We start from the raw sequence: 144,179 nt of genomic DNA, 5'->3' as shown, positions 1-144,179 counted from the left end.
AGGTGTATACGCGTCAAGATGTATGAAAGGTTTAGGATATCTTATGCCCCACTTCTTTGCCAGCCAAGACACTGACCCCCTTGCGATGAAGGTGATTTCACAAAAGTATTGGTTACTGAATCGGTGGTGTTTATTGACTAACGCAGCAGTGTCCAACCCACAAAGCACTGTGATCCATTCTGGTATATCTCAACATGTTCCGTGATCTACCAGCAATATATGACCAACAGTTACCCGGATGTATTTAACCGACTAATAGAACACTGTAGACATGCCAAGTGCTAGTGCGATCTATTGGTTTAAAATATATATTATTAATCCATTAATTCTTAGTCGGGGATTTTGTTTTGCCATCTGCTATAACAAGAATTGCTTTATATTAGAGGTGTTTTTTCCTATTTGTCCCGAGATCCACAATCAAAATCTTTTGCGATCATCCACCCATGGATCGCGATTCACATATCGGCTACCACTGATCTAACAGTTGAAAACCAGTTTAACATGTAGGCTTTCGCGACCAATATCCATAACACGGGTTTTTTGGGTTAGATCGCGTAATAAATATTTAAATGTGTCGGTAAACCCGCCACCACCCGACACAGCCAATTCGAAAGGTTTGTCACATTAACAGAACGTGCCAATTCGTTACTAGTAACATCACACCGGTGTCTTGGAGAGCAAAGCCACAACATTTACAATCGGAGTACAATGTTTCACCAGTAATTACAACCAGCTTCATCAGGCGACAGCCAGATTCGTGGAGAATCCTCGTTCCTTAATGCGCATGCATAATGTGTGTTGATTAACATATAAATAACCCAATCGGCAATGGATACCCATAGTCATATGCATTCATTGATTCCCCTCCCAATTCGCGAAAGAAGTGCTCACAAGTGATGGCTGTCGCCTGATGAAGCTAGTTAGTGCTGGCGAAATGTTGTACTTAGATTGTAAATGGTGTGGCTTTGCTCTCCAACACACTGGTGGACTGTACTAGTAACGAATTGACATGTTCTGTTTACGTGACAAACCTTACTAATTGGCTGTCGGGTGGTGGTGGGTTTAACAACACATTTATATATTTAAACGATCTAACCCAAAAAACGTGTATTATAGTTGAAAACCTACAATTGTGCCAGGTTTGGCCTGTCGGAGTGGGCCATTAGGGTGGCCACTCGGAGGGCAAAGCTCTGGGGAATCCGAGCAAGAGCTTCGAAGTATGATTGTGCACGGTGACACCCGCAGGGGTCTCGTGATGGATGGCAAATGGAAGATTTTTTATCGCGAGAGGATTCCCTGCAAGGGATGTTAGGTTACTTATTCTTGTGAGGATGCCATTTACTGTATGAAGGGGCAGCGGTCAGCTGCATAGAACAGAGTATAAAATTCCCCGAGCTGTTGCTGTTTAAATCGTCGGTTTAACGGAGAATTTCACCTCAGGTTTTTTTTACACAGCTGCCCCACCCATCATCGGACTCTGTGCAATCACACAAGGAATGTTTTTGGAAAAAATGTCGGTGTCAGAAAATTTTAAGGTTTAATCGTTTACAAATGCGCATTTCGTTACAGCTTCTCTTGTCCTTTAGACGTGCAAAGATAATTTCTGACAAAATATTGACACGTTTTCAAATTGTTTCGTAAATGGTTATAACTTTGCTCACGTATATACAGTACTTGGGCAATAATTCTAAGCTCCTGGAGTAGTGGTAAAGATTTAAGCGAGTTGATGTCTTTGCGACTTTGTGTAAATGTGTTTAACATTTTTTAGCTGAATCGTATATTTACAAGCATGTACACGAGTTATATGCGTTCATATACAAAATTAGACCGATTTATTTTCCATGCATCTTCTGTTATTTTGGTTACTTTAAGTTACGTTTTCCACTGCTGGATGAACATCTCGCCACGTGATGTTGGATGTCAGGTTTAGTTTGACCATACTTCACCATGCTGGTCACTTGGATGATAATAATGTCCACTTGCAATGCACCACCGCGCAGTATTCACTCGCCTTCGAATCGAGTCCTGCACCGCCGTTTCACATGCAAATGTGATTCTCAATCCCTGGGCCAACTTGCTCCTGATTAGCATGCGATTTGCCACATTTCGATCTCGGAGGTGATTAAATGCGCCGGCTTCCAGGCTTGTTGAGCCGCTCGGAGCCCAATTAACGAAAGTTGTTGCCAAAGCAAAAGCGTGAGCTCGAATGTTTGTCCGTGTTCTTTTCAAACCACCAGTCGAACGCCGGCCTCTGCCCACTCCGACCGTGCGGAGGCCCTGGCCGTCGGGGAGGCCCTCATGGTGCCTCACGGCAAACGTGGGGCCCGGGTGGGCGCGTCGACGGTTGATCGCGTACAGGCGGTGCAACTCCCACAAATGAAACATCACACCTTGCTGATCTCGTGTCCAGGAGCATAAACGATCATCACGCAAACTCCGGTCATCCTCGCAGCAGCAGCTCTTGGCCATCGAACAAAGACGATCACCGCTTCCTTCCGATATTAGAAGCCACGAGCTATGAACGACTCGGAGGTTCGAGCAACCACAGCCGAGTGGGAAGGCAGCAGCAGCCCAGGCGGTGAGCCAGCTCCAAAATCCCCCAAGCACTGAAGTTCTCGATTTAGTACATTGAAAAACACGACGGTAAGTGAAACAACGTAAATCGAAACCAATTTTGCCATTCACTTGAGGGGCCGTCCATAAATGACGTCACGCAATTTTTGACCTCTCGTCACTCGGCGTCACAAAAAGTCAGACCCCCCCTCAAATATGACGTCACAAAGCTCTGCCCCCCCCCCCAAACCATATTTCCATTTTGAAAATAAAACATGCTTCAACTGTTGTCATTGTAGTGCGTGGCGCTGCACTGATGTTGTAGGAGTGTTATAACAATTAGTGTTATAACAATTCTATACTTAAAGTTGCGCATTTTGATGTGACGTCACATTTCTCAAACCCCCCCCTCCCCCTCGTCACACATCGTCACAAATGTCTGACCCCCCCCCGAGGTGCATGACCGTGTTACCGTGTTCATTCTGTGGTAAAGGGATGAGGAAAAGGAAGAGGGAAAAGCATCCAGTGTCGCCGCACGCAGGCAACGTGTTTATTACACAGTGGTCAAAATATAAAAATACATATATATGTAGTGGGTTCCACGGACACTGGAGACGTCTTTAGAGGCAACACGGTTTATTTGTAACTTTGAACAGAACTCCCCTTAACTCCCACTATCTAGGGAGGTACAGCCTCCGGGCTAGCGTGCCCTCGCACTGATCAAACCTGGATCTCAGCCCTCTGGCTATCTGTGCCCTAGGGGAGGCTAACTGACCCGACCCAGCCAAGGTTCGGGTCCTGACCACTGGTCCGAGCTCGGCCCGGCCCTTACAAGGACGTCGGACTCGAGGTCCCAGGGTCCTAGCTAGGGAGGCTACTCTGACCCGACCCAGCCAAGGTGCGGGTCCTGACCACTGGTCCCCGCTCGGCCCCGACCCTTATAAGGATGTCGGGTCCCAGGGTCCTAGCTAGGCTGGTCTTCTGTTCTTCGTCTTCGGAGCACTGCCCCGAGCTGTCCCAGAGGTGCCCCTTTAATACACCTCTCGGGGGCTCTCCGCCCCCGATACCGCCCCCTCTCTAGAACCTTCCAGGGGGCTCTGGAAGAACCCCCCAACCCCTCACCTGGGGCCTGGCTCAGGGTGGCACCCCCTATGGGCTTGTGCCCGCAAATGCAGGTAAGTATACCGACGGTATAGGATGTGCATTTATGACGCTACATCTATGCGAGAGAGTTTGTGGACAAGAGTCTGCTCTGCGGGAAGCAAGCATTGCCATACGAATGAGATGAGCTCGCGTTTGATGCGGGCAGTCTTGAGGACGACCGTCGACAGGCACGCGTGGAGGCACGCCGTGGTCACAGCGCAGCGCCGACTCGTGTAGGTGGTGATGGCCCAGTTGTAGAGAGGAATGCCGGAGCTTGGAGCAGATGTAGCCGAATGTAGGATAGAGCATCTTGAGGAGCGTTGCCCTCGACCCCCTCCGGGAGGCCGTATGGTTTACTTGGCACTCCCGTCCCTTAGAGTCCAGTCTGATGTAGGCCTCCTCAGGTTCCAGCAGCCTGGCTTCGTAGGTCTTCATTGCACCGCTCTGCTCGTCTAGCATAGTCTGAAGGGTCATATGTGGCTGCCTCCTGAATCTTCACCGTCCTGCAAACCTTACTCGACATCTCGTTGAGGACCCGAAGAAGGGCAGTATTCTCTTTGTTTTGTTTTTTACAAAAGGGCTTGTAAGAGCTCTCGTTCCTCCCACCGCGATCTCTGGTGTCAACTTGAACGGGGGGGGGGGGGGGGGGGGAGGGGAGACAAAGCTATGGCTTTTTTTCCAGGGGATCTGTCTTCCATGGAGCACAAAGATACAGGCGGAAGGTCCCGTTGGCCTAGCCATGAGGTCAGGCTCGAGTTGCTTACTGAGGACCCTACACCTAAGGAGGCTGTGGATCGTCCTAGGAAGCTCCAAAGTAGAAAACCAGCTTTCCAAGGCCCCCTATAAAGTGCCTGAGTCCAGGTAGAAAAATAGTAAAACTATCAAACAGGAAAGCGAGTGGTTATGTTGGGTCGAAAAAGGTAATGTTCTAATAATGTAGGGGTTGGAGCGGTCATTGCTGCTTACTCGGCCATGACGTCACTGCAACTCGTTTGATTAACACTTTTTAAATAAAAAATCACGACGCGTACTGAACATATCCGAATCGGTTTTACCACCACTACCACCATGACACAGTGGCAAGGCTGGCACATCGCAGTGCAGCTGCTACGCTGAATCATATGAATAAATATGATAAAATCTAGAAATATCCTTTCTGTACCCAGGAGATCCACATTGAGTCTCGAGACTCATTATTAGCTCCGTGCTGCATTGAGATGTTTGGACAATTTCAAGCATAAGGGTTCGGCACGTAGGAGGAAACCGGAGAAACGCGCAAATGTTGTGAAGCTGGCTTGGTGGTAGAAGTCAGTCCAGAACATTTGGCCCCACACCTATCACTGTAACGAATCAGTGTTCTACGGGGGCATTCTAAGCGAGGACTGATTGTATTAAAATCTACTTTGATCTACGAATCGTAATGTATCAATAATCTTCTTTGGTTCTTTCGGTAAAGTCACGTAGAATGATAATAAAATAATAAATTGATAAAATAAAATAACACAATAATATTCTCACGACGTTTCGGCCACAACACAAGCGGCCTTCATCAGGTGACTTTACCGAAAGAACCAAAGAAGATGAATCATTGCAGTCACGAAAGCTTTAAATCGAAATGTATCAATAATGTTAACGTGTAACATGCCCCACGGTTTTTCTTAATCTGGAAGGAGAGAACAACGGATGATCTGTATGCTGATGATGTTGGTGATGATCTCGTAATGGCTGTTCACTTCGAGGAGTGGGAGAGTCTGATGGTGAACCTGGATCATGCCAATAAGAGGTAGGGCCTTACCATTTGCCCTACCAAATAAATCAAAGCAGTACCTGCCTTGATATTTTGTATGTCTTCAAGGACTCCACCCCCTCAACTCCGCATGATAGGTAGTTGTGGAAAGAGTGGAGGTATTCCCATATCTGGGCAGTTGTTTATGACCAGCTCCGATTTCAGAGCGGAGGTCTTACTCTGAATTAGTTCAGTGGCATATCCTTTTTTTCAGCTGTTTAGCGCTGTATAAAAGTTACATGGCCTATCACTTCATACAAAGCTCTGGTTCTTTTCTGCCAAACTTGTCCTCTCCCTCCCAGCTATAACCTCCCGAAAGCAACATGTGACCTTTGTTTTGGCGTGACAAACACCAGTGAAAGCAAAACACCGAAAGTGTAATGACTACACGTAATGCAAGAATCTCAGTTGTATTTCTCTACGGGTATTGAATATGAAGTCCCAGGAGTGGTGAAGGTGCATCAGCCTGCAGACCCACAGGTGGCAGCGGTGGATTGGCTTGCAGACGTTGGGGTGGTGGTGGATTGGCCTGCAGACGTTGGGGTGGTGGTGGATTGGCATGCAGATGCTGGGGTGGCAGCGGTAGATCGGCCTGCAGACGCAGGGGTGTCGGTGGTGGATCGGATACCTGCAACAGCCGGGGTGGCAGCGCTGAATCTACCAACATCAAGCGCCATGGCGGTGGGGGTGAATAATATGCCAGAAGCAGTCGGGGTGGGGGTGTCGATGCATCTCCCAACAGCATTCCTGGTGGTGGCGGCGGAACTGCATGTGGCTGCCAGGATGGCGTTGGAGGCAGTGGTGGTGTTGGTGGAGACCGTGGCCGTGGCTTTCTCCAGCTCCTTGAGCTATCGACGCATCATTTCCAACTGCAGATGGCGCTCCACATTCTCCCGTTTGTATACTTGAGTGCAGGGAAATCATCGACAGTTTGGTCAACATTAGCCCCTACACGAGCCTTCTAATCATCGCAACTCTTCAAACTATATCGCTTATATAATGTACATAATTTCAGTCACAACAAAAATTACATATAACACATCGGGGCTGTGAAAATTACGGCTTCGTATTGTCATGCGAACGGTGAGGAATCAGCCCAGAACTACACGGGAGGATCTTGTCAATGATCTCAAGGCAGCTGGGACCATAGTCTCCAAGAAAACAATTGGCAACACACTACGCCGTGAAGGACTGAAATCCTGCAGCGCCTGCAAGGTCCCCCTGCTCAAGAAAGCTCATATACATGCCCGCCTGAAGTTTGCCAATGAACATCTGAATGATTCAGAGGACAACTGGGTGAAAGTGTTGTGGTCAGATGAGAGCAAAATGGAGCTCTTTGACATCAACTCAACTCACCGTGTTTGGAGGAGGAGGAATGCTGCCTATGACCCCAAGAACAGCATCCCCACCGTCAAACATGGAGGTGGAAACATTATGCTTTGGGGGTGTTTTTCTGCCAAGGGGACAGGACAACTTCACCGCATCAAAAGGACGATGGACGGGGCCATGTACCATCAAATCTTGGGTGAGAACCTCCTTCCCTCAGCCAGGGCATTGAAAATGGGTCGTGGATGGGTATTCCAGCATGACAATGACCCAAAACACACGGCCAAGGCAACAAGGGAGTGGCTCAAGAAGAAGCACATTAAGGTCCTGGAGTGGCCTAGCCAGTCTCCAGACCTTAATCCCATAGAAAATCTGTGGAGGGAGCTGAAGGTTCGAGTTGCCAAACGTCAGCCTCGAAACCTTAATGACTTGGAGAAGATCTGCAAAGAGGAGTGGGACAAAATCCCTCCTGAGATGTGTGCAAACCTGGTGGTCCAACTACAAAAAACGTCTGACCTCTGTGATTGCCAACAAGGCTTTTGCCACCAAGTACTAAGTCATGTTTTGCAGAGGGATCAAATACTTATTTCCCTGATTAAAATGCAACTCAATTTATAACATTTTTAACATGCGTTTTTCTGGATTTTGTTGTTATTCTGTCTCTCACTGTTCAAATAAACCTACCATTAAAATTATAGACTGATCATTTCTTCGTCAGTGGGCAAACGTACAAAATCAGCAGGGGATCAAATACTTTTTTCCCTCACTGTATGTGAGGAGTCTGTGGATCGCAACATCACGTACGGCTGGAAGTAGGACATTCCAGACTAAGAGGGTTCATGATGGCAATGTCAACGACACTGAACCAGCCAGCACAACTCACTGCCAATAACACATATCACATAATTCACTCTTAAGCAATTGTTCAATCAATTAATTTAATCACTACAATTAAAACCAAAGAATCTCCCAGAACAAACACTTCGCACTCTCCTCCGTCAGCCACCTGCATCGACAATAAAAACGCATCAGTCCAGCAGTGGATAAAACCTGGCGTGGGAGGTATGGGGGGGCGGCTTACACTTGCGGTGGACAGCAGGGGGGTGTCTGGATGCAGTAGCCATCGCAGATCAAGCGGTAGTACTTGTCATCGACTGCCATGCGCCAGGGTAATGGGCCTCTCCTACACCCACACACATCACACATCCAGCGGCACGCACGTCACACCGAGGAGCACGCACGTCACACACCGAGCAGGTTGCACAGGTCTCCTTTATCAAGACGAACGTGGAGCAGATTACAACTACAACTCTTCTACGCCTGTCACAATGCCCCCCTTTCCCCCCCCTCCCCAGTTTATGGGGTGGCGCGGGCCTCACTCCCCCCTTCGCGTCAGCCCCTACTAATAAATGGTCCGGTTGCATTGTGAATGCACCACTCGAATGACGTGCAGTCCCGTGGCGCACTGTAACGGGCTCGTGATTTACTCACTAAAATTCAATGTAAAAAAATAAAAACGATCCCAAGACATTATTTAAAATAAAGTATGGCCATCGTGTGTCAGCATCACAGGCGAAAATTGGCATGTAAAAAAACTTCAATGGGAATCACTCAATTGGGATTGCTCGCAGCAAACAGCACTTGACCTGCTTGCAGGTTAGGTGCTGAATAACCGTGTGTCACACAGAGAACAGTTGCCACTGAGGGTGCCCTTTTCAAATGCTTGAGATGATATGTGATTATCGGGTGTAACTGTGCACACTTAAAAATTATAAGCGAACTATTATCGTTTCAGGTGGCAGGGTGGTGCAGCGGTGATCTTTGACCCTCGCAACAAGAAGGGCCTTGGTTAATTATCCGACTGGCACTTTGCGGAGTTTTCTACGTTCTCCCCTTTGTTCTGTATGGGTTATCCAGTTTGCTCACGTAGCTAGAAAACACACTATCACAATGTAACTGGGTATTGGCCAAGCATCCCAATGCTAAAGTTACCTGCAAATTACTTCACTGGGATGACACTCGGCAGCAGAGCCGGATGATGGCTTGCTGGGGCCCTATGCCATTGTCAAGCTTAAGAGGCCCCTTCTATGAATGCCTGTATATTTTTGTCGGCAGAATGAAAATCACTGCTTTGGAGAGTCTTTTTTTCTCACCGATCTTAATTTTTTTAAACAATTATGTTAAAACTCGAAACCTTGTGTCCATTTCTTGTTTCGTATTTAGAGCCCCCCCCCTCTCTTAATGCGAGGCCCTAAGCTGTAAGTGTAGCCGGTGTGAGCTCGCCTGTGATGAATCACACGTATAATTGTGCACTCTTATTTTCTATGGGTGGCCAGGAGAATTTATTATTATTCAAGTGAATGCAATGGTGATCAGGGGATTGGACCCAGAGCCCCACGTACACAGTAGAGTACAAGGGAACGCCCACAGTACAGATTTGAGCTGACCTCCAGATTGAGAAATTGAACTGTGTTATGACTTGGAGGGTGTTTCTGAACGCGATTGTTACCGACCCGTCCCGAAGGGAGGAGAGGGGACAGGGTGGACCGGCTGCATGAGCTTACTCTTTGGCACTGCACAGCACAACATCGCCTGCCTACTGCAAAAAACTCGGCAGGACCCTCCTGAAAATAAAAGTCTTTGGAATCAGTGAGGCCTGTCCTTCGGAGGACAGGCATAGTCTTGGTCGTCACAAGCGAACATTTGTTTCTCCACATTAATTTGTATCCTCGGGTTACCATCAGGGCTGGGCGCTGCAAGCTTAGCTTCTGAGATCTGATGAGACTGGTAGCCGTTTTTTAAAAGGTAATTTCGGCATCTGGAGCCTAAGCATGCAACAACTTTGCGCAACTTCTTGATTCTTTCGGTAAAGTCACGTAGAATGGAAATAAAATAATAAAAATAAAACAATAAAAAATAAAATTCTCACGACGTTTCGGCCACAACACAAGTAGCCTTCTTCAGGTGAAGGAACAGAACTGTCGGGACGACAGCGCTTCAATAACTGCTGCTAAAATTCGCAGGGTCTTTTAAGCTAGGTGGGAGAGGTAAAGCGCCTTGACAAAGGAGTTTACATATCAAACAGGATAATTTAGCATTGAAATAGCTGTGTTAAAGTGTTGGATCAGCAGGGTGTTAAAGTCAGAAATTAGCATGTAACTGGGAGATTAGCATGATGTTAATGTGAGGGATTAGCATGCGACTGGTCACGGAAATAGCTATGTTAAAGTCAAAGTTTACATATCAACAGAGGCATTTAGTATATGGACGCTAAAGGACTGCAACAACCCAACTATTATACAATGAAACCGATGTGAAAAAAAAAAACTAAGTATAAACTACATCAATATAATAAATGTACTCAATATATTCTTCAATAAGTTGAGCTATAAACCTAAAGTAACTGGGTATACACTACACTATATAATGAATACCATATAGTAAACGAATTAATAAAACTAAAATATAAACTACATCAAGGTTATCAATAAACTCCATATACTCTCCAATCAGCTGAGCTACTAACAATAAGTCATTATACATTACAATGCCCTATGGCGAAAAAATGGGTGGCGGTTTTTTCCTTCTTTCCAACGTTAGCACCACGGAGAGCGACGAGCCTCGTTCAGACGGACGAGTCCATCCATGCTCGGAACGGAGGAGGGGGGAGAAACAGCCACGATGCGCTGCTCTGTCCTGTGTTGCGTTACAACCATGCCATAAACTAGACTACTATACATTGTAATGTTATACCTTCCAATCTAAACTACATTGTATTATATCGTATACACAGCCCAATGTAAGCTCTAACATTATGCATGATATTGATATGTCTCCAACTAAAATTTTCCAACATTACACGACTATTCACCATAATATACACTACCATAGACAAACCCACCCTTGAATTATAAAATGCGTTACTTTACACTACCCTATACTTTAGACTGTAAAATGTTAGACTTGTAATATTACACTATGTATTATTCTACCAACCCTACTGTATACCACACTGCTGTATATTCACTATACAATTACGATACTATATATTGCCTTATGAATTATGTTAAACATTCCAATGTTATACTATTTATTATTATTATTATTATATAACAGTGAATGGACTGCGGTCTGAAAGTCACCATAAAATACAATCAATTAAGAACCGAAATGGTTTATAACATCTTTCCAATGGTTACTAAGCCAGAATCCATCTTCTCGGTTGAAATTGTCTCTGTGTTTGTATATGTGGATGGCCTCATGAACGAATCTCTCATGGTAGCCGGATGGCTTGCAGAGAACGTCCGTCTTGGAGAAGTCAATGTCATGTGAGCCCACTGAATTATAACAGTGATCTGCCATGGCTGAGGTGTTCGTCCTACCATGTTTCAAGTCTGCTTTATGTTCACGGATGCGGTCCGAGATATGTCGTTTGTTTTCTCCAATGTAACTGCTACCACAGAGGCAACTTAGTTTGTAGACGCCCGGGTACTGTATGTCTGGAACCACATCTTTTACAGACAGAACCAGATCACGGATTTTATGAACTGTGTTGAATCGGACCTGGATCTAGTGTTTATTCAGGATTTTGGAGATCTTTTTTGTGACCCCCGCAATGTAGGGTAAGGTGATGGTTTTGAATGGCTCCTCAAGAGGATTCTTCTTCATGGCTGGAGTGATGGCTTTGCGGATTTTGTAGTCGGAGTAACCATTAGCCTTGAGAGCTTGGTGTACGGGCTTGAGTTCACTGGCAATGTGTTCCTGGTCGGAAATGCATTGGGCACAATGGTATAGAGTCTTGATGAGGGAGTTCTTCTGGGATGGATGGTGGTGGGAATCCGGTTTTAAGTAAGCATCCGTATGGGTAGCTTTCCTGTAGACAGAGTGGCTCATTGAACCATCACGTCTCCTTTTAATAAGGACATACACAAAGGGTAGCTTGCCATCTTTTTCGACTTCCATGGTAAATCTGATGGCTGGGTGTATGGAATTGATGTGGTCGAGGAATTGGCCTAGAGCAGGCCGGCCATGTGGCCAGATGATAAAAGTGTCATCCACGTACCTCTTCCATAACGTCGGGCGTAGAGTGGCAGTCTGGATGGCATCAGTTTCAAATTTCTCCATGAAAACGTTGGCCCCCGTTGTGCCTCACCACAAACGTGGGGCCCGGTCAGCCGCGTCGACTGTCGTGATCGCGTACAGGTGGTGAAACTGCCACACATGAACCATGATACCTTGCTGATCTCGTGTCAAGGAGAATAAACCAGCAGCCCGTCGTTAGCAATGGGAATGATCGGTAAGGGAACACATTGGGCTCTACAGAGGCACTCCACTATTATACACCACTACTATACAGTAAACATTGGGCTCTATGGAGGCCTATCGTTAAGGGATTACCCGTTAACATGGGGTGGTCGTTAAGAGGGGTTCTATTGTATATAACAAGTTTAAATATTTAATAAGTTAATAGAGAGTACTCAACTGAGATGGCGGAGGAGTTTGCTAAACTCACAATACAAAGGCCACTGTCCCAGCCTCTGTGGTTGGACCATCTCTAGCTAAACCCACCTACCTTGATGCACCTATCTCAGGCCTATATAAGACCTTGTCTCAGCAACTTTCTCTCTCACCTGACCTGAAGACGATTGCTTGTGTTGCGATCGAAACATCGTGATATTTTTATTATTTTTTTATCTACGTGGCTTTACCAAAGGACCCATAGAATATAATCATAAACAGGTTACGTCCTCTACATGGACCCCCCCCCCTCATTATTAAACATGAGCAGGTGACGTCCTCCAAATGGACACCCCCCTCCATTGATAATAATTAGCGGGCGACATCACTCCACATGGGGGGGGGGGCGAGGTGCCTCCTCTCCTCTCCTAAGCGTCAACTTATAAACTCACTACAAAGGCAGAACCCTCACGTAACGCGATCTCCATAACGCTATTGAGACATCTAAGTAAAAAGAACGTCATGATGAACAAGGGATTATAACCTTTAAATTAAATAGATCTGTCACCGCGGCCTTACAAATTGCACACAAATGGATGCAATGAATATCACTTTGCGGTCTGCTTTGCGCTTGCAAGTTTCAGATTTACTGCAATACACCCATGCTTGGACGGGCAAAAGGCTAGTAAACAAATAATCCCCTCGCCCGCTCCCCACCACGATATCACACAATGATATAGTACTTCCTTGTACAGTATACCCAATAAAGACCAAATCTAATCCCCATGATAGGTAAATTGATATACATAGAGCTTGCCGGCGATAGGTCTAAACCACGAACTATGAACTCGTGATATTCAAGGGTCTCCCGTATTTGGAGTTTGCATGTTCTCCCCATGGTCACGTTGAGATAATGACTATGAATTTTCACATAAGCCACCTCGTTGAGCAATCATATGTGGCCAGGCTGCTTCTGGAAAAGAGCTATATATCTCAGTGGGCCTTACCTGGTCAAATAAAAATAGGTTGCTTACAGGAGTTGAATGGATTGCCACATCACAGGGATGTGAGGAATCGCAGCATGGAGAGGGCTTCATCCAGCAGTGGATTGAGTGTTCTTGTTGAAACGTGTGTATTTAATGTTTCTCTGATGTTCTTTTAGTCTCGTGCTGATCATTCGTCCTGTTTGCCCAACATAACATTTGCCACAAGTGCAGTTAATCCTGTACAAACCTTCTGTTGATAGCTTAGGTAATACATATTTTATACCAGAAGTCGAGTTCAAGAAACATAAGTACGTTTTTATTTCAACTGAAATGTATATATACATATATAAATATACATGTCCATACAATCACGTCTCAATGTCTATGTCTGGGAGAACACGCTAGTTTCTCCCTCTGCGGAGTCTCCACCACTTTTCTTTCTTCTTGTTTCCCAGCTCCTCGTCTTGGTGCTCCTTCCCTCTGTCTCCTCCTCGTTCATTCTCCTCTTCATCTTTCTCCAGCTGCCGTGTGCAGCACATGAAGCTCCAAATTGCCCAACGCCAGAAACTGTTCTTTCTCTCTCCCTTAGAAGATGGGATGTGCTTAATCTCTTTCTTCTCTTCCTGAACACTCTCTGCCCTCCAAGGTTGCTCACATCTTCCTTCCTCATTCACCACTTCCTGCTTTGTATGGTCTTCAATCGTGTCGACCTCCTTCAGCTCTACCTCATTTGCCTCTAACTCAATAGCTCCTACTTCTTTTGCGTCTACCTCTATTGCCTCTACATCATTCGCCTCTACCAAAATCGCCTCACTCTCCTCCACCTCAAAATCCCCTACCTCCACTTCTACCTCAATCACCTCTACGTCATTCGCCTCTAACTCATTCGGCTCTACCTCCATAACCACCTCCTGCTTGGCCTCTCCCTCAATCTCCTCTACCTCTTTTGCCACTTCCTGGATGGCATCTACTTCATATGCCTCGACCTCATTTGCCCCTTCCTGCTTTATTTCCTCCACCACGTTCTCAACTTTTTTTGCCATTTCCTGTTTGGCCTTTAGCTCATTCGTGTCTACCTCATTGATCAAGACCTGCATGGCCTTTTCTTCGATCGTGTCGACCTCAATTGCCTCGACCTGTTTCACCAATTCCTGCTTTGTATCTCTCTCAATCCCTTCTACGACATTGGCCACAACCTCTTTCACCACTTCCTGCTTGGCCACTGCATCTACCTCAATCACCGCTACCTCTACCTCACTCGCCACTTCCTTCTTGGGCTCTACATCATTCCCCTCTCCCTCAATCTCGTTTTCCTTCATCTCTTCTACTTCCCGAAATTTCATCTCAGTCCTTCGTAGCTTCCTATTCCTACGTTTCCTCTGAACACCATCCTCTCCTTCTTTCTTTGTCTCCACAACATTATCAACTTTCTTAGCCACTTCCTGTTTGGCTATTCCCTCATTCCCATCTACCTCACTTGCCTCTACCTCTTTCCCTAAGTCCTCCTTGGCATCTCTCTCAATCCCTTCTACGACATTGGCCACTACCTCTTTCACAAATTCCTGTGTGGCCACTGCATCTATCTCAATCACCGCTACCTCTACCTCACTTGCCTCTACCTCACTCGCCACTTCCTTCTTGGGTTCTCCATCATTCCCCTCTCTCTCAATCTCGTTTTCCTTCATCTCTTCTACTTCCCGAACTTTCATCTCAATCCTTCGTAGCTTCCTATTCCTACGTTTCCTCTGAACACAATCCTCTCCCTCTTTCTTTGTCTCCACAACATAATCAACTTTCTTAGCCACTTCCTGTTTGGCTATTCCCTCATTCCCATTTACCTCACTTGCCTCTACCTCTTTCCCTAAGTTCTCCTTGGCATCTCTCTCAATCACTTCTATGACATTGGCCACTATCTCTTTCACAAATTCCTGTGTGGCCACTGTATCGACCTCAATCACCGCTACCTCTACCTCACTCGCCACTTCCTTCTTGGGCTCTCCATCATTCCCCTCTCCATCAATCTCGTTTTCCTTCATCTCTTCTACTTCCCGCACTTTCATCTCAGTCCTTCGTAGCTTCCTATTCCTACGTTTCCTCTGAACACCATCCTCTCCCTCTTTCTTTGTCTCCACAACATTATCAACTTTCTTAGCCACTTCCTGTTTGGCTATTCCCTCATTCCCATCTACCTCACTTGCCTCTACCTCTTTCCCTAAGTCCTCCTTGGCATCTCTCTCAATCCCTTCTACGACATTGGCCACTACCTCTTTCACAAATTCCTGTGTGGCCACTGCATCTACCTCAATCACCGCTACCTCTACCTCATTTGCCTCTACCTCACTCGCCACTTCCTTCTTGGGTTCTCCATCATTCCCCTCTCTCTCAATCTCGTTTTCCTTCATCTCTTCTACTTCCCGAACTTTCATCTCAATCCTTCGTAGCTTCCTATTCCTACATTTCCTGTGATCACAATCCTCTCCCTCTTTCTTTGTCTCCACAATATTCTCAACTTTCTCCGCTACTTCCTGTTTGGCCATTCCCTCATTCCGATCGACCTCATTTGGCTCTACCTCTTCTGCTAATACCTGTTTTGCATCTCTCTCAATCCCCTCTATGAAATTGGCTGCTATATATTTTACCACTTCCTGCTTGGCCACTGCTTCTACCTCAATCACCGCTACCTCTGCCTCATTCGCTAATTCCCGCTTGTCATCTCCTTCTAATACCTCTACCTTATTCAACTCTACCTCATTCATCACATCCTCCAAAGCCACTGCCTCAATCATCTCTACCTCAATCGTCCCAACCTCCACCACTTCCTGCATGGGCTCTCCCTCACTCCCCTCTCTCTCAGCCACCTCTTCTTTCACTGTCTCCAGAACTTTCTTCTTGTTCTTGTGTTTATTCCTATTCCTACGTTTCCTCTGAACACCATCCTCTCCCTCTTTCTTTGTCTCCACAACATTATCAACTTTCTTAGCCACTTCCTGTTTGGCTATTCCCTTATTCCCATTTACCTCACTTGCCTCTACCTCTTTCCCTAAGTCCTCCTTGGCATCTCTCTCAATCACTTCTACGACATTGGCCACTACCTCTTTCACAAATTCCTGTGTGGCCACTGCATCTACCTCAATCACCGCTACCTCTACCTCATTTGCCTCTACCTCACTCGCCACTTCCTTCTTGGGTTCTCCATCATTCCCCTCTCTCTCAATCTCGTTTTCCTTCATCTCTTCTACTTCCCGAACTTTCATCTCAATCCTTCGTAGCTTCCTATTCCTACGTTTCCTCTGAACACAATCCTCTCCCTTTTTCTTTGTCTCCACAATATTCTCAACTTTCTCCGCCACTTCCTGTTTGGCCATTCCCTCATTCCGATCGACCTCATTTGGCTCTACCTCTTCTGCTAATACCTGTTTTGCATCTCTCTCAATCCCCTCTATGACATTGGCTGCTATATATTTCACCACTTCCTGCTTGGCCACTGCTTCTACCTCAATCACCGTTACCTCTGCCTCATTCGCTAATTCCCGCTTGTCATCTTCTAATACCTCTACCTTATTCAACTCTACCTCATTCATCACATCCTCCAAAGCCACTGCCTCAATCATCTCTACCTCAATCGTCCCAACCTCCACCACTTCCTGCATGGGCTCTCCCTCACTCCCCTCTCTCTCAGCCACCTCTTCTTTCACTGTCTCCAGGACTTTCTTCTTGTTCTTGTGTTTCTTCCTATTCCTACGTTTCCTCTGAACACCATCCTCTCCCTCTTTCTTTGTCTCCACAACATTATCAACTTTCTTAGCCACTTCCTGTTTGGCTATTCCCTCATTCCCATTTACCTCACTTGCCTCTACCGCTTTCCCTAAGTTCTCCTTGGCATCTCTCTCAATCCCTTCTACGACATTGGCCACTATCTCTTTCACAAATTCCTGTGTGGCCACTGCATCTACCTCAATCACCGCTACCTCTACCTCACTCGCCACTTCCTTCTTGGGCTCTCCATCATTCCCCTCTCCATCAATCTCGTTTTCCTTCATCTCTTCTACTTCCCGCACTTTCATCTCAGTCCTTCGTAGCTTCCTATTCCTACGTTTCCTCTGAACACCATCCTCTCCCTCTTTCTTTGTCTCCACAACATTATCAACTTTCTTAGCCACTTCCTGTTTGGCTATTCCCTCATTCACATCTACCTCACTTGCCTCTACCTCTTTCTCTAAGTCCTCCTTGGCATCTCTCTCAATCCCTTCTACGACATTGGCCACTACCTCTTTCACAAATTCCTGTGTGGCCACTGCATCTACCTCAATCACCGCTACCTCTACCTCATTTGCCTCTACCTCACTCGCCACTTCCTTCTTGGGTTCTCCATCATTCCCCTCTCTCTCAATCTCGTTTTCCTTCATCTCTTCTACTTCCCGAACTTTCATCTCAATCCTTCGTAGCTTCCTATTCCTACGTTTCCTCTGAACACAATCCTCTCCCTCTTTCTTTGTCTCCACAATATTGTCAACTTTCTCCGCCACTTCCTGTTTGGCCATTCCCTCATTCCGATCGACCTCATTTGGCTCTACCTCTTCTGCTAATACCTGTTTTGCATCTCTCTCAATCCCCTCTATGAAATTGGCTGCTATATATTTCACCACTTCCTGCTTGGCCACTGCTTCTACCTCAATCACCGCTACCTCTGCCTCATTCGCTAATTCCCGCTTGTCATCTCCTTCTAATACCTCTACCTTATTCAACTCTACCTCATTCATCACATCCTCCAAAGCCACTGCCTCAATCATCTCTACCTCAATCGTCCCAACCTCCACCACTTCCTGCATGGGCTCTCCCTCACTCCCCTCTCTCTCATCCACCTCTTCTTTCACTGTCTCCAGAACTTTCTTCTTGTTCTTGTGTTTATTCCTATTCCTACGTTTCCTCTGAACACCATCCTCTCCCTCTTTCTTTGTCTCCACAACATTATCAACTTTCTTAGCCACTTCCTGTTTGGCTATTCCCTTATTCCCATTTACCTCACTTGCCTCTACCTCTTTCCCTAAGTCCTCCTTGGCATCTCTCTCAATCACTTCTACGACATTGGCCACTACCTCTTTCACAAATTCCTGTGTGGCCACTGCATCTACCTCAATCACCGCTACCTCTACCTCATTTGCCTCTACCTCACTCGCCACTTCCTTCTTGGGTTCTCCATCATTCCCCTCTCTCTCAATCTCGTTTTCCTTCATCTCTTCTACTTCCCGAACTTTCATCTCAATCCTTCGTAGCTTCCTATTCCTACGTTTCCTCTGAACACAATCCTCTCCCTTTTTCTTTGTCTCCACAATATTCTCAACTTTCTCCGCCACTTCCTGTTTGGCCATTCCCTCATTCCGATCGACCTCATTTGGCTCTACCTCTTCTGCTAATACCTGTTTTGCATCTCTCTCAATCCCCTCTATGACATTGGCTGCTATATATTTCACCACTTCCTGCTTGGCCACTGCTTCTACCTCAATCACCGCTACCTCTGCCTCATTCGCTAATTCCCGCTTGTCATCTTCTAATACCTCTACCTTATTCAACTCTACCTCATTCATCACATCCTCCAAAGCCACTGCCTCAATCATCTCTACCTCAATCGTCCCAACCTCCACCACTTCCTGCTTGGGCTCTCCCTCACTCCCCTCTCTCTCAGCCACCTCTTCTTTCACTGTCTCCAGGACTTTCTTCTTGTTCTTGTGTTTCTTCCTATTCCTACGTTTCCTCTGAACACCATCCTCTCCCTCTTTCTTTGTCTCCACAACATTATCAACTTTCTTAGCCACTTCCTGTTTGGCTATTCCCTTATTCCCATTTACCTCACTTGCCTCTACCTCTTTCCCTAAGTCCTCCTTGGCATCTCTCTCAATCACTTCTACGACATTGGCCACTACCTCTTTCACAAATTCCTGTGTGGCCACTGCATCTACCTCAATCACCGCTACCTCTACCTCACTCGCCACTTCCTTCTTGGGCTCTCCATCATTCCCCTCTCCATCAATCTCGTTTTCCTTCATCTCTTCTACTTCCCGCACTTTCATCTCAGTCCTTCGTAGCTTCCTATTCCTACGTTTCCTCTGAACACCATCCTCTCCCTCTTTCTTTGTCTCCACAACATTATCAACTTTCTTAGCCACTTCCTGTTTGGCTATTCCCTCATTCACATCTACCTCACTTGCCTCTACCTCTTTCCCTAAGTCCTCCTTGGCATCTCTCTCAATCCCTTCTACGACATTGGCCACTACCTCTTTCACAAATTCCTGTGTGGCCACTGCATCTACCTCAATCACCGCTACCTCTACCTCATTTGCCTCTACCTCACTCGCCACTTCCTTCTTGGGTTCTCCATCATTCCCCTCTCTCTCAATCTCGTTTTCCTTCATCTCTTCTACTTCCCGAACTTTCATCTCAATCCTTCGTAGCTTCCTATTCCTACGTTTCCTCTGAACACAATCCTCTCCCTCTTTCTTTGTCTCCACAATATGGTCAACTTTCTCCGCCACTTCCTGTTTGGCCATTCCCTCATTCCGATCGACCTCATTTGGCTCTACCTCTTCTGCTAATACCTGTTTTGCATCTCTCTCAATCCCCTTTATGAAATTGGCTGCTATATATTTCACCACTTCCTGCTTGGCCACTGCTTCTACCTCAATCACCGCTACCTCTGCCTCATTCGCTAATTCCCGCTTGTCATCTCCTTCTAATACCTCTACCTTATTCAACTCTACCTCATTCATCACATCCTCCAAAGCCACTGCCTCAATCATCTCTACCTCAATCGTCCCAACCTCCACCACTTCCTGCATGGGCTCTCCCTCACTCCCCTCTCTCTCATCCACCTCTTCTTTCACTGTCTCCAGAACTTTCTTCTTGTTCTTGTGTTTATTCCTATTCCTACGTTTCCTCTGAACACCATCCTCTCCCTCTTTCTTTGTCTCCACAACATTATCAACTTTCTTAGCCACTTCCTGTTTGGCTATTCCCTTATTCCCATTTACCTCACTTGCCTCTACCTCTTTCCCTAAGTTCTCCTTGGCATCTCTCTCAATCACTTCTATGACATTGGCTGCTATATATTTCACCACTTCCTGCTTGGCCACTGCTTCTACCTCAATCACCGCTACCTCTGCCTCATTCGCTAATTCCCGCTTGTCATCTCCTTCTAATACCTCTACCTTATTCAACTCTACCTCATTCATCACATCCTCCAAAGCCACTGCCTCAATCATCTCTACCTCAATCGTCCCAACCTCCACCACTTCCTGCATGGGCTTTCTCTCACTCCCCTCTCTCTCAGCCACCTCTTCTTTCACTGTCTCCTCCAGAACTTTCTTCTTGTTCTTATGTTTCTTCCTATTCCCATGTTTTCTCTTCATACCATTTCTCTCCCCCACTTTCTCCATCTCTTCAATCTCGTTCTCAACCTTGTTGCTATTCTGACATGTCTGCTTCACATCCTCATTATTGGTGCTGACTCCTGCCTGCTGCTGCTCTTCTGCCTTTTGCTGCTGCTGCTGCTGCTGGTGGTGGATGATGAAGCTCTTCAGCTCGGTGCTGTTCTGGAATTGCAGCAGCTCCCGCTGATATTTGGCCTGCTGCTGTGCACAATGATCCAGCAGGATCATCTCAAGCTCCAGAATCTGGCGCTTAGCTTCTAGTCTTGTGTCAACGAGGAACCTCTTTCGCTGCCCCTTCGAGCGACGGTCTGGGGAGTCACATGGGGAGGAGAGAGCAGCACCACAATTGATTCGTTAATGGGTATTTGAGTATTTCCTGTATGATAATAGGTTTTTCCCGTTTTTACTGGCAACAAAACAGGTGTTAAGATGTTAAAACACCAAACTGAAACCTTTTACAAGGAATCATGTCTGCATTAACCATGATGCTTGTGGTCAGAATGCAAACAAAAAACATACTCTGATAATATATGCATTGTCCTTGAAACTGATTGGTCCACACCAGGGACAGCTTTCTTTTGAGCCTCGTCTCAAACGGTGTTAGACCAGAGGACGCCAAAAGGCGTATTTCCTGTATGTTATTTTGGTAAAGAAACTTGGCACCATTGACAGGAATCTAACTTAACTTGAGACCGATGTAACAATGATAACACTGTAGGGAGGTCTGGAGGTGGACTCATGTGCCGGAGACACCTCCTCCTCCAAATAACTTCATTAGGATTATGGGCTGGTTGGGGAGGCCATATTAAGTTTGCGAGGTCTGGAAACTCCAGGCCAAACATAGATAAACTTCCGTTATCTCAGAAAAAGTAAGATGGATTGATGGGCAAGCTGTGGAGGTCTGGCTAAATTTATAAGATGTCCATTGTTTCACAAGAGAGAACATGAATTGGATAAGAAATACACTATTAATTCTTATACACTGGTCCATTCATACAATTAGTATATTAGTGGGCTACGTTAGAGAAGATAAAGGGAGGAGAGGAGAAGAGGAGGGTTCCCAAAGGGGCCAGAGAGCCAGGGGCAACCCTAATGTTTATGTTGGCTGGATAGCATGTGCTCCCGTGCATGTGAGGTTGCTCTCAACAGAAGTCATTCCTTGCACGAGAATGGCTGAAACTCTGAGTAACCACTCAGAGGTATAGTGGTTAAGCAGTGGAGACGGTATAGTGGTAAAACAGTGGAGATTTTAAAAGCAAAGTTTAAGATTTGCATTTGTCAATTTATATTGAGCCGATACATATGGCAAGTGAAATTAAGAAGACTGAAAGTGAGTTTTGCAGAAAGAGAGGATACATGTGTGTCTCTTGGAGAAGGAAAGGCATTGCTCAAAACTGTGCTGCAAGGTCACGTGCCATGAATCACATGAGTTTAGAAAAAACGTGACTGTAAACCAACAAGCCTGTGAATAATTATCATGGTGAAGACACCTCTATACGTTGGATACTGAAGGAAATCCATCGTGCTACACATCGTCAAAGCCCGACAACACCTGACATTCGAGAAAGAAGTACAATTGCATCGTTCTACACATCGTCAATACCCCACCACATCTGGAAAGTCACCAGCTGCATCAAGCACCTGACTGTTGTATTGTTCGAAAGACACTGTGTGTAACGACTTTACATCCGCCGGCACTGCGGGTTTCTAAACGCCTGCCATGTCACCTTCTCAACACTAGCGTCTGAGACCGTCTGATACAGACTGAAAGCTTATTTCCTTTGTTGCACTGTTTGTCTTTTCATGAATGTCATATTGTGCACTGGGTTATGCCTTATTAACCTAAATTCTGAATTTAGCTATTCATGTATTTCTATTACAGTATCACATATTCTTTGGACCAAGTGTCAATTGCCTATTTGATGACTGGTACTCTGATTCTTTTTTTTAAAAATCAGGGACTTGTTTTAATTAAAATGTGTCTGTGTGTGTGGTTGAACGGTGTAACAAATCCATGCGTTACATGTGTAGTGTTGCAGCGCCGACCTGGTCAAGGCCTATGATACAATCAGTAGGCCAGGGCTCTGGATTGTTACTCGTATTTCCGGAGTCCCTAACCCTCTGCTCACAATCATTAAGGACCTTCACGATGGTGGGCAGGCCCGGATAAAGTTGCGTGCCCGGGAGTCAGAGCAATTTCCTGTTTACAGTAGGGTGCGACAGGGATCTACTCTGGCTGACACATTATTTAGCATCATCTTCGACCACATAGTTCGAGAAGTTTTTTTTATGGCTGTACCGGTGGATTTTTTTATATTTGCTACAGATACAATGGGAGGCTGATTGATGCCTGGGTGAGGTCAAGGGATGGCTCCCTACTGGTCAACCATGTTATGTACACTGATCATTTGGAAGTTGATGCTCACACTGAAAAATAGTTGGAGGTTCTGCTGCTAAGCCTGGAGCGTGTGACAAAGAGGTGGTGCCTTACCATCAGCCCCACCAAAACTAAGCACCCGCCTGAGTATTTTGGGTAATTTAATACTCCGCCCCCTCAACTACTCTTGAGTGATGGGGTAATTGTAGAGAGAAGTTTACGTACCTGGATAGTGTGCTTATGCAAAAATTCTGGTTTGGCAGCAGAGGTCTCACTCCGAATCGGTCAAGTGGCATATTTTCATCAGCTTCGTAACACTTTGGGGTATCTACCTGGTCTGTCACTCGACACAAAACGCTGGGTCTTCTTGGCCAATGGTAGAATAAATAAAAAATCTGAACCAGCTTTACACTTTCAGACTGGCCTGCCTACGATCCACCCTGGGTTTAACTAGGCTGGAATGTGTGAAGAGCTCACAGTGAGCTCCACTGGTGGGCAGGGCTGCATTGCCTGGGTCATGTAGCCTGCTTGCTCAGCCACCGCATGCCCAAGCAGCCTCTGTTTTTCCAGATAGAGGGGGCTAAATGGGCGTGGATCGGCCTGGAGAAGAGATGGACTGATGCAGTACAGGAGGATACGGAACTAAGTGGACTTGCCAAAGACTGGTACCACTGGTGTCAAGATCTGCCTCTATGGAGGAAGCTCGTGAAGGATGCTTATGGGAAGTTGGTGGCAGTTGCCCTCAAGCAAAAAAGGAGGGTGAGAGGAGCGACGCTCACAACAACAGACGGTGCACTGGATGACTAAAACGCAGCAAGTTGGCACAGTAGGATGCAAAGGTGGTGCGTCTGCCAGTCATCTCAGTCAGTCAACCCATCGCACTGGGGTCTGTCCCCTGATCTCCTGTCGGTAAGCCTTCGACACTTCAAGTGGCCTCGCAGTGCACCAGGCCTGGCACAAGCGCCATGGTGACGTCTCCGTCACTTAGTGGCGAATGAGGGCTGTTGTTGTTATCTGAGTCGGTTAGGGGCCTCCCCTAGGTCCACTCAGCCTCAAATAAGTATCTGATACGGTGTGTAAACATCGCCACTTGGGAGACAAAGACGGACAAGTGTGGTGCTGGCAACCCACCCCTCGTGTGCGGTGCCGGCCGTCATAGGTGCTCACTAACAGCACTTGCTCCTACAGTGTGTCAAGGCTATACACAAGATTTCTGTCTTTGTTTGTGTCTATGTGCAGTGTCTGTATGAGTGGTTGGGAGCAGTTGTGTCTGTGGGGATCGACCTGAGTTCGATTCCCATTCACAACCATCAGTGACTAATAAATAAAACCGGTCGTGTGCCTCCCCTACATCTACTCAAACTTAAAATAGTACCTCGTGCAACGTATAAACGTCAACACTGGGGAGACAAAGGCATCCGGATGCGGTGCTGACCACCCACCCCATCATAGGTGCTAACTCGCTAACAGCACTTGACTCAATAGTCTGTTAAGGCTATACGGGGATCTGTCTTTGTATACAGGTGCATGTGTCTGTGTGTATGTCTGTGTGTGGAATTACAGTACTCACTTCCCGTCGGCTTGCTCATCTCTCCACCCTGCAACAAAATCACAGCAGCGCCCGTGAGACTCTAATAATATCACAGCTTACAACCACCACCACCATCATCATTACCGTCCTCATCATTAAACATTTCGAACAGACACACATTCACATATAGATGTTCTCTCAGATTAATGTCATCCTGATACAGCGCGCGTGTGGATGTACTCACGGAAGATATCGCCTTGAAGGCAGAACGAGAAGTCACGGATGGTCACGTTTTGTCAATAGATTTCGTTAACTGTGTTAATGAAGTGTTCAACCTCACGGATGTTTGTCAATGAGGTTTACCAAGTAATTTAACCGCGTTATCGATGTTCACTGACGACGTTGTCGAAGTGTGCTCCCGAATGCGATCTTTAAGCACACAGAGCGCGCGTCCACCTCCGTCTGTAATGATCGACCGTTGCTAAGGAAGTGACGTCACTTGTTAAGTTAACAAACCCCGGAAACCACGTGGTCCACTGTATCCTCCAGGCCTGATTAGTTACACGACTGTCAAATTTTTACTTTAAACTTTCGTAACTTGCAGGAATTCATATTTTTGGTTCTTTCGGTAAAGTCACGTAGATAGAAAATAACATTTTAAGTGAAGGCAAAAAACCCACGAGGTTTCGGTGGCAACACAAGCGGTCTTCATCACGTGTTGCGATCGAAACGTCGTGGGTTTTTTGCTTTTGTTTTAATTTATTTTTATTTTATTGTTATTATTTTCTATCTACGTGACTTTACCTGAAAGAACCAAGAATATAGTAACGATTGTACCCTGGTCGCCACGGATGAAGAGGCCGAGCGGGCTCGGTTCAACTGTTGCCAGGTACCTCCACCACTCAGCTCGCAGCACACACACACAGTGTCCACTATGTAAAAATCAGGCTAAACTAAACCTTTCTAGAAGTTACTAAAATAATGCTATAAAAACAATGCAACAGTGATCATAAGAAATGTGATTGAAAGTTAACAATAGCGACATATATAACATGTATTACTAAACCTAGCATCCTTCGCTAGCTGCTTGAGTCAATCCATAATAGCAGGAGTAACAATTATGTATGTTGATTAACTGCGAATAACCCAATCAATAACAGATATCCATTGCAATTTACATCAATACATTACCCCCCCCCCCCGTCTTCGTATCGGATCTGCTTACAAGCGACGACGTCACATTTATCCCCCGTCTACGTCTATTAAAGACCGAAACAGGGGAAGGATTTCACCACAACTCTGGCTGTCACCTGACGAGGCGGGTTGTTGTTGTAGTTACAGGCGAAACGTCACGGTACTTGAATTGTAAATGTTGTGGGTTTACTCTCCAACACACCGATGTGCTGAATTAGTCACTAATTGGCATGTTTTGTTTACGTGACAAACTTGACTAAGATTTACGCGATCTAACCCAAACAAACAAAAACACCCTCTAATAAGTAAATATTTGTATTAATTCCATGAATGGACCTTGGCCTGGGACTGTGCGGATTGAGAAGTTATGGATGCAGCTTCTGTTTGTGCTGCCATCAGAATGACCAACAAATAAATAATACACACGGATTGGTGACTACAGTACTAGACCCCCAGTGCTTTTATATTTAAAAGTGTATGTGCTTTGTGGTTGCTTTATTGCGCATGTTGTTCATACTGTGTAACACTTGTTTGAACGCAGGTGATGGGGTTGTCCATGTTGGGTGTCATTACAGCCAAAAACAAGCAGCAGTACGAAGACCAGGACGCCGTGGCCGACCATGAGGACGGAAATTGACCTCGCCCGGTCACAACGTACGACAGCAGTACAGGTTTCCCTCCACACATGCACACACCTACGAGTTTCCCACTACAGAGACGAAGGTCCCCCATATAGCCTTAACAGACTGTTGTGGCAAGTGCTGTTCGCAAGCACCAATGAAGGTCGGCATGGTATACCAGGGGGTAGGTGGCCAACACCACACCCGGCCGCCTTTGTCTCCCAAGTGGTGACGTATACACACACCGCTCCAGGTATTCATTTGAGGTTGAGTCGACCCAGGACCGGTTCAGATAAATAATCGTTATTGGTGTTGGCCATGAGCGGGACTCCAACTCGGATGTTTGCGGGGTTCGGAGCGTAGCGTACTATCCACTGCGTCACTGCTACCCTCACATAACGCACACAGAAACAACACACAGGGACCCACACGCACGGACACACAGGGACCTGCTCAACATTGAAATGTGCAGCCCTTGTGTGGCGGCCTGCGTTGAATTTGGGCGTTCATCTCGTCACCCATACAAAAGGTCTCGACACAATCAATGGCAGTCCCCCTTGCCCTGCCTGGCACGCACATCGGGCCAGTCACCCCACGCACAGCGCACACAACGTGCGCGTCGCGTATGCCAAATCAAGAGTCGTCCCCGAGTGTCCGGCAAATTGGACCGACTATCCCGGGCCCCGCGCTTCGGGGGAGGCCCCACGTGTAGACATCAGTGTCACATGTAATGCTTCCGCTTTAGTTTGAAGGCATCGGGGGGGGGGCCCACGCACCCCCTATGGACGGCCCTGGTCAAAGCACACGGCAGCGCGGAGCACGCGCGTCACGCGCACGGGCCACGTGCGTCACGGGTACGTGACATCTACAAGGCAAGCACCTGCATCGCGTGGTCATCACTTGTAAGGCATGCCCTTTGTGCATGGGACGTGCGTAGTGTGTGCAACACGTGGCACATGTATGTCACACATGCGCATCGCAATGTGATGTCATGTGTACGTGGACATTTGAATCGCATGTAGCTGTCTGGTGGGCAGGACGGATCTACACGTGGTCAAGTAAGGGGGTGGCTGAGTAAGACTGATACGGAGACACGTCAAGCCACACACTCACCACACACTCACCGGCACACTCACACACACCACATTCACCGCACACTCACTTACCGGCACACTCGCACACTGGCACTCACTGCACACTCACACACCGCACACTCACCACACACTCACTTACCGGCACACTGACTGCACATTCACACACACTCACCGCTCTCACCACGCACTCACTTACCGGCACACTGACTGCACATTCACACACTCACTGGACCCTCACTGCACACTCACCACGCACTCACCGGCACACTGACTGCACATGCACACACACTCACCGCACACTCACTTACCAACACTCTGACTGCACACTCACACACACCGCACTCACCGCATTCACACACACTCACACACACTCACACCGCACTCATTCACTCACACACACTCACTCACACACACTCACACAAATTTACACACACTCACCGCACACTCACACACACTCACACTCACCGGCACACTCGTGTGCAAGCACACTAGTGAGCTTCCACAAAATGTGCTGCACATTAGTGAGGCCACACACCAGCAGGTTTACACATCAGTGAGCTTACACACTAGTGTGCACACACACAGTCGTAAGCTTACAGATTAGATAGCGTACACACCAGCTCACCGGTGAGGTGAGCTACACACTGGTGAGTTAACACACCCACCTGTTTACGTGCGCAAAGCTCTTAACCCTAAACCTAACATATCCCAATGTCATGGCTAAAGTAATTTTACACACGCACGTGCATACACACGCACGTGCATACACGCATGCACATATCAAGGCACGCATGCACACATACGTGCACACAAACACACATGCACGCACATGTTTAAACACATACAATTCCATGGCGTTGGACTTGAGACTCCCAGAGGTGGAATCAGGACTCCTGAGTGTGCGATATAGCTCAGTGGGCCTTACTTGGTAAAATTTAAATAATTAATTTAGTTTCAGGATGTAGGGCTCTGAAGATATTTCATCTTTCATTCCTTTCTGACCGTTTGAGTGTGGGTGAGTGAGTGACAACTACTTATGCATTTTTTTTTATTACAAATACAAGCATTTCCAGATATTGACATGAAATGTATTAACTCTGGAAGATGATGGTGATACAGGTGGTGGGTAGCGGTAGTGTAGCGTTTGGCACGCTGCGCTACGAACCCGGCGACCCGAGTTAAATTCTCGCTCATGCCCAACGCAGGTAACGACTCTCTGAACCGGTCATGGGCCTCCCCTAGATCGACTCAGCCTCAAATGAGTACCTGGTGTGGTGTAAACATCACTACTGGGGAGACAAAGGTGGCCGGGCGTGGTGTTGGCCACCCACCCCTCGTGTGCCATGCTGGCCTTCACAGGTACTCGCTAACAGCACTTGCCCCAACAGTCTATTCGGGCTATACGGGGAGTCTTTACTTTGGTGGTGATGATACAGATGGTGATTGATTATACAGATGGTTAGGATGATGATAATGATACATTTGGTGATGATGGTGGTGATGATGGGACTGTAAGAGTGGTCCTTGAGGATATTTACTGTGTAATATTAAGACACTAATATAAAATGTAATCATTAAAGCACAATATATAACATTTATAATTTCTGTTGAAAGCATGTGCTTATAATTGTTACGTGTATTTGTACGTGGTTGTGCATGAATGCACGTGTTTTTTTTATTTTCTGTATTAGGTGCTTGACGACAGCACTTGGCCCAACAGTCTATATTGGTTGTACAGGAAATCTTTGTGTTTTGATTTATGAATGTTCCATTCACGAAATTTAGTGAAAACGAAATTGACAAATTAAGGATACTTTTCGACTTACGAAATAGGATTTCACGGGAAACAATATATCACATGGCACGCACCATGAGATCATCAAGCAAAAAGCTGTCATCCATCCACGACAGTGTCACGGTATCCCCATAGTGTAAAAGTAACGCCTCGTCACCTCTCCAGTCACTCCAACATGCAGATCTTTTGGTGAGTTCCTTGAAGATGTTAATTATTTTTGTCTTAAATTGATTATTATTCAACCGTTGTAATATTTGTTCTTTATTATTTTTTGCATTGTGAAATTTTGTTTATTTTGGGTTTAGGAGTATAGCAGAAATGACTGAAACACATCGCAAGTTTTTCGTATTCAATTAATGGGAAAGGCCATTCCGATTTACGACATTTTGTTTTACGTGCGTTTTTCGAAGAACGCATCCCTTTCGTAAGTAGAGGCATACATGTACAGGAATCCATGGCCAACCGCTAATTTACCAACCACGAGATTTTAGTAAACACGGATTGACTACTGGACACCTGTTTACTAACCACGAGCATCTCGCTTTGAGTATTCGCGAGTCGCGCCGAGTCGGGAAATCAAAACAACACGATGTACATTATGGGGGGGGGGGGGGGTTCTTGTATTTGTTCTTGTATTTGTACGAGCTGTTGTTTGTTTATGTTACCGATGTTTACGGGGAGCGTTAGTGCAGCGGGTTAGCGAGCTGTACTATGAAGCCATAAATCCTGGTATAATTCCTGCTCATGGCCAACACCAGTGGCAATTATCTGAACCATTCCTGGACCTACCCTCGGCCTCAAATGAGTACTTGGTGCATTGTGAAAACATCAGCACTGGCAGAGACAAACCCCATATGCTGTGCTGGCGTGCATAAGTGCTCATAACGGCACTTACCCAACAGTCTGTTACATGGGAGGATCTTAGTCTTGGCGTGTAAGTGAGAGTTTGTGGACTTTGCATGTTCTTCCCCTGTTGTGCACGCGTTTTCTCAGGGTTCTCAGCTTTCAAAAAAGAACAACCAATTCTAACAGTGAGATTTTACTTGCAAATTACTTAAACAGGGATTACACACCGTGGCAACATCGCCCCCTTCTGTGAAAGCTGGATAGGTCCCTCCTGCAAAAGAGTGAGACTTCCCTGAATAAACAAATGTAGCACGGTAATCTTTGAAATAATAAAATAAACTATTCACCCCTAGAGTGGACAGGGTAATGAGGGCGATCCTAGCAAGTGAGGGAGCTGTGCTCGGACGGAACGGACGACGGCTCCCAGCCGACCTCTTCGCCTTTGTCGATCTTGTCATCGTTGGAGGCCGGTCTCAGCTCTGCGAGGATCGCCTCAAACGTGGGGCGCTCTAACGGCGCGTGGCTCCAGCAGTGGTGCATCAGCTTGCGGCTCTGGGGCGAGGGGAGGGTGCGGTGAGGGTGCGAGGAAGGCGAATCGCGCACAAGCTCGGACTGCGCTTTCACCTCTTCCAGTGCGCGTTCGTTCTCAGAATGGTTGAATGAGTGCCGATGATGTTAATAACGTCACGGAGTGGGGTGAGGGGGGGGTGAGTAGGGAGAGGGTCATGAAGGCATAAAATACCTACAGTATGGATTCACACAGCGGCGCCTAAATGCCACCGCATCTCCATACGTAGCGCAGAAACACTGGTCATGTTTATCTCGTAGAGAGAGAAGCAGTCTGTGGGTCTTTATGTGAGGAGTCTGTGGGTCGCAACAGCGCGTACAGCTGGAAGTAGGACATTCCAGACTAAGAGGGTTCATAATGGCCGTGTCAACGACACTGAACCAGCCAGCACAACTCACTGCCAATAAAACATATCACATAATTCACCCTTAAGCAATTGTTCAATCAATTAATTGAATCACTACAATTAAAACCAAAGAATCTCCCAGAACAAACACTTCGCACTCTCCTCCGTCAGCCACCTGCATCGACAATAGAAACGCATCAGTCCAGCAGTGGATAAAACCTGGTGTGGACGGTATGGGGGGGCGGCTTACACTTGCGGTGGACAGCCGGGTGGTGGCTGCATGCAGTAGTCATCGCAGATCAAGCAGTAGAACTTGTCATCGACTGCCATGCGCCAGGGTAAGGGGCCTTTCCTACACCCACACACATCACACACCGAGCGACACACACGTCACACCGAGGAGCACGCACATCACACACCGAGCAGGTTGCACAGGTCTCCTTTATCAAGACAAACGTGGAGCAGATTACAACTACAACTCTACGCCTGTCACAATGCCCCCCTCTCCCCCCCCCCAGTTTATGCACGGACCTCACTCCCCCCTTCGCGTCAGCCCCTACTAATAAATGGTCCGGTTGCATTGTGAATGCACCACTCGAATGACGTGCAGTCCCGTGGCGCACTGTAACAGGCTCGTGATTTACTCAATACAATTCAACGTAAAAAAGTAAAAACGATCCCAAGAGATTATTTAAAATAAAGTATGGCCATCGTGTGTCAGCATCACAGGCGAAAATTGGCATGTAAAAAAAAACTTCACTGCGAAACACTCAATTGGGATTGCTCGCAGCAAACAGCACTTGACCTGCTTGCAGGTTAGGTGCTGAATAACCGTGTGTCACACAGAGAACAGTTGCGACTGAGGGTGCCCTTTTCAAATGCTTGAGATGAGATGTGATTATCGCGTGTAAATGTGCACACTAAAATAAAAATTATAAGCGAACTATTATCGTTTCAGGTGGCAGGATGGTGCAGCGGTGATTATTGACTTTCGCAACAAGAAGGGCCTTGGTTAATTATCCGACTGGCACTTTGCGGAGTTTTCTACGTTCTCCCCTTTGTTCTGTATGGGTTATCCAGTTTGCTGACATAGCTTGAAAACACACAATCACAATGTAACTGGGTATTGGCCAAGCATCCCAATGCTAAAGTTACCTGCAAATTACTTCATTGGGATGACACTCGGCAGCAGAGCCGGATGATGGCATTGCTGGGGCCCTATGCCATTGTTAAGCTTAAGAGGCCCCTTCTATGAATGCCTGTATATTTTTGTCAGCAGAATGAAAATAACTGCTTTGGAGAATCTTTTTTCTTACCGATCTTTATTTTTTAAACAATTATTTTAAAACTCGAAACCTCGTGTCCATTTCTTCTTTCGTATTTAGAGCCCCCCCCCCTCTTAATGCGAGGCGCTAAGCTGTAAGTGTAGCCGGTGTGAGCTCGCCTGTGATGAATCACACGTATAATTGTGCACTCTTATTTTCTATGGGTAGCCAGGATAATTGTTTATTTAAGTGAATGCAATGGTGATCAGGGGATTGGACCCAGAGCCCCACGTACACAGTAGAGTACAAGGGAACGCCCACAGTACAGATTTGAGCTGACCTCCGGATTGAGAAATTAAATTGTGTTGTGATGTGGAGGGTGTTTCTGATCGCTATTGTGACCGTCCTGTCCCGACGGGAGGAGAGAGGACAGGGTGGACCGGCTACATGAGCTTACTCTCCGGCACTGCACAGCACAACATCGCCTCCCTACTGCAAAAAACTCGGCAGGACCCTCCTGAAAAAAAAAGTCTTCGGAATCAGTGAGGCCTGTCCTTGCGAGGACAGGCGTAGTCTTGGTCGTCACAAGCGAACATTTGTTTCTCCACATTAATTTGTATCCCCGGGTTGCCATCAGGGCTGGGCGCTGCAAGCTTAGCTTCTGAGATCTGATGAGACTGGTAGCGGTTTTTTAAAAGGTAATTTCGGCATCTGGAGCCCAAGCACGCAACAACTTTATGCAATTAAAAATAATAGTGTAATCTAAGACTATAATTGTTGTCTGCTGTGAGTATGTTCTGTACTCAGGGCCCCGAATGTTTGTGGCAAGTGAAAGTTTGTCTCAGCAAAATGTAAGATTTCTCACAGCACGCCGCATGACCACACGTCGCTCTGCACCTTGTAGAGCCCATGGAACATGCTTTCTGGAGACATCCACTTTACATGCAGAGGCACCTAACGGACATGACCGCATGGCCACAAGCAGAACAACAATACGTTCAGTAAATTCAGTTCAGGGCGATGCTTCGCGATTCGTCATACGTTTTTTGCGTGAGGCCACATTCATCTGGCGAAATTAGCCCTCCACTACCCTGAAGGGTTAAATGTGTAATGACATCACGGGATGTCACTGTGTAGTGCCGGGCCTAGAGAGGCACGGTGTGCGGTGTATTGACATCGCGGATACCACTATGGTGTGGGTGTAGTACTGGCCCTAGAGGAGCTCGGTCAGCGCTGATTGATCCCGCTGGATGGCATCACGCTTGGCGTGCAGTGCCAGCCCAACAGGATAAGGTGTGGGAATGCCGGCCGTAAGAAAGGGGTTACTAAAGGCCATGGCACTCTGGTTGACCCGAGAGGACACGTGACCGGTTAAGTCTACAAATGGGCCCCAAGTGGGGGCTAGGGGTGGTCACGTGGTCAGGGTCCAGATCCTGCTGCTCGAGGATTCTAGAATGTGGTCGTGGCCAAGGGCGGAGCCAGCCACGCCACAGAGAATATAAGCCGGGCCCCCAGAGGGACTGGCGTTGTTGTTCATCTTGAAGAAACCTTTGTCTACGTCTACGTTCTACCGAGTCTCCAACACGTGGACCTGGACCTGAGCTGTGGTCCCGGTCTGTCGTAGCTAGTCATGTTGTAATTAGTGTAGTTAGCCTGGTGGTCACCACCACAGGTTATTCTGGGCCAGAGTTACCCCGTGTACCACATGGTGGGGGGGAGGGGGGGGTGGAGGAAGGCGATTTGTGAAATTGCCCCATATTTTGAACTGTCGGCAGAGCAGAGAGATTGAATCCAATTACCGACCTCTGGATTGCAAGTCTAGGGTGGGAGAGCCATTGCACCACCGTGTGTGGCAGCACCCCTCACTCTTTTTTTTCTTAGGGGCTGTGCAAAATAAAATAAAAACATTGAGTACAATTAAAGTGATGGGCCATCTATCCCGATGATGGTGATGACATTGGCGATACTGATAATGATGCTGATGATGCTAAGTAAGGTTACGGACTCACATTGCCCTTCACCACGTAGTTGGGGTCAGTCTGGACGTCCCGTGCCAGCCCAAAGGTGCAAATCTTGGCGATGTGTCCATGCGTTACCAGCAATTTCCTCGCAGCCAGGTCGCGGTGGATGCACTAAAAAAAAGAAAAAAAATCCCTGTGTGGCCTTCAACAAACTTGGGGCAACTTCTGTTAAGGTCGGCCACGTTACACGATGGGGTGGGTGCCCAGCACCACGCTCGGCCGCCTTTGTCTCCCCAGTGTAGATGTTTACACACCGCACCAGGTACTCATTTGAGACTGAGTCCACCTGGGGAGGCCCAAGACCGGTTCAGATAATTGTCACTGGTGTTGGCCGTGAGCGGGAATAGAACTCTGGCCGTTGGGTTCGTAGCGCAGTGAACTAACCACTGAGCGATCACTCGCCACCCAGACAGACATATTAAGGACAACAAAGACGTGCACCACAGACACAGTCACATACAAAGACACAGTTAAACACGCACAGTCACAGAGACACAGTTAAACATACTCTTTGGTTCTTTCGGTAAAGTAACATAGGTATAAAATAAAACAAATCACGACGTTTCGGGCGCTAAACCCTGTTTGTTTGGTATGCTTCTCTCTCTGTGTCCCCTGTTGTATCTGTGTTAGTTCCCACCTACTTGTGTGTCTGTATATACATCTGGGGTTATGTGTTTCCTCTCTCTCGTAAATTTAGCTCTTCTGTACCTGATGATGGCTGCTTGTGTTGCAACCGAAACGTCGTACGCTATTATGTTATTTTATTATTTCTTAGTTTTAACGTGACTTTACCGAAAAAAACAAAGAGTAATTCCTGCAGTCACGAAAGCTTTGAATCAAGTCTAAACCACCTCTACGGGGAGGTATGAGGTTTGTGTCTTTGTGTTGTCTCTGCTTGTGTATCTTCCTTTGTGTCTTGGCTTGGATTTGTGTCTCTGTGCTGTCTCTGCCTGTGTGTGGGCCTTGGTGTTTCCGAGTGTGTGCTGCTGCGCCCCCTTTGCTCCATGCATACCTCATGCTAAATTGTCCCATTGTCTCTCAGCCTTACCTTCTCTGCCTATTTAAGGCGACTTCACTGTGTGCGTGTCTGTGCTGGTTCGCTCTACTTGGATGTCTATGTGTGTGTGCGCGGTCTGTATTTTAAATTTCATAATTAACTTGCAATTTATCAATCTTTGAAATAGCGTAATCAACCAGACTATGCGTTAATTGTGTTTTGACCGACCGTCTGTGTTGCTTTATATGGTTTCCAAATTTTTCTAAACCCTGTTTGTTTGGTATGCTTCTCTCTCTGTGTCCCCTGTTGTATCTGTGTTAGTTCCCCCCTACTTGTGTGTCTGTATATACATCTGGGGTTATGTGTTTCCTCTCTCTCGTAAATTTAGCTCTTCTGTACCTGATGATGGCTGCTTGTGTTGCAACTGAAACGTTGTACGCTATTATGTTATTTTATTATTTATTATTTATACGTGACTTTACCGAAAAAAAACAAAGAGTAATTCCTGCAGTCACGAAAGCTTTGAATCAAGTCTGTAGTGCCTCTTGTTAAACAGTGCTTCAGTTAAACAGGAAAATTAATAAATCCAGCAGGCATGACTTGAAAAGTAACAAATTTACATTTTGGGTGGCACTCTAAATCGCCCGGTAAATCGTGTCGCCAATTATAATTTCTGCGTTTATCTGCGCGTGTCTGTGTACCCCCAGTGGAGGAATACGTGCGCAGCTTGCTGGACAACCCTGAGTTGATTGACCGTCTGGCACTGGCCTCGGAGCAGGTGAGACTCCGTATGCGTGCATCAGCTCTGCCCCCCCCCTCATATTTATGGTGCGGGCCTGTACCCTTGTCCGACCCCTCACTTCCGCGTTGCATCCAGCTGCCTCACTGAAGAAAGGGACACTTGCCTTGCGCTGAGTACGACGTTTCGCTGGTTGTAATCGCCAGGGAAACGATATACTCGATTTGTAAGTGTTGTGGGTCTACTCTCCAATACACTGGCGTGCTGCAGTAGTAACTAATTGACACGTTTTGTTTTACGTAACAAACCTTACTAATTGTCTGTGCCGGGTTAACTACACACATTTACGCGCTCTTACCCAATAAACCTTTATTATGGATAATATTGGTCGCAAAAGAATACGTGTTAAACAGCTCCCTTTTAGAACGTTTCATCCTCACGAGCAATGGTCAATCAAATAAATCCTTGATTTATAACGTGGCATATTTAGCAAAAAGCAGAGACGGAAGGGTGAAACTCTAGAGGTAGCTCTATGATATCTGCTTTTGTGGAACGTTCTCTAACACGGATGGCCGTACTGCTCTGAGATAAATCAGACTGGATCCTTCGTCTCGTTACATGTGGGCGGTTGCAACATTGTTGTTGACGTGTGCATGTGCCGTGCGTGTGCTGTGTACGTGTGCAGGATGTGGTGGAGTCCCGGGTAATCTTCCCCGAACATCTCCCGCTGTCCCAGCTGCAGCAAGGTGTGCGCTCCGGCCGGTTTGTCCAGGGAACCTTCCTTGCGAGTCGTGAGAATTACCTGGAGGGGACTCTGAGGGTGCGAGGGGACGGTGACAGTGATAAAGAGGTACACGTTTCACAAGCCTGCGTCCGGAAGGAACAATGCTGTTCGATCGTATCTGTGTGAGTTTTAAAAACAAATTTATAATGAAGCAGTGGCATAGCGTTCTTGGCATGAGCAGTAGCTCTTAACCTTTACTGCAAGGCTGCAGTAAAGGTTAAGAGCTACTGGGCTAAAATATTTGTATTTTGAACGTCTTTTGCACCCTACGTAGGTGTCGTAGCCTGGCTCCTGCCCCCCCGGCCTGTGGGTCCTGGTGCAGTTGCACTGCCTGCACACTCGATAGCTACGCCACCACAACCACAGTATATACGTTAATTGTGACTACTTTAATAATAGGTTTTTTCCCTTTTTTTCTGGCAACAAAACTGAAACCTTTTACAAGGAATCATGTGTGCATTAACCACAATACTTGTGGTCAAAATGCAAACAAAAAACACACTATGATAATATATGCATTGTCCTTGAGACTGATTGGTCCACACCAGGGACGGCTTTCTTTTGAGCCTCGACCCAATTGGTGCGAGACCAGAGGACGCCAAAAGGCGTACACATATATTGCAAATATTATCAGTGTGTTTTGTTTGCATTTTCACCACAAGTATTGTGGTTAATGCACACATGATTCCTTGTAAAAGGTTTCAGTTTTGTTGCCAGAAAAAAGGTGAAAAACCCTATTATATTTTGGTACTGGCAAAGGAGGTCTAATGATGGTTGTGACTACTTTGTTAACAAAATGAATGGTCTATTTCCACCTCCAAAATGTAACGTTAAATAACCATTAGGTACATTAGCCCTTTGTTGGAAAAAAAACCCAGTCCAGAAATTGCCCTGCTTGAACATATGTTACTGAAAAACATTGGTTTCAGAAGATTCATGGGCTCATAGTCCTACATTTTAAATTGTTTATTCGTGGTATTAAAACTCTTGTACAGTAAAACCTTGGATTGCGAGCATAATTCGTTCCGGAAACGTGTTTATAATCCAAAGCACTCGTATATCAAAGCACTCGTATATCAGTTGTGATCACATGACGCTCGGCAGTACAAAGCTGCTCGTATTGCAAGACCCTCGCTCGTTTATCAAATTAATATTTATTAAAAATTTTGCTCGTCTTGTAAAACACTCGCAGACCAAGCTACTCGCAATCCAAGGTTTTACTGTATATGCTGCTCTCTAACAGCACTTGGCCCAGCGGTCTGTTAAGACTATACGGGAGATCTTTTTTGTCTCCGTGCAGGTGTTGATCCAGGGGCTGCAGCATTTAAACCGCGCGATGCACGACGACATCGTGTGCGTGGAGATGTTCCCCGAGGAGCGCTGGGTTGCCCCCTCCTCGCTGGTCCTGCACGCTGAGGGCGTCGCAGGGGACGTTGCAGAAGAGAATGAGGAGGATGTGGTGAGTGGAGCGTCAACACTGCCGAACCAAAATCAAACCCAGACACCTGCAGTGTGCGTGTCTCTCTCCCCGTGGTCGCATGGATTTTTCTCCAGGTCCTCCGGCTTTTCCCTCCACAGTTACAATCTGACATGCACTTAGAGTATTTGGCTGCTATCAATTTCAAATGTGATAAGATACTTCATTGAACGATCATTTGTGGCCAGGTCACTTAAAAAGAGCTATATAGCTCTCAGGGTCCTTACCTGGTAAAGTTATTTAGTTTATAGTTTTTAAATAGTTTTAATATAGTTTAAACAAAGAATAACAACAAAGACTCAACCACTTCAAGAGAGACCTTAAACATAATGAACACCGTGTGACCAGACAACAATCCACATTAGAGATGCTGTTAGCTTGATTTTGCGTTTATTAAATGACTTTACATTACATTACTTCAAAATCAAGTCAGGAGTGCTAATCATTTCGTACTATTTTTGTATGTACGTAGGGGTTATTTGACCATACTTCGGTGCGGGTTGGTGAAGGGGGGGGCATAGATCAGGAGCATAGAAGGACAGGACAACAGTTCATTTTGCTGTACTGCGCTCTGCTGCCAGCCATTTTGGCGCAGAGCCTTTACCACCTGTTATGCATATCCAGGCTCAACACGGCATCGCTTCCACGGTCTGAGCTGGGTCACAGGGTGGCCTCTATATTGAAAACTAATTTCTTTAGAACTGCTTTTTGTATTTAGATTGTTGTCCTTTCCACGCACCTCCGATTAGCATGGTTGGCTGTGTACGGTGCGAAATAAGTTCTACATGCATACATACCACAGTGACAAAATGCAAAACATAATAAAGTACAGCAATGAAGTTAATCGAAATTGGCACGAAAACAACCGTGGTTTATGAAGAGTCGACAATATTGCTCAAACATAAACAAGTGTTAGATATGAAATCGCATGTAGTGCAAGTTGGCTTGGGCAGATTATTTATAGACTGATCATTGCACAGTTATACTTATAAAAACGTTACGTAAACATTAAACATATATAGGGTGACTGATGTGCTAAGCAGGTAAGAGAAAATGTCAATCAGTGAAATCATAAAGAATCGAGAGATTAAGCATCAAATTGTGAATTAGATGGGAGGGTAACCTTTGTTGTAGATAATATTGGTCGCAAAAGCCTACGCGTTTTTTAAAAAATGTTTGGTATCTGATGGGCGTGTTCCGGTTGATTCTATCAATCGCCAGAACTGTTTTAACTTATCAATATTTACAGAGGACTCCTCACTGTGATCTTTTGTCATTTTAACAAAGCGTCAGTCTCATTATTGACATTGATGAGACACAGCATGAAACCACATCCGCAGGTTAAGCGAGTGAGTTGGTGAAAAAATAGTTATTTCATTATTTCCGTGTGTGAGAGAGACGCTACTGTGGTGAGTGCTCATTTGAGTTTGCGTTGTCATCTCCCGGTGCTATCCCAGCTGCTGCTGCTGCTGTCGTCGCTCTTGCTTAGATTACGCAACACGATGTTTGTCCTTTGTTTTGGTCTCCAGCTGAAAGCCGAAAGTGGGAAGATGCGTCGGCCCACTGGCAAAGTGGTCGGCATCATCAAGCGGAACTCGAGGCCGCTGTGCGGCATGCTCATGCCCAGCCCAATCAAGGAGGTGGGCTGATCTGCATGTGTGTGTGTACGTGTGGGGAGTGGTGATGTAGCGGTTAGCGCGCTGCGCTACGAATCCTGGGACCCGAGTTGGATTATATTTATCGCTCATAACCAATAAACAGCGCCAAATGTCTGAACCTGTCTTGGGCCCTTCCCTAGGTCGACTCGGCCATAAATGAGTATCTGATGTGGCATGTAAACATCAGCGCTGTGGAGACAAAGGCGGTCGGGCATGGTGCTGGCCGTACCCACCCCGTCGTTTGCCGTACCAGCTTGAATAGGTGTGTGCTGACGGCACTCGCCCAAACAATTTGTTGAATGCCTTACTGGGGGCTCTTTGTGCGTGTTGCAGGCCACCCGCCACCTGTTCACGCCCGCGGACCGCCGCATGCCACGAGTGCGGGTGGAGACAAGACAAGCAGCGTCCCTGCAGGCCCACCGCATCGTGGTGGCCATCGATGGCTGGCTGTGACACTCCCGCTACCCGAACGTACGACTGCACCGTGACGCCCCGCACGCCGTGACACCTCACCCGTCCTTCCCGTGGTCGGCATCGTCGGGCTCATCCTTCTGTCACTTGACGCGCGGCCACGCGGCTCTGTATGCAATACAGCCGTCGAACCCAAAACACGAACGGTGACACGGTGAATTGGAAGTCAGGGTGGATGAGCTGGCACCACTGTGATTTTTTTGTTTGAAAGCATGGCAAACTCACCTGTGATTCAACCTAGGTTATTAAGGTGTTGTAAGTTGATAGTCTCAGCCCAGTCACCAATAACTGCACCAAAAACGATATTAAATTTGGTCGTGCACTTCGATTGTTTAATTTCCATCTCTGAGAAAACTACTGCTTTTGACTGCCATGTGATGAACATTACTTTGATTGGCAGAGTGGTTGGAAAAGCACTGCCCCCCTACAATTTGGACTGCATTTCACTTCAATGGATCTTAGAAGTAGCTCTGTTATGTCTGCTCCTGTGGGTCGTCCTTGACCACGAAGGGTTTGCAAAGATTGCTTGTCTTGTGTGATACCATTAACACAATTAGAAACAAAATTGGTGAAAAGTTAAATATATTGTTAAGATGTATTCTTTGGGTTGTATCTTTGTTTAAACAGATGCCGGTTAATATTCTACATAATGTACGTTAGGTACAAGGTTGGCATTGTGGTTGTGCTTTTCATACCTATTTGCCACTGCACAACCGAGCGGCACCATGGCTGGCACGGTTTAGTAGGCTGCAGGTTGTTTATCCACTGCAAAAGCAGATGCATGCCATGGACGGTCAATGCTTTGAACAAGTCTAGGCACGTGCAGATGACGCTGTGGTGCCACGTCCCCGTGGTGTACCGACTGCCGTCACACAATTAACATGTCGCTAGCCCCGCCCCTGGCCCTGCTCGGCCCCCAGATAGATTTGGATGCCTTGTGGGGCCAGCATATCAGGGTTTGATTCTGGTTCGACATGGCAAAAAGCCAGTGGGTGACCACAGACACCTCGAGAGCTCTGCGCTGTCTGGGTTCCAATGTACCAGTGGAAAAGGGATACCGGTGACGATTGGCCACGTATGTGCATATGCATGTTGAACTTCTTCCGTACCATACGTAGACAACCTTGCTAATCGTCGGTGTGCTTGTGCAGGGCCATTTTGTGCGCTCTCTGGGCGAATGTGGGGATAAGGAGACGGAGACAGAGGTGCTGCTGCTGGAGCACGACATGCCACACCAGCCCTTCAGCCAGGCCGTACTTGCATGCCTGCCCCCTCCCACGTTCAGCATCACAGCAGAGGTACGCATGAGACGTGTGACGATATGTCAATTCATCGATTGAGTTCAATTCTTACGCCTGCGGTGTGTTGGTGTGTTTGGTCGTGCATGTGAGAATCCTTTACTTCAATGTTCTTTATTACAAGGCCCACGGGCCACTGGTGGCCCCTGGTGGCCTTTGATGTGGCCCATAACGTGTGGCCCCCGACGTATAGGCCTTCGACAATAGACAAATGTGAAAACACCCCCCATCATCATCATCATCGTGTTGTCAAACCTCAACAGTTTCAAGATGTTTGGCCTGCGTAGAATACCTTCTAGAGGGCCTCTCTGGAGCTCTCCCTCCAGTCGAGGTCCTTCCGCTGCACTGGCATGAACGAGAAGCCACGGGGCTCTACACCTTTACCGCAGACCGTATATAGAAAAGCCGTCGACCTGAAAGAAAGTCGATGGCTCGGACACATCATCGTAAGAAGAGAGGAAATTCACATCGGAGGAAGGAAGGCGACGGACTTATGGAAGCACCAGGGCAGAGACCCGAGAGGCAGGCCTTGAGAGATGCGGATCAAAGTGGTGAGCCAGGATGTGGAGGACTCTGCAGTGGCCGTGGAGATGGTCCAGTACAGAAATGAATGGAGCAAGGGGACTACAGACTTTTCTCCTATAACGCTGTACTTGCGTTCCTGAAGAACACCGAATTGTGGAAAAATCGCATAATTAATAATATAGGGTAAAGCACAGTCCGCGATAACACGTGAGATGCGTACGCAGGCTTAACAAATACTTCGGGTACGTGAGTAGCATCTAGATGCATCCAGCAGCATCCCGCCTTGTGTGATGCTACACCGAGGCAACCGTACAAACGCTTATTCTGCCTCGCACAACGCAGTTCTGTTCACTCGATCGCCTTTTATCCAATTCACATCCATGTTATGAAAAAAATGTGTTCCCTAATGCATTCATCGCATTATATCTAATTCACGATATGAAAACACGCGGAGTTATAGGAGAACGGACTGTACTTTCAAAATATTCAGTCGCCTATTGAGAAGATAGAACGCCATTAGAATGAAGTTGGTTTACCCATGTATGGCTCACCCTGTGTTTTGTTTGTTGTAAGGCAGCGTTTTGTTGAACCTGGTGCTGTGTGTGTCCCGTACAAGGCCCAGGCTGGCAGGGAGGACCTCCGTGCGTTGTCCATCTGCATTGTGGATCCTCTAGGCTGCACAGACATCGACGATGCCCTACACTGCAAACCGCTCGACAATGGGAACACCGAGGTATTCATTTGGTGGTGGTAATCGTGGTCACGGTCGCGGTAATTCGTGCCTATTCCTTTCATGGTTTTGTCAATGCTAGCGGAGGTGACAAGGGGAGTTTAGTGGCACAATGATAAGTGCACTGCACATTCATCCTGTCAAGCTGGTTTAGTTCCAGTCATGGCTAACACCGGTACAGAGTGATATCTAAAAAAACTGCCCAAGTTCTCTCCTTCACCACCTGCATTGACCATCGTAATAAAGCAAGGTCAAATGACAATCGCGACCCATTACGGCATGGAGAAGCCGTTATCCTGCAGTGGATTGACAAAGGGGTGGACAATATTCCTGTTATTAAGTTTCCAAACATGGTTGCCTTAGTGCCCGTATTCTTGGTCTCTGCTCGGCTCAGGACTGACTTCAACATGGCTCGGTTCTGGCTTGAGCTGCTCCGTTGCCTCCAAAGAAGCATGAGTGGCTCAGCTGTGCCTTGGCTCACGCTCAGCTCACGGAAATTCTGAGCGTGGCTGGGAGCATGCAGGGATATACGAGGAGGCACAAGGGACACAGAGGCTCAGGGCTGGAACCATGCTTAGAGGCAGCTCGGGTTTTAAGCGTTGCTTTGATGTGGCTTATTGAGAATTAGAATCAGAATATTTATACTGGAGGAATCCGATGAGCTATAAAGCTATTTTTTACATGTCCAGTAGAGGCGGGTAAGAACGTTACAACAACAAACAGTACAAAAACATAATAGTAGTGCAAAGTACAAGAAAGATAAACAAATAACCCAAACACAAACAAATACAACGAAACCATCCCCATCCTACCAGGCAAAGCCCACTGAGGTATTGATTTATTTTTTATTACTGACCTGGCCACAAATGAATAGCTCAACAAAGTGGCCCATCATTTGGACATTTATAGCAGCCAAAATAATAGAAATAATCTCAATGCATGTTGCGCGAGAGCCAAGTCTGAGCCAAGCCATGGCTAAGACCCCACTGGCCTAAGTGTCCACGTCACTGGCCGAATGCCTGGTTCACAATGAATGCACCAGGTAGTAATGGGTGTGCATTTCATTTCACATTATTGTGCTTTGGTTGGAGTGGCTATGGTGGAGGTTATGCATGCATGTGGAGTGAGCCACTTCCGACAGACGTCTAGTAGAAGGCGTCTTATTTATTAAAAGCACACAGGGCGATACACTTCGTAACGCGGCTACACCTAGGCTGTACAAACACGCAGCCCATCTCCGTCCTGCGTAGCTACGCTGGCTGGTTGACGAGCGTAGCGGCGGAGACAGAGCTGCTCTTGCAGAAGAACCAGCCACGTGGTCGAAGACGAAGAGATGACGACGGTAGCGACGCAACCAGGACCCAGACCCCACGCTAACAGCCCCGAAGTTCTGATTCGGTGCTCTTTATATTTGCCTGGAGTGGCCAAGCTCCACCTCTGGCCACGCCCCCTTTCTAGAACCTTCTAGGCCCTTCGGGATGGTTCCCGGATCTTCTCGACTGACTCCGCCGTTGACCTTTACCCCAGATACGCCCCTTCATAATAAGGCATTATGTAATGCAGCTATAACCTTAATTACCCTTACAGGCCGGCAGGTATCACCCTGTCATTACACATCCATGCATGTGAGGGTGGTGACGGTGTATTAATGTGTGTTCTAGGTTGGGGTACACATCGCCGATGTGAGCTACTTTATCCGGCCGGGGAATGCCTTGGATGAGGAGGCATCTCTGCGTGGTACCACAGTTTACCTGTGTGAGAAGGTGAGATGTGGATGTCTTCTTGCCACAATATCAAGTGTTTTACGACCCGCCGATTTCATCCTTTCATTCTTAACTTTACGACATGATGTAAAATATTACGATGTAACGATCATCGCGGTACCAGTTTCCCCACAACTGTAATTGTATTTGACATTTTCACCACATTTTTTGTGTGCTTTTCTGTACTTCCCGTATGAATAACGATAACTTAAAAATGAATTAGAATAAAAAAATGTGCAACAACAATGCTAAATATCTCTCATGATGTTTTAAACAAGGTGATTTTTGTGGATTTCTTATCATATGATGTACCATGACATCATGAGCGGCAGGCTATCGGCGCAGTGGTAACACTCGTGCCTTGCAGCAAGGAGACGCTGGGTTTGATTACTCAACTCTTGTGCCTTTTTGCTTGCAGTTTTGTTTGTTCTCTCCCCTGTTAGTGAATGGGTTTCCTCTGGATTCATCAGATTTCCTCTAAATAAAACCCATACAATCTTAACTGGCATTCACGAAAACATCCCCTTGCTGAACAGTTACCTGCAGGTGACTTAATCATGTGTGGGTTTGCTTGCAAACACTCGTTGAGTTGGTGCATATGTATTTGCCAGATTGTGTTTATTGACAGAGAAGTGGTTGCGTTTATGTGTTTGTGCGCCTGCAGAGGATTGATATGGTGCCAGAGTTATTGAGCTCAAACCTGTGTTCCTTGAGATCCAACGTCGACTGGTGAGATGCACCAACAACTGTTAACTCGCGAGTGCGCACATTGCAACCCATACTCAGCAGCTAACGTGCATTGTTGCCAGGTGCACATGTAATCCTATGATGCGTGGCACTGTTAAAGTGTCATTGTACAGATCCACACAAGCATGTGTACATACATAAGCAGCCAAACCAGGATGGCACAATGGTAACACGTGTCTCAGAGCAAGAATGGCCTAGGATTGATGCCCGACTTGGTTGCCTTTCCATGTAGATTTTGTATGTTCTCCCCCTATTTAGCATGGGTTGACTCCAGGTTATCAGGTTTCCCCTCATCGCTAACATAAACGTGTTATTACTACTATGATCCTTAACCAAGGAAAGCCTCACTGAATCTCATAACTTCGGTAGGGTACTGCAAAGCTTTTGCAGTCGAACAATGGTTGCTACGTATATATTCCAGTTGAGTAATTTGTAACAACCCAAACCGGTATTTGGCCAAACATCCCACTGCTGAAAGAATGACTCGACTACCAAAAACTTGGCAAGACCCTCCTGAAAAAGAGTCTCGAGACTTTGCGAGGCTTTCCTGAGTGAACACCCTGCACCACTCCAATGTCGACGACTCCGCCACTCGACGGTGAATGGCGACGATGCATGTGCTGTGCGCGTGCAGGCTGGCGTTCTCGTGCATATGGGAGATGACTCCAAAGGCTGAGATCGTGAGCACACGTTTTACCAAGAGCATCATCAATTCCAAGGTGATTTCACCCCCCCTCCCCCACAGACGTTCAGTTTTTGTAAAACTCTCGTTTGCTTTCACGTGTATTGTATCGGTGCCTTGCTATGTTAGTGCAGTTGAGGTTTCCGGATGGCTGAGAGGTCAGAGCGTTGAGCTTGCACCTCTGGGTTCACAAGTGTAGCGAGATGAACCGGGTTCACAAGTGGTAGTATGTATGTTGAACTTCTTTTGCACCGTACGTAGCCAACTGTGCTAATCGGAGGTGCGAGGTAGGACATGAAAGTAGTGAGTTGATGGTCTCTGTCCAGTCAACAATCACTGCACAAAACACAGGTTTTTTTCGGTCGATCGTGTAAATATGTAAATGTGTCATTAAACCCACCCCCACCCGACACAGCCAACTAATAATGGTTGTCACGTAAACAGAACATGCCAATTCGTCACGAGTACAGCACGCCGGTGTGTTGTACCAGTGACGAATTGGCCACGTTCTGTTTATGTGACAACCCTTACTAGTCGGCTGTGTCGGGTGGTGGCGGGTTTAACGACACATTCATGTATTTACACAATCTAACCCAAAAAACCTGTATTATGGATGATATTGGTCACGAAAGCCTACGTGTTAAACTCACTGCACAAAATACCACCAAATTACATTGCACAAAATTTGGTTAAATTCCAGCTTTGAGAATTCAAAAAATATCAATTTTGCTGTCTTTGGGTGAGCGTAACCCTCAGTAGTCATCGGGAGCCACGTAGACATCTGTTGAGTTCTGGCTTGGGCTTAGATCAGGCGTGGGGATTGTGTAATTGCGAGGACCCCATGGTTCACCCGTGGTGTGTTCATCGTATCCCCGCAGGCGTCTCTGACGTACGCAGAGGCTCAGCTAATGATTGACGACGCCGGGCAGAAGGACCCGGTCACCAGCAGCTTGCGTGGCCTCAACTCCCTGGCCAAGATCCTCAAGCAGAGGCGCATTCAAAACGGGTAACTCATTGTCAAGATCCTCATCCCCTCCACTGCCTCTGGAGCGCTGAGCAGTATTAACGGGTGCACCACATTTAGTCGATCGGCAGGTCGCCTGTGGCGCGGTAAAGTGTGGTTACTCCCGTGTCTTCTAAGACATCCGGCCAGCGTGGAAGAGTAGGCTAAAATACATTGAGAGGGACTGTTAAAGGGTGTATCTCTAGAGGGGCCCCCTCTTATGGGAGCACCCTTCTTCCAGCAGTGGCTTGAGCAAGCAATTGCAAGGCTGCACCTGTAGCTTTTTTTGACCCCATGATGCATGAGGCTTGGGTGAATACCATGCACAAACAAGTGTTACAGGATTCATACTCTTTGTTTTTTTTCAGTAAAGTCACGTAGGTAAAACTATAAAATTAAATAACTAAATTAAATCACGACGTTTCGGGCGCAACACAAGCGTCCTTCTTCAGGTGGGACAACCACAGCCAGAAACAATTACTGAAGTGGGCAAAAAAGGGCTGTTGTAACAAGAGGCTATATAGGTAAGAGAGTGGGGGGGAGCAAGGGGGGAGAGATAGAGAGGGGGGGGTGTGGGGTAGGGGAAGTGGGGTGTTGCTAGAGGGATTAAAGGGGCGAGCACGGCAAAATGCCGGGGGGGGGGGGGGGAAGTGAGCGGGGCTGGGAGTGGGAGGCTGAAGAAGCTGGAGATGCAGAAATGAAGGCAACAATAAAGAAGTTAAGGTTTTACCTGGTTAATAACATCCTTCTAGATTGGAGTGTTACAGGCTGCTGCGGGGCTACATTGTGGGCAATAGAGGACAATGCAGTGACATAAATTGTTTTACTCTACTTAATGCTCCCATGTCTGTGCTCCCCCACCTTTGCCAACGCGTACTGACCACCACGGTTAAGTACGGTAAAACCACCCCACGACCCGCATGACATGGGGCGGCCCTCATCCAGCAGTGGATTGACTTAACGAGCTGTGCATGTTCAACTCAAATATCTGAGTTTGTGAAGTGTCTTATATTAAGATTCTGTGTTGTTTTGGCTGGACATGATAATCGCTCATGTCCCTTCTCCACCCGTAGGGCATTGACTCTGGCATCCCCTGAGGTCCGATTCCACATGGACAGCGAAACCCATGACCCGATCGACCTGCAGACCAAGGAACTCAAGTGAGTCTCGTCAACAAGACACCTCCCATGACTGCAATCCGACTATTGTGCAGATCTCTCTATCAGAATCAAAATATATATTTCTACTGGAAGAATCCGATGAGCTGTAAAGCTCTTTTTTCACAGATGTCCAGTTGGGGCAGGTCACAACGTTACAACAACAAACAATACAAGCACACGTTAGGATTGCAAAGTATTGGAAAGGTAAACAAATAACTTAAACAAATATACAAATACAACTAAACTATTTTTATCTTTTGATTTAAAGCTTTCGTGACTGCAGTAATTCATATTCTTAGTTTTTTCGGTAAAGTCACGTTGAAGAGAAACAACAAAATAACAAAATATATATAAAACAATAAAAAATTCTCACGACGTTTCGACCATAACTCAAACGGTCATCATCAGGTGTGTCGGTTTGCATAAATTTATTTTAAAAACGGCACATTTATTTATTTATAAAAAACGTTGGCGTCACGCGCAGCGATTGGCAGTTTGCCCAGGACTAGTCCATCTATTTTTTTTTTAAAAGAGGAGGGGGGAGACGAAATTTTTTATAATGTATGCTGTCTGAAAGCCACTGTAAGCGTGAACAATCAATCAAGAACTGAAATGATTTATCAAATCTTTCCAATGATTGCTAAGATAGAATCCATCTTCTCGGTTGAAATTGTCTCTGTGCTTGTATATGTGGATAGCCTCATGAACGAATCTCTCATGGAAGCCAGATGGCTTACAAAGAACCTCCGTCTTGGAAAAGTCAATGGCATGTGAGCCTACTGAATTAGAACAATGATCTGCTACGGCCGAGGTGTTGGTCCTACCGTGTTTAAGGTCTGCTTTATGTTCACGAATGCGGTCCGATCCGATATATATTTTGTTATTTTGTTGTTTCTCTTCAACGTGACTTTACCGAAAAAACTAATAATATATATTTTTATCTTACCAAGTAAAACCCTGACCACAAATGATAGCTGAACAAAGTGGCTTATCACGTAGGAAATTTATTATCAGCAAAATAATCTAAGATAAAGATTCTTGACCCTTGTGGTTGATGTGTTGTGGTGGCGGAAACTGGTGCGTGTACACAGGGAGACCAACTCGATGGTGGAGGAGTTCATGTTGCTCGCCAACATCTCCGTGGCGGAGCGCATCGTAGACGAATTCCCCGAGTGTGCGCTGCTCCGACGCCACCCGGCGCCTCCGCCTTCCAACTACGACATCTTGGTGAAGGCGGCGAAATCAAAGGTAGAGTTAGAACCCCTTTTAACGACCACTCTTGTTAACTAATCGCTTAACAACGGGCCTCGATAGAGCTCAATGTGTAGGCTTAACCGACCATTTCTCTGTTAACGACGGGCTCTTGTCGGTACAGTAAATATGAATTAATGTCACGTAGAAGGGAAACAATAAAATAATAAAAATATAAAACGATAAAATTATCACGACGTTTCGACTGCAACACAAGCAATCATCATCAGGTGTGAAAACCACAACAAGAAAATTTGAAAAAAAGTGCCAGTTATTTTTAACGTTAGCACCACGGAGAGAGATTTGACAGTTTGTTCAGATGGACGAGTCCATCTATGTTCGGAAAAGAGGAGGGGGGAGACGAAAAATAATGGATGCGTTCTGAAAGCCACCTTAAGCGTGATCAATCAATTAAGACCCGAAATGGTTTATCAAATCTCTCTCCGTGGTGCTAACGTTAAAATAACCGCCACTTTTTTCACATTTTCTTGTTGTGGTTTTCACACCTGATGATGATTGCTTGTGTTGCAGTCGAAACGTCGTGAGAATTTTATTGTTTTATATTTTTATTATTTTGTTGTTTCCCTTCTACGTGAATTTACCGAAAGAACCAAGAATATGAATCCCTGCAGTCACGAAAGCTTTAAATCAAAATGAATTAATGCATTTATTAGCAGTGTTTATTTTAATATGATGTGTTTATAATGTTAGTATCTTTATGTATTAATATCCATTGTTTAAATATTATAAAGTACGTTTTTTGGGTGAACAAGGGAAACTTTCGATGCTATCGGAACGAATTAAGCTTTTAACACGTATTTCCTATACTCGCTTAATGACCAAATCCTTTAATGCTCGTGTTCGTGGAACCAATTACCGTCTTTAAGAGGGGTTCTACTGTCTCTAGATTGCTGTTAACCTTCCTTCAACATCATCCTCCTCGCAAGGAATTCAGAGGTCGCCGGGTGGCTCAAATTTTAGTTTGAGGTCTTTTGGTTTAACCGGGTGAGAACTCAAGAGACCATAATAGTCTCATTTGCAAGGGTCACCTGGGTCACTTTATGACCCAGAGATTACAGCTGGACCCTGGCTTCAAAATCCAGCAGCCGCATTGAACATACTGTGTTATCAAGTGTAGGGAGTTGAAGGACTCGGCTCGTTTCCCAGCTACTCCACAGAAATAAGCAACAAAAAACCATCACGATAAATGTAGTACTGTATTTAATTTTAGATAAATTCCAGCACTGAAATGTTGAAATATCAGGTCGACTTATTGTGATGAACATTGTGCTCAAAATGGGTGGGAATGTGCTACCCCCTACTGTGAAGCAGAGGTGTCTTGAAACGATGTCAGTATTGGCCTGAGCGAGCAATTGCAGGGCTGCACCTTTTACCTTTATCTTGAGATGTAGCAGTATAGTTTCCACTCGCCCTTAGAGGCAGAACAACTCAAAAGCTGTGACGAACCACAGACAACGCTGGAAGGCAGCCAGGCACTGTGCCAGATGTAGATTAATCCACTTGCTGTACTGCCTTCTCCTGGCAAGCCAGGTTATGGAAACCTGAATGCCCACAGGAAGTGCGCTGAATAACGTTTTCTTTCCAATACACCACAACCCTTGCTGCTTCCCCAGCACTGAACTACAAGCCACGTGCGGGATAGTCACCTCACAAACGCCGGTGTGCCTGATTTTTTTGTGCAGAACATCGAGATCCAGGTGGACTCGGCTAAGGCGTTGGCCGAGTCCCTGGACCGGGCGGCAGTGCCGGGAGCGCCACCATACCTCAACACTCTGCTGCGCATCCTGGCCACGCGCTGCATGATGCAGGCCATCTACTTCTGCTCCGGCATGGAGCCCGACACCCACCACTACGGGCTCGCCACCGCCATCTACACCCACTTCACGTCGCCCATTCGACGGTGACGTGCTCTGGCGTCAGGCACACGCGTGAAATCGACCTTCGCGATTATTGAGGGGACTATGTTGTTGTCTTGGTGTGGTCTGGGACTGTGCTGCCTTTCCCAAGTTTAGGAATTTATTCATTAATTGATGTACTTATGCAATGTTAATTTGTCATTATGGCACACCTCCGATTCGCACGATTGGCTACGTACTTCTATATCTTTTTTCTATTATTTACTTTTAGTGATTTGTTTACCTTTCCTATTCTTAGCACTCCTATCATCTACCTACTGGACATCTGTCAAAAAGAGCTTTTATCGCGAATCGGATTTCTCCAGGATAAAGATTGAGATTTTGACTTATTTTTCTAAAAGGTCCTATAAACGGAAAGTTTGGCCAATTCCTTAAATGGTTGTTTGGCTTGTGTTGGAGAAAAACTAGAGGATCCGGTGAACACCAACGCTTACAAGGAGGGTGACAGTGTTCCACGTGCAGAATCAAGAATCCATTGCCGTGTTGCAGCGGCGGCCAAAAGTGAATTGCAATTCTGCCATGGATCGCTAACGATTTTGTTGTGGATCTTAAATAAGAACACAGATATGAGCAGGCAGCAATTTGCGTTACATCTGATGACAAATAAAAAATCCTCAACAAAGAATTAAATTCATACATTAACAAAGATAATTTCACCAGCAGATGGTGCTAGAACGTGGTATGTCCAGAGTACAGTATTCTATCACAGCGTTAAATCCATCTGAGTCATTGTTTGCGTAGCTTTCTGGTGGATCGTGAAACCCGCTGAGATCCACCAGAATGAATCGCGGTGCTTGGTGGATTAATACCGCTGCTCCGTTGGCATCTCGTGGCCATACCGCAGCCTGTATCTACTGTAAATTTAATCTTCATATTAAATAGAGGCTACAACAAATGTGAATATTGTTGCTGTTGTCTCCCTGTACCGTTACAGATGCTCGGATGTGATTGTGCACCGGCTGCTGGCCGCGGGCGCCGACCCCACGTACCCGGCGCTCACCGACAAGCAGAAGCAGCAGCAGCTCTGCAACAACCTCAACTACCGCCACAAGATGGCGCAGTACGCCCAACGCTCGTCTGTAGCTTTCCACACGCAGGTGGGAGGCGGAAGTATGGGCCACGTGGAGCTTGCACGGCGTGTGCTTAGGCACCTGATAATGCGTCCATTCGTCTCTTGAAACCCAATTTTAAGGTCACGAAAGCAGGCATCGTATTGTGCGTGTAGTAAGAATCAATTGTTTTTTATTCGCACGCTTACGTGTGGTGGTGCCGTGGCTGTACTGGTTGGCTACACTTGACATTGCTTTTCAGCATTCTTCTGTGTTTGCTGAAAAACCTAGTCACTTGGCACATTTGCCCATGATGTGACAACTTTATTTGATTGGCTCTGTCAGGTGATGGAGGATTATAGTCAATACAATTGACATTGTACCTTCACGATTGAACTCAAAATAATCCCCATGACATGATGCCAATAGCACAACTGGAATAAATTAGCGGGGGGATGCGGAAAAATACCTTAAATTTTGTTAAATAATTGTGGGCTTGGTAAGTGATGCGCGTGTATCTGCTCTTGGCCACGTAGCGGTGATTAACGGCTGTTGTTGTTGTGCTCTCAGTTGTTCTTCAAGAGCAAGGGAGTGGTGAGCGAAGAGGGCTTTGTGCTGTTTGTGCGCAAGAACGCCGTGGTGGTGCTCATTCCCAAGTACGGCTTGGAGGGGACGGTTTTCTTTGACTCCAAAGATCTCAAGCTCAACGTTACCTTCGACGAGGAGGTAGGGCATGTGTTCACTTAACCGAGAGGCATTGGCATTTCCCGTACGGCTGAATTCTGCATTTAAACCCAGGACTGGCTTAATGCACTGGGACCCAAGACCCCTGACCATCTCTCTACGATTAGGTTTCTATCAGACACACAGACACTTGGTTTAAGGTGGAAGAACGCAGTGAGATACGAAGCTCCGTTTTTTGCCATTTGGCAGTGTGGACTATTACAGAGGAAGTTACACCGGTGGATACATTAGAGCCGGATGGCTCACAGGGCTATACCAAAATAAACTGAAACTGAATTAAATTATGTAAATGCGTTTCAAATATAAAACGGTCACAATTAAATATGCTTTGGAAATAACTGCCATGACGGAGCCCGTATTGCACGGAGAGGACATCACATTAAGAATACAGTAAAATCCCTCAGATCCGGAAGAATTAGAGAGAAAATCTAATGCTTTCTGTAAACAATGAGAAACTCGAAGGGCAGAAAAGTACTTGTAGAATAAAAACAAATGAGGGAAATAGTAGTTGATGCAAAAAGTGATCTCTAGATGGCAAAAGGCACATTTGTGACCAGTGGATCCGGTCCTTTCCAGCATGCCTTGCATGCCGCATGACATTGTCACTCTGCGTGGATAATGCACACAGCTTAATTTGGACCAGAAGCTCAAAATGGTCAACATTTGCAGCCATATTTTAGGTATGTTCTTAACTGCAATGTACACTCCATATAACCTAAGGGGGGTTGCATCTACTCCTTAATTATGGCCAAATAAGGCTTTAAAATTCCTTGGCTGGCCCGCACATCACGATCCCTCGGTTGGTTTGGTCATTGCAGCCAGCGGCTTCTCATGCCTGGTTTTCAGCTCGCGGTGAGGTGGCCTAAGCGGTATTGCATTCGCAGTGTGTTGTGGAGGTTTGCGTTTCAAACTCCGGTTAATACTGTGGTGTGTATTAAGCGTAAAATATTTACAGGCCATCCGCTTTAACAGTGGACGTTAAAAGATCCTGTAACGTTATTCGTGTGCCAGCTACATGGTCCAAGGTTGGCAAATTACATGCAAATTACTTATTTGGGGAGCACATATCAATCGTTCGCCTCCTTTTACAAAGACATAGCAGTGACCTTGAATGCAAACGTTTTGAAAATCAGTGAGGGTTTTCTGAGTGACCCATGTAATAGTATGAATAATAACGTTGGGTTTACGTCAATCCGTGCTTGTGTGCAGGGCACTTGGCAGAGAGCAGTCAGCGGTAGTGTTGCGGTTAGCGCTCTGCGCTACGATCCCGGCGACTTGGGTTCGATTCCTTCGCACGGTCAACACCAGTGATCATTATCTGAACCGGTCCTGGGCCTCCCCTAGGTTGACTCGGAACTCAATTGAATGCCTGGTGCGGTGTGTAAACATCGCCACTGGGAAGACAAAGGCGGCCGGGCATGGCGCTGGCGACCCACCCCCTTGTGTGCCGTGCCGGCCTTCATTTGTGCTCCTCGCCAACAGCACTTGCCCCAACAGTCTGTTAAGGCTACATTGGAGATATGTCTTTGTGTTTTGTGTAGGGCCCCACGCTGTGCGTGGAGGGCATCGCGCTGAACATGTTCGACCGCGTGTGCGTGCGCGTGTCGCTGGATTCGTCCAACCTGCAGCACCAGCGGATCCGCATGCACCTCGTCCGCCCGGAGGTACTCACCGTGCGGCGCGACGCGCAACCTCGGAATGCCACCGATTTGTATTGTGACCATGCTGCTGTTGCTGCTTGCTGCGCCAGCAGTAGTGCACAAAAAACAAACGCTCGCCGCATCGGAACGTTAGCGGGCCGAAAATTAATGACACAAGCCACAGCATAGCGCTTGTTGCCATGCAACCCAAACTGTGGGACCGTATATTAAACCCATAGAGACACAGAGATACATAGGAGATACAGAGAGACCCATTATGATTCCTAGAGATTCATAGAGACTCATACAGATACATAGCAGTGCATTAAAAACAAGCTACTGTACGATTGTGGCCATGCAACCCAAACTATGGACCACATTTTACACCACTGTAGTCTGCGCTCCTTCAATGGAGGGGGTGGCAAGATGACACAAACTCTCTCCTGAGGCTCTCCCGTGGCTATCAGACCCATCCATTGGCATTTAGCCCCTGAACGTAATACCCTTATAACACAGGAATACAATATAAACTCTGGTCTTGGATGGAAAAAATATATGTATAGCTAGCATTTTGAGCTGCAGTCTGTTGTCCTATACCTCCTGTAACTGGCAAATTGGATATAACGCGATGATCAATGTATGAAGGAACGCATTTTTTGTATAACGCGGATCCAAACTGAATATAACTCGGTTGAATGAATGGAACTACGTCGCGCGAGTAGGAATAAGCGGTTCTAACGGCTGCCTCGGCGTAGCATCACACAAGGCGGGATGCTGCTGGATGCTTCTAGATGCTACCCACGTTCCTTAGTCTTTGTTCAGCCTGTGTTACGCATCTCACGCGTTATTGCGGAATGCGCTTTACCCCATATAATATATTATTTATTATAACAAGATTTTTCCAAAACGCGGTGTTCTTGAGGTACGCAACTACCGTATTATAGAACAGACTGTATATCCAAAGACTATGGGATACTATCCCTACCTATATCAGTTGTGACTGTCCGTGTGTTTAAATCCAGCTTGAAAACGTCGTTATTAATTGGCTTTTCCTGGATTCTGATTGGTTATTACTGTGAGGGGAATCATTATGATTAGCTTTTATTGCATTTTGCATGCTGTGTAAAGTGTCAGTATCACTGTCATTATTGTTATTATCGGCTTTTACTTTATTTCTATTGGCTTGTATCTATACTTGAGTAGTTTTTTAATGTCCAGTGCTTTTTTGAGATATTTCGATATGCAAGGTGCTGTATAAAATAGATTTTTATTATGGCCCTAGTTCATTGCACAAGAAGGGCCATTATCTGAGACGTGACCTATTTAAATGATCGTTTGGGGCTGTTGTTGATGAATGCGAGTTCTCAAGATACCAAGCTAAGTCAGGGTGTGGGAGCCTTGGTAGATATCAGATGTCTTAACAAAACTCCATGAGTCTGTTCTGCATGGGTTTCCTCCGGGTTCTCTGGTTTCCTCCCATATCTAAAAATAATCATGCGTTGAAACTGGTATTAAGGTAGTTTACGTATCGCCATGGGCGGCAGGGTGGCACATTGGTAAACCCTTGCGTCTTGCAGCAAGAAAACTGGGTTTGATTCTCAACTAGAGTGTTACTGTGTGAAGTTGTCATCTTCTCTCCCCCTGTTCCTCAAAAGTCTTCAGACTTGGCGAAGTTTTTCAGTGTTATTAAGTGTAATAATAACGTATCACTTGTGTTGGAAATACTCACATGTGTGTGTGTGAGAGCATTGGTGTAGTGGTTAGCACGCTGCGCTATGAACCCGGCAACCCAATTCCCACTCACCGCCAACACCAGTGAGGATTATCTGAACTGCTGTTTTGCCTACCCAAGGTCAACTCTTTCTTAAATGAGTACCTGGTGCAGTGTGTAAACATCAGCACTGGGGAGAGGTGTTGGCCACTTACCCCCTCGTGGGCCATGCCGCCTAACAGCAGCACAGTCTGTTAAAGGCTTATTTGGGTGACTATCTTCGTTGTACGTTTGTGCCATTTGTGTGTCCGCTGTCACAGATTCCAGGCTACAACCCTGTGGAGTCCACCCCATGGGGCTCGCCTTCTCCCCGGCCTAAGAAACCCAGACAGCACTAGTGTATCGTGGATGCGGTGTCAACAAGATGCCGGAGGAGGTGCATGAGTGGGCACACACTCTGGGTTTTACATCTGCAGAGTTAATTAAGTGTACATTGTGCTCGCAAGCAGAGATGAACAATTGAAAAAAAGCAGTGGCGGTTATGAGAAATGCTACCCTGAAGTAACAGACGGTTTGCACTCTGAACTGGAAGGAGAGAACAACGGATGATCTGTGTGCTGATGATGTTGGTGATGATCTCGTAATGGCTGTTCCCTTCGAGGAGTGGGAGAGTCTGATGGTAAACCTGGATCGTGCCAATAAGAGGTAGGGCCTTACCATTCGCCCTACCAAACAAATCAAAGCAGTACCTGCCTTGATATTTTGTATGTCTTCAAGGACTCCACCCCCTCAACTCCGCATGATAGGTAGTTGTGGAAAGAGTGGAGGTATTCCCATATCTGGGCAGTTGTTTATGACCAGCTCCGATTTCAGAGCGGAGGTCTTACTCTGAATTAGTTCAGTGGCATATCCTTTTTTTCAGCTGCATAGCACTGTATAAAAGTTACATGGCCTATCACTTCATACAAAGCTCTGGTTCTTTTCTGCCAAACTTGTCCTCTCCCTCCCAGCTATAACCTCCCGAAAGCAACATGTGACCTTTGTTTTGGCGTGACAAACACCATTGAAAGCAAAACACCGAAAGTGTAATGACTACACGTAATGCAAGAATCTCAGTTGTATTTCTCAACGGGTATTGAATATGAAGTCCCAGGAGTGGTGAAGGTGCATCAGCCTGCAGACCCACAGGTGGCAGCGGTGGATTGGCCTGCAGACGCAGGGGTCGTCGGTGGTGGATCGGCCTGCAGACCGAGGAGTGTCGGTGGTGGATCGGCCTGCAGATGTAGGGGTAGCGGCGGTGGATCTTCCAGCAGTAGCCGACCAGTGAAGTTCTCGAATAAATTTACGCAATTTGCCAAACCTGGTGGCTTTGGCACAGGCGGTGGTGGTGGTGGATCTCCCAGCAATAAGCTGGGGAGGCAGTGGTGCATCTGCCAGCATGAGCTGGGTTGGGATGACAGCGTTGGATCTCCCGGCAGCAGCCGGGGTGGTGGTGGCGGTGTTGGAGATGCCAGCAGCAGCCGGGGTGGCAGCGCTGAATCTGCCAACATCAAGCGCCATGGCGGTGGGGGTGAATAATATGCCAGAAGCAGTCGGGGTGGGGGTGTCGATGCATCTCCCAACAGCATCCCTGGTGGTGGCGGCGGAACTGCATGTGGCTGCCAGGATGGCGTTGGAGGCAGTGGTGGTGTTGGTGGAGACCGTGGCCGTGGCTTTCTCCAGCTCCTTGAGCTATCGACGCATCATTTCCAACTGCAGATGGCGCTCCACATTCTCCCGTTTGTATACTTGAGTGCAGGGAAATCATCGACAGTTTGGTCAACATTAGCCCCTACACGAGCCTTCTAATCATCGCAACTCTTCAAACTATATCGCTTATATAATGTACATAATTTCAGTCACAACAAAAATTACATACAACACATCGGGGCTGTGAAAATTACGGCTTCGTATTACCAATATCTTGCCTGTCCAGAGAAGCCCATGAACTAACGTTGTACATACAAACTCATAGATTCAGAGGCCCATAGACTGAGTCACAAATAGCAGTGGATAGGGCCCGGAACGGTGTGGTGGTAGTGAAAATATGAACCCAACTGCGTCCTTTTCAACGGAACCAGGGACACAAGTGTCATCATAGGCTTTCCCTCACAATCGAGGATTGCCTTCCAGAGAAAATTTGGATTTTCTGTGGGTCCAAAGATGGCTGAAGAGACCAATCTGGGATCGACAGATTCTGCCGCAACTCTGGCACATGTGTCCAGAAATAGTGGTGGGTGGAACTGCATTAGTAAGTCGGGCTGCAGGCTGTTGTTTCCGCCATTCCCACTTTTTCTGTTTCTGCTGTTAAGTTTTAAAATGTTTGTCTTCTTGAAATAGACTCTGCCTCCATCTGAGGTGATCCTGGGAAAGATACTCCCTTGAGTTAGTGTCGATGGAGCACTTCTTCATGTTGGACTTGAGGACATCCTTGAAGCACTTTCTCTGACGAACTACATTCTCCCACTTTTGGTTAATCAAGTTTGACAGTTTTTCATTTTCGGCATTGGCGGAAGAGGTATTGCTTAATGGAGTCCTATAAAGCTTCAATGTTAATCTTCTGTAGACATCTCTTCCGATGAAGCCGTCACTTGGGAGCCAGTTTTATGAGCATGGTTGAGCAGATGAGTCGATGATCAGTCCAGCCACCAGCAGCTACTAGAACAGCCTGGATGATGCAGACATCTTTGGGATCCTGGGCATGGACAATGACGTAATCGATCAAGTGGCGGTGCTTAGATCATGGATAATGCTATGATGTTTTGTATTTGTTTTTCTGGCGTAACAGGGTGTTGATGATGATGACTCCATTTTCCGTGCATTTAGTCAAGGGAAGGATGCCGTTGGAATTGACTTTACTCACTCCTTCTTTCCCGATGGTTCCATTACAGAGGTTTATGTTTCTTCCAACTCTGGCATGCATATCACCGTGCAGAATAAGTTTGTCTCCCACAGGAACAGTAGAAAGGACCTGATCAAGGTTGATGTAACATTCATAATCGGAGTGAAGAATCAGGGCATATACGCTGATGACAGTAGAATATTGGCTCCCCACCAGTTTGAGACATAGAGTCATGAGGCGCTCACTCATCAAGTTCATTCTTGATGGAGAAACCAACTCTGTGCAGCCGCCGCTGTTCTTCCTGTCTGCCTTTCCAGAAGAGGGTACAGCCACCTCCTTGTTCCTTGAGCTGCCCCTCCTCTTCTCGTCGAGCATCATTGAGGGCAGCTACGTCAGTGTTGTGTCGTCTGAGTTTCTGGACCACGATTAAGGTGCAGCATTCTGGGCGTTCACTTTTAGTGTTGTCCATAAGGGTCCTGACATTCCAGTTCCCAAAGGTAATTATCTGACTTTTAGTTTTGTTTCCACCACAGTAATGGGGATCCTTCTGAACGTGGTTATCCAGTCGGGAAGGAGTGAGACAGACTATGTTTAGGGCCACTTTCCTAGCTCCTTCCCCACGTGGGATGAGCAGAGTGGATCATTTGAAAGGACTTCTTAGTCGCAGGTACAGCTGCAGAAACACACTCTTGTTTCTGCTGAGTGTTAGACGACCTTCTTGTAGCTGCCACTAGAAGCTTCCAGACTTCACAATCATGCTCCCGTCGTCACTAGCTGGTCACCAAAAACATTGTATTGAATGGGCCAGAAGATGTTCCTTTAATGAAACACGCATGTGCATGATTTATTTTATTGTGGAGAAGCTAATAATTGTTTTTTTTTACCCTGTTATCTGGCAACAAAACTGACACCTTTTTTTACAAGGAGTCATGTTTGCATTGACCACAATACCTGCGGTCGGAATGCAAACAAAAATCATAACTCTGATAATGTATGCACTGTCCTTGAAATTGATTGGTCCACACCCGAGACAGCTTTCCTTAGAGCCTAGTCTCCCATGGTGTTGGACCAGATGGCGCCAAAAAGCTGTTGTATAGTAGCTTCCACACAGTTCTTGAGAGAATGGGACCATGAATCCAATGGCAAGGAGACCAATACGATTGGAGATATCGTTCTGCTGCAGTCTTGGTCCGCCTTCACAGCTGTTGAGATGTTAATATCTTCTTCTGCTCTGCCGTTGAGGACTTGTTAACCCATGGCTGGTCGCAGACATGCTTATTATAATGGCGGCCTATACTCGCCATATGGCAACATCGTTAAAGGGTATATGTCGCTTTTCAAGAGGAAAACCATTGGCATTTTCAGTCCTAACCACACCCTGGTGGTGCTGTCACTGCTTGGTCCACAACTGCTTATCCGCCAGGGTTGCCGCTGCTTATTTTGCAGCTAACGTTCACAGAAGGTCGTTCCACTATCCACCACCTGCGGACGCGCTGGGTCCCTGATATACAATACCCTGGCGTCTACAAACTAAGCCGTGTCTGTGGCAGTAGTTACATTGGGGAAACTAACCGACATGTCTCGGACTGTGTTCATGAGCATAAGGAAGATTTGAAACTCGGTAGGACCAACACGGTAGCCTTGGCTGATGATTGTTTTAATGCGGTTGGCTCACACGCCAATTTATTTCTCTAAGACGAAGGTACTTTGTAAGCCCACTGGCTATCAAAAAAATTCGTTCATGAAGCCATCCACATATACAGACACAGTCACAATTTCAACCGAGAGGATGGGTAGAAATTCAGCAATCATTGGAAGAACGTCATCAACCAGTTTAAGTCATAACTGGTGTTGTTCTCATCCTGCCACCTTCCGATGTTAGTTTTTATTTTCCCCGTAGGTTCGGCTCTCCGATCTTACATTAACAGGTGAAACAAATTTCACACCAACATAGCCCCTTCCGCGTGCTGACCTCGACGTGGCGGCAGCTCTGCGATCTTACATTAACATGCCAATCTCTCAAATTAACATAGCCACCTCCGCGCCCTCGTCATGGAGGCCGCTCTCCGATCTTACATTAATGTGCTAATTTCTCACATTAACATCACTAGCCACGTCGTTTATGACCCTTGGGCTACACCCATTTTCAACCTTTAAAACAGTCTGCCTCAGCAGCTTTCCCCCTCTTTCTTCTTCCTGATGACGATCACTTGTGTTGTGATTAAAACGTCAGAGTTTTTTGTTTATTTTATTTTTATTAATTTGAACCTATCTACGTGGCTTTACCGAAAGACCCAAATAATATGAATTCCTGCAGTCACGAAAGCTTTAAGTCAAGATTTATAGAAATGACTCTTCCTCAGATCTAATTAGATGAAATTATTACCAGATGTATTTGCACCATTCCTACAATGCAAGGCTGTCACGAAGGTGATATGTTTAACAGACGGGTAGAGTGTGCCATGGTTTCACATTAAGGGCAATCCTGCTCTGTGGTTTTAACCAATTGGATAATTGGAAAGTATTATTTAAAGTCTGGTAAATTTGGACTGTGGCACTGACGCAAATGGCCGGCTCTTTTTTGATTAACAACCACCATTAGTTTTACAAGCCTAACTGATGAAACCCAAATGGAAGCCGGTATAATTATATTGCTTAAAACAAATGCTGCTGGGGAATGTTGGTGGGAAAAGCCATTAGGCTGATGTATTTAAACATCGTATTCTGATTTATGTGGAGACACAAAAAGCGAGTTATGCTTCTACAGTATTTGCTTGTGCAAAGCATGGACAATCATTGCCACAGAGACAGAATCAGCTCGGTGGCTAGGAGATGTTAACTACCTCACCTGGTATGGAGGAGGCCGAGGGTTTGATCTCGACCCTGATGCCTTTATAAGGAGTACCTTGGATATCGAGGTGGTTACATATTTGGAAAGTGCAGCAAAAGCCAAAAGCGTGATATTCAATACTTAAGCTTGACCTAAATAATGAGCTTACATACACGTCAACCAAAAATAGACACATCACAATAGAAATGTGCTGTACTGAATGCCAAATTTACTACTATAATGAGCCAAGAATGTCTGTGTCCCGCGCGTGACGTCACTCCACGTCGAGCAGGCCCCCTCATTAATAATCATGAATAGACTAATCTCTCACAATACAAAGACCACTGCCACAGCCATTGATATGCTAATCTTACAATACAAAGGCCATTGCCCCAGCCTCTGTGGTTGGACCATCTCTAGCTCCACCCACCTACCTTGATGCACTCATTTCAGGCCTATATAAGACCTTGTCTCAGCAACTTTCGGGGGACGTCACTCCACATGAGGGGGGCGGGGGGGGGGGGGTTGGGCGAGGTGCCTCCTCCCCCCTCCTCAGGGTCAACTTAGAAACTCACTACAAAGGCAGAACCCTCACGTCACGCGATCTCCCTAACGCTATTGAGACATCGAAGTAAAAAGGACGTCATGATGAACAAGGGATTATAACCTTTAAATGAAATAGGTCTGTCACCGCGACATTACAAATTGCACACAAATGGATGCAATGAATATCATTTCGCAGTCTGATTTACTGCAATAAATTTACTGCAATACACCCATCCTTGGATGGGCAAAAGGCTAGTAAACAAATAATCCCCTCGCCCGCTCCCCACCACAATATCACACAATGATATAGTACTTCCTTGTACAGTATACCCGCTAAAGACCAAAACTAATCCCCATGATAGGTAAATTGATATACATAGAGCTTGCCGGCGATAGGTCTAAACCACGAACTATGAACTCGTGATATTCAAGGGTCTCCCGTATTTGGAGTGTGCATGTTCTCCCCATGGTCACGTGTCCTTTTCTCCAGGTCCTCCGGTTTTTTTCTCCACATCTAAAAACATACGTTGAGATAATTACTGCTATAAATATTCACATAAGCCACTTCGTTGAGCAACCATATGTGGCCAGGCTGCTTCTGGAAAAGAGCTATATATCTCGGTGGGCCTTACCTGGTCAAATAAAAATAGGTCGCTTACAGGAGCTGAATGGATTGCCACATCACAGGGACGCAAGGAATCGCAGCATGGAGAGGGCTTCATCCAGCAGTGGATTGATCCTGGTTTATGTTTTGCAAATAGTAAACTTCAGAGTGCACTTCCAAGTGAAGGTGTTTAAAGTGTCTGTTTATCTTATTTGGTCTTTCGGTAAAGTCACGTAGAATGAGAATAAAATAATAAAATAAAAATAAGACAATAAAATTCTCACGACGTTTCGGCCACAACACAAGCGGCCTTCTTCAGGTGAAAGAACAGAACTGTCGGGACGACAGTGCTTCAATGAGTGCTGCTGAGATTCGTGGCGTATTTTAAGCTCGGTGATAGGTGTGAATGACCTAGAAAGCAGGAGAATTTAGCATTGAAATAGCTAGGGATTAGCTTGTGACAAAAATAGCTGTGTTAAAGTCAAAGTTTACATATCAACAAAGGCATTTAGTATATGGACGCTAAAGGGCTTCCAACTACCCAACTATCATACAGTAAACCAATGTGAGAAAAAACTAAGTCTATATTACATCAGTATAATAATTGTACTTGATATATTCTTCAATAAGCTGAGCTATTAATCACAAAGCAACTGGGTATACACTACACTATATAATGAATACTATATAGTAAAAGCAATGAAAACCAAAATATAAACTACCTCAATGTTATCAATAAACTCTATATACTCTCCAATCAGCTGAGCCACCAACAATAAGTCGTTATATATCACAATGCCATATTGCGAAAAATGGCGGTTTTTCTTCCCATCAACGACCAGCACCACGGACAACGAACGAGCTTCGTTCAGACGGACGACTCAATCCATGCTCGGGAACGGAAGAGGGAGAGAGACAGCCATAATGCGTTGTTATACTCCATGTTATAACCCATACCATTAACCGTGGTGTGAGAGGTATTAAGAGGCAATATCAGCGAAAGAGCTACGGTCTGACGGTAACCGTAAAATACAATTAATTAAGAACCATTGGAAATATGTTTTAAACCATTTCGGAACTTCATTAAATTTATTGGCTGGTTGGGGAGGCCATATTAAGTTTGCGAGGTCTGAAACTCCAGGCCAAACATAAATAAACTTCCGTTATCTCCGAAAAAGTAAGATGGATTGATGACCAAGCTGTGGAGGTCTGCCTAAATTTATAAGATGTCCATTGTTTCACAAGAGATAGCATGAATCGGATAAGAAATACACTATTAATTCTTATACACTGGTCCATTCATACAATTAGTATATTAATGGGCTACATTAGAGAAGATAAAGGGAGGAGAGGAGAAGAGGAGGGCCGGGGTGCCCGGAGCCCAGAGAGTGCCCAGAGGGACCAGAGAGCCAGGGGCAACCCTGATGTTTATGTTGGCTGGATAGCATGTGCTCCCGTGCATGTGAGGTTGCTCTCAACAGAAGTCGTTCCTTGCACGAGATTGGCTTAAACGCTGAGTAACCACTCAGAGGTATAGTGGTTAAGCAGTGGAGACGGTATAGTGGAAAAACAGTGGAGATTTCTGAAGCAAAGTTTAAGATTTGCAGTTGTCAAATTATATTGAGCCGATCCATATGGCAAGTGAAAGAAAGAAGACTTGAAGTGTGTTGCTAAAAAAATCTTGGAGGAAAGAGAGGATACATGTGTGCCTCTTGGAGAAGGAAAGGCATTGCTCAAAACTGTGCTGCAAGGTCACGTGACATGAATCACATGAGTTTAAAAAACGTGACTTTAAACCAACAAGCTTGTGAATAATATTCATGGTGAAGACACCTCTATACGTTGGATGCTGCACTTTGTCTTTTCATAAATGTCATATTGTGCACTGAGTTATGCCTTATTAACCTAAATTCTGAATTTAGCTATTCATGTATTTCTATTACAGTATCACATATTCTTTGGACCAAGTGTCAATTGCCTATTTGATGACTGGTACTCTGATTATTTTTTGCAAATAAGGGACTTGTTTTATTTAAAATGTATCTGTGTGTGTAGTTGAACAGTGTAACAAATCCATGCGTTACATGTGTAGTGTTGCAGCGCCGACCTGGGCAAGGCCTATGATACAATCAGTAGGCCAGGGCTCTGGATTGTTATTCGTGTTTTCAGAGTTCCTTACCCTCTGCTCACTGATTAAGGACCTTCACGATGGTCGGCAGGCCCGGATAAAGTTGCGTGCCCGGGAGTCAGAGCAATTTCCTGTTTACAGTGGGGTGTGACAGGGATCTACAGTGAGGGAAAAAAGTATTTGACCCCCTGCTGATTTGTACGTTTGCCCACTGACAAATAAATCATCAGTCTATAATTTGAATGGTACGTTTATTTGAACAGTGAGAGACAGAATAACAACAACAAAATCCAGAAAAACGCATGTCAAAAATGTTATAAATTGATTTGCATTTTAATGAGGGAAGTAAGTATTCGACCCCCTCTCAATAAGAAAGATGTCTGGCTCCCAGATGTATTTTATACAGGTAATGAGCTGAGATTTTGAGCACACTCTTAAAGGGAGTGCTCTTAATCTCAGCTTGTTACCTGTATAAAAAAACACCTGTCCACAGAAGCAATCAATCAATCAGATTCCAAACTCTCCACCATGCCCAAGACCAAAGAGCTCTCCAAGGATGTCAGGGACAAGATTGTAGACCTACACAAGGCTGGAATGGGCTACAAGACCATTGCCAAGCAGCTTGGTGCGAAGGTGACAACAGTTAGTGTGATTATTCGCAAATGGAAGAAACACAAAAGAACTGTCAATCTCCCTCGGCCTGGGGCTCCATGCAAGATCTCACCTCGTGGAGTTGCAATGATCATGAGAACGGTGAGGAATCAGCCCAGAACTACACGGAAGGACCTTGTCAATGATCTCAAGGCAGCTGGGACCATAGTCACCAAGAAAACAATTGGTAACACACTACGCCGTGAAGGACTGAAATCCTGCAGCGCCCGCAAGGTCTCCCTGCTCAAGAAAGCTCATATACATGCCCACCTGAAGTTTGCGAATGAACATCTGAATGATTCAGAGGACAACTGGGTGAAAGTGTTGTGGTCAGATGAGACCAAAATGGAGCTCTTTGGCATCAACTCAACTCACCGTGTTTGGAGGAGGAGGAATGCTGCCTATGACCCCAAGAACACCATCCCCACCGTCAAACATGGAGGTGGAAACATTATGCTTTGGGGGTGTTTTTCTGCAAAGGGGACAGGACAACTTCACCGCATCAAAAGGACGATGGACGGGGCCATGTACCATCAAATCTTAGGTGAGAACCTCCTTCCCTCAGCCAGGGCATTGAAAATGGGTCGTGGATGGGTATTCCAGCATGACAATGACCCAAAACACACGGCCAAGGCAACAAGGGAGTGGCTCAAGAAGAAGCACATTAAGGTCCTGGAGTGGCCTAGCCAGTCTCCAGACCTTAATCCCATAGAAAATCTGTAGAGGGAGCTGAAGGTTCGAGTTGCCAAACGTCAGCCTCGAAACCTTAATGACTTGGAGAAGATCTGCAAAGAGGAGTGGGACAAAATTCCTCCTGAGATATGTGCAAACCTGGTGGTCCAACTACAAGAAACGTCTGACCTCTGTGATTGCCAACAAGGCTTTTGCCACCAAGTACTAAGTCATGTTTTGCAGAGGGATCAAATACTTATTTCCCTGATTAAAATGCAACTCAATTTATAACATTTTTGACATGCGTTTTTTTGGATTTTGTTCTTATTCTGTCTCTCACTGTTCAAATAAACCTACCATTAAAATTATAGACTGATAATTTCTTCGTCAGTGGGCAAAAGTACAAAATGAGCAGGGGATCAAATACTTTTTTCCCTCACTGTATGTGAGGAGTCTGTGGGTCGCAACATCCCGTACGGCTGGAAGTAGGACATTCCAGACTTAGAGGGTTCATGATGGCAATGTCAACGACACTGAACCAGCCAGCACAACTCACTGCGAATAACACATATCCACATAATTCACTCTTAAGCAATTGTTCAATCAATTAATTGAATCACTACAATTAAAACCAAAGAATCTCCCAGAACAAACACTTCGCACTCTCCTCCGTCAGCCACCTGCATCCACAATAGAAACGCATCAGTCCAGCAGTGGATACAACCTGGCGTGGGAGGTATGGGGGGGGCGGCTTACACTTGCGGTGGACAGCAGGGGGGTGGCTGGATGCAGTAGCCATCGCAGATCAAGCGGTAGAACTTGTCATCGACTGCCATGCGCCAGGGTAATGGGCCTCTCCTACACCCACACACATCACACACCGAGCGGCACACACGTCACACCGAGGAGCACGCACGTCACACACCGAGCAGGTTGCACAGGTCTCCTTTATCAAGACAAACGTGGAGCAGATTACAACTACAACTCTACGCCTGTCACAATGCCCCCCTCTCCCCCCCCCCAGTTTATGGGGGGCCGCGGGCCTCACTCCCCCCTTCGCGTCAGCCCCCCCTAATAAATGGTCCGGTTGCTTTGTGAATGCACCACTCGAATGACGTGCAGTCCCGTGGCGCACTGTAACGGGCTCGTGATTTACTCACTAAAATTCAATGTAAAAAAATAAAAACGATCCCAAGACATTATTTAAAATAAAGTATGGCCATCGTGTGTCAGCATCACAGGCGAAAATTGGCATGTAAAAAAAAACTTCACTGGGAATCACTCAATTGGGATTGCTCGCAGCAAACAGCACTTGACCTGCTTACAGGTGAGGTGCTGAATAACCGTATGTCACACAGAGAACAGTTTCCACTGAGGGTGCCCTTTTCAAATGCTTGAGATGAGATGTGATTATCGCGTGTAACTGTGCACACTTAAAAAAAATTCTAAGCGAACTATTATCGTTTCAGGTGGCAGGGTGGTGCAGCGGTGATCTTTGACCCTCGCAACAAGAAGGGCCTTCTTCTTTGGTTCTTTCGGTAAAGTCACGTAGAATGAGAATAAAATAATAAATTGATAAAATAAAATAACACAATAATATTCTCACGACGTTTCGGCCACAACACAAGCTGCCTTCATCAGGTGAAGGGGACGAGACTGTCTGGAGGACAGCGCTGGAGTGAGAAAGCCACGCTGAGATCACGACCTTTAAGCTGTGTGAGAAGAAACAAAGTGCCTTGACAAAGGAATTAGCATATAATTTAGCATTGAAATGGCTGAGTGATTAGCTTGTGACTGGTCACAGAAAAGGCTATGTTAAAGTTAAAGCATACACATCCGCAAAGGCACCCCTTGACAAAGGAATTAGCATAGAATTTAGCATTGAAATAGCTAAGTTAAAGTATACACATCCGCTGAGGCACTCCTTGACAAAGGAATTAGCATAGAATTTAGCATTGAAATAGCTGAGTGATTAGCTTGTAACTGGTCACAGAAATAGCTATGTTAAAGTCAGAGCATATACATTCACCGAGGCAACTAGTACAAATCAAACAGGAGAATTTAGCATTGAAATAACTAGCCGAATTTAGCATTGAAATAACCGAGTGATTAGCTTGTGACTGGTCACAGAAACGACTATTTTGAAGTTAAGGCCTACACATCTGAGCTATTCACAGTAACTGGGTATACAATATATAATGAATACTATATAGTGAACCAATAAAAAATACTAAAATATAAATTACCTCAATGTTATCAATAAACTCTATTCTCCAATCAGCTAAGCTACCAACAATAAGTCGTTATATATCACAATGCTATATGGCGAAAAATGGGTGGATTCTTACCCTCAACTTTAGCAACACGGATAGCTACGGGTCCCGTTCAGATGGACGAGTTCATCCATGGTCGGAACAGAGAAGGGGGAGAGAGACAGCTGCCAGCCGCTGTTATACTCCATGTTGTAAACCATACCATTAACCGTGGTGTGAGAGGTATTAAGAGTCAATGCCAGCGAAAGAGCTGCGGTCTGAAGGTCATCGTAAAATACAATTAATTAAGAACGGAAATGGTTTAAACCATCTTTCCAATGGTTACTAAGCCAGAATCCATCTTCTCGATTGAAATTGTCTTTGTGCTTGTATATGTGAATGGCCTCATGAACGAATCTCTCATGGTAGCCGGTTGGTTTGCAAAGAACCTCCGTCTTGGAGAAGTCAATGTCATGTGAGCCCACTGAATTATAACAGTGATCTGCCACGGCAGAGGAGTTCGTTCTACCGTGTTTCAAGTCTGCTTTATGTTCGCGGATGCGGTCCGAGATATGTCGTTTGGTTTCTCCAATGTAGCTACTACCACAGAGGCACTTTAGTTTGTAAATGCCCGGGTACTGTATGTCTGGAACAGCATCTTTTACAGATGGAACTAGATCACGGATTTTATGTACTGTGTTGAATCGGACCTGGATCTTGTGTTTATTCAGGATTTTGGAGATCTTTTTAGTGACCCCTGCAATGTAGGTTAAGGTGATGGTTTTGAGTGGCTCCACAAGAGGATCCTTCTTCATGACTGGAGTGATGGCTTTGCGGATTGTGTAGTCGGAGTAACCATTAGCCCTGGGAGCCTGGTGTGCGTGCTTGAGTTCACTGGTAATGTGTTCCTGGTCGGAAATGCATTGGGCTCTATGGTATAGAGTCTTGATGAGGGAGTTCTTCTGGGATGGATGGTGGTGGGAATCCGGTTTCAAGTAAGCATCTGTATGGGTAGCTTTCCTGTAGACAGAGTGGCTCATTGAACCATCATGTCTCCTTTTAATTAAGACATCCAAAAAGGGTAGTTTGTCATCTTTTTCGACCTCCATGGTAAATCTGATGGCTGGGTGTATGGAATTGATGTGGTCGCGGAATTGGTCTAGAGCAGGCTGGCCATGTGGCCAGATGACAAAGGTGTCATCCACGTACTTCTTCCATAAGGTCGGGCATAGAGTGGCAGTCTGGATGGCGTCAGTTTTAAATTTTGCCATGAATACGTTGGCTACAACCGGAGATAGGGGGGAGCCCATTGGGGTGCCCTCAGTTTGTAGAAAGTTCCATTCCAGGTGAAGTATGTGTTGGTTAAGCAATATCTCACCAGGGGGGGTACATCAGTGTGCAGTCCTTGATGAACCAGGTCTTCAATGATAGCGATGGTGTCAGGTACCGGGACTTTGGTGAACAAGGACACCACATCAAAACTGAAAAGCAGGTCGTCTGGGGACAGGGAAATGCCTTTGATTGTCGATACCAGGTGAGTAGAATTTAGTACCGCAGAGGTGGTTTTTCCAGTGAAAGGTCACAGTATATCAGCAAGAAAACGTGCCAGTTTATAGGTGGGGGAGTTAATAGTGGAGACGATGGGACGAAGGGGTGTATCTTCTTTGTGTTTGATTTGTACTAGTTGCCTCGGTGAATGTATATGCTCTGACTTTAACATAGCTATTTCTGTGACCAGTTACAAGCTAATCACTCAGCTATTTCAATGCTAAATTCTATGCTATTTCCTTTGTCAAGGAGTGCCTCAGCGGATGTGTATACTGTAACTTAGCTATTTCAATGCTAAATTCTATGCTAATTCCTTTGTCAAGGGGTGCCTTTGCGGATGTGTATGCTTTAACTTTAACATAGCCTTTTCTGTGACCAGTCACAAGCTAATCACTCAGCCATTTCAATACTAAATTACATGCTAATTCCTTTGTCAAGGCGCTTTGTTTCTTCTCACACAGCTTAAAGGTCGTGATCTCAGCGTGGCTTTCTCACTCCAGCGCTGTCCTCCAGACAGTCTCGTCCCCTTCACCTGATGAAGGCCGCTTGTGTTGTGGCCGAAACGTCATGACAATATTATTGTGTTATTTTATTTTATCAATTTATTATTTTATTCTCATTCTACGTGACTTTACCGAAAGAACCAAAGAAGATTAATCCTTGCAGTCACGAAAGCTTTAAATCGAAATTTAAGAAGGGCCTTGGTTAATTATCCGACTGGCACTTTGCGGAGTTTTCTACGTTCTCCCCTTTGTTCTGTATGGGTTATCCAGTTTGCTCACGTAGCTAGAAAACACACTATCACAATGCAACTGGGTATTGGCCAAGCATCCCAATGCTAAAGTTACCTGCAAATTACTTCACTGGGATGACACTCGGTAGCAGAGCCGGATGATGGCATTGCTGGGGCCCTATGCCATTGTCAAGCTTAAGAGGCCCCTTCTATGAATGCCTGTATATTTTTGTCAGCAGAATGAAAATAACTGCTTTGGAGAGTCTTTTTTTCTCACCGATCTTAATTTTTTAAACAATTATGTTAAAACTCGAAGCCTCGTGTCCATTTCTTGTTTCGTATTTAGAGCCCCCCCTCTCTTAATGCGAGGCCCTAAGCTGTAAGTGTAGCCGGTGTGAGCTCGCCTGTGATGAATCACACGTATAATTGTGCACTCTTATTTTCTATGGGTGGCCAGGATAATTTATTATTACTTAAGTGAATGCAATGGTGATCAGGGGATTGGATCCAGAGCCCCACGTAGACAGTAGAGTACAAGGGAACGCCCACAGTACAGATTTGAGCTGACCTCCGGATTGAGAAATTGAATTGTGTTGTGACGTGGAGGGTGTTTCTGAACGCTATTGTGACCGACCCGTCCCGACGGGAGGAGAGAGGACAGGGTGGACCGGCTGCATGAGCATACTCTCCGGCACTGCACAGCACAACATCGCCTCCCTACTGCAAAAAACTCGGCAGGACCCTCCTGAAAATAAAAGTCTTCGGAATCAGTGAGGCCTGTCCTTCGGAGGACAGGCGTAGTCTTGGTCGTCAGAAGCGAAGATTTGTTTCTCCATATTAAGTTGTATCCCCGGGTTACCATCAGGGCTGGGCGCTGCAAGCTTAGCTTCTGAGATCTGATGAGACTGGTAGCCGTTTTTTAAAATGTAATTTCGGCATCTGGAGCCCAAGCATGCAACAACTTTATGCAACTTCTTGGTTCTTTCGGTAAAGTCACGTATAATGGAAATAAAATAATAAAAAATAAAACGTAATAAAAAATAATTCTCACGACGTTTCGGCCACAACACAAGTAGCCTTCTTCAGGTGAAGGAACAGAACTGTACGACGACAGCGCTTCAATAACTGCTGCTAAAATTAGCAGCGTCTTTTAAGCTCGGTGGGAGAGGTAACGCGCCTTGACAAAGGAGTTTACATATCAAACAGGAGAATTTAGCATTGAAATAGCTGTGTTAAAGTGTTGGATCAGCAGGGTGTTAAAGTCAGAAATTATCATGTAACTGGGAGATTAGCATGATGTTAATGTGAGGGATTAGCATGCGACTGGTCACGGAAATAGCTATGTTAAAGTCAAAGTTTCCATATCAGCAGAGGCATTTAGTATATGGACGCTAAAGGACTGCAACTACCCAACTATTATACAATAAAACCGATGTGAATAAAAACTAAGTATAAACTACATCAATATAATAAATGTACTCAATATATTCTTCAATATGTTGAGCTATAAACATAAAGTAACTGTGTATACACTACACTATATAATGAATACCATATAGTAAACGAATTAAAACTAAAATATAAACTACATCAATGTTATTACTAAACTCTATATACTCTCCAATCAGCTGAGCTACTAACAATAAGTCATTATACATTACAATGCCATATGGCGAAAAAATGGGTGGCGGTTTTTTCCTTCTTTCCAACGTTAGCACCACGGAGAGCGACGAGCCTCGTTCAGACGGACGAGTCCATCCATGCTCGGAACGGAGGAGGGGGGAGAAACAGCCACGATGTGCTGCTCTGTCCTGTGTTGCGTTACAACCATGCCATAAACTAGACTACTATACATTGTAACGTTATACCTTCCAATCTAAACTACATTGTATAATATTGTATACACAGCCCAATGTAAGCTCGAACATTAAGCAGTATATTTATATGTCTTCAACTAAACTTTTTCCTACATTACACGACTATACACCGTAATATACACTACCATAGACAAACCCACCCTTGAATTACACAATGCGTTACTTTACACTACCCTATACTTTAGGCTGTAAAATGTTAGACTTGTAATATTACACTATGTATTATTCTACCAACCCTACTGTATACCACACTGCTGTATATTCACAATACAATTACGATACTATATATTGCCTTATGAATTATGTTAAACATTACAATGTTATACTATTTATTATTATATAACATGCTATAAACCATACCATTGACCGTCGTGTGAAGAGGCAGTGCCAGCGAATGGACTGCAGTCTGAATGTCACCATAAAATACAATCAATTAAGAACTGAAATTGTTTATAACGTCTTTCCAATGAAATTTTGATTTAAAGCTTTCGTGACTGCAGTAATTCATATGCTTAGTTCTTTCGGTAAAGTCACGTTGAAGGGAAACAACAAAATTATAAAATATATATAAAACAATAAAAATTCTCACGACGTTTCGACCATAACACAAACCAATTCCTCGACCACATCAATTCCATACACCCAGCCATCAGATTCACCATGGAGGTCGAAAAAGATGGCAAGCTACCCTTTTTGGATGTCCTAATTAAAAGGTGACCTGATGGTTCAATGAGCCACTCTGTCGACAGGAAAGCTACGCATACGAATGCTTACTTAAAACCGGATTCCCACCGCCATCCATGCCAGAAGAACTCCCTCATCAAGACTCTATACCATAGAGCCCAATGCATTTCCGACTAGGAACACATTGCCAGTGAACTTAAGCACGTACACCAAGCTCTCAAGGCTAATGGTTACTCCGACTACACAATCCGCAAAGCCATCACTCCAGCCATGAAGAAGGATCCTCTTGAGGAGCCTTTCAAAACCATCACCTTACCCTACATTGCGGGGGTCACAAAAAAGATCTCCAAAATCCTGAATAAACACAAGATCCAGGTCCGATTCAACACAATACATAAAATCCGTGATCTGGTTCCGTCTGTAAAAGATGTGGTTCCAGACATACAGTACCCGGGCGTCTACAAACTAAGTTGCCTCTGTGGTAGCAGTTACATTGGAGAAACCAAACGACATATCTGAGACCGCATCCGTGAACATAAAGCAGACTTGAAACACTGTAGGACGAGCACCTCAGCCGTGGCAGATCACTGTTATAATTCAGTGGGCTCACATGACATTGACTTCTCCAAGACGGACGTTCTCTGCAAGCCATCCGGCTACCATGAGAGATTCGTTCATGAGGCCATCCACATATACAGACACAGAAACAATTTCAACCGAGAAGATGGATTCTGGCTTAGTAACCATTGGAAAGACGTTATAAACCATTTTGGTACTTAATTGATTGTATTTTATGGTGACTTTCAGATCGCAGTCCATTCGCTGCCACTGCCTCTTAATACCTTTCACACGACGGTCAATGGTATGGTTTATAGCAGGGGTGTCCAAACTTTTTTTCCCGAGGGCCACATACAGAAAAATATACGAAGGATTGGGCCACTCACTAGACGTGAGGTATACTGCCTCACTTCTCATGCACTAATATTGTCAAAATCAATCAAATGCAGGTAAATTACGTTTGATTATTGAACGTTTGAAGAAAAAAAGCCTCCATCATAGCTCTTCATTAGTAGATTTTAATTTTATTTTTTACAAAAAGGTTGGCAGGTAATTCTCTCAGTGACAGCCTCAAATTGGTTCTTAGGGTGCTGATCCCCCTTCATTGTCCATATGAAGGGAGAGACAAGAAGACAAATAGGGGATGTGGATATTTCAAGCTTATTACACAAATAAATTATTGGGCTTGTTAACACATTAACTAACGTTTGTTAAAAAAATTGTCATCAACTTTAATTGACTGAATATATGAAGTAATTGGGCTTATTAACAAATGAAAACGGTGTGTATATTTTTAACTCACCTGTAATGGGACTAATGTTACGCTCAGTTGGGGCAGTGATGCTGCGCTTTGGTCTGAAGGATAGCTGGCAGGTCAGGAGTAAGTTTGGTGGTTGAGATGCGAAGGACGTCACGGAGATGGCTGTCGGTCGTTCTGGTTCTCAGCCTGCTTTTGTTCAGCGTTAACAGAGAGAATGTCTGCTCACATATGTATGTTGAGCCGAACAGACTCATCATTCGTTTTGCATGGCGTCTCGTCAGAGGAAACTTGGCCTTTTCCAAACTCCGGTAGAAGTCAGGTAGGGAGATAAGCTGATGCTGATTCTTCAGAGAATCATCACACTGAATTTCAATCAGTTATAATTGCAGACTCTCCTCCACTTCTTTTGCATCCATTGAAAACGGAGCCGCAAACAGTGTGATTTCCTTCTCAATGACAGAAAAATCTTGGAAGCGCTGACTGAATTCTGTCATGAGAGATGTGATCACAGACACATATTCTCCCATTTTTGCAGAGAGCTTGGCATTTGGAAATGCGCATTGATTTCGGTCAGCGTGGGGAAGTGAGCTACATTGAAGTTGCGCAGTTGTGACTCGAAGAGACGGAGCTCCGCACGGAATGCTTTCATGTGCACATACAGCTGTGGTACCAGCTGCTCTTTGCCTTGTAGTCTCTTGTTCGGGGTGTTGAGATGATCAGTGATATCAACTAAAAAAGCCAGGCCTGCCAACCATAAAGGGTCACTGATCTCATGGAGAGGTCTGCCCTTTTCTTTCAAAAACTTGTCGATATTTGATCTCAGGGAATAAAACCACTGCAGCACGGAGCCGCGACTGAGCCAGCGCACTTGAGAATGGTAGAGTAGGTCCCCGTATTCAGCATCGACATCAGAGAGGAATGCTTGCAATTCTCTGTGGTAAAGCCCTCGGGCCATAATTTTTTTTGACATTTTTCACAACTGTGTTCATCACATCGCCAAGCTGGATTATCTTGGCACAGAGGGCTTCTTGGTAGATGATACAGTGCATTTTAACAGTCTCACCTCCGCTCTCCTGCACCTTGGCACTCACCATAGAAGCCATTCCTTTGCGCTCGCCTGTCATTGCTGGAGCCCCATCCGTTGTAATTCCACACAGCTTGTCCCATTTAAGTCCAGCCTGGTTAATTGAATCTGACACAGCTTCAAAACATATCCTTCCCAGTTGTTGTCCCCTTTAGACTCCGAAGATCAAGCAGTTCCTCCGTAATGCAAAAATTCTCATCAACTCCCCGCAAAAAAATTAACAGCCGTGCAGTGTCCGTGGCATCTGTGCTCTCATCACATGCGATCGAGTAAAAATCGAAAGCACAAGCTTTATCTGACACTTGCTGTTTTAAGTTAGCCGACAAGTCTTCAATTCGCCGCACAACCTTATTTCTGGACATACTAACATCGTTAAAATCCTGCATTTTCTCCAGGCACATTCCCACGACTTTAGCGAGGCACTGTTTGATGAAGTCACCGTCTGAGAAAGGTTTCCTGTGTAGGGCAATGAGTTGAGCTACTTCATTGCTGGCTATTGTTGCATTTTCTTGAGCTTTGTTAGCACGGAAAAAAAACCCTGCTGCTGCGTTAGCAGGCTAGCTTGCCATTTGCTTTACCTTCTCTCTCCGCTCGGCGCCAGTGTAGGACGTGAAGGTCTGATGTTTCGTTTCATAATGCCGTCGTACATTGTACTCTTTCATCACGGCAACACTCTCATTACAAATCAAACAAACACACTTCCCCTTGGTTTCTATGAAAAAAAAATCATTTTTCCACCGAGTCTGAAATTTTCTGCACTCGCTTGCAATCTTGCGTCTCTTCGGTTCCGGCATTTCTGGTGACCCTGAGCAAATGTTTTCTTCGATTGCTTGCTTTGTGGAGACGCTGCCTTGTTCAAGACAATAGCGCCATCTAGTGTTTACATTTAAAAATGCAATACTCAAACCACCAACTCACTCAAACCACCAACTCACTCAAACCACCATCTCACTCAAACCACCATCTCACTCAAACCACCAACTCACTCAAACCACCATCTCACTCAAACCACCAACTCACTCAAACCACCACCATCTCACTCAAACCACCAACTCACTCAAACCACCATCTCACTCAAACCACCATCTCACTCAAACCACCATCTCACTCAAACCACCAACTCACTCAAACCACCAAACTCACTCAAACCACCAACTCACTCAAACCACCAAACTCACTCAAACCACCATCTCACTCAAACCACCATCTCACTCAAACCACCATCTCACTCTAAAAGGTTGAAGGTTAAGGTGCAGGCAGCCCTGAAAATATATTGGCTCGCGCCACTGCAAGCTCCCTTCTGGAGGATATGTTGTTGAGCCAGACGTTTGGAAGAGGTGGGAGTAACCCACATTTTACCCCACCACACACGAACTGCCGATGGACTACCCATTGACAGTGCTGAGTGGACAACGGCAGGGCCAGTGAGGGGGGATTTAAGAAACGGTTCAATCACCTGCCGCGCTTGGAGGACGAACCGGCGGCATTTGGGTTGCCAAGCCCAGTGTGATAATCGTCACATTATGGCAGCATCATAATCTGAATATTTTTCCTGGATCAATCCGATGAGCTATAAAGCTCTTTTTCACAGGTGTCCAGCACCACTTCATCATTTGGATGAGGGGTTCCTGAATCAGGTGAGAGGCAGATTTGTCCTCCTCTACCAGGTAAGGTCGGGCAATTTTACTTCTCACTTCACCTTCCTCACCTCAACTGGTAAGGTAGGAAAATCATTGCTCCTGAACTAGGTGAGAGCCCAATCAGGTGTGACCTGTGGTGCATAAGGGGACCACACCAATGATAAAAAAAATACTGAACTATTTTTTATTTTCTTGGTTCTTTTGGTAAAGTCTCTTTGTTTTTTTTCGGTAAAGTCATGTATAAATAAGAAATAATAAAATAACATAATAGCATACGACGTTTCGGTTGCAACACAAGCAGCCATCATCAGGTACAGAAGAGCTAAATTTACGAGAGAGAAGAAACACATAACCCCAGATGTATATACAGACACCCAAGTAGGGGGGAACTAACACAGATACAACAGGGGACACAGAGAGAGAAACGTACCAAACAAACAGGGTTTAGCAAAATCGCTGGTTGTAATCGCCAGGGAAACGATATATAGTCCTAGAATGAAGGACTGTGCATTTGATAAGGCCACGTGAAGGTGTTGTGATCCCCGCTCTCTATTAGGGTGAGGGCTATCTCTTTGCAAACACCCATGACCTCACGACCACAACGAAGAGCATGTAAGAGATTTGTGGCTGGCCAGATGGTGTCGTACACACGTGTCATTTGGCATTGTGGTGAAACGAATTCAGCTCCATTATAATGTGACTGGACATGCTCGGGAACAATGCCCCATATAAACGTGGATGTCCAGCCAGATGAGCTGGCACGCAGCTGTAGGCTGACCCCATAGCCAGGTGATATCACATTCCTCCATAATCTTGTTGATGTGCTCAGTTGAGGTGATGCCTACCTGTAGTTCTACTGATCGGAGGCTGACACTCATTGATCATTTGAAGACGAGAACAATTCACTTTAATGGGCAACATCAAGTGCACAGATCCTCATACACTGTTATCTAAATTTTGTATCGCCTCGGTGATTTAGTTAAATTGCAATGAAGAGAACTGGTGTATAAATCAGCCAAACGTGTGCTGAACGAGTGTACGGTTGGCAGATATAAATAGATCTTATTGTTTTCTGCTCTACTGACAAACCATGACTTTATTTACCAATATATATTTTAAAATATATATACAGATAAAAAATAGATGTTGTTGCTTGACTGCTGCTGCTTATCTTGTTTAAATTAAGCCTCTTTCATTTCTGGCCCTCACTCTCAGCAATAAAAAAAGACTTGGCACTGACTCCTGGCCCTTTACATGGGGAGATGATCTGAACACTTGCAATGAATACGTTTTCACCCTTAAATGTTAAGTGTTACGTTCACAAAATGTGTCTGATTCCAATAATATGCGTTAATTGTGTTTTGACCGACCATCTGTTGCTTTATATGGTTTCCAAATTTTGCTAAACCCTGTATGTTTGGTATGCTTCTCTCTCTGTGTCCCCTGTTGTATCTGTGTTAGTTCCCCCCTACTTGTGTCTGTATATACATCTGGGGTTATGTGTTTCCTCTCTCGTAAATTTAGCTCTTCTGTACCTGATGATGGCTGCTTGTGTTGCAACCGAAACGTCGTACGCTCTTATGTTATTTTATTATTTCTTATTTTTACGTGACTTTACCGAAAAAAAACAAAGAGTAATTCCTGCAGTCACGAAAGCTTTGAATCAAGTCTGTAGTGCCTCTTGTTAAACAGTGTTTCAGTTAAACAGGAAAATTAATAAATCCAGCAGGCATGACTTGAAAAGTAACAAATTTACATTTTGGGTGGCACTCTAAATTGTCCAGTAAATCGTGTCGCCAATTATAATTTCTGCGTTTATCTGCGCGTGTCTGTGTACCCCCAGTGGAGGAATACGTGCGCAGCTTGCTGGACAACCCTGAGTTGATTGACCGTCTGGCACTGGCCTCGGAGCAGGTGAGACTCCGTATGCGTGCATCAGCTCTGCCCCCCCCTTCATATTTATGGTGCGGGCCTGTACCCTTGTCCGACCCCTCACTTCCGCGTTGCATCCAGCTGCCTCACTGAAGAAAGGGACACTTGCCTTGCGCTGAGTATGACGTTTCGCTGGTTGTAATCGCCAGGGAAACGATATACTCGATTTGTAAGTGTTGTGGGTTTACTCTCAAATACACTGGCGTGCTGCAGTAGTAACTAATTGACACGTTTTGTTTTACGTAACAAACCTTACTAATTGGCTGTACCGGGTTAACTACACACATTTACGCGCTCTTACCCAAAAAAACCTTTATTATGGATAATATTGGTCGCAAAAGAATACTTGTTAAACAGCTCCCTTTTAGAGCATCTCATCCTCACCAGCAATGGTCAATCCATCAAATAAATCCTAGATTTATAACGTGGCATATTTAGCAAAAAGCAGAGACGGAAGGGTGAAATTCTAGAGGTAGCTCTATGATATCTGCTTTTGTGGAACGTTCTCTAACACGGATGGCCGTACTGCTCTGAGATAAATCAGACTGAATCCTTCGTCTCGTTACGTGATGGCAGTTGCAAAATTGTTGTTGACGCGTGCATGTGCCGTGCGTGTGCTGTGTACGTGTGCAGGATGTGGTGGAGTCCCGGGTAATCTTCCCCGAACATCTCCCGCTGCCCCAGCTGCAGCAAGGTGTGCGCTCCGGCCGGTTTGTCCAGGGAACCTTCCTTGCGAGTCGTGAGAATTACCTGGAGGGGACTCTGAGGGTGCGAGGGGACGGTGACAGTGATAAAGAGGTACACGTTTCACAAGCCTGCGTCCGGAAGGAACAATGCTGTTCGATCGTATCTGTGTGAGTTTTAAAAACAAATTTATAATGAAGCAGTGGCATAGCGTTCTTGGCATGAGCAGTAGCTCTTAACCTTTACTGCAAGGCTGCAGTAAAGGTTAAGAGCTACTGGGCTAAAATATTTGTATTTTGAACGTCTTTTGCACCCTACGTAGGTGTCGTAGCCTGGCTCCTGCCCCCCCGGCCTGTGGGTCCTGGTGCAGTTGCACTGCCTGCACACTCGATAGCTACGCCACCACAACCACAGTATATACGTTAATTGTGACTACTTTAATAATAGGGTTTTTCCCTTTTTTTCTGGCAACAAAACTGAAACTTTTTACAAGGAATCATGTGTGCATTAACCACAATACTTGTGCTCAAAATGCAAACAAAAAACTCACTATGATAATATATGCATTGTCTTTGAGAATGATTGGTCCACACCAGGGACGGCTTTCTTTTGAGCCTCGACCCAATTGGTGCGAGACCAGAGGACGCCAAAAGGCGTACGCATATATTGCAAATATTATCAGTGTGTTTTTGTTTGCATTTTCACCACAAGTATTGTGGTTAATGCACACATGATTCCTTGTAAAAGGTTTCAGTTTTGTTGCCAGAAAAAAGGGGAAAAACCCTATTATATTTTGGTACTGGCAAAGGAGGTCTAATGATGGTTGTGACTACTTTGTTAACAAAATGAATGGTCTATTTCCACCTCCAAAATGTAACGTTAAATAACAATTAGGTACATTGGCCCTTTGTTGGAAAAAAAACCCAGTCCAGAAATTGCCCTGCTTGAACATATGTTACTGAAAAACATTGGTTTCAGAAGATTCATGGGCTCATAGTCCTACATTTTAAATTGTTTATTCGTGATATTAAAACTCTTGTACAGTAAAACCTTGGATTGCGAGCATAATCCGTTCCGGAAACGTGTTTGTAATCCAAAGCACTCGTATATCAAAGCACTCGTATATCAGTTGTGATCACGTGATGCTCGGCAGTACAAAGCTGCTCGTATTGCAAGACCCTCGCTCGTTTATAAAATTAATATTTATTAAAAATTTTGCTCGTCTTGTAAAACACTCGCAGACCAAGTTACTCGTAATCCAAGGTTTTACTGTATATGCTGCTCTCTAACAACACTTGGCCCAGCGGTCTGTTAAGGCTATACGGGGGATCTTTTTTGTCTCCGTGCAGGTGTTGATCCAGGGGCTGCAGCATTTAAACCGCGCGATGCACGACGACATCGTGTGCGTGGAGATGTTCCCTGAGGAGCGCTGGGTTGCCCCCTCCTCGCTGGTCCTGCACGATGAGGGCGTCGCAGGGGACGTTGCAGAAGAGAATGAGGAGGATGTGGTGAGTGGAGCGTCAACACTGCCGAACCAAAATCAAACCCAGACACCTGCAGTGTGCGTGTCTCTCTCCCCGTGGTCGCATGGATTTTTCTCCAGGTCCTCCGGCTTTTCCCTCCACAGTTACAATCTGACATGCACTTAGAGTATTTGGCTGCTATCAATTTCAAATGTGATAAGATACTTCATTGAACGATCATTTGTGGCCAGGTCACTTAAAAAGAGCTATAGAGCTCTCAGGGTCCTTACCTGGTAAAGTTATTTAGTTTATAGTTTTTAAATAGTTTTAATATAAATTTTGATTTAAAGCTTTCATGACTGCAGTAATTCATATTCTTAGTTTTTTTTCGGTAAAGTCACATTGAAGGGAAACAACAAAATAATAAAATATATAAAACAAAAAAATTCTCACGACGTTTCGACCATTACTCAAACGGTCGTCTTCCGGTGTGTTGGTTTGCATAAATTTATTTTTAAACGGCGCATTTATTTATTTATAAAAACGTTAGCGCCACGCGCAACGATTTGGCAGTTTATTTAGGACTAGTCCATCTATATTCTGAAAAGAGGAGGGGGGAGACGAAATTTTTGTTATAATGTATGCTGTCTGAAAGCCACTGTAAGCGTGAACAATCAATTAAGACCTGAAATGGTTTATCAAATCTTTCCAATGATTGCTAAGATAGAATCCATCTTCTCGGTTGAAATTGTCTCTGTGCTTGTATATGTGGATAGCCTCATGAACGAATCTCTCATGGAAGCCAGATGGCTTACAAAGAACCTCTGTCTTGGAAAAGTCAATGGCATGTGAGCCTACTGAATTAGAACAATGATCTGCCACGGCCGAGGTGTTGGTCCTACCGTGTTTAAGGTCTGCTTTGTGTTCACGAATGCGGTCCGAGACATGGCGTTTGGTTTCTCCAATGTAACTACTACCACAGAGGCAACTTAGTTTGTAGACACCAGGGTATTGTATGTCCGGAATCACATCTTTTACAGACGGAACCAGATCACGGATTTTATGTAATGTGTTGAAACGGACCTGGATCTTGTGTTTATTCAAGATTTTAGAGATCTTTTTTGTGATCCCCGCAATGTAGGGTAAAGTGATGGTTTTGAAAGGCTCCTCAAGAGGGTTCTTCTTCGTGGTTTGAGTGATAGCTTTGCGGATTGTATAGTCGGAGTAACCATTAGCCCTAAGAGCTTGGTGTACGTGCTTGAGTTCACTGCTTATGTGTTCCTGGTCGGATATGCATTGGGCTCTATGATACAGAGTCTTGATGAGAGAATTCTTCTGTGATGGATGGTGGTGGGAATCCGGTTTCAGATAAGCATCCGTATGGGTAGCTTTCCTGTAGACAGAGTGGCTCATTGAACCATCAGGTCTCTTTTTAATTAGGACATCCAAAAAAGGTATCTTGCCATCTATTTCGACTTCCATGGTAAATCTGATGGCTGGGTGTATGGAATTGATGTGGTCGAAGAATTGGTCTAGAGCAAGCCGGCCATGTGGCCAGATGACAAAAGTGTCATCCACGTACCTCTTCCATAAGGTTGGGCGCAGAGTGGCAGTCTGGATGGCGTCAGTCTCAAATTTCTCCATGAAAATGTTAGCTATAACTGGAGAAAGGGGGGAGCCCATTGGGGTGCCCTCAGTTTGTTTGTAGAAAGTTCCATTCCAAGTGAAGTATGTATTGGTTAAACAGTGTCTCACCAGGGGGGTACCTCAGTGTTTAGTCCTTGATGAACCAAGTCTTCAATGATTGCAATGGTGTCAGGTACAGGAACCTTGGTGAATAAGGAAACTACATCAAAACTGACAAGCAGGTCGTCTGGGGACAGGGAAATACCCTTGATTGTCGATACCAGGTGAGTAGAATTTTGTACCACAGAGGTGGTCTTTCCAGTGAAAGGTTGCAGGATTTCAGACAAAAAACGAGCTAGTTTGTAGGTGGGGGAGCCGATAGTAGAGACTATGGGACGAAGGGGTGTATCTACTTTATGTATTTTTGGTAAGCCGTATAATCTTGGTGGCCTGGCAGCAGAAGGTTTCAACGAAAACTGTTTAGATTGATCAATTAATGCGGTTGAATCAGAAATTATTTTGTTGGTTTGTGTGACGAGGCTGTTGGTGGGATCTCTTTTTATTTTTGTATAACTACCATCGTCGAGTAATTCTTTAATTTTGTTGTTGTATTCTATTTTATCCATGATGACAGTAGCATTGCCTTTGTCAGCTGAGAGGACTACAATATCATTCCTCTTTTTTAATTTATATAATTCAAAACGCTCATCTTTGCTGAGGTTGCTAGCTGGCATCTTAGCGTTTTTGAGGGTTGCAGCGATTTCAGATCTTGCTACGTCTGCAGCGATGTGACCCAGGCCCCTGAGAGCGTCTACTTGGGCAATTATATCATTAACTGGTATGTGTTTAGGTGTGACTGCAAAGTTTAGACCTTTAGCTAAAACGGATTTCAGACCATCGGAAATAGAACTGTTACTGCGATTAATTACGACTTTGTTAACGTCTAACTATAAATGCACCGTTTAAAAATAAATTTATGCAAACCAACAGACCTGAAGACGACCGTTTGAGTTATGGTCGAAACGTCGTGAGAATTTTTTATTGTTTTATATATATTTTATTATTTTGTTGTTTCCCTTCAACGTGACTTTACCAAAAAAAACCTAAGAATACAGTTTTAATATAGTTTAAACAAAGAATAACAACAAAAACTTAACCACTTCAAGAGAGACCTTAAACATAATGAACACCGTGTGACCAGACAACAATCCACATTAGAGATGCTGTTAGCTTGATTTTGCGTTTATTAAATGACTTTACATTACATTACTTCAAAATCAAGTCAGGAGTGCTAATCATTTCGTACTATTTTTGTATGTACGTTGGGGTTATATTGAAAACTAATTTCTTTAGAACTGCTTTTTGTATTTAGATTGTTGTGCTCTCCGCGCACCTCCGATTAGCATGGTTGGCTGTGTACGGTGCGAAATAAGTTCTACATGCATACATACCACAGTGACAAAATGCAAAACATAATAAAGTACAGCAATGAAGTTAATTGAAATTGGCACGAAAACAACCGTGGTTTATGAAAAGTTGACAATATTGCACAAACATAAACAAGTGTTAGATACGATTAAATTTTGATTTAAAGCTTTCGTGACTGCAGTAATTCATATTCTTAGTTTTTTCGGTAAAGTCACGTTGAAGAGAAACAACAAAATAACAAAATATATATGATGACCGTTTGAGTTATGGTCGAAACGTCGTGAGAATTTTTTTTTTTATTGTTTTATATATATTTTGTTATTTTGTTGTTTCTCTTCAACGTGACTTTACCGAAAAAACTAAGAATAAGTGTTAGATATTTAATCGCATGTAGTGCAAGTTGGCTTGGTCAGATTATGTATAGACTGATCATTGCACAGTTATACTTATAAAAACGTTACGTAAACATTAAACACATTTTAGGGTGACTGATGTGCTAAGCAGGTAAGAGAAAATGTCAATCAGAGAATTCATAAAGAATCGAGAGATTAAGCATCAAATTGTGAATTAGATGGGAGGGTAACCTTTGTTGTAGATAATATTGGTCGCAAAAGCCTACGCGTTTTTTTGAAACGTGTGGTATCTGATGGGCGTGTTCCGGTTGATTCTATCAATCGCCAGAACTGTTTTAACTTATCAATATTTACGGAGGACTCCTCACTGTGATCTTTTGTCATTTTAACAAAGCGTCAGTCTCATTATTGACATTGATGAGACACAGCATGAAACCACATCCGCAGGTTAAGCGCTATTGTTTTGGATTGCTCCTTCCCCTTCAAGCCAAATTGTATTGTGTTACGCAGTGAGTTGGTAAAAAAATAGTTATTTCATTATTTCAGTGTGTGAGAGAGACGCTGCTGTGGTGAGTGCTCATTTGAGTTTGCGTTGTCATCTCCCGGTGCTATCCCAGCTGCTGCTGCTGCTGTCGTCGCTCTTGCTTAGATTACGCAACACGATGTTTGTCCTTTGTTTTGGTCTCCAGCTGAAAGCCGAAAGTGGGAAGATGCGTCGGCCCACTGGCAAAGTGGTCGGCATCATCAAGCGGAACTCGAGGCCGCTGTGCGGCATGCTCATGCCCAGCCCAATCAAGGAGGTGGGCTGATCTGCATGTGTGTGTGTACGTGTGGGGAGCGGTGATGTAGCGGTTAGCGCGCTGCGCTACGAATCCTGGGACCCGAGTTGGATTATATTTATCGCTCATAACCAATAAACAGCGGCAAATGTCTGAACCTGTCTTAGGCCCTTCCCTAGGTCGACTCGGCCATAAATGAGTATCTGATGTGGCATGTAAACATCAGCGCTGTGGAGACAAAGACGGTCGGGCATGGTGCTGGCCGTACCCACCCCGTCGTTTGCCGTACCAGCTTGAATAGGTGTGTGCTGACGGCACTCGCCCAAACAGTTTGTTGAATGCCTTACTGGGGGCTCTTTGTGCGTGTTGCAGGCCACCCGCCACCTGTTCACGCCCGCGGACCGCCGCATGCCACGAGTGCGGGAGGAGACAAGACAAGCAGCGTCCCTGCAGGCCCACCACATCGTGGTGGCCATCGATGGCTGGCTGCGACACTCCCGCTACCCCAACGTACGACTGCACCGTGACGCCCCGGACGCCGTGACACCTCACCCGCCCGTCCCGTGGTCGGCATATTCGGGCTCATCCTTCTGTCACTTGACGCGTGGCTACGCGGCTCTGTATGCAATACAGCCGTCGAACCCAAAACACGAACGGTGACACGGTGAATTGGAAGTCAGGGTGGATGAGCTGGCACCACTGTGATTTATTTGTTTGAAAGCATGGCAAACTCACCTGTGATTCAACCTAGGTTATTAAGGTGTTGTAAGTTGATAGTCTCAGCCCAGTCACCAATAACTGCACCAAAAACCATATTAAATTTGGTCGTGCACTTCGATTGTTTAATTTCCATCTCTGAGAAAACTACTGCTTTTGACTGCCATGTGATGAACATTACTTTGATTGGCAGAGTGGTTGGAAAAGCACTGCCCCCCTACAATTTGGACTGCATTTCACTTCAATGGATCTTAGAAGTAGCTCTGTTATGTCTGCTCCTGTGGGTCGTCCTTGACCACGAAGGGTTTGTATAGATTGCTTGTCTTGGGTGATACCATTAACACACTGAGAAAGAAAATTGGTGAAAAGTTAAATATATTGTTAAGATGTATTCTTTGGGTTGTATCTTTGTTTAAACAGATGTCGGTTAATATTCTACATAATGTATGTTAGGTACAAGGTTGGCATTGTGGTTGTGCTTTTCATACCTATTTGCCACTGCACAACCGAGCGGCACCATGGCTGGCACGGTTTAGTAGGCTGCAGGTTGTTTATCCACTGCAAAGCGGATCCATGCCATGGACGGTCAATGCTTTGAACAAGTCTAGGCACGTGCAGATAACACTGTGGTGCCACGTCCCCGTGGTGTACCGACTGCCGTCACACAATTAACGTGTCGCTAACCCCGCCCCTAGCCCTGCTCGGCCCCCGGATATATTTGGATGCCTTGTGGGGCCAGCATACTACGGTTTGGTTCTGGTTCGACACGGCAAAAAGTCAGTGAGTGACCACAGACACCTCGAGAGCTCTGCGCTGTCTGGGTTCCAATGTACCAGTGGAAAAGGGATACCGGTGACGATTGGCCACGTATGTGCATATGCATGTTGAACTTCTTCCGTACCATACGTAGACAACCGTGCTAATCGTCGGTGTGCTTGTGCAGGGCCATTTTGTGCGCTCTCTGGGCGAATGTGGGGATAAGGAGACGGAGACAGAGGTGCTGCTGCTGGAGCACGACGTGCCACACCAGCCCTTCAGCCAGGCCGTACTTGCGTGCCTGCCCCCTCCCACGTTCAGCATCACAGCAGAGGTACGCATGAGACGTGTGACGATATGTCAATTCATCGATTGAGTTCAATTCTTACGCCTGCGGTGTGTTGGTGTGTTCGGTCGTGCATGTGAGAATCCTTTACTTCAATGTTCTTTATTACAAGGCCCTCGGGCCACTGGTGGCCCCTGGTGGCCTTTGATGTGGCCCATGACGTGTGGCTCCCGACGCATAGGTCCCCGACAATAGACAAATGCGAAAACACCCCCCATCATCATCATCATGCTGTCAAACCGCAATAGTTTCAAGATGTTTGGCCTGCGTAGAATGCCTTCTAGAGGGCCTCTCTGGAGCTCTCCCTCCAGTCGAGGTCCTTCCGCTGCACTGGCATGAACGAGAAGCCACGGGGCTCTACACCTTTACCGCAGACCGTATATAGAAAAGCCGTCGACCTGAAAGAAAGTCGATGGCTCGGACACATTATCGTAAGAAGAGAGGAAATTCACATCGGAGGAAGGAAGGCGACTGACTTATGGAAGCACCAGGGCGGAGACCCGAGAGGCAGGCCTCGAGAGATGCGGATCAAAGTGGTGAGCCAGGATGTGGAGGACTCTGCAGTAGCCATGGAGATGGTCCAGTACAGAAATGAATGGAGCAAGGGGACTACAGACTTTTTTCCTATAACGCTGTACTTGCGTTCCTGAAGAACACCGAATTGTGGAAAAATCGCATAATAAATAATATAGGATAAAGCACAGTCCGTGATAACACGTGAGATGCGTACGCAGGCTTAACAAAGACTTCGGGTACGTGAGTAGCATCTATAAGCATCCAGAAGCATCCCGCCTTGTGTGATGCTACACCGAGGCAACCGTACAACCGCTTATTCTGCCTCGCACAATGCAGTTCTGTTCACTCGATGGCCTTTTATCCAATTCGCATCCATGTTATGAAAAAAATGTGTTCCCTAATGCATTTATCGCATTATATATAATTCACGATATGAAAACACACAGAGTCATAGGAGAACGGACTGTACTTTCAAAATATTCAGTCGCCTATTGAGAAGATAGAACGCCATTAGAATGAAGTTGGTTTACCCATGTATGGCTCACCCTGTGTTTTGTTTGTTGTAAGGCAGCGTTTTGTTGAACCTGGTGCTGTGTGAGTCCCGTACAAGGACCAGGCTGGCAGGGAGGACCTCCGTGCGTTGTCCATCTGCAGTGTGGATCCTCCAGGCTGCACAGACATCGACGATGCCCTACACTGCAAACCGCTCGACAATGGGAACACCGAGGTATTCATTTGGTGGTGGTAATCGTGGTCACGGTCGCGGTAATTCGTGCCTATTCCTTTCATGGTTTTGTCAATGCTAGCGGAGGTGACAAGGGGAGTTTAGTGGCACAATGATAAGTGCACTGCATATTCATCCTGTCAAGCTGGTTTAGATTCTCAGTCATGGCTAACACCGGTACAGAGTGATATCTAAAAAAACTGCCCAAGTTCTCCCCTTCACCACCTGCATTGACCATCGTAATAAAGCAAGGTCAAATGACAATTGCGACCCATTACGGCATGGAGAAGCCCTCATCCTGCAGTGGATTGACAAAGGGGTGGACAATATTCCTGTTATTAAGTTTCCAAACATTGTTGCCTTAGTGCCCGTATTCTTGGTCTCTGCTCGGCTCAGGACTGACTTCAACATGGCTCGGTTCTGGCTTGATCTGCTCCGTTGCCTCCAAAGATGTATGAGTGGCTCAGCTGTGCCTTGGCTCAGGCTCAGCTCACGGAAATTCTGAGCGTGGCTGGGAGCATTCAGAGATATACGAGGAGGCACAAGGGACACAGAGGCTCAGGGCTGGAACCATGCTTAGAGGCAGTTCGGGTTTTAAGCGTTGCTTTGATGTGGCTTATTGAAAATTAGAATCAGAATATTTATACTGGAGGAATCCGATGAGCTATAAAGCTATTTTTCACATGTCCAGTAGAGGCGGGTAAGAACATTACAACAACAAACAGTACAAAAACATAATAGTAGTGCAAAGTACAAGAAAGATAAACAAATAACCCAAACACAAACAAATACAACGAAACCATCCCCATCCTACCAGGCAAAGCCCACTGAGGTATTGATTTATTTTTGATTAGTGACCTGGCCACAAATGAATAGCTCAACAAAGTGGCCCATCATTTGGACATTTATAGCAGCCAAAATAATAGAAATAATCTCAATGCATGTTGCGCGAGAGCCAAGCCTGAGCCAAGCCATGGCTAAGACCCCACTGGCCTTAGTGTCCACGTCACTGGCCCAATGCCTGGTTCAAATTGAATGCACCAGGTAGTAATGGGTGTGCATTTCATTTCACATTATTGTGCTTTGGTTGGAGTGGCTATGGTGGAGGTTATGCATGCATGTGGAGTGAGCGACTTCCGACAGACGTCTAGTAGAAGGCGTCTTATTTATTAAAAGCACACAGGGCGATACACTTCATAACGCTGCTACACCTAGGCTGTACAAGCACGCAGCCCATCTCCGTCCTGCGTAGCTACGCTGGCTGGTTAACGAGCGTAGCGGCGGAGACAGAGCTGCTCTTGCAGAAGAACCAGCCACATGCTCGAAGACGAAGAGATGACGACGGTAGCGACGCAACCAGGACCCAGACCCCACGCTAACAGCCCCGAAGCTCTGATTCGGTGCTCTTTATATCTGCCTGGAGTGGCCAAGCTCCGCCTCTGGCCACGCCCCCTTTCTAGAACCTTCTAGGCCCTTCGGGATGGTTCCCGGAGCTTCTCTACTGACCCCGCCGTTGACCTTTACCCTAGATACGCCCCTTCATAACAAGGCATTATGTAATGCAGCTATAACCTTAATTACCCTTACAGGCCAGCAGGTATCACCCTGTCATTACACATCCATGCATGTGAGGGTGGTGACGGTGTATTAATGTGTGTTCTAGGTTGGGGTACACATCGCCGATGTGAGCTACTTTATCCGGCCGGGGAATGCCTTGGATGAGGAGGCATCTCTGCGTGGTACCACAGTTTACCTGTGTGAGAAGGTGAGATGTGGATTTCTTCTTGCCACAATATCAAGTGTTTTACGACCCGCCGATTTCATCCTTTCATTCTTAACTTTACGACATGATGTAAAATATTATGATGTAACGATCATCGCGGTACCAGTTTCCCCACAACTGTAATTGTATTTGACATTTTTACCACATTTTTTTGCGTGCTTTTCAGTACTTCCCGTATGAATAACGATAACTTAAAAATGAATTAGAATTTTAAAAATGTGCAACAACAATGCTAAATATCTCTCTTGATGTTTTAAACGAGGTGATTTTTGTGGATTTCTTATCATATGATGTACCGTGACATCATGAGCGGCAGGCTATCGGCGCAGTGGTAACACTCGTGCCTTGCAGCAAGGAGACGCTGGGTTTGATTACTGAACTCTTGTGCCTTTTCGCTTGCAGTTTTGTTTGTTCTCCCCCCTGTTAGTGAATGGGTTTCCTCTGGATTCATCAGATTTCTTCTAAATAAAACCCATACAATCTTAACTGGCATTCGCGAAAACAACCCCTTGCTGAACAGTTACCTGCAGGTGACTTAATCATGTGTGGGTTTGCTTGCAAAACAATCGTTGAGTTGGTGCATATGTATTTGCCAGATTGTGTTTATTGACAGAGAAGTGGTTACGTTTATGTGTTTGTGCGCCTGCAGAGGATTGATATGGTGCCAGAGTTATTGAGCTCAAACCTGTGTTCCTTGAGATCCAACGTCGACCGGTGAGATGCACCAACAGCTGTTAACTCGCGAGTGCGCACATTGCAACCCATACTCAGCAGCTAACGTGCGTTGTTGCCAGGTGCACATGTAATCCCATGATGCGTGGCACTGTTAAAGTGTCATTGTACAGATCCACACAAGCATGTGTACATACATAAGCAGCCAAACCAGGATGGTACAATGGTAACACGTGTCTCACAGCAAGAATGGCCTAGGATTGATGCCCGACTTGGTTGCCTTTCCATGTAGATTTTGTATGTTCTCCCCCTGTTTAGCATGGGTTGACTCCAGGTTATCAGGTTTTCTCTCATCGCTAACATAAACGTGTTATTACTACTATGATCCTTAACCAAGGAAAGCCTCACTGAATCTCATAACTTCAGGAGGGTACTGCGAAGCTTTTGCAGTCGAACAATGGTTGCTACATATATATTCCAGTTGAGTAATTTGTAACAACCCAAACCGGTATTTGGCCAAACATCCCGCTGTTGAAAGAATGACTCGACTACCAAAAACTTGGCAAGACCCTCCTGAAAAAGAGTCACGAGACTTTGCGAGGCTTTCCTGAGTGAACACCCTGCACCACTCCAATGACGACGACTCCGCCACTCGACGGTGAATGTCAACGGTGCATGTGCTGTGCGCGTGCAGGCTGGCGTTCTCGTGCATATGGGAGATGACTCCAAAGGCTGAGATCATGAGCACACGTTTTACCAAGAGCATCATCAATTCCAAGGTGATTCCCCCCCCCCCCCCCCCCACAGACGTTCAGTTTTTGTAAAACTCTCATTTGCTTTCACGTGTATTGTATCGGTGCCTTGCTATGTTAGTGCAGTTGAGGTTTCCGGATGGCTGAGAGGTCAGAGCGTTGAGCTTGCACCTCTGGGTTCACAAGTGTAGTGAGATGAACCGGGTTCACAAGTGGTAGTATGTATGTTGAACTTCTTTTGCACCGTACGTAGCCAACTGTGCTAATCGGAGGTGCGAGGTAGGACATGAAAGTAGTGAGTTGATGGTCTCTGTCCAGTCAACAATCACTGCACAAAACACAGGTTTTTTTTTAGGTTAGATCGTGTAAATATGTAAATGTGTCATTAAACCCACCCCCACCCGACACAGCCAACTAATAAGGGTTGTCACGTAAACAGAACATGCCAATTCGTCACGAGTACAGCACACCGGTGTGTTGTACCAGTGACAAATTGGCCACGTTCTGTTTATGTGACAAGCCTTACTAGTCGGCTGTGTCGGGTGGTGGCGGGTTTAACGACACATTTATGTATTTACACAATCTAACCCAAAAAACCTGTATTATGGATGATATTGGTCACGAAAGCCTACGTGTTAAACTCACTGCACAAAAGACCACCAAATTACATTGCACTAAATTTGGTTAAATTCTAGCTTTGAGAATTCAAAAAATATCAACTTTGCTGTCTTTGGGTGAGCGTAACCCTCAGTGGTCATCGGGAGCCACGTAGACATCTGTTGAGTTCTGGCTTGGGCTTGGATCAGGCGTGGGCATTGTGTAATTGCGAGGACCCCATGGTTCACCCGTGGTGTGTTCATCGTATCCCCGCAGGCGTTTCTGACATACGCAGAGGCTCAGCTAATGATGGACGACGCCGGGCGGAAGGACCCGGTCACCAGCAGCTTGCGTGGCCTCAACTCCCTGGCCAAGATCCTCAAGCAGAGGCGCATTCAAAACGGGTAACTCATTGTCAAGATCCCCATCCCCTCCACCGCCTCTGGAGCGCTGAGCAGTATTAATGGGTGCACCACATTTAGTCGATCGGCAGGTCGCCTGTGGCACGGTAAAGTGTGGTTACTCCCGTGTCTTCTAAGACATCCGGCCAGCGTGGAAGAGTAGGCTAAAATACATTGAGAGGGACTGTAAAAGGGTGTATCTCTAGAGGGGCCCCCTCTTATGGGAGCCCCCTTCTTCCAGCAGTGGCTTGAGCAAGCAATTGCAAGGCTGCACCTGTAGCTTTTTTTGACCCCATGATGCATGAGGCTTGGGTGAATACCATGCACACACAAGTGTTACAGGATTCATACTCTTTGTTTTTTTTCAGTAAAGTCACGTAGGTAAAACTATAAAATAAAATAACAACTAAATTAAATCACGACGTTTCGGGCGCAACACAAGCGTCCTTCTTCAGGTGGGACAACCACAGCCAGAAATAATTGCTGAAGTGGGCAAAAAAGGGATGTTGTAACAAGAGGCTATATAGGTAATTGAGTGGGGGGGAGCAAGGGGGGAGAGATAGAGAGGGGGGGTGTGGTATAGGGGAAGTGGGGTGCTGCTAGAGGAATTAAAGGGGCGAGCACGGCAAAATGCCGGTGGGCGGGGAAGTGAGCGGGGCTGGGAGTGGGAGGCTGAAGAAGCTGGAGATGCGGAAATGAAGGCAACAATAAAGAATATTCTTAGTTTTTTCGGTAAAGTCACGTTGAAGGGAAACAACAAAATAATAAAATATATATGAAACAATAAAAAATTCTCACGACGTTTCGACCATAACTCAAACGGTCGTCTTCAGGTGTGTTGCTTTGCATAAATTTATTTTTAAACGGCGCATTTATTTATTTTTTATAAATCAAAATTTAAAACAATAAAGAAGTTAAGGTTTTACCTGGTTAATAACATCCTTCTAGATTGGAGTGTTACAGGCTGCTGCAGCTACATTGTGGGCAATAGAGGACAATGCAGTGACATAAATTGTTTTACTCTACTTAACGCTCCCATGTCTGTGCTCCCCCACCTTTGCCAACGCGTACTGACCACCACGGTTAAGTACGGTAAAACCACCCCACGACCCGCATGACATGGGGCGGCCCTCATCCAGCAGTGGATTGACTTAACGAGCTGTGCATGTTCAACTCAAATATCCGAGTTTGTGAAGTGTCTTATATTAAGATTCTGTGTTGTTTTGGCTGGACATGATAATCGCTCATGTCCCTTCTCCACCCGTAGGGCATTGACTCTGGCATCCCCTGAGGTCCGATTCCACATGGACAGCGAAACCCACGACCCGATCGACCTGCAGACCAAGGAACTCAAGTGAGTCTCGTCAACAAGACACCTCCCATGACTGCAATCCGACTGTTGTGCAGATCTCTCTATCATAATCAAAATATATATTTCTACTGGAAGAATCCGATGAGCTATAAAGCTCTTTTTTCACAGATGTCCAGTTGGGGCAGGTCACAACGTTACAACAACAAACAATACAAGCACACGTTAGGATTGCAAAGTATTGGAAAGGTAAACAAATAACTTAAACAAATATACAAATAAAACTAAACTATTTTTATCTTACCAAGTAAAACCCTGACCACAAATGATAGCTGAACAAAGTGGCTTATCACGTGGGAAATTTATTATCAGCAAAATAATCTAAGATAAAGATTCTTGACCCTTGTGGTTGATGTGTTGTGGTGGCGGAAACTGGTGCGTGTACACAGGGAGACCAACTCGATGGTGGAGGAGTTCATGTTGCTCGCCAACATCTCCGTGGCGGAGCGCATCGTAGGCGAATTCCCCGAGTGTGCGCTGCTCCGACGCCACCCGGCGCCTCCGCCTTCCAACTACGACATCTTGGTGAAGGCGGCGAAATCAAAGGTAGAGTTAGAACCCCTTTTAACGACCACCCTTGTTAACTAATCGCTTAACAACGGGCCTCCATAGAGCTCAATGTGTAGGCTTCACCGACCATTTCCCTGTTAACGACGGGCTGTTGTAGGTACAGTAAATATGAATTAATGGCACGTAGAAGGAAAACAATAAAATAAAAAAAATATAAAACAATAAAATTATCACGACGATTCGACTGCAACACAAGCAATCATCATCAGGTGTGAAAACCACAACAAGAAAATTTGAAAAAAGTGGCAGTTATTTTTAACGTTAGCACCACGGAGAGAGATTTGACCGTTTGTTCAGATGGACGAGTTCAACTATGTTCGGAAAAGAGGAGGGGGGAGACAAAAAATAATGGATGCGTTCTGACAGCCACCTTAAGCGTGATCAATCAATTAAAACCCGAAATGGTTTATCAAATCTCTCTCCGTGGTGCTAACGTTAAAATAACCGCCACTTTTTTCAAATTTTCTTGTTGTGGTTTTCACACCTGATGATGATTGCTTGTGTTGCAGTCGAAACGTCGTGAGAATTTTATTGTTTTATATTTTTATTATTTTATTGTTTCCCTTCTACGTGAATTTACCAAAAGAACCAAGAATATGAATCCTTGCAGTCACGAATGTTTTAAATCAAAATGAATTCATGCATTTATTAACAGTGTTTATTTTAATATGATGTGTTTATAATGTTAGTATCTTTATGTATTAATATCCATTGTTTAAATATTATAAAGTACGTTTTTTGGGTGAACAAGGGAAACTTTCGATGCTATCAGAACGAATTAAGCTTTTAACACGTATTTCCTATACTCGCTTAATGACCAAATGCTTTAATGCTCGTGTTCGTGGAACCAATTACCGTCTTTAAGAGGGGTTCTACTGTCTCTAGATTGCTGTTAACCTTCCTTCAATATCATCCTCCTCGCAAGGAATTCAGAGGTCGGCGGGTAGCTCAAATTTTTGTTTGAGGTCTTTTGGTTTAACCGGGTGAAAACTCAGGAGACCATAATAGTCTCATTTGCAAGGGTCACCTGGGTCACCCTATGACGCAGAGATTACAGCTGGGACCCTGGCTTCAAAATCCAGCAGCCGCATTGAACATACTGTGTTATCAAGTGTAGGGAGTTGAAGGATTCGGCTCGTTTCCCAGCTACTCCACAGAAATAAGCAACAAAAAACCATCACGATAAATGTAGTACTGTATTTAATTTTAGATAAATTCCAGCACTGAAATGTTGAAATATCAGGTCGACTTATTGTGATGAACATTATGCTCAAAATGGGTGGGAATGTGCTACCCCCTACTGTGAAGCAGAGGTGTCTTGAAATGATGTCAGCATTGGCCTGAGCGAGCAATTGCAGGGCTGCACCTTTTACCTTTATCTTGAGATGTAGCCGTATAGTTTCCACTCGCCCTTAGAGGCAGAACAACTCAAAAGGTGTGACGAACCACAGACAACGCTGGAAGGCAGCCAGGCACTGTGCCAGATGTAGATTAATCCACTTGCTGTACTGCCTTCTCCTGGCAAGCCAGGTTATGGAAACCTGAATGCCCACAGGAAGTGCGCTGAATAACGTTTTCTTTCCAATACACCACAACCCTTGCTGCTTCCCCAGCACTGAACTACAAGCCACGTGCGGGATAGTCACCTCACAAACGCCGGTGTGCCCGATTTTTTTGCGCAGAACATCGAGATCCAGGTGGACTCGGCTAAGGCGTTGGCCGAGTCCCTGGACCGAGCGGCGGTGCCGGGAGCGCCACCATACCTCAACACTCTGCTGTGCATCCTGGCCACGGGCTGCATGATGCAGGCCATCTACTTCTGCTCTGGCAGGGAGCCCGACACCCACCACTACGGGCTCGCCACCGCCATCTACACCCACTTCACGTCGCCCATTCGATGGTGACGTGCTCTGGCGTCAGGCACACGCGTGAAATCGACCTTCGCGATTATTGAGGGGACTATGTTGTTGTCTTGGTGTGGTCTGGGACTGTGTTGCCTTTCCCAAGTTTAGGAATTTATTTATTAATTGATGTACTTATGCAATGTTAACTTGTCATTATGGCACACCTCCGATTAGCACGATTGGCTACGTACGGTGCAAATGAAGTTCAACATACAACTTGTATATCTTTTTTCTATTATTTACTTTTAGTGATTTGTTTACCTTTTCTATTCTTAGCACTCCTATCATTTACCTACTGGACGTCTGTCAAAAAGAGCTTTTATCGCGAATCGAATTTCTCCAGGATAAAGATTCAGATTTTGACTTATTTTTCTAAAAGGTCCTATAAACGGGAAGTTTGGCCAATTCCTTAAATGGTTGTTTGGCTTGTGTTGGAGAAAAACTAGAGGATCCGGAGAACACCAACGCCTACAAGGAGGGTGACAGTGTTCCACGTGCAGAATCAAGAATCCATTGCCGTGTTGCAGCAGTGGCCAAAAGTGAATTGCAATTCTGCCATGGATCGCTAACGATTTTGTTGTGGACCTTAAATAAGAACACAGATATGAGCAGGCAGCAATTTGCGCAACATCTGTTGACAAATAAAAAATCCTCAACGAATAATTAAATTCATACATTAACAAAGATAATTTCCACCAGCAGATGGTGCTAGAACGTGGTATGTCCAGAGTACAGTATTCTATCACAGCGTTAAATCCATCTGAGTCATTGTTTGCGTAGCTTTCTGGTGGATCGTGAAACCCGCTGAGATCCACCAGAATGAATCGCGGTGCTTGGTGGATTAATACCGCTGCTCCGTTGGCATCTCGTGGCCATACCGCAGCCTGTATCTACTGTAAATTTAATCTTCATATTAAATAGAGGCTACAACAAATGTGAATATTGTTGTTGTTGTCTCCCTGTACCGTTACAGATACTCGGATGTGATTGTGCACCGGCTGCTGGCCGTGTGCGTGGGCGCCGACCCCACGTACCCGGCGCTCACCGACAAGCTGGGAGTGCACAGACTGCGTGAGTCTCGGGATCAGTATGAGACTGGGGACCATGGTGCATCATCATCAATACATCGATTACAAGCATTTCTTGAGGCGGCCCCATACCTGAGCGATAAGTGTAACTTGGTTGCATGCAACTGAATCGGGTTAGATCGCGTAAATATATAAATGTCGTTAAAACCCGGCACCACTTGGCACAGCCATCTAGTAAGGGTTATCACGTAAACAGAACATGCCAATTTGTCACTAGTACAGCACACCGGTGTGTTGGAGAGCCAAGCCACAAGATTTACAATCTGAGTACGACGTTTCGCCAGTAATTACAACCAGCTTCATCAGGCGACAGCCAGATTTGTGGAGAAGTCCACGTGTTTCGTTCCTAAAAATAGAGGCATAAATGTGGTGATCACACTTCTGCGAGCCCTTTGATCTTGTCCTTCCTGTCCATTGTGTGTATTAAAATAGTCGTATCAACAGTAATCCCTATTGAAGTATGGTACTCTGTATAGACATGCATTTACGCAATGTATTATTTGATGATTTGCTTCCACGCAGCACTAAGCTAGTAGCTATCCAAACGGTTAAAATTATTTTTATTTCTTTCAATTTCGATAAATTCTCTAATTAGTTTTGGCCAGTCGTAGCTAGTTTTGCTCAGAACTTCAACATTATCAAAATTAATTGAGTGTTCTTGTTGGCACGCGTGTATTTAATATTTATCTGATATTCTTTTAGTCCCGTGCTGATCATTCGTCCTGTTTGCCCTACATAACATTGGCCATAAGTGCAGTTAATCCTGTACAAACCTTCTGTTGATAGCTTCGGTAATACATATTTTGTACCAGAAGTCGAGTTCAAGAAACATAAGTACGTTTTTATTACAACTTAAATATATATACATATATAAATATACATATCCATCCAACCACATCTCAATGTCTATGTCTGGGAGAACACGCTAGTTTATCCCTCTGCGGAGTCTCCACCACTTTTCTTTCTTTTTGTTTCCCAGCTGCTGGTCTTGGCGCTCCTTCCCTCTGTCTCCTCCTCGTTCATTCTCCTCTTCCTCATCTTTCTCCAGCTGCCGTGTGCAGCACAGGAAGCTCCAAGTCCAACGCCAGAAACTGTCCTTTCTCTCTCCCTTAGAAGATGGGATGTGCTTAATCTCTTTCTTTTCTTCCTGAACACTCTCTGACCTCCAAGGTTGCTCACATCTTCCTTCCTCATTCACCACTTCCTGCTTTGTATCGTCTTCAATCGTGTCGACATCCTTCAGCTCTACCTCATTTGCCTCTAACTCAATAGCTCCTACTTCTTTTGCCTCTACCTCTATTGCCTCTACATCATTCGCCTCTACCAAAATCGCCTCACTCTCCTCCACCTCAATAGCCCCTACCTCCACTTCTACCTCAATCACCTCTACGCCATTCGCCTCTAACTCATTCGGCTCTACCTCCATAACCACCTCCTGCTTGGCCTCTCCCTCAATCTCCTCTACCTCTTTTGCCACTTCCTGGATGGCATCTACTTCATATGCTTCAACCTCATTTGCCCCTTCCTGCTTTATCTCCTCCACCACGTTCTCAACTTTTTTTGCCATTTCCTGTTTGGCCTTTACCTCATTCGTATCTACCTCATTGATCAAGACCTGCATGGCCTTTTCTTCGATCGTGTCGACCTGAATTGCCTCGACCTGTTTCACCAATTCCTGCTTTGTATCTCTCTCAATCCCTTCTACGACATTGGCCACTAACTCTTTCACCACTTCCTGCTTGGCCACTGCATCTACCTCAATCACCTCTACCTCACTCGCCACTTCCTTCTTGGGCTCTCCATCATTCCCCTCTCCCTCAATCTCGTTTTCCTTCATCTCTTCTACTTCTCGAACTTTCATCTCAGTCCTTCGTAGCTTCCTATTCCTACGTTTCCTCTGAACACCATCCTCTCCCTCTTTCTTTGTCTCCACAACATTCTCAACTTTCTCTGCCACTTCCTGTTTGGCCATTCCCTCATTCCCATCGACCTCATTTGGCTCTACCTCTTCTGCTAATACCTGTTTCGCATCTCTCTCAATCCCCTCTATGACATTGGCCGCTATATCTTTCACCACTTCCTGCTTGGCCACTGCTTCTACCTCAATCACCGCTACCTCTGCCTCATTCGCTAATTCCTGCTTGCCATCTCCTTCTAACACCTCTACCTTATTCAACTCTACCTCATTCATCACATCCTCCAAAGCCACTACCTCCATCATCTCTACCTCAATCGTCCCAACCTCCACCACTTCCTGCATGGGCTCTCCCTCACTCCCCTCTCTCTCAGCCACCTCTTCTTTCACTGTCTCCTCCAGAACTTTCTTCTTGTTCTTATGTTTCTTCCTATTCCTACGTTTCCTCTGAACACCATCCTCTCCCTCTTTCTTTGTCTCCACAACATTATCAACTTTCTTAGCCACTTCCTGTTTGGCTATTCCCTCATTCCCATTTACCTCACTTGCCTCTACCTCTTTCCCTAAGTTCTCCTTGGCATCTCTCTAAATCCCTTCTACGAATTTGGCCACTACCTCTTTCACAAATTCCTGTGTGGCTACTGCATCTAACTCAATCATTGCTACCTCTACCTCGTTCGCCTCTACCTCACTCGCCACTTACTTCTTGGGCTCTCCATCATTCCCCTCTCTCTCAATCTCGTTTACCTTCATCTCTTCTACTTCCCGAACTTTCATCTCAATCCTTCGTAGCTTCCTATTCCTACATTTCCTCTGAATACAATCCTCTCCCTCTTTCTTTGTCTCCACAACATTCTCAACTTTCTCCGCCACTTCCTGTTTGGCCATTCCCTCATTCCCATCGACCTCATTTGGCTCTACCTCTTCTGCTAATACCTGTTTTGCATCTCTCTCAATCCCCTCTATGACATTGGCCGCTATATCTTTCACCACTTCCTGCTTGGCCACTGCTTCTACCTCAATCACCGCTACCTCTGCCTCATTCGCTAATTCCCGCTTGCCATCTCCTTCTAACACCTCTACCTTATTCAACTCTACCTCATTCATCACATCCTCCAAAGCCACTGCCTCAATCATCTCTACCTCAATCGTCCCAACCTCCACCACTTCCTGCATGGGCTCTCCCTCACTCCCCTCTCTCTTAGCCACCTCTTCTTTCACTGTCTCCTCCAGAACTTTCTTCTTGTTCTTATGTTTCTTCCTACTTCCACGTTTTCTCTTCATACCATTTCTCTCCCCCACTTTCTCCATCTCTTCCATCTCGTTCTCAACCTTGTTGCTATTCTGACGTGTCTGCTGCACATCCTCATTATTAGTGTTGACTTCTGCCTCCTGCTGCTCTTCTGTTTTTTGCTGCTGCTGGTGGTGGATGATGAAGTTCTTCAGCTCGGTGCTGTTCTGGAATTCCAGCAGCTCCCGCTGATACTTGGCCTGCTGCTGTGCACAATGATCCAGCAGGATCATCTCAAGCTCTCCAATCTGGCGCTCAGCTTCTAGTTTTGTGGCACAAAGCATCCTCTTGTGCTGCCCCTTCGAGCGACGGTCTGGGGAGTAACATGGGAAGGAGAGCAGCACCACAATTGATTTGTTAATGGGTATTTGAGTATTTCCTGTATGATAATAGGTTTTTCCCATTTTTTCTGGCAACAAAACAGGTGTTAAGATGTTAAAACACCAAACTGAAACCTTTTACAAGGAATCATGTCTGCATTAACCATGATGCTTGTGGTCAGAATGCAAACAAAAAACATACTCTGATAATATATGCATTGTCCTTGAAACTGATTGGTCCACACTAGGGACAGCTTTCTTTTGAGCCTCGTCTCAAACGGTGTTAGACCAGAGGATGCCAAAAGGCGTATTTCCTGTATGTTATTTTGGTAAAGAACCTTGGCACCATTGACAGGAATCTAAATTAACTTGAGATCGATGTAACAATGATAACACTGTAGGGAGGTCTGGAGCTTGACTCATGTGCCGGAGACACCTCCTCCTCCAAAGAACTTCATTAGATTTATGGGCTGGCTGGGGAGGCCGTATTAAGTTTGTGAGGTCTAGAAACTCCAGGCCAAACATAGATAAACTTCTGTTATCTCCGAAAAAGTAAGATGGATTGATGACCAAGCTGTGGAGGTCTGGCTAAATTTATAAGATGTCCATTGTTTCATAAGAGAGAGCATGAATCGGATAAGAAATACACTATTAATTCGTATACACTGGTCCATTCATACAATTAGTATATTAGTGGGCTACGTTAGAGACGATAAAGGGAGGAGAGCAGAAGAGGAAGGCGGGGTGCCCGGAGGACAGAGAGTGCCCAGAGGGGCCAGAGAGCCAGGGGCAACCCTGATGTTTATGCTGGTTGGATAGCATGTGCTCCCGTGCATGTGAGGTTGCTCTCAACAGAAGTCATTTCTTGCACGAGAATGGCTGAAATGCTGAGTAACCACTCAGAGGTAGTGGAGACGGTATAGTGGTAAAACAGTGGAGATTTAAAAAGCAAAGTTTAAGATTTGCAGTTGTCAATTTATATTGAGCCAATACATATGGCAAGTGAAATTAAGAAGACTTAAAGTGAGTTTTGCAGAAAGAGAGGATACATGTGTGTCTCTTGTAGAAGGAAAGGCATTGCTCAAAACTGTGCTGCAAGGTCACGTGCCATGAATCACACGAGTTTAGAAAAACGTGACTGTAAACCAACAAGCCTGTGAATAATTATCATGGTGAAGACACCTCTATACGTTGGATACTGAAGGAAATCCATCGTGCTACACATCGTCAAAGCCCGACAACAACTGACATTCCAGAAAGAAGTTCAATTGCATCGTTCTACACATCGTCAATACCCCACCACATCTGGAAAGTCACCAGCTGCATCAAGCACCTGACTGTCGTAATGTTCGAAAGACACTGTGTGTAACGACTTTACATCCGCCGGCACAGCGGGTTTCTAAACGCCTGCCATGTCACCTTCTCAACACTAGCGTCTGAGACCGTCTGATACAGACTGAAAGCTGATTTCCTTTGTTGCACTGTTTGTCTTTTCATGAATGTCATATTGTTCACTGGGTTATGCCTTATTAACCTAAATTCTGAATTTAGCTATTCATGTATTTCTATTACAGTATCACATATTCTTTGGACCAAGTGTCAATTGCCTATTTGATGACTGGTACTCTGATTCTTTTTTTACAAATCAGGGACTTGTTTTAATTAAAATGTCTCTGTGTGTGTGGTTGAACAGTGTAACAAATCCATACCTTACATGTGTAGTGTTCTAATGTTATAGTTTTCTTGACTGCAAGGATCCATACGCTCTGAACTCGCGAGTTTAAAAACAGAAGTGATATAGTCATCCTCTCAGCCGATAAAGGCAACGCTACTGTAATTATGGATAAAGATTCATACAACAACAAAATCCAGAATCTGCTCTACGATGGAAGTTACTCAAAAATTAAAAATGACCCTACCAATAGCCTAGCGATAAAAACCAACAAGATCATCACAAGTTCGACCTCCCCAATCGACCCAACTAAACGTCCCTCCCTAAACCTTCTGCTGCAAGACCCCCTAGATTCTATGGTCTTCCCAAGATTCATAAAGAAGGCACCCCACTACGACCCATCGTATCCACGATCAACTCCCCTACCTATAGACTAGCCCGTTTTCTGTCAGATACCTTGCTGCCTTTCACTGGCAAGACCGCCTCAGCAGTACTTAACTCAGCCCAATTGGTCTCTATGGTCAAAGACGTTGTACTGTCCCCTGACGATATCCTTGTCAGCTTCGATGTGGTCTCTTTGTTCACCAAGGTCCCAGTACCTGATACCATTGAAATAATAGAAAATTTGGTCCAACATGGACTAGACCCCGATACACCTGCACTGGTTAGGCACGGCCTCAACAATACCTACTTTACTTGGAATGGCTCCTTCTACAAACAAAATGAGGGTACCCCCATGGGATCCCCCTTGTCACCAGTGATAGCCAATATTTTAATGGAGAAATTTGAATCAGACGCCATCCAGACTTCCACCCTCAAACCTTCCCTGTGGAAGAGATATGTGGATGACACTTTCGTCATTTGGCCACATGGCCTTCCAGCTCTGAACCTTTTCCTACACCACATCAATTCCAGACATCCTGCCATCAAATTCACCATGGAAGTGGAGAAAGATGGCAGGCTACCATTCTTAGATGTTCTGTTTGAGAGGAGACCTGATGGCTCATTGGGGCATTCTGTCTACACGAAACCCACCCACACAGATTCCTACTTGAAACCTGATTCCCACCACCACCCAGCCCAAAATAATTCTCTCATCAAAACGTTATACCATAGGGCTCATTGCATTTCGGACCAACACCACCTGACCAGTGAATTAAAACATGTACACCTGGCCCTCAAAAGGAATGGATACTCTGACCGTACCATCCGCCAAGCTATTTCTCCCTCCATACAGAAACAACCACTTGATACTCCGGTCAAAACCATCACACTACCATATATAGCAGGCGTTACTAAAAAGATTTCCAAAATTCTAAACAAACACAAGATCCAGGTCCGGTTCAATACAGTACACAAAATTCGTGATCTGATCCCATCCGTGAAGGATGTCATTCCTGACTTACAGTACCCCGGGGTTTACAAATTGAGTTGTACCTGCAGTGATTGCTATATCGGGGAGACAAAGCGACATCTCTCTGACCGAATTCGCGAGCACAAATCAGATTTGAAACACGGCAGAACGAATTATTCTGCCGTAGCTGATCACTGTTACAACGCTGTGGGTGATCACAATATAATTTTCTCCGATACCAAGGTTCTTTGCAAACCCTCAGGTTTTTATCAGAGATTTGTTCACGAGGCAATTCAGATCTACAAACACAGACACAATTTCAACCGAGAAGATGGTTTCAAATTAAGCAACCATTGGAAAGATGTTTTAAATCGAACCAAACATTAAACTAATTTTCAATGGTACAGTATATTTTTCAAGTAGTGGTACCCCAAACTTTCGCAGCTCTTAAAAATGCCCTTTTCACACCATGAATAGGTAAACTCCCCCTTCCCCCCCCCCCGCGCCAACCGACATGTGCACCCGCATGTACACCACCTCTACACCGTTCATCATGCTAAGTCGGCCAATCAAATGCTAATTTTTATGCTAATTCCTTTATCAAGGCACCTTGTTTCCTCGCACACAGCTTAAAGGTCGCGGTCTGAGCGTGGCTCTGTTTCACTCCAGCGCTGTCCTCGAGACAGCCTGGTCCCTTCACCTGATGAAGGCCGCTTGTGTTGTGGCCAAAACGTCGTGATTTTTGTTGTTTTATTTTTTACCTACGTGACTTTACCGAATAGAACCAAAGAGTATGTGTAGTGTTGCAGTGCCGACCTGGTCAAGACCTATGATACAATCAGTAGGCCAGGGCTCTGGACTGTTATTCGTGTTTTTGGAGTCCCTAACCCTCTGCTCACAATCATTAAGGACCTTCACGATGGTGGACAGGCCCGGATAAAGTTGCATGCCTGGGAGTCAGAGCAATTTCCTGTTTACAGTGGGATGCGACAGAGATCTACTCTGGCTGACACATTATTTAGCATCATCTTCGACCATATAGTTCTAGAAGCTTTTTATAGCTGTACCGGTGGATTTTTTTCTATTTGCTACAGATACAATGGGAGGCTGATTGATGCCTGGGTGAGGTCAAGGGATGGCTCCCTACTGGTCAACCATGTTACGTACACTGATAATTTGGAAGTTGATGCTCACACTGAAAAATAGTTGGAGGTTCTGCTGCTAAGCCTGGAGCGTGTGATAAAGAGGTGGGGCCTTACCATCAGCCCCACCAAAACTAAACACCCGCCTGAGTATTTTGTGTAATTTAATACTCCGCCCCCTCAACTACTCTTTAGTGATGGGGTAGTTGTAGAGAGGAGAAGTTTACGTACCTGGGTAGTGTGCTTATGTAAAAATTCCGGTTTGGCAGCAGAGGTCTCACTCCGAATCGGTCAAGTGGCATATTTTCATCAGCTTCGTAACACTGTGGGGTATCTACCTGGTCTGTCACTCGACACAAAGCGCTGGGTCTTCTTGGCCAATGATAGAATAAATTAAAAATCTGAACCAGCTTTAAACTTTCAGACTGGCCTGCCTACGATCCACCCTGGGTTTAACTAGGCTGGAATGTGTGAAGAGCTCACAAATCCTTGAAAGATCTGGACACATTTCCATCAGTGAGCTCCACTGGTGGGCAGGGCTGCATTGCTTGGGTCATGTAGCCCGCATGCTCAGCCACCACATGCCCAAGCAGCTTCTGTTTTTCCAGATAGAGGGGGCTAAATGGGCGTGGCACGGCCTGGAGAAGAGATGGACTGATGCAGTACAGGAGGTTACGGAGCTGAGTGGACTTGCCACAGACTGGTACCACTGGTGTCAAGATCGGCCTCTATGGAGGAAGCTCGTGAAGGATATGGGCAGGGTGAGAGGAGCGACGCTCACAACAACAGACGGTGCACTGGATGACTAAAACGCAGCAAGTTGGCACAGTAGGATGCAAAGGTGGTGCGTCTGCCAGTCATCTCAGTCAACCCATCGCACTGGGGTCTGTCCGCTGATCTGTCGGCAAGCCTTCGACACTTAAAGTGGCCTCACAGTGTACCAGGCCTGGCACAAGCACCATGGTGACGTCTCCGTCACTTAGTGGCGAATGAGGGCTGTTGTTGTTATCTGAGCCGGTTAGGGGCCTCCCCTAGGTCCACTCAGCCTCAAATAAGTATCTGATGCGGTTTGTAAACATCGCCACTTGGGAGACAAAGATGGCCAAGTATGGTGCTGGCAACCCACCCCTCGTGTGCGGTGCCGGCCGTCATAGGTGCTCACTAACAGCACTTGCTCCTACAGTGTTTCAAGGCTATACACAAGATTTCTGTCTTTGGTTGTGTCTATGTGCAGTGTCTGTATGAGTGGTTGGGAGCAGTAGTGTCTGTGGGGATTGACCTGAGTTCGATTCCCATTCACAACCATCAGTGACTAATAAATCAAACCGGTCGTGTGCCTCTCCTACATCTACTCAGACTTAAAATAGTACCTTGTGCAACGTATAAACATCAACACTGGGGAGACAAAGGCATCCGGGTGCGGTGCTGACCACCCACCCCATCATAGGTGCTAACTCGCTAACAGCACTTGACTCAATAGTCTGTTAAGGCTATACGGGGATCTGTCTTTGTATACAGGTGCATGTATCTGCGTGTACGTCTGTGTGTGGAATTACAGTACTCACTTCCCATCGGCTTGCTCTTCTCTCCACCCTGCAAGAAAATCACAGCAGCGCATGTGAGACTCTAATCACATCACAGCTTACAACCACCATCATTACCGTCTTCATCATCACCACCATAACGATCACCATGGTAACCATCATCTTATTTCTCAAACCCGTGCTCCTCCCCACGTGTGTCACTCCCCATATCTAACTTCACGTGTGTGGATACCGCTTCGACCAATTACTGCAAAGTATTGCAAGTCTACGGAAAAATAGCACAACGGGACGCCCCCCACTTGCCCTCTGCCCCCCCACGTGGATCCCACATCCCCTCCCGTTCCCCCACCCCTATCCCACCCGAGCAGGGGGGGGGGGGCGGCTGTAGGGGGCCACGCGGGGGTGAGCGAATAGAGAAAGGTCGACTAAGCTTTCACTGATGACCCAGTGCGGTGTATAAACATCAACACTGGGGCGGGAAAGGCAGCATGGTGCAGACCAAAAGGATCACTCGTTAGCTGCCTCAGTCTTAATAGAAGCGCACTAACAACGCTTTCCCCAGCGGTCCATACGAATTTAGGGTGACATTCGTCTGTGTGTGTTTGTCTGTGTGAAGGCGACACGGGGGTGTGTGTAACATATGTGCATTTGTGTCGACGAATGCGAGGGGCAAATGTACTCACGGGAGACATGGTCTTGAGGGTACAAAGAGATGTCGTGGATGTTCACTTTGTCAACGACTTTGTTCACTATGTTACTGACGTGTTAATCCTCGTTGATGTTAGTCAACGAAGTTTACTAAGTCAGTTAACTGTGTTAACGATAGTTCTTGGCGATGTTGATGAAGTGTGGTCCCGGATGCGATGCTCAGCCGCACGGCAAGAAGGCCCGAACCCCCACGGAGAACCGAAGTCACCACTTGTTGGAGTCGCTTGGGAGACCGCGTACCCACAGCACCTAGACACCACAGATGATGCAGCCGAGTGAGCTCGGGTCAAATGTTGCTAACTGACTCCACAACTCACAATTTGTGGCACGTACACATGATATCCACCATGTACGGATCAATTGTGTTGAGCTATGACATTTTGGATACATATTATCTATTTGTTTGAGGACTGAGAGAGCTATGTGACATGTTGAATAAATGTGTGTACGTGATCAATAGGTGATTAAGCAAAGGTGATTTTTTTCATCAGTAAAGTAATTCCTGTAAGACAATTTACGTATCATAAAAAAGACGATCTGTGGATCAAAAAAGCCCAATGGTGGTTTTTTGGCTGTCAGCCCTCCCATTGTACCTGATTGGCTTCCCTAAGCATGAACATATTGTATCATTATTTTGTCACAGGTAAATTTTATCCTGTTACATCACGCATCTGGACGAATGCGAGGGGCGATTTACTCACGGAAGATATCGCCTTGACAGTACAAGAGATGTCGTGGATGTTCGCGTTTGTCAACAACTTTGTTAACTATGTTACTGACGTGTTCAGCCTCGTTGATGTTAGTCAACGAAGTTTACCAAGTCAGTTAACTGTGTCAACGATGTTTGTTGGCGATGTTGTCAAAGTGTCGTCCTGTATGCGATGTTGAAGTGCACAGCGAGTACGTCGGATCCTCAAGGTGAACTGAAGTCACTACTTGTCGAGACCGCGTACCCACAGCACCTAGACGCCACAGATAATGAAGCAGAGTGAGCTCGGGTCCAATGTTGCCAACTAACTCCACGACTCACATCTTATGGCACCTATACGTACAGTGTCCACCATTTACGGGTCAGTACCGAAAGAACCAAGACTATATTGATCAAGCAATGACATTTTAATATGTATGTCGAAATGATTGATCATTAATTCAGCAGTGATCCAGATATGACATTTTTAATACAGGTGTCTATGTGGTCGAGCTATGACATTTAGAATACACGTGTCTATATGATTGAGCATTGATTGAGTAGTGATCGAGCATGTGTCTATTTGTTCGAGCAGTGATCAAGCCATGACATTTTTAACATGTGTCTATCTGATCGAGTAGTGATCGAGCTTTGACATTTTTAATACATGTGTTTATGTTTTCGAGCAGTTATTGAGCTGCTATTTTGACAATGAACTAAAAACTATCAATATATATTTTTTTTATTTTACCAGGCAAGGCCAACTGAGCTATATTGTGCTTCTTGGGAAGCAACCTGATCCAAAAATGATAACCTGGCCATAAATGATAGCGCAACTATAGTAGTTGGCCGCCAGGTTTGCACACATCTCAGGAGGGATTTTGTCCCACTCCTCTTTGCAGATTTTCTCCAAGTCATTAAGGTTTCGAGGCTGACGTTTGGCAACTCGAACCTTCAGCTCCCTCCACAGATTTTCTATGGGATTAAGGTCTGGAAACTGGCTAGGCCACTCCAGGACCTTAATGTGCTTCTTCTTGAGCCACTCCTTTGTTGCCTTGGCCGTGTGTTTTGGGTCATTGTCATGCTGGAATACCCATCCACGACCCATTTTCAATGCCCTGACTGAGGGAAGGAGGTTCTCACCCAAGATTTGATGGTACATGGCCCCGTCCATCGTCCCTTTGATGCGGTGAAGTTGTCCTGTCCCCTTAGCAGAAAAACACCCCCAAAGCATAATGTTTCCACCTCTATGTTTGACGGTGGGGATGGTGTTCTTGGTGTCATAGGCAGCATTCCTTCTCCTCCAAACACGGCGAGTTGAGTTGATGCCAAAGAGCTCCATTTTGGTCTCATCTGACCACAACACTTTCACCCAGTTGTCCTCTGAATCATTCAGATGTTCATTGGCAAACTTCAGATGGGCATGTATATGTGCTTTCTTGAGCAGGGGGACCTTGCGGGCGCTGCAGGATTTCAGTCCTTCACGGCGTAGTGTGTTACCAATTGTTTTCTTGGTGACTATGGTCCCAACTGCCTTGAGATCATTGACAAGATCCTCCCGTGTAGTTCTGGGCTGATTCCTCACGGTTCTCATGATCATTGCAACTCGACGAGGTGAGATTGACAGTTCTTTTGTGTTTCTTCCATTTGCGAATAATCGCACCAACTGTCGTCACCTTCTCACCAAGCTGCTTGACAATGGTCTTGTAGCCCATTCCAGCCTTGTGTAGGTCTACAATCCTGTCCCTGACATCCTTGGAGAGCTCTTTGGTCTTGGCCATGGTGGAGAGTTTGGAATCTGATTGATTGATTGCTTCTGTGGACAGGTGTCTTTTGTACAGGTAACAAGCTGAGATTAGGAGCACTCCCTTTAAGAGTGTGCTCCTAATCTCAGCTCGTTACCTGTATAAAAGACACCTGGGAGCCAGAAATCTTTCTGATTGAGAGGGGGTCAAATACTTATTTCCCTCATAAAAATGCAAATCAAATTTTAACATTTTTGACATGCGTTTTTCTGGATTTTGTTGTTGTTATTCTGTCTCTCACTGTTCAAATAAACCTACCATTAAAATTATAGACTGATTATTTCTTTGTCAGTGGGAAAACGTACAAAATCAGCAGGGGATCGAATACTTTTTTCCCTCACTGTATGTGAGGAGTCTGTGGGTCGCAACAGCACGTACGGCTGGAAGTAGGACATTACAGACTAAGAGGATTCATAATGGCCGTGTCAACGAGACTGAACCAGCCAGCACAACTCACTGCCAATAACACATCACATTATTCACCCTTAAGCAATTGTTCAATCAATTAATTGAATCACTACAATTAAAATCAAAGAATATCCCAGAACAAACACTTCGCATTCTTCTCCGTCAGCCACCTGCATCGACAATAGAAACGCATCAGACCAGCATTTGATAAAACCCGGTGTGGGAGGTATGGGGGTGCGGCTTACACTTGCGGTGGACAGCAGGGGGGTGGCTGCATGCAGTAGCCATCGCAGATCAAGCGGTAGAACTTGTCACCGACTGCCATGCGCCAGGGTAAGGGCCCTTTCCTACACCCACACACATCACACACCGAGCGGCACACACGTCACACCGAGGAGCACGCACGTCACACACCGAGCAGGTTGCACAGGTCTCCTTTATCAAGACAAACGTGGAGCAGATTACAACTACAACTCTACGCCTGTCACAATGCCCCCCCCCCCCGAGTTTATGGGGGGGCGCGGGCCTCACTTCTCCCTTCGCGTCAGACCCTACTAATAAATGGTCTGGTTGCATTGTGAATGCACCACTCGAATGACGTGCAGTCCCGTGGCGCACTGTAACGGGCTCGTGATTTACTCAATACATTTCAACGTAAAAAAATAAAAACGAGCCCAAGACATTATTTAAAATAAAGTATGGCCATCGTGTGTCAGCATCACAGGCGAAAATTGTCATGTAAAAAAAACTTCACTGCGAATCACTCAATTGGGATTGCTCGCAGCAAACAGCACCTGACCTGCTTGCAGGTTAGGTGCTGAATAACCGTGTGTCACACAGAGAACAGTTGCCACTGAGGGTGCCCTTTTCAAATGCTTGAGATGAGATGTGATTATCGCGTGTAAATGTGCACACTTAAAAAAAATTCTAAGCAAACTATTATCGTTTCAGGTGGCAGGGTGGTGCACCGGTGATCTTTGACCCTCGCAACAAGAAGGGCCTTGGTTAATTAATTATCCAGTTTGCTCACATAGCTAGAAAACACACAATCACAATGTAACTGGGTATTGGCCAAGCATCCCAATGCTGACGTTACCTGCAAATTACTTCATTGGGATGACACTCGGCAGCAGAGCCGGATGATGGCATTGCTGGGGCCCTATGCCATTGTCAAGTTTAAGAGGCCCCTTCTATGAATGCCTGTATATTTTTGTCAGCAGAATGAAAATAACTGCTTTGGAGAGTATTTTTTTCTCACCGATCTTTATTTATTAAACAATTATGTTAAAACTCGAAACCTCGTGTCCATTTCTTGTTTCGTATTTAGAGATCCCCCCCCCCCCCTCTCTTAATGCGAGGCCCTAAGCTGCAAGTGTGGCCGGTGTGAGCTCGCCTGTGATGAATCACACGTATAATTGTGCACTCTAATTTTCTATGGGTGGCCAGGAGAATTTATAATTTAAGTGAATGCAATGGTGATCAGGGGATTGGATCCAGAGCCCCACGTACACAGTAGAGTACAAGGGAACGCCCACAATACAGATTTGAGCTGACCTGTGGATTGAGAAATTGAACTGTTTTGTGACGTGGAGGGTGTTTCTGAACGCTATTGTGACCGACCCGTCCCGACGGGAGGAGAGAGGACAGGGTGGACGGGCTGCATGAGCTTGCTCTCCGGCACTGCACAGCACAACATCGCCTCCCTACTGCAAAAATACTCGGCAGGACCCTCCTGAAAATGAAAGTCTTCGGAATCAGTGAGGCCTGTCCTTGGGAGGACAGGCGTAGTCTTGGTCGTCACAAGCGAACATTTGTTTCTCCACATTAATTTGTATCCCCGGGTTACCATCAGGGCTGGGCGCTGCAAGCTTAGCTTCTGAGATCTGATGAGACTGGTAGCCGTTTTTTAAAAGGTAATTTCGGTGTCTGGAGCCCAAGCATGCAACAACTTTATGCAACTTCTTGGTTATTTTGGTAAAGTCACGTAGAATGGAAATAAAAGAATAAAAATAAAACATAATAAAAAATTAAATTCTCACGACGTTTCTGCCAAAACACAAGTAGCCTTCTTCAGGTGAAGGAACAGAACTGTCGGGACGACAGCGCTTCAATAACTGCTGCTAAGATTCGCAGCGTCTTTTAAGCTAGGTGGGAGAGGTAAAGCGCCTTGACAAAGGAGTTTACATATCAAACAGGAGAATTTAGCATTGAAATCGCTGTGTTAAAGTGTTGGATCAGCAGGGTGTTAAAGTCAGAAATAAGCATGTAACTGGGAGATTAGCATGATGTTAATGTGAGGGATTAGCATGTGACTGGTCACGGAAATAGCTATGTTAAAGTCAAAGTTTCCATCTCAACAGAGGCATTTAGTATATGGACGCTAAAGGACTGCAACTACCCAACTATTATACAATTAACCGATGTGAAAAAAAACTAAGTATAAACTACATCAATATAATAAATGTACTCAATATGTTCTTCAATATGTTGAGCTATAAACATAAAGTAACTGTGTATACACTACACTATATAATGAATACCATATAGTAAACGAATTAATAAAACTAAAATATAAACTACATCAATGTTATTAATAAACTCTATATACTCTCCAATCAGCTGAGCTACTAACAATAAGTCATTATACATTACAATGCCATATGGCGAAAAAATGGGTGGCGGTTTTTTCCTTCTTTCCAACGTTAGCACCACGGAGAGCGACGAGCCTCGTTCAGACGGACGAGTCCATCCATGCTCGGAACGGAGGAGGGGGGAGAAACAGCCACGATGTGCTGCTCTGTCCTGTGTTGCGTTACAACCATGCCATAAACTAGACTACTATACATTGTAACGTTATACCTTCCAATCTAAACTACATTGTATAATATCGTATACACAGCCCAATGTAAGCTCGAACATTATGCAGTATATTTATATGTCTTCAACTAACTTTTTCCTACATTACACGACTATACACCGTAATATACACTACCATAGACAAACCCACCCTTGAATTACACCATGCGTTACTTTACACTACCCTATACTTTAGACTGTAAAATGTTAGACTTATAATATTACACTATGTATTATTCTACCAACCCTACTGTATACCACACTGCTGTATATTCACAATACAATTACGATACTATATATTGCCTTATGAATTATGTTAAACATTACAATGTTATACTATTTATTATTTTATAACATGCTATAAACCATACCATTGACCGTCGTGTGAAGAGGCAGTGCCAGCGAATGGACTGCAGTCTGAATGTCACCATAAATACAATCAATTAAGAACTGAAATTGTTTATAACGTCTTTTCAATGAAATTTTGATTTAAAGCTTTCGTGACTGCAGTAATTCATATTCCCAGTTCTTTCGGTGAAGTCACGTTGAAGGGAAACAACAAAATAATAAAAGATATATAAAACAATAAAAATTCTCACGACGTTTCGACCATAACACAAACCAATTCCTCGACCACATCAATTCCATACACCCAGCCATCAGATTCACCATGGAGGTCGAAAAAGATGGCAAGCTACCCTTTTTGGATGTCCTAATTAAAAGGAGACCTGATGGTTCAATGAGCCACTCCGTCGACAGGAAAGCTACGCATACGAATGCTTACTTAAAACCGGATTCCCACCACCATCCATTCCAGAAGAACTCCCTCATCAAGACTCTATACCATAGAGCCCAATGCATTTCCGACCAGGAACACATTGCCAGTGAACTTAAGCACGTACACCAAGCTCTCAAGGCTAATGGTTACTCCGACTACACAATCCGCAAAGCCATCACTCCAGCCATGAAGAAGGATCCTCTTGAGGAGCCATTCAAAACCATCACCTTACCCTACATTGCGGGGGTCACAAAAAAGATCTCCAAAATCCTGAATAAACACAAGATCCAGGTCCGATTCAACACAGTACATAAAATCCGTGATCTGGTTCCGTCTGTAAAAGATGTGGTTCCAGACATACAGTACCCGGGCGTCTACAAACTAAGTTGCCTCTGTGGTAGCAGTTACATTGGAGAAACCAAACGACATATCTGGGACCGCATCCGTGAACATAAAGCAGACTTGAAACACGGTAGGACGAGCACCTCAGCCGTGGCAGATCACTGTTATAATTCAGTGGGCTCACATGACATTGACTTCTCCAAGACGGACGTTCTCTGCAAGCCATCCGGCTACCATGAGAGATTCGTTCATGAGGCCATCCACATATACAAACACAGAAACAATTTCAACCGAGAAGATGGATTCTGGCTTAGTAACCATTGGAAAGACGTTATAAACCATTTTGGTACTTAATTGATTGTATTTTATGGTGACTTTCAGATCGCAGTCCATTCGCTGCCACTGCCTCTTAATACCTTTCACACGACAGTCAATAGTATGGTTTATAGCAGGGGTGTCCAAACTTTTTTTCCCGAGGCCCACATACAGAAAAATATACGAAGGATTGGGCCACTCACTAGACGCGAGGTATACTGCCTCACTTCTCATGCACTAATATTGTCAAAATCAATCAAATGCAGGTAAATTACGTTTGATTATTGAACATGTTTGAAGAAAAAAAGCCTCCATCATAGCTCTTCATTAGTAGATTTTAATTTTATTTTTTACAAAAAGGTTGGCAGGTAATTCTCTCAGTGACAGCCTCAGATTGGTTCTTAGGGTGCTGATCCCCCTTCATTGTCCATATGAAGGGAGAGACAAGAAGACAAATAGGGGATGTGGATATTTCAAGCTTATTACACAAATAAATTTTGGGCTTGTTAATACATCAACTAACTTTGTTAAAAAAATTGTCATCAACTTTAATTGATTGAATTTATGAAGTAATTGGGCGTATTAACAAATGAAAACGGTGTGTATATTTTTAACTCACCTGTAATGGGAATAATGTTACGCTCAGTGGGAGCAGTGATGCTGCGCTTTGGTCTGAAGGATAGCTGGCAGGTCAGGAGTAAGTTTGGTGGTTGAGATGCGAAGGACGTCACGGAGATGGCTGTCGGTCGTTCTGGTTCTCAGCCTGCTTTTGTTCAGCGTTAACAGAGAGAATGTCTGCTCACATATGTATGTTGAGCCGAACAGACTCATCATTCGTTTTGTATGGCGTCTCGTCAGAGGAAACTTGGCCTTTTCCAAACTCCGGTAGAAGTCAGGTAGGGAGAGAAGCTGATGCTGATTCTTCAGAGAATCATCACACTGAATTTCGATCAGTTCTAATTGCAGACTCTCCTCCACTTCTTTTGCATCCATTGAAAACGGAGCCGCAAACAGTGTGATTTCCTTCTCAATGACAGAAAAATCTTGGAAGCGCTGACTGAATTCTGTCATGAGAGATGTGATCACAGACACATATTCTCCCATTTTTGCAGAGAGCTTGGCATTTGGAAATGCGCATTGATTTCGGTCAGCATGGGGAAGTGCGCTACATTGAAGTTGCGCAGTTGTGACTCGAAGAAACGGAGCTTCGCACGGAATGCTTTCATGTGCACATACAGCTGTGGTACCAGCTGCTCTTTGCCTTGTAGTCTCTTGTTCGGGGTGTTGAGATGATCAGTGAGATCAACTAAAAAAGCCAGGCCTGCCAACCATAAAGGGTCACTGATCTCATGGAGAGGTCTGCCCTTTTCTTTCAAAAACTTGTCGATATTTGATGTCAGGGAATAAAACCACTGCAGCACGGAGCCGCAACTGAGCCAGCGCACTTGAGAATGGTAGAGTAGGTCCCCGTATTCAGCATCGACATCAGAGAGGAACGCTTGCAATTCTCTGTGGTAAAGCCCTCGGGCCATAATTTTTTTTGACATTTTTCACAACTGTGTTCATCACATCGCCAAGCTGGATTATCTTGGCACAGAGGGCTTCTTGGTAGATGATACAGTGCATTTTAACAGTCTCACCTCCGCTCTCCTGCACCTTGGCACTCACCATAGAAGCCATTCCTTTGCGCTCGCCTGTCATTGCTGGAGCCCCATCCGTTGTAATTCCACACAGCTTGTCCCATTTAAGTCCAGCCTGGTTAATTGAATCTGACACAGCTTCAAAACATGTCCTTCCCAGTTGTTGTCCCCTTTAGACTCCGAAGATCAAGCAGTTCCTCCGTAATGCAAAAATTCTCATCAACTCCCCGCAAAAAAACTTAACAGCCGTGCAGTGTCCGTGGCATCTGTGCTCTCATCACATGCGATCGAGTAAAAATCGAAAGCACAAGCTTTATCTGACACTTGCTGTTTTAAGTTAGCCGACAAGTCTTCAATTCGCCACACAACCTTATTTCTGGACATACTAACATCGTTAAAATCCTGCATTTTCTCCAGGCACATTCCCACGACTTTAGTGAGGCACTGTTTGATGAAGTCACCGTCTGAGAAAGGTTTCCCGTGTAGGGCAATGAGTTGAGCTACTTCATTGCTGGCTATTGTTGCATTTTCTTGAGCTTTGTTAGCACGGAAAAAAAAACCCTGCTGCTGCGTTAGCAGGCTAGCTTGCCATTTGCTTTACCTTCTCTCTCCGCTCGGCGCCAGTGTAGGACGTGAAGGTCTGATGTTTCGTTTCATAATGCCGTCGTACATTGTACTCTTTCATCACGGCAACACTCTCATTACAAATCAAACAAACACACTTCCCCTTGGTTTCTATGAAAAAAAATTCATTTTTCCACCGGGTCTGAAATTTTCTGCACTCGCTTGCAATCTTGCGTCTCTTCGGTTCCGGCAATTCTGGTGACCCTGAGCAAATGTTTTCTTCGATTGCTTGCTTTGTGGAGACGCTGCCTTGTTCAAGACAATAGCGCCATCTAGTATTTAAATTAAGAAATGCAATACAGTGGGCCATAGTCCATTATATTTTTAAACTTTGATACGGGCCAATTAAAAATGGATGGCGGGCCGCAGTTGGCCCGCGGGCCGTAGTTTGGACACCCCTGGTTTATAGCATGTTATATAATAATAAATAGTATAACATTGTTATGTTTAACATAATTCATAAGGCAATATATAGTATTGTAATTTGATAGTGAATATACAGCTGTGTGGTATACAGTAGGGTTGGTAGAATAATACATAGTGTAATATTACAAGTCTAATATTTTACAGTCTAAAGTATAGGGTAGTCTAAAGTATAATTCAAGGGTGGATTTGTCTATGGTAGTGTATATTACGGTGTATAGTTGTGTAATGTAGGAAAAAGTTTATTTGGAGACATATCAATATAATGCATAATGTTAGAGCTTACATTGGGCTGGGTATACGATATTATACAATGTAGTTTAGATTGGAAGGTATAACATTACAATGTATAGTAGTCTAGTTTATGGCATGGTTGTAATGCAACACAGGACAGAGCAGCACATCGTGGCTGTTTCTCCCCCCTCCTCCGTTCCGAGCATGGATGGACTCGTCCGTCTGAACGAGGCTCGTCGCTCTCCGTGGTGCTAATGTTGGAAAGAAGGAAAAAACCGCCACCCATTTTTTTCGCCATATGGCATTGTAATGTATAACGACTTATTGTTAGTAGCTCAGCTGATGGAGAGTATATAGAGTTTATTGATAACATTGATGTAGTTTGTATTTTAGTTTTTTTTATTAGTTTACTATATGGTATTCATTAGATAGTGTAGTGTATACCCAGTTACTTTATGTTTATAGCTCAATTTATTGAAGAATATATTGAGTACATTTATTATATTGATGAAGTTTCTACTTAGTTTTTTTTCACATCGGTTTATTGTATGATAGTTGGGTAGTTGCAGTCCTTTAGCGTCCATATACTAAATGCCTCTGTTGAGATGGAAACTTTGACTTTAACATAGCTATTTCCGTGACCAGTCACATGCTAATCCCTCACATTAACATCATGCTAATCTCCCAGTTACATGCTAACTTCTGACTTTAACACCCTGCTGATCCAACACTTTAACGCAGCTATTTCAATGCTAAATTATCCTGTTTGATATGTAAACTCCTTTATCAAGGCACTTTACCTCTCCCACCTAGTTTAAACGACACTGCGAATCTTAGCAGCAGTCATTGAAGTGCTGTCGTCCCGACAGTTCTGTTCCTTCACCTGAAGAAGGCTACTTGTGTTGTGGCCGAAACGTCGTGAAAATTGTATTTTTTATTACGTTTTATTTTTATTTTATTTTCCATTCTACGTTACTTTACCGAAAGAACCAAGAATATGAATCCCTGCAGTCACGGAAGCTTTAAATCTGAACTTTACGCAATTAAAAATCATAGTGTAAGATAAGACTACAATCGTTGTCTGCTGTGAGGATCTTCTGTACTCAGGGCCCCGAATGTTTGTGGCAAGTGAAAGTTTGTCTCAGCAAAATATAAGATTTCTCACAGTAGCATACCGTATGACCACACGTCGCTCTGCACCTTGTAGAGCCCATGGAACATGCTTTCTGAAGACATCCACTTTACAGGCAGAGGCACCTAATGGACATGACCGCATGGCCACAAGCACAACAACAATACGTTCAGTAAATTCAGTTCAGGCCGATGCATCGCGATTCGTCATACGTTTTTTGCGTCAGGCCACATTCATCTGGCCAAATTAGCGTCATCTAGCCCTCCACTACCCTGAAGGGTTAAATGTGTAATGATTTCAAGGGATGTCACTGTCTAGTGCCGGCCCTAGAGAGGCACGGCGTGCGGTGTATTGACATCGCGGATACCACTCTGGTGTGGGTGTAGTACCGGCCCTAGAGGGGCTCGGTCAGCGCTGATTGATCAGCTGGATGGCATCACGCTTGGCGTGCAGTGCCAACCCAACAGGATAGGGTGTGGGAGTGCCGGCCGTAGGAAACGGGTTACTAAATGCCATGGCACTCTTGTTGACCCGAGAGGACACGTGACCGGTTAAGTCTACAAAGGGGCCCCAAGTGGGGGCTAGGGGTGGTCACGTGGTCGGGGTCCAGATCCTTCTGCTCGCTGATTATAGAAGGTGGTCGTGGCCAAGGGCGGAGTCAGCCACGCCACAGAGAATATAAGCTGGGTCCCCCAGAGGGACCGGCGTTGTTGTTCATCCTGAAGAACCTTTGTCTACGTCTACGTTCTACCGAGTCTCCAACACATGGACTGGGACCCGAGCTGTGGTCCCGTTCTGTCGTAGCTAGTCATGTTGTAATTAGTGTAGTTAGCCTGGTCGTCACCACCACAGGTTATTCTGGGCCAGAGTTACCCCGTGTACCACATGGGGGCGGGGGAGGAGGAAGGGGATTTCTGAAATTGCCCCATATTTTGAACTTTCGGCAGAGCAGGGAGATTGAATCCAATTGCCGACCTCTGGATTGCAAGTCCAGGGTGGGAGAGCCATTGCACCACCGTGTGTGGCAGCACCCCCCACTCTTTTTTTTCTTAGGGGCTGTGCAAAATAAAATAAAAACATTGAGTACAATTAAAGTGATGGGCCTTCCATTCCGATGATGGTGATGACATTGGCGATACTGATAATGATGCTGATGATGCTAAGTAAGGTGAAGGACTCATTTTGCCCTTCACCACGTAGTTGGCGTCAGTCTGGACGTTCCGTGCCAGCCCAAAGTCGCAAATCTTGGCGATGTGTCCATGCGTTACCAGCAAATTCCTCGCAGCCAGGTCGCGGTGGATGCACTAAAAACAAGAAAAAAATTCCCTGTGTGGCCTTCAACACACTTGGGGCAACTTCTGTGAAGGTCGGCCACGGTACACGACGGGGTGGGTGCCCAGCACCACGCCCGGCCGCCTTTGTCTCCCCAGTGTAGATGTTTACACACCGCACTAGGTACTCATTTGAGACTGAGTCCACCTGGGGAGGCCCAAGACCGGTTCAGATAATTGTCACTGGTGTTGGCCGTGAGCGGGAATCGAACTCTGGCCGTTGAGTTCGTAGCGCAGTGAACTAACCACTGAGCGACCACTCGCCACCCAGACAGACATATTAAGGGCAACAAAGACGTGCACCACAGACACAGTCACATACAAAGACACAGTTAAACACGCACAGTCACAGAGATACAGTTAAACATACTCTTTGGTTCTTTCGGTAAAGTAACATAGGTATAAAATAAAACAAATCACGACGTTTCGGGCGCAACACAAGTGTCCCTCATCAGGTGGGAAAGCATGATCTGCTGCTGAGGCAGATTGTTTTAAAAGGTTTGAAATAGGTGTAGCCTAAGGGTCATAAAGAAGTGGGCGGGGCTAGTTATGTTAATGTGAGAAATTAGCATGTAAATGTAAGATCGGAGAGCGGCCTCCTCGACGAGGGCTTCAAATCAAGACAGTTAAACACGCGCAGTCACACATGGTCAAATTGAAACACAGAGGTGAATTTCCGGAGGTTCTTAAAGATGGTCATGGCCCTGTAGGGATAGAGACAGACAGGCACGGAGATACATACAGAGAGACACAGAGACAGGTTAAAATCATCACGTATTTTCATCATAATGTTCCACCACTCTTTTAACCGAGGAGAGAGGCTCACTGCTGATTCACTCCTCTCGCGACTCACGTTCTTGTGAGCGAGGAAGGCCATACCGCTCGCGACCTGCTCCGAGAAGCTCGGGAGGTTGTCCACCCCAGATGGAGTAGAGTCGCTCACGATCGCTTCTCTCTCCGACGACGACGCGTCCCAGCCTGCGGCGCACAAGGAAGCCCGGACGATTCAGAAATGTCCTAACTATAGAGTATCTATAGTAGATCATCGATTATTCGGCGGCTACGGGGGGGAAGGGGACGCCAAATTTTTTAACAACGCCGGATATTCACTACATAATAATTTTAAAAAGCTAATTTTTTGCACATTCTTGCATAGCATTGTTTTTAAATGTTGTGAATGTTTTGTTGTCTTTTAAATTAGTTTACTATATGAAATTGGTGTGAATGAACATACAAATACACAGAAATAAATATCCTACTGTAAAATGTAACCTATTTACTGTACCGTACTTACCAATCCAATCTCGAAGACTCTGAATGGAGTGATGTATATACGTGCAGTATTGTCATTTTTTTAAAGTTGTATTTAGTGTATAATGTACCGTCTGTAATATTTAACACTGAAATGAAGTCGGTGGCCGCTCTGGTTAATACCGCGGTCTACTTCGCAGTAGACACAGTTAGAGCGAACACGTACATGATTAGAAAAAGAGAGTCGGCCAAGTGTTGTGTGGTGTAATTACCCAAATTTGAGAAATTTACTCGCAAATTATTCCATCGGGGAAGCTGCCTAATAACATCACAAACCCACTTGGCAGGGTAAAGCCCGCTTGCAAGGCTGTGGCTGCACAGGGGCAGCTGCCCCCAGTCCATGGAAACTGGTACTGATGTAGTTTACGAATCGCCATGGGCGGCATGGTGGCACATTGGTAAGTAACCCTTGCGCCTTGCAGCAAGAAAGCTGGGTTTGATTCCCGACTCGGGAGCGTTTCGGCGTGGAGTTGTCATCTTCTCTCCCCCTGTTCGTCAGTGTGTAAGTGCAATGAAGTGTTTGAGTGAGTGTGTGAGCGAGTGAGTTAGCGTGAATGTGTGAGTGTGTGAAGATTGTATGTTCTCCCCCTCTTCTGGGTCTCCTCCGTGTTCTCGAGTTTCCTCCCATAGTAAAAAAAATACCCAATACGAGTCTGGCATTGGGCAAAACATCCCAATACTGAAAAATCACCTGCAAATTACTCAATTGGGACTACACAGTGACGGCAAAAACTTCGCAGGACCCTCATGAAGAAGTCTTGAGTTTTTGCACAGTAAACAAATGTAATAATAAATCTTGACTTAATGCTTTTGTAACTGCAGGAAGACATTCTTTGGGTCTTTCGGTAACGTCACGTAAATAGGTTCAAATTTAATAACCAAAAATAACAAAAAAACTACGACGTTTCGATCACAACACAAGCTTTTGTCATTAGGAAGAAAAAAAGAGAGGGGGACAGCTGCTGAGGCAGGCAGTCTGCCTTATCTCAACCGGTGTTGTGCCTATCCTAGGTAAACTCTGTCTTAAATGAGTACCTGGTGCAGTGTGTAGACATGAGCACTGGGGAGACAGAGGTGGCTGCATGCGCGTGGTGCTGGCCACCCACCTCCTCGTGGGCCATGCCGCCTAACAGCAGCACAGTCTGTTAAGGCTTATTTGGGTGATCTTCATCTTTGTTGTACGCTTGTGCCATCTTGTGTGTCCGCTGTCACAGATTCCAGGCTACAACCCTCCGGAGTCCACCCCATGGGGCTCCCCTTCTCCCCGGCCCAAAAAACCCAGACAGTACTCGTGCATCATGCATGCGGTGTCAGCAAGAGGTAAGAGGTGCATGAGTGGGCACACACTCTGGGTTTTACATCTGCAGAGTTAGTTAAGTGTACATTGTGCTCGCAAGCAGAGGTGAACAATAAAAAAATCAGTGGCGGTTATGAGAAACGCTACCCTGAAGTAACGGCGGTTTGCACTCTGAACTTGCAATCCAGAAGTTACTGGTTCGTTTTCCCATCGCAGCGTTTGAAACAGTATCGCAATTTTCTTAAATTTACAATTTTTACCTTTCCAACCAGTACAAACAGCCAGGTGAGGTGTATAAGCGTCACTATGTATGAATAGTTTAGGACATCTTATGCCCACTTCTTAACCAGCCAAAACACTGACCCCCTTGTGACGAAGGTGATTTCACAAAAATATTGGTTACTGACTCGATGGTGTTTATTGACTAACCACAAAACACTGTGATCCATTCTGGTATATCTCAAGATGTTCCGTGATCCACCAGAAAGCTATGAACAACAGTTACCCGGATGGATTTAACCGAGTAATACAACACGACAGACATGCCAAGTGCTAGTGCGATCTATTGGTAGAAAAGTTATGTTTTTAATCCATGAATTCTTAGTCAGGGATTCGTATTTGCCATCGACTATGAGGATTATTACTTTATATTAGAGGTGTTTGCTCTTATTTGTCCTGAGATCCACAACCACCATTTTTTGCGATCATCCACCTCTGAATCGCGATCAACATATCGGCCACCACTTATCTAAAGTTCAAAACCTGTAATTCTGCCAGACTTGGCCTGCAGGAATGGGCCTTTAGGGCGGCCACTCAGAGGGCAAAACTCTGTGGGGAATACAAGCAACAGCTTCGTAGGCTGTCTCCACTCTCACAGTCACAAAGCGTAATTGTACATGGTGATACCTGCACGGGTCACGTGATGGATAGCCAATTGAATGTTTACATCGCGAGAGGATTTCCTGCAAGGCATGTTAGGTTTACTTATTCTTGTGAGGAGCCGTTTACGTTATGAAGGGGTAGGGATCAGCTGCATAGAGCAAAGTGAATATGAAATTCCCCGAGCTGTTGCTGTTTAAACCGTGGTGGGTTTAAAGGAGACACGAGGTGTTTTACGCAGCAGACCCCCATCGGCCTCTGTGTGAACACACAAGGAGTGTTTTTGTTAAGAAAAATGTCGGGTTGTCAGAAAATTGAAAGGTTTGTTTTCAAATGCGCAGTTCAATTTCGTTAGAGCTACTATTTTACTTTAGACGTGCAAAGATAATTTATGACAAAAACATTGACACGTTTGCAAATTGTTTCGTAAATGGTCGTAACTTTGCTCACGTATATACTTGGGGAATAATTCTCAAGTGGTAAAAATTTGAGCGAGTTGACGTCTTCGACACTTTGTAAATGTCTTTCAACTTTTTTAGCTGAATCGTATATATACAGCATAAACACGTAATTAGTTCTACGCATTTATATACAAAATTAAACCGATTTATTTTCCATGCATGCTGTGTTGTCTTGGTTACTGTAAGTCGTTACGTGTACCACTGCTGGATGAACGTCTCGCCACGTTGTGTTGTTGGACGTCAGGTTTAGCTTGACCATACTTCACCATGCTGGTCATTGTTGGATGATAATAATATCCACTTGTAACGCGCCACCGCATGGTATTCGCTTGCTCTCGAATAGAGAGTTATGTACCGCCGTTTCACATGCAAAATCGATTCTCAATCCCTGGGCCAACTTGCTCCTGATTAACATTCGATTTGCCACGTTTAGATCTCGGAGGTGATTGAATCCGTCGGCTTCCAGGCTTGTTGAGCCACTCAGAGGAGGAATTAAAGCAAATTGTTTCCAAAGCAAAGCGCGAGCTCGAATGTTTGTTCGTGTTCTCTTCAAACCACCAGTTGAAGGCTGGCCTCTGCCCACTTCGACCGTGCGGAGGCCCTGGCCATCGGGGAGGCCCCCTGGCCCCCGTGGTGCCTCACCACAAACGTGGGGCCCGGTGGGCCGCGTCGACTGCCGTGATCGCGTACAGGCGGTGAAACTGCCACACATGAACCATAATACCTTGCTGATCTCATGTCAAGGAGAATAAACCAGCAGACCTTCGTTAACAATGGGAATGATCGGTAAGGGAACACATTGGGCTCTACAGAGGCACTCCACTATTATACACCACTACTCTACAGTACACATTGGGCTCTATGGAGGCCTGTCGTTAAGGAATTACTCGTTAACATGGGGTGGTCGTTAAGAGGGGTTCTATTGTATATAACAAGTTTAAATATTTAATAAGTTAATAGAGAGTACTCAACTGAGATGGCGGAGGAGTTTGCTAAACTCACAATACAAAGGCCACTGTCCCAGCCTCTGTGGTTGGACCATCTCTAGCTCCACCCACCTACCTTGATGCACCTATCTCAGGCCTATATAAGACCTTGTCTCAGCAACTTTATCTCTCACCTGAAGACGATTGCTTGTGTTGCGATCGAAACGTCGTGATATTTTTGTTATTTTTTATCTACGTAGCTTCACCAAAAGACCTATAGAATATAATCATGAACAGGTTACGTCCTCTACATGGACCCCCCCCCTCATTATTAATCATGAGCAGGTGACGTCCTCCAAATGGACACCCCCCTCCATTGATAATAATTAGCGGGTGACATCACTCCACATGGGGGGGGGGGGGCGAGGTGCCTCCTCTCCCCTCCTAAGCGTCAACTTATAAACTCACTACAAAGGCAGAACCCTCACGTCACGCGATCTCCATAACGCTATTGAGACATCTAAGTAAAAAGGACGCCATGATGAACAAGGGATTATAACCTTTAAATGAAATAGGTCTGTCACCGCGGCCTTACAAATTACACACAAATGGATGCAATGAATATCACTTCGCGGTCTGCTTTGCGCTTGCAAGTTTCAGATTTACTGCAATACACCCATGCTTGGACGGGCAAAAGGCTAGTAAACAAATAATCCCCTGGCCCGCTCCCCACCACGATATCACACAATGATATAGGACTTCCTTGTACAGTATACCCACTAAAGTCCAAATCTAATCCCCATGATAGGTAAATTGATATACATAGAGCTTGCCGGCGATAGGTCTAAACCACGAACTATGAACTCGTGATATTCAAGGGTCTCCCGTATTTGGAGTGTGCATGTTCTCCCCATGGTCACGTATCCTTTTCTCCAGGTCCTCCGGTTTTTTTCTCCACATCTAAAAACATGCGTTAAGATAATTACTGCTATAAATATTCACATAAGCCACTTCGTTGAGCAATAATATGTGGCCAGGCTGCTTCTGGAAATAAAAACAGGTCCCTGCAGGGTGGGCTGGTAGGAACATTGGAATTTTGCGCAATTTTATGACATTGTTACGTAAAATTGTGCAAATTGAGAGCGTCTTCCCACCTTTTTGCCCTCAAAATCGTTGAGGGTTCTTCGGACAAATTAACCTCTGTAGAGGAATGGAATGGTGAAATCCTTATTGACTGAAAAATGACAACAATTGCATTTTTAAATGAGGAATTGTTTCCCGGTATACGGTAGTATGGGGCTTTTGAAACGGGACGGACGGACGGACACATTAATCTATTGCAGGCTGGTACACTCAGTTTACAACTTCGTTCCTACCAGTAATAGGTCGCTTACAGGAGCTGAATGGATTGCCACATCACAGGGACGCAAGGAATTGCAGCATGGAGAGGGCTTCATCCAGCAGTGGATTGATCCTGGTTTATGTTTTGCAAATAGTAAACTTCAGCGTGCACTTCCAAATGAAGGTGTTTAAAGTGTCTGTTTAGTCAAGTACACTTTTTTATTTTTCGATTTAAAGCTTTCGTGACTGCAATGATTCATCTTCTTTGGTTCTTTCGGTAAAGTCACGTAGAATGATAATAAAATAATAAATTGATAAAATAAAATAACACAATAATATTCTCACGACGTTTCGGCCACAACACAAGCGGCCTTCATCAGGTGAAGGGGGGCGAGACTGTCTGGTAGGACAGCGCTGGAGTGAAAGAGCCACGTTCAGATACGGCCTTTAAGCTGTGTGAGAGGAACAAAGCGCCTTGACAAAGGAATTAGCATATAATTTAGCATTGAAATGGCTGAATGATTAGCTTGTGACTGGTCACAGAAATAGCTATGTTAAAAGTTAAAGCATACACACCCGCAGAGGCACCCATTGTTAAAGGGATTAGCATAGAATTTAGCATTGAAATAGCTAAGTTAAGGCATACACATCTTGACAATGGAATTAGCATAGAATTTAGCATTAAGATAGCTGAGTGATTAGCTTGTACCTGCTGCAGAAATAGAGCTTGTACCTGCTGCAGAAATAGCTACGTTAAAGTCAGAGCATACACATTCACCGAGGCCCTTAGTACAAATCAAACAGGAGAATTTAGCATTGAAATAACTAGGCGAATCCAGCATTGAAACAACTGAGTGATTAGCTAGTGACTGGTCACAGAAATGACTACACATCTGAGCTATTCACAGTACTATATAGTGAACCAATAAAAACTAAAATATAAATTACCTTCATGTTATCAATAAACTCTATATTCTCCAATCAGCTAAGCTACCAACAATAAGTCGTTATATATCACAATGCTATATGGCGAAAAAATGGGTGGATTCTTACCCTCAAATTTCAGCACCACGGATAGCTACGGGCCCCGTTCAGACGGACGAGTTCGTCCATGGTCGGAACAGAGGAGGGGGAGAGAGACAGCTGCGAGGCCCTAGTATGCTCCATATTGTAAAACTATACCATTAACCGTGGTGTGAGAGGTATTAAGAGGCAATGCTGGCGAAAGAGCTGCGGTCTGAAGGTCATCGTAAAAATACAATTAATTAAGAACATAAATGATTTAAAACATCTTTCCAGTGGTTACTAAGCCTGAATCCATCTTCTCGGTTGAAATTGTCTCTGTGCTTGTATATGTGAATGACCTCATGAACGAATCTCTCATGGTAGCCGGTTGGTTTGCAAAGAACCTCCGTCTTGGAGAAGTCAATGTCATGTGAGCCCACTAAATTATAACAGTGATCTGCCACGGCAGAGGAGTTCGTCCTACCGTGTTTCAAGTCTGCTTTGTGTTCGCGGATGCGGTCCGAGATATGTCTTTTGGTTTCTCCAATGTAGCTACTACCACAGAGGCACTTTAATTTGTAAACGCCCGGGTACTGTATGTCTGGAACAGCATCTTTTACAGATGGAACTAAATCACGGATTTTATGTACTGTGTTGAATCGGACCTGGATCTTGTGTTTGTTCAGGATTTTGGAGATCTTTTTAGTGACCCCTGCAATGTAGGGTAAGGTGATGGTTTTGAGTGGCTCCACAAGAGGATCCTTCTTCATGACTGGAGTGATGGCTTTGCGGATTGTGTAGTTGGAGTAGCCATTAGCCCTGAGAGCCTGGTGTACGTGCTTGAGTTCACTGGTAATGTGTTCCTGGTCGGAAATGCATTGGGCTCTATGGTATAGAGTCTTGATGAGGGAGTTCTTCTGGGATGGATGGTGGTGGGAATCCGGTTTCAAGTAAGCATCTGTATGGGTAGCTTTCCTGTAGACAGAGTGGCTCATTGAACCATCATGTCTTCTTTTAATTAAGACATCCAAAAAGGGTAGTTTGCCATCTTTTTCGACCTCCATGGTAAATCTGATGGCTGGGTGTATGGAATTGATGTGGTCGCGGAATTGGTCTAGAGCAGGCTGGCCATGTGGCCAGATGACAAAGGTGTCATCAACATACCTCTTCCATAAGGTCGGGCGTAGAGTGGCAGTCTGGATGGCGTCAGTTTCAAATTTTTCCATGAATACGTTGGCTACAACCGGAGATAGGGGGGAGCCCATTGGGGTGCCCTCAGTTTGTATGTAGAAAGTTCCATTCCAGGTGAAGTAAGTGTTGGTTAAGCAATGTCTCACCAGGGGGGGTACATCAGTATGCAGTCCTTGATGAACCAGGTCTTCAATGATAGCGATGGTGTCAGGTACCGGGACTTTGGTGAACAAGGACACCACATCAAAACTGACAAGCAGGTCGTTTGGGGACAGGGAAATGCTTTTGATTGTCGATACCAGGTGAGTAGAATTTAGTACCGCAGAGGTGGTTTTTCCAGTGAAAGGTCGCAGTATATCAGCAAGAAAACGTGCCAGTTTGTAGGTGGGGGAGCTGATAGTAGAGACGATGGGACGAAGGGGTGTATCTTCTTTGTGTATCTTTGGAAGGCCATATAATCTTGGTGGTCTGGCAGCAGAGGGCTTCAACGAGAACTGTTTGATCTCATCAATTAATGCTGTTGAATCAGAGATTATTTTGTTCGTTTTGGTGACCAGGCTGTTGGTGGGATCTCTTTTTATTTTTGTGTAGCTGCCATCGTTGAGTAGTTCTTGAATTTTGTTGTTATATTCTGTTTTGTCCATGATGACAGTGGCATTGCCTTTGTCGGCTGAGAAGACGACAATATCACCGAGACACTTACCGGTTAATGATATCATTGCCCATGTCGACGTTGCACTCAAGGGCTTGAGTCACATCTCTGCAGACGTAGCAAGATCTGAAATCGCTGCAACCCTCAAAAACGCTAAGTTGCCACCCAGCAACATCAGCAAAGACGAACGTTTTGAATTATCTCAATTAAAAAATAGGGATGATATTGTCGTCCTCTCAGCCGACAAAGGCAATGCCACTGTCATCATGGACAAAACAGAATATAACAACAAAATTCAAGAACTACTCAACGATGGCAGCTACACAAAAAATAAAAAGAGATCCCACCAACAGCCTGGTCACCAAAACGAACAAAATAATCTCTTATTCAACAGCATTAATTGATGAGATCAAACAGTTCTCGTTGAAGCCCTCTGCTGCCAGACCACCAAGATTATATGGCCTTCCAAAGATACACAAAGAAGATACACCCCTTCGTCCCATCGTCTCTACTATCAGCTCCCCCACCTACAAACTGGCACGTTTTCTTGCTGATATACTGCGACCTTTCACTGGAAAAACCACCTCTGCGGTACTAAATTCTACTCACCTGGTATCGACAATCAAAGGCATTTCCCTGTCCCCAAACGACCTGCTTGTCAGTTTTGATGTGGTGTCCTTGTTCACCAAAGTCCCGGTACCTGACACCATCGCTATCATTGAAGACCTGGTTCATCAAGGACTGCATACTGATGTACCCCCCCTGGTGAGACATTGCTTAACCAACACTTACTTCACCTGGAATGGAACTTTCTACAAACAAACTGAGGGCACCCCAATGGGCTCCCCCCTATCTCCGGTTGTAGCCAACGTATTCATGGAAAAATTTGAAACTGACGCCATCCAGACTGCCACTCTACGCCCGACCTTATGGAAGAGGTACGTTGATGACACCTTTGTCATCTGGCCACATGGCCAGCCTGCTCTAGACAAATTCTGCGACAACATCAATTCCATACACCCAGCCATCAGATTTACCATGGAGGTCGAAAAAGATGGCAAACTACCCTTTTTGGATGTCTTAATTAAAAGAAGACATGATGGTTCAATGAGCCACTCTGTCTACAGGAAAGCTACCCATACAGATGCTTACTTGAAACCGGATTCCCACCACCATCCATCCCAGAAGAACTCCCTCATCAAGACTCTATACCATAGAGCCCAATGCATTTCCGACCAGGAACACATTACCAGTGAACTCAAGCACGTACACCAGGCTCTCAGGGCTAATGGCTACTCCGACTACACAATCCGCAAAGCCATCACTCCAGTCATGAAGAAGGATCCTCTTGTGGAGCCACTCAAAACATCACCTTACCCTACATTGCAGGGGTCACTAAAAAGATCTCCAAAATCCTGAACAAACACAAGATCCAGGTCCGATTCAACACAGTACATAAAATCCGTGATTTAGTTCCATCTGTAAAAGATGCTGTTCCAGACATACAGTACCCGGGCGTTTACAAACTAAAGTGCCTCTGTGGTAGTAGCTACATTGGAGAAACCAAAAGACATATCTCGGACCGCATCCGCGAACACAAAGCAGACTTGAAACACGGTAGGACGAACTCCTCTGCCGTGGCAGATCACTGTTATAATTCAGTGGGCTCACATGACATTGACTTCTCCAAGACGGAGGTTCTTTGCAAACCAACCGGCTACCATGAGAGATTCGTTCATGAGGCCATTCACATATACAAGCACAGAGACAATTTCAACCGAGAAGATGGATTCAGGCTTAGTAACCACTGGAAAGATGTTTTAAATCATTTCTGTTCTTAATTAATTGTATTTTTACGATGACCTTCAGACCGCAGCTCTTTCGCCAGCGTTGCCTCTTAATACCTCTCACACCACGGTTAATGGTATAGTTTTACAATATGGAGCATACTAGGGCCTCGCAGCTGTCTCTCTCCCCCTCCTCTGTTCCGACCATGGACGAACTCGTCCGTCTGAACGGGGCCCGTAGCTATCCGTGGTGCTGAAATTTGAGGGTAAGAATCCACCCATTTTTTCGCCATATAGCATTGTGATATATAACGACATATTGTTGGTAGCTTAGCTGATTGGAGAATATAGAGTTTATTGATAACATGAAGGTAATTTATATTTTAGTTTTTATTGGTTCACTATATAGTACTGTGAATAGCTCAGATGTGTAGTCATTTCTGTGACCAGTCACTAGCTAATCACTCAGTTGTTTCAATGCTGGATTCGCCTAGTTATTTCAATGCTAAATTCTCCTGTTTGATTTGTACTAAGGGCCTCGGTGAATGTGTATGCTCTGACTTTAACGTAGCTATTTCTGCAGCAGGTACAAGCTCTATTTCTGCAGCAGGTACAAGCTAATCACTCAGCTATCTTAATGCTAAATTCTATGCTAATTCCATTGTCAAGATGTGTATGCCTTAACTTAGCTATTTCAATGCTAAATTCTATGCTAATCCCTTTAACAATGGGTGCCTCTGCGGGTGTGTATGCTTTAACTTTTAACATAGCTATTTCTGTGACCAGTCACAAGCTAATCATTCAGCCATTTCAATGCTAAATTATATGCTAATTCCTTTGTCAAGGCGCTTTGTTCCTCTCACACAGCTTAAAGGCCGTATCTGAACGTGGCTCTTTCACTCCAGCGCTGTCCTACCAGACAGTCTCGCCCCCCTTCACCTGATGAAGGCCGCTTGTGTTGTGGCCGAAACGTCGTGAGAATATTATTGTGTTATTTTATTTTATCAATTTATTATTTTATTATCATTCTACGTGACTTTACCGAAAGAACCAAAGAAGATACACTTTTTTACATACGAGAGAAAAAAAATGTGTGTACTCGTGTGTCACGAAGCACCTCTCTTACTCCCCAAATGCATTAAAATGTTCTAAAAAGCCTATTTGAGCAATTTTCAATCCACAGCTGGACGAAGGCCTCTCCACATCATGTCATCCAAAGGTGTTTTATGACCATGTATCACCACGCTGCTCAGTGCAGATTAGTGGAGGGAAGGGAGGACACGATATCACTCTCCACTGATGTTAGCCATTGCTTGGAACAGCCATCCCTGGTAATGGCAAATCGGGGCAACTTCCCTAGGCCTCAGGCTGTGGGTGGACCCTGTGCTTTGACGTTGCGGTATCAGATGTAATACTTCTGGTTTAAATCTTGACTTAAAGCTTTTGTGACTGCAGGAATTCATATTATTTGGGTCTTTCGGTAAAGTCACATAGATAGGTTCAAAGAAAACAAAAAAACCGTGACATTTCGATCACAACACAAGCGATCGTCATCAGGAGGAAAGAGGAAAGCTGCTGAATGCAGACTGTTGTATAGGGTGTCGTCCTAGGGTCTTAAACGAAGTGGGCGGGGCTAGTGATGTTAATGTGAGAAATTAGCATGTTAATGTAAGATCGGAGAACGGCGTCCACGACGAGTGCATGGGTGGCGACGTTAATGTGAGAGATTAGCGTGTTAATGTAAGATCGCAGAGCCAGCTCGACGTAGAGGTCGGAATCCGTAGTTGGCCACGTTGGCGCGAGAAATTCAACCTGTTAATGTGAAATTGGAGAGCCGAAGCCACGGTAAAAATTTTTAATTTACATCGAAAGGTGGCATGAAGCATCACAGCCAGTTATGCCTTAAACTGGTTGATAACATCCTTCCAATGATTGCTAAGTTTGTACCCATCTTCTCGGTTGAAATTGTGTCCGTCTGTATATATGGATGGCTTCATGAACGAATATTTGTTGATAGCCAGTGGGTTTGCAAGTACCTTCGTCTTAGAGAAATCAATTTTGTGAGCCCACCGCATTAAAACAATGATCAGCCATGACCGAGGTATTGGTCCTTCTGTGTTTCAGATTTGCCTCATGTTCACGAACACGGTTCGAGACATGTCGCTTAGTTTCCCCAATGTAACTACTGCCACAGACACAGGTTAGTTTGTAGACGCCGGGGGTATTGCATATCAGGGATCACATTCTTCACAGATTGGATCAGATCACGAATTTTACGTACTGTGTTAAATCGAACCTGGATCTTGTGTTTGTTCATGATTTTGGAAATCTTTTTAGTGACCCCTGCTATGTATGAACCTATCTACGTGACTTCCGGTTTAGTTTGAAGGCTTCAGGAATCCCACACGGTGAGATTTGCACCAGGCCCCACACTCCCTCTGGATGGCTGAGTGGATTATAGCGCAGTGCACCAAATAAATATTCCACCACCATGGACGACATCGTTTTGTGTGTAGAGCTGCTGTGACGTCACCTGTATAGCTGAACACGAATGGGAACTGAGCTGTGACTTAATGTACGACTTGATGCATGGAAGGAGACTGAGAGAAGCGATCAATGATTTTCTGAATTAATGAATGACTAAATGGATTAAGTGCCTAATTAATGAATTAATTGACAAATAAATTCTTTAATGAACCTATGAATTGAAGAATGAACAGATGAAAGACGAAATGAACGAACCAGTGAGTTACTCAATTAATGCTGGTGACGCGCTCCCTTTTGTGCTGTTGCTATCTGCTGGGAGTGCACAGACTGCGTCTCGGGTTCAATATGAGACTGGGGACCATGGTGCATCATCATCAATACATCGATTACAAGCATTTCTTGAGGCGACCCCATACCTGAGCGATAAGTGTAACTTGGTTGCATGCAACTGAATAGGGTTAGATCGCATAAATATATAAATGTCATTAAAACCCGGCACCACTTGACACAGCCAACGAGTAAGGGTTGTCATGTAAACAGAACATGCCAATTCGTCACTAGTACACACCGGTGTGTTGGAGAGCCAAGCCACAAGATTTACAATCTGAGTACGACGTTTCGCCAGTAATTACAACCAGCTTCATCAGGCGACAGCCAGATTTGTGGAGAAGTCCACGTGTTTCGTTCCTTATATAGAGGCATAGATGTGGTGACCACACTTCTGCGAGCCCTTTGATCTTGTCCTTCCTGTCCATTGTGTGTATTAAATTAGCCGTACCAACAGTAATCCCTCTTGAAGTATGGTACTCTGTATAGGCATGCATTAAAAACAATGTATTATTTGATGATTTGCTTCCACGCAGCACTAAGTTTGAAGCTATCGAAACGGTTAAAATTATTGTTATTTATTTCAATTTCGATAGATTCTCTAATTAGTCTTGGGCAGTCGTAGCTAGTTTTGCACATAACTTCAACATTATCAAAATCAATTGAGTGTTCTTGTTGACACGTGTTTATTTAATATTTCTCTGATGTTCTTTTAGTCTCGTGCTGATCATTCGTTCTGTTTACGCAACGTAACATTTGCCACAAGTGCAGTTAATCCTGTACAAACCTTCTGTTGATAGCTTCGGTAATACATATTTTATACCAGAAGTCGAGTTCAAGAAACATAAGTACGTTTTTATTACAACTGAAATATATATGTATAAATATACATGTCCATCCAACCACGTCTCAATGTCTATGTCTGGGAGAACACGCTAGTTTCTCCCTCTGCGGAGTCTCCACCACTTTTCTTTCTTCTTGTTTCCCAGCTCCTGGTCTTGGTGCTCCTTCCCTCTGTCTCCTCCTCGTCCATTCTCCTCTTCCTCATCTTTCTCCAGCTGCCGTGTGCAGCACATGAAGCTCCAAATTGCCCAACGCCAGAAACTGTTCTTTCTCTCTCCCTTAGAAGATGGGATGTGCTTAATCTCTTTCTTCTCTTCCTGAACACTCTCTGCCCTCCAAGGTTGCTCACATCTTCCTTCCTCATGCACCACTTCCTGCTTTGTATTGTCTTCAATCATGTCGACCTCCTTCAGCTCTACCTCATTTGCCTCTAACTCAATAGCTCCTACTTCTTTTGCCTCTACCTCTATTGCCTCTACATCATTCGCCTCTACCAAAATCGCCTCACTCTCCTCCACCTCAATAGCCCCTACCTCCACTTCTACCTCAATCACCTCTACGTCATTCGCCTCTAACTCATTCGGCTCTACCTCCATAACCACCTCCTGCTTGGCCTCTCCCTCAATCTCCTCTACCTCTTTTGGCACTTCCTGGATGGCATCTACTTCATATGCCTCAACCTCATTTGCCCCTTCCTGCTTTATCTCCTCCACCATGTTCTCAACTTTTTTTGCCATTTCCTGTTTGGCCTTTACCTCATTCGTGTCTACCTCATTGATCAAGACCTGCATGGCATTTTCTTCGATCGTATCGACCTGAATTGCCTCGACCTGTTTCACCAATTCCTGCTTTGTATCTCTCTCAATCCCTTCTACGACATTGGCAACTACCTCTTTCACCACTTCCTGCTTGGCCACTGCATCTACCTCAATCACCGCTACCTCTACCTCACTCGCCACTTCCTTCTTGGGCTCTCCATCATTCCCCTCTCCCTCAATCTCGTTTTCCTTCATCTCTTCTACTTTCCGAACTTTCATCTCAGTCCTTCGTAGCTTCCTATTCCTACGTTTCCTCTGAACACCATCCTCTCCTTTCTTTGTCTCCACAACATTATCAACTTTCTTAGCCACTTCCTGTTTGGCTATTCCCTCATTCCCATCTACCTCACTTGCCTCTACCTCTTTCCCTAAGTTCTCCTTGGCATCTCTCTCAATCCCTTCTATGACATTGGCCACTACCTCTTTCACAAATTGCTGTGTGGCCACTGCATCTACCTCAATCACCGCTACCTCTACCTCATTTGCCTCTACCTCACTCGCCACTTCCTTCTTGGGTTCTCCGTCATTCCCCTCTCTCTCAATCTCGTTTTCCTTCATCTCTTCTACTTCCCGAACTTTCATCTCAGTCCTTCGTAGCTTCCTATTCCTACGTTTCCTCTGAACACAATCCTCTCCCTCTTTCTTTGTCTCCACAACATTCTCAACTTTCTCCGCCACTTCCTGTTTGGCCATTCCCTCATTCCCATCGACCTCATTTGGCTCTACCTCATTTGCTACTACCTGTTTTGCATCTCTCTTAATCCCCTCTATGACATTGGCCGCTATATCTTTCACCACTTCCTGCTTGGCCACTGCTTCTACCTCAATCACCGCTACCTCTGCCTCATTAGCTAATTCCTGCTTGCCATCTACTTCTAACACCTCTACCTTATTCAACTCTACCTCATTCATCACATCCTCCAAAGCCACTGCCTCAATCATCTCTACCTCAATCGTCCCAACCTCCACCACTTCCTGCATGGGCTCTCCCTCACTCCCCTCTCTCTCAGCCACCTCTTCTTTCACTGTCTCCTCCAGAACTTTCTTCTTGTTCTTATGTTTCTTCCTATTCCTACGTTTCCTCTGAACACCATCCTCTCCCTCTTGCTTTGTCTCCATAACATTATCAACTTTCTTAGCCACTTCCTGTTTGGCTATTCCCTCATTCCCATTTACCTCCCTTGCCTCTACCTCTTTCCCTAAGTTCTCCTTGGCATCTCTCTCAATCCCTTCTACGACATTGGCCACTACCTCTTTCACAAATTCCTGTGTGGCCACTGCATCTACCTCAATCACCGCTACCTCTACCTCACTCGCCACTTCCTTCTTGGGCTCTCCATCATTCCCCTCTCTCTCAATCTCGTTTACCTTCATCTCTTCTACTTCCCGAACTTTCATCTCAATCCTTCGTAGCTTTCTATTCCTACGTTTCCTCTGAAAACAATCCTCTCCCTCTTTCTTTGTCTCCACAACATTCTCAACTTTCTCCACCACTTCTTGTTTGGCCATTCCCTCATTCTCATCGACCTCATTTGGCTCTACCTCTTCTGCTAATACCTGTTTTGCATCTCTCTCAATCCCCTCTATGACATTGGCCGCTATATCTTTCACCACTTCCTGCTTGGCCACTGCTTCTACCTCAATCACCGCTACCTCTGCCTCATTCGCTAATTCCCGCTTGCCATCTGCTTCTAACACCTCTACCTTATTCAACTCTACCTCATTCATCACATCCTCCAAAGCCACTGCCTCAATCATCTCTACCTCAATCGTCCCAACCTCCACCACTTCCTGCATGGGCTCTCCCTCACTCCCCTCTCTCTCAGCCACCTCTTCTTTCACTGTCTCCTCCAGAACTTTCTTCTTGTTCTTATGTTTCTTCCTACTCCGACGTTTTCTCTTCATACCATTTCTCTCCCCCACTTTCTCCATCTCTTCCATCTCGTTCTCAACCTTGTTGTTATTCTGACATGTCTGCTTCACATCCTCATTATTGGTGTTGACTTCCTCCTGCTGGTGCTCTTCTGCCTTCTGCTGCTGCTGCTGCTGGTGATGGATGATGAAGCTCTTCAGCTCGGTGCTGTTCTGGAATTCCAGCAGCTCCCGCTGATATTTGGCTTGCTGCTGTGCACAATGATCCAGCAGGATCATCTCAAGCTCCAGAATCTGGCGCCTAGCTTCTAATTTTGTGGCACAGAGCATCCTCTTGTGTTGCCCCTTCGAGCGACGGTCTGGGGAGTCACATGGGGAGGAGAGAGCAGCACCACAATTGATTCGTTAATGGGTATTTGAGTATTTCCTGTATGATAATAGGGTTTTCCCGTTTTTACTGGCAACAAAACAGGTGTTAAGATGTTAAAACACCAAACTGAAATCTTTTACAAGGAATCATGTCTGCATTAACCACGATGCTTGTTTTCAGAATGCAAAAAAAACATACTCTGATAATATATGCATTGTCCTTGAAACTGATTGGTCCACACCAGGGAAAGCTTTCTTTTGAGCTTCGTCTCAAACGGTGTTAGACCAGAGGACGCCAAAAGGCGTATTTCCTGTATGTTATTTTGGTAAAGAAACTTGGCACCATTGACAGGAATCTAACTTAACTTGAGACCGATGTAACAATGATAACACTGTAGGGAGGTCTGGAGGTTGACACATGTGCCGGAGACACCTCCTCCTCCAAAGAACTTCATTAGATTTATGGGCAGGTTGGGGAGGCCATATTAAGTTTGTGAGGTCTGGAAACTCCAGGCCAATCATAGATAAACTTCCGTTATCTCAGAAAAAGTAAGATGGATTGATGACCAAGCTGTGGAGGTCTGGCTAAATTTATAAGATGTCCATTGTTTCACAAGAGAGAGCATGAATCGGATGAGAAATACACTATTAATTCTTATACACTGGTCCATTCATACAATTAGTATATTAGTGGGCTACATTAGAGAAGATAAAGGGAGGAGAGGAGAAGAGGAGGGCCGGGGTGCCTGGAGCCCAGAGAGTGCCCAGAGGGGCCAGAGAGCCAGGGGCAACCCTGATGTTTATGTTGGCTGGATAGCATGTGCTCCCGTGCATGTGAGGTTGCTCTCAACAGAAGTCATTCCTTGCACGAGAATGGCTGAAACGCTGAGTAACCACTCAGAGGTATAGTGGTTAAGCAGTGGAGACGGTATAGTGGTAAAACAGTGGAGATTTTAAAAGCAAAGTTTAAGATTTGCATTTGTCAATTTATATTGAGCCGATACATATGGCAAGTGAAATTAAGAAGACTTAAAGTGAGTTTTGCAGAAAGAGAGGATACATGTGTGTCTCTTGGAGAAGGAAAGGCATTGCTCAAAACTGTGCTGCAAGGTCACGTGCCATGAATCACATGAGTTTAGAAAAAACGTGACTGTAAACCAACAAGCCTGTGCATAATTATCATGGTGAAGACACCTCTATACGTTGGATACTGAAGGAAATCCATCGTGCTACACATCGTCAAAGCCCGACAACACCTGACATTCGAGAAAGAAGTACAATTGCATCGTTCTACACATCGTCAATACCCCACCACATCTGGAAAGTCACCAGCTGCATCAAGCACCTGACTGTTGTATTGTTCGAAAGACACTGTGTGTAACGACTTTACATCCGCCGGCACAGCGGGTTTCTAAACGCCTGCCATGTCACCTTCTCAACACTAGTGTCTGAGACCGTCTGATACAGATTGAAAGCTGATTTCCCTTGTTGCACTGTTTGTCTTTTCATGAATGTCATATTGTGCACTGGGTTATGCCTTATTAACCTAAATTCTGAATTTAGCTATTCATGTATTTCTATTACAGTATCACATATTCTTTGGACCAAGTGTCAATTGCCTATTTGATGACTGGTACTCTGATTCTTTTTTTTTTTTTACAAATCAGGGACTTGTTTTAATTAAAATGTGTCTGTGTGTGTGGTTGAATGGTGTAACAAATCCATGCGTTACATGTGTAGTGTTGCAGCGCCGACCTGGTCAAGGCCTATGATACAATCAGTAGGCCAGGGCTCTGGATTGTTACTCGTATTTCCGGAGTCCCTAACCCTCTGCTTACAATCATTAAGGACCTTCACGATGGTGGGCAGGCCCGGATAAAGTTGCGTGCCCGGGAGTCAGAGCAATTTCCTGTTTACAGAGCGGTGCGACAGGGATCTACTCTGGCTGACACATTATTTAGCATCATCTTCGACCACATAGTTAGAGAAGCTTTTTATGGCTGTACCGGTGGATTTTTTTATATTTGCTACAGATACAATGGGAGGCTGATTGATGCCTGGGTGAGGTCAAGGGATGGCTCCCTACTGGTCAACCATGTTACGTACACTGATAATTTGGAATGAGGGCTGTCCTACCAGACAGTCTCGTCCCTTCACCTGATGAAGGCCGCTTGTGTTGTGGCCGAAACGTCGTGATAATATTATTGTGTTATTTTATTTTATCAATTTATTATTTTATTCTCATTCTACGTTTTTTTTACCGAAAGAACCAAAGAAGATTAATCCTTGCAGTCACGAAAGCTTTAAATCAAAATTTCTGTCTTTGTTTGTGTCTATGTGCAGTGTCTGTATGAGTGGTTGGGAGCAGTTGTGTCTGTGGGGATCGACCTGAGATCGATTCCCATTCACAACCATCAGTGACTAATAAATAAAACCGGTCGTGTGCCTCCCCTACATCTACTCAAACTTAAAATAGTACCTCGTGCAACGTATAAACATCAACACTGGGGAGACAAAGGCATCCGGATGCGGTGCTGACCACCCACCCCATCATAGGTGCTAAATCGCTAACAGCACTTGACTCAATAGTCTGTTAAGGCTATACGGGGATCTGTCTTTGTATACAGGTGCATGTGTCTGTGTGTTTGTCTGTGTGTGGAATTACAGTACTCACTTCCCGTCGGCTTGCTCTTCTCTCCACCCTGCAACAAAATCACAGCAGCGCATGTGAGACTCTAATCACATCACAGCTTACAACCACCACCACCATCATCATTACCGTCCTCATCATAACCACCATAACGATCACCATGGTAACCATCATCTTATTTCTGACTCCCCGTGCCCCTCCCCACGTGTCACTCCCCATAACTAACTTCACGCGTGTGGATACCGCTTCGACCAATTACTGCAAAGTATTGCAAGTCTACGGAAATAGGCACAACTGGACGCCCCCCCACTTGCCCTCTGCCCCCCCACGTGGATCCCACATCCCCTCCCGTGCCCCCACCCCTATCCCGCCTGGGCAGGGGGGGGCGGCTGTAGGGGGCCACACGGGGGTGAGGGAATAGAGAAAGGTCGACTAAGCTTTCACTGATGACCCAGTGCGGTGTATAAACATCAACACTGGGGAGGGAAAGGCAGCATGGTGCGGACCAAAAGGATCACTCGTTAGCTGCCTCAGTCTAAATAGAAGCACACTAACGATGCTTTCCCCAGCGGTCCATATGAATCTAGGGTGACATTCATCTGTGTGTTTGTTTGTGTGAAGGCGACACGGGGGTGTGTGCAACATATGTGCATGTGTGTCGACGAATGCGAGGGGCAAATGTACTCACGGGAGACATGGTCTTGACGGTACAAATAGATGTCGTTGATGTTCACTTTGTCAACGACTTTGTTAACTATGTTACTGACGTTTTCAACCTCGTTGATGTTAGTCAACGAAGTTTACTAACTCAGTTAACTGTGTTAACGATAGTTATTGGAGATGTTGATGAAGTGTGGTCCCAGATGCGATGCTCAGCCGCACGGCAAGAAGGCGCGAACCCCCACGGAGAACCGAAGTCACCACTTGTTGGAGTCGCTTGGGAGACCGCGTACCCACAGCACCTAGATGCCACAGATGATGAGCCGAGTGATCTCGGGTCAAATGTTGCTAACTGACTCCACAACTCACAATTTGTGGCATGTACACATGATGTCCACCATGTATGGATCAGTTGTGTCGAGCTATGACATTTTGAATATATACTAATTGTTTGAGGACTGAGAGAGCTATGTGACATGTTGAATAAATGTGTGTACGTGATCAATAAGTGATTAAGCAAAGGTGATTTTTTTATCAGTGAAGTGATTCCTGTAAGACAATTCACGTATCATAAAAAAGACGATTTGTGGATCAAAAAAGCCCAATGGTGGATTTTTTTGGCTGTCAGCCCTCCCATTCTACCTGATTGGCTTCCCTAAGCATGAGCATAATGTATAATTTCGATTTAAAGCTTTCGTGACTGCAGGGAATCATCTTCTTGGTTATTTTGGTAAAGTCACGTAGATTGGAAATATTGTATTTCCATTCTACATGACTTTGACTTTACCGAAAGAACCAAGAAGATAATGTATCATTATTTTGTCGCAGGTAAATTTTATCCTGTTACAGCACGCATCTGGACGAATGCAAGGGGCGAATGTACTCACGGAAGATATCTCCTTGACGGTACAAGAGATGTCGTGGATCTTCACCTTGTCAACGACTTTGTTAACGATGTTACGGACGTGTTCAACCTCGTTAATGTTAGTCAACGAAGTTTACCAAGTCAGTTAACTGTCAACGATGTTTGTTGGCAATGTTGTCAAAGTGTGGTCCCGTATGCGATGTTGAAGTGCACAGCGAGTACGTCGGATCCTCAAGGTGAACTGAAGTCACTACTTGTCAAGACCGCGTACCCACAGCACCTAGACGCCACAGATAATGAAGCAGAGTGAGCTCGGGTCCAATGTTGCCAACTAACTCCACGACTCACATCTTATAGCACGCATACGTACAGTGTCCACCATGTACGGGTCAGTACCGAAAGAACCAAGAATATAGTGATCAAGCTATGACATTTTAATATGTATGTCGAAATGATTCATCATTGATTCAGCAGTGATCCAGATATGACATTTTTAATACAGGTCTCGATGTGTTCGAGCTATGACATTTCAAATACACGTGTCTATATGATTGAGCATTGATTGAGCAGTGATCGAGCATGTGTCTATTTCTTCGAGCAGTGATCAAGCCATGACATTTTAAACATGTGTCTATCTGATCGAGTAGTGATCGAGCTTTGACATTTTGAATAAGTATGTTTATGTTTTCGAGCAGTAATTGAGCTGATATTTTGACAATGAACTAAAAACTATAAATATATATTTTTATTTTACCAGGTAAGGCCAACTGAGCTATATTGTGCTTCTTGGGAAGCAACCTGATCCAAAAATGATAGCCTGGCCATAAATGATAGCGCAACTAATTGTTTTATCGTGTGGAACTGTAGAGCAGACAATTAATCAAAATGCATGTTTCAAAATTTGAAAAAATAATGGAGGACCTGAGAAAAACCCACACGACCAGGGTGAGAACATGCAAAGTCTGAATATACAGCGGTCAGGGTCAGGATCAAAACCACAACCTCCTGTATACCAGCCGAAGTCGTGAACATCTCGCCTCTGTGGCACCCCATTTCTTGTGTCTGTGTGATGAAGCATTGATCGAGCAGTGATCGAGCTATGATATTTAATACTTGTGTATACGTGATCAATGAGTGATTAAGCAAAGGTGATTTTTTTGATCGGTAAAGTGATTTCTGTAAGACGATTTACGTATCGTAAAAAAGACGATTTGTAGATCAAAAAAGCTCAATGGTGGATTTTTTTGGCTGTCAGCCCTTCCATTGTACCTGATTGGCTTCCCTAAGCATGAACATAATGTATCATTAAT

At 45.2% G+C, this 144,179-nt stretch overlaps 1 protein-coding gene and 1 pseudogene across 1 annotated transcript; both read left to right on the top strand.

Annotated features, from left to right (window-relative positions):
* Positions 1-39,666: 39,666 nt before the first annotated feature.
* On the top strand, positions 39,667-70,117 carry LOC142906020 (exosome complex exonuclease RRP44-like; annotated as a pseudogene).
* A 25,300-nt stretch (positions 70,118-95,417) lies between these two features.
* On the top strand, positions 95,418-97,518 carry LOC142906019 (exosome complex exonuclease RRP44-like). Its single transcript, XM_076053393.1, has 2 exons — positions 95,418-95,590; positions 97,297-97,518. Exons 1-2 carry the CDS (start codon positions 95,447-95,449, stop codon positions 97,516-97,518), a joined length of 366 nt encoding a protein of 121 aa, XP_075909508.1. The 5' UTR covers positions 95,418-95,446.
* The last annotated feature ends 46,661 nt before the right edge of the window (positions 97,519-144,179 follow it).

The sequence above is a fragment of the Petromyzon marinus genome, chromosome 61, assembly GCF_048934315.1.
Source record: "Petromyzon marinus isolate PM22_M1 ecotype Great Lakes invasive population chromosome 61, UKy_Petmar_22M1.pri1.0, whole genome shotgun sequence".
Lineage (NCBI taxonomy): Eukaryota > Metazoa > Chordata > Hyperoartia > Petromyzontiformes > Petromyzontidae > Petromyzon > Petromyzon marinus.
This window is presented reverse-complemented; position numbering and strand designations above follow the sequence as displayed.

Coding starts and splice junctions, on each gene's coding strand:
- LOC142906019 (XM_076053393.1), top strand. CDS start 95,447: ATGGTGGAGGAGTTCATGTTGCTCGCCAACATCTCCGTGGCGGAGCGC. Junction 95,591..97,296: donor TGAAGGCGGCGAAATCAAAG/GTAGAGTTAGAA, acceptor TTTTTTGCGCAG/AACATCGAGATCCAGGTGGA.